This window comes from Aythya fuligula, chromosome 16, assembly GCF_009819795.1.
Source record: "Aythya fuligula isolate bAytFul2 chromosome 16, bAytFul2.pri, whole genome shotgun sequence".
Taxonomy (NCBI): Eukaryota; Metazoa; Chordata; class Aves; order Anseriformes; family Anatidae; genus Aythya; species Aythya fuligula.
The window spans coordinates 10,267,036-10,411,214 of NC_045574.1; the positions used below are offsets into that span (position 1 = coordinate 10,267,036).

Below are 144,179 nucleotides of genomic sequence, written 5' to 3' on the forward strand. Positions count from 1 at the left end.
GCAAAAGGGAAATGTCTCTCATCTAAAGGCCAGCAATTTGGATGAAGTTATAAGAGACAAAAATTAATCGAAGAGTTAAGGGTGGTGCACTGAGAATTAGGGTTGTCCAGAAACAAAACAAAAAAAATCTAGTATGTAAAAAATAAAAATTAAAATTAACGGTTTTGACATTTGTTTTAGATTTGTCACAGAATGATTTAAAAAACAAAACATGAATAGAAAGAATGAAACATCCCAGAATAGCCAACATCCAGTGGCTAGGGTATTTACTTGGGCCGTATCCAAGCAGTGCTTTATGGGATTTGGAGCAGACATTTGACATAATGTTTTCAACATTATTTTTGTCAGACAAATTTGGGCTCTGAAGTGGATTGAAAAAGAGCTTAGTTGGAGTCTTGTACTTTGTAGGTGTGACTTCAACACCACGCTATTTGGTTGTAGGGAAATACATAAATTCATAAGGAATATGTAGAACAAAATATAAAAAGATGTTGATAATTGTCTCTCAGCTAATACTGAAACTAAGCTGAATTGGGCAGGGGACAAGACAGAAAATGTATTGGGGTGAAATTTCAGTTCTTCTCCTTAGCTTTGCAGACGTGGATCTTGCAATCTAGACCTTTCACCTTGCTCCCAGTCCCACTCTGAATCTTACCAGGTTCCACTGGACACACGTGTTCAGCTTCTCTTTCTGGTTTAGCCTCTGCTCCTGCCAACCTCCCACTATTTCATATTCCTTCCTTCCTGCGGTCTTTCTTACAGGCCAGCCTGATCCGACCGTCAATGCACTTACCTAGCGCTGTGCACCCTTGGGCATTATTGACTAAGAACTGGGACTTGAAAGTGTCTCAGGAATCAAAAGGCGTGCATCAAGGTGGAGAGCCTGCATTTCAACAGCACGCTCTCTCCGTGCCTCAGCACTCTCAATTCATTAATCAGCATAGTTAATTTTAAAGAATTTAGCATTTCTGCAGATGGTTATTAGAAAGATTATTACAGGGTTAATGAAAACAGTTGTCCCATTACTGTAGATGAAGTCAACAAACTTTGGCATGCCTTGTAATAAAGCGTTATTGCAGATCATGTATGCAGTCAATGCCTTGTTTTCCTAGAAGAACAAAGTGGAAATATAGTTTGCATCAGATATTAAATGTGGTTTACCCAATTCCCCAAGCAGTTAAATCATTAAACCATGTTGGGGGTAACAGCATTTGATATTACATCTGCCTCTCAGCTCCGTTCCCATGTACAGGCTCAGTACCCTTAATGTTTTGCTTTTAACACTCTCTTCTGAACAATTCACGTGTCAATAAGTGAAAACAAATACCATGCAGTGACAGCAAAACCATATAAGCTGTCTCCAGACCAGGATGTAGTATAGCTGTGCCAATTCACCTACAGAGAAATAAAGTAGGCCAATTACCTACCTGGAAGCAAAATTTATTAGCTCTGGTGCAAGTGCCTTGTTCTGCTCCCAGAACCTGGTCGAGCTTGTTTGGAGCTACCTCAGGTAGTCTGAACAGGTGCTGTGCGCACTTCCTGTAATTTAGGAAGCTCTGGGTGATGCTCTACTTTAGATGAAACACACAAACAAGATTCTACTGACTTCTGGTCAGTGGAGATCCTATCAAGCCTCTCAGTCTGGTTCCCTAGGGAAACTACTTGCACAATCGTGTTATTTGTCTGACCCAGTTTCCAGCATGCTGACACGTTTGTCACAGGTTACACAGATGCTTCAGAGATACTGTCCTTACCAGTACTGCAGGAATTAGCACCTAAGCAGAGGAAGGAATTCTTATTAATATTCCCATTGAGAAGAAGGGAGAATTTAGCAATTCTTCATTGTGGTTGACAACAGCAAATGATTTAACTAATTTGCAGATTACTCTGATACTCCTTAGCAAATGCACTGTTTTATTGAGCTGCCAAATCAAAACAGTCTGGAGATGGCTAGGGGAGGGATGCCAGGGCATGCCGGGGTAGTCCTCAGTGAAAAATAAATGTTCTTGGTGTGGGGGAGAGTCGGGAAGGCTGAGGGAGGCTTGGGGTGTTGCAGTGTGACTGTGGTAGAAGGCATGGGGACAGCTGGGGTTGTTGGGATAGGGAGGTGTGAGAGTTGTGACATAAATCCATAAGGGATCAAGCTTCATTAGGTCCACTTTTCTGGGAATAATTTGTTAGGAAAGTATTGAGATCTTAGTTTTGGCATTTTTAGATATGTTCTCACTCTGATTTAACCCTTCTACAGTTCCATGTATCGGTTGTACGTGGTATACCTCCCTGCTGCTACACAGCAGGAATCTGTTGTTATTTGACCCGAAAAGATCATTATGCTAGCTTTATTTGGTGTGCATTTAATAAAGTTGTAGCCATTGTGACTATAACTCATGACTCTCAGTCATTCCTCAGTGGTGTAACCAGCGATTCGGCATTCCAGTAACATCAGTTCAAAGGGGAGTATGAAAGACTCAAATGTATGCCAGAGCATTGTGACTTTTATTACTCCTCTCCTCCCGCACTTCTCTGTTAGGAAGATACATTCTCTGGCTGTAGAAATGAGAAGTACAAAGCAGCCTTAGACCTTGTAGTGCAAAATGTAAAACGCGATGTTATCTGCAGAAAGTGGACTTTAGATTCTATCAGCGCACGTTTAGCATAAAGCATTTCCTATGGTAATGTCTCTCACTTTCCCAGACTTTTACAGGCTCCAAGTGGCACACAGGCTGCAGACCTCTTTGTAATGTTAATGAATCATCTTAATGGACTGTTTTAGCAGAAACATTCATCACCTTTTGTACCACAATGATTTTTTTTGTTATACTTAAATGGTTAAGTAGGCAATAAATGCCTATCAGACCAACCACTATGGTCTAGTAATCCACCTCACTATAAATCACCAGTGGATTATTATTGTCCTGTTTAATTAACACTCTTAAGGGATTCTATCGTTGGATAGACTTTCACCTTGCACTAAGCAGGCATTAACATTTCAAGTAAGAAAAAGTGTGTTTATGTGAAAAGTGTTAATCAGGGTGACCTGGAGCTGGTCGTGGTGGGTTGGATGAAATATGTGCTTGTGTGCATGTCTGTGCATCCGTGGGCGCTGCTTCCTTACACCACTTTTCAGTGGAAGCTGAAATCAGACCTGTAAAGACTTTTTAAGTAATAGCAAATGGTTGTGGCAGTATCATCTGTATTAGGTCTTAAAGATATTTGAATATATTTAGTTGTAAATGGCAACTCTAAAAGATTTAGCTACAGGAGTTGGGAAGATGACGTTTTTACATTTATTTTGAGTGTACATTTTGTGTGTCATTTTATTTATTTATTTTTGTGGTCTAATTCAGTCTGGAGTAGTTTTAGGGGACCTGACCAAACTCTTTTCTTTTTTTCTTTTTTTTTTTTGAAACAAAAGGTGAGAGGGGAAGCCTGATCCTGTTGCTCCACTGTGAACTCTTTTCAGATTTCACAGCCAGAAAGAGTAAGCTAAGCAGCAAGAGCTCCTGGGAAAGGCAGGGGGGTCTGTAGGCTTATGTACTCCTCACAGAACAATTCCTGCAGTTCTTTTGCAAAACGAAATTCCCACACTAGGACACAAGCTGGGTACAGCATCACTCTCAATATGCAAACATTTTTGTACATAATATAGCTCAATGCCGTTTTCCTCCTCTCAGCGAAATATAAAGATGGCCATTTTTTTCTCCTGTAATATAATATAATGCATTTAATAGTAATTTCCTTGTCTTTTGTCAGAAGATAAAGACATGTGAAAAAGGCTCTTGTTAATGCAGCGTTTCCCATCCATGAAATCTAATCCTGCTTTCTTTGATTTAGTTACACACGTAACACTAGCAGTGCACTTACAAACTGCACATTCTATCGGTGCCCATACTAACGGTGGTTATGTGAGATTAACCAAGTGCTCTATTTCCATTTCACAGGCATAGCAACTAATGCATAAATGTTGAGAGATCTGAGGTCTGTAAGAGTCACAGCTCCTAGCATAGCTCATTAAATCCTGTTTCTGGTCTGCATGCAAACTTAGTATGCACATCCCTGTCCTCTTGGCAATTTTATTAAATTATTTCCTAGCACAGCCTTCTACAAATTAAAGAATTAAAACTGCTAAGTGGACCATGAACAGTAAATCTTTTAAATTAAGAGACTGAATCTCTTAGTGTAAATTCGTTCCCTGAAACCAAACTTCTGTAAAATTGTCTTTCCTCTAAGATTCCACAGATCTATTGACTGACAGAATCCTGTAAGTGGAAATTCAATGTAGTCTGTTGATCAGAGGCAAAAACAGCATTACAATTTTCACTGGGTATTTTTGTTTCAGATACACAGTTGCACACTAATCTGCCAGATTTTATTCTATTTGTAATTGAAAAGGTGGGAAATTATTCACAACTGAATATGTAGGAAATAGCACAAAACACCAAAGGAGTTTGAACAAGACAAGAAATTAAACTAAGCTCCTTCAAGGGATGCTGTTATTGCATGAAGAACTGCAGTGACAGAAAATAAGAACATCATGGTGTGGTGTGTGTGCATTTATCATACAATAGATTTTGCAAACCATTTAACAGAGATGCATAAAAAACACACACAGTTTCAAGTGTAGGCATGTCCCAAGAAGAATCTCCTTCGTTCCCTCTAGACACACCCTGCTAATTAAATCCATCATTGCCTAGCAGTAAGCCCCAGGGTTCAATCTTTTCTGGAGCACTGTTACTATCCAACATTTTAGCTCATACAGTGGGCAGCCAAGATTTCATGTCTATGCATATAGTAGGACTTGTAGCCAATATTTCTTACGTACTCTCCTCCTCTCCATCCCCATCTGGGTACATAATGTGTGTGTGTGTATATATATATATATATATATATATATATATATATAAATATAGGTAAAACTTCAATGTTCCTTTCAGATTGCTTTCTTATATCCTAGTGCAAAAACCTGCATGAGGGTGGGAAGCTAAAGTCTAATAAAATCAAGAAGCTGTGTTCCACATAGCTAGCTGGCCATGAGAAGCGTCAGCAAGAATGGATATTGAATGACTTCTATAGTCCAGCCAGGTTTTATCGGAACAGGTCATCAAAGGTAGGCTGCCCAAACCTGTTCCACTGCTTCCCCATTGATTAAATATCTGGAGACATTTACATGTAGATCAAATTCTCCACGATCTATTTTATCTCAATCACATCCAAGTTCTTTTTCAAGCTAGGGCAAAAAAAGTTCCCTCCTGTGGCAAGAAAAGATGGTTGATCTCCCCGAGGTACTTCTGTGCTTTGGGTTTCCTTGGAGCCAAACTATGACCTCAGCTTCCCCTGGGCTGACATCAGTGGGACTGCAGGGAGTAGAAGGGAGGTGAAGCCTGCATGTGTGTGCCCAAATGTTAAGGAATTTAAAACTTTTTTTTTTTTTTTCATTTGATTGTAGAACTGACATTTATGGGGGAAGAAAGGAATAGAGGGCGTGTGTAGCTTCCAGCCTTGTTCAGAAGGCCAAAATTGCTTCTGAATCTTGGTATCTGTATTACCCAAGACAAGAAAGATGGCTTTATGTGGAATTCTCACCTGCTGCTTTCATTTCATTTGTGATTTCCACTCTTCTTCTTGTGCATTTGTTCCCTACCTATTTTCCTGCTAATACTTTCTGCACCAGGCATCATGCTGCAGACATCCTTAGCACTGTGTTCCCCTCTCCTACCTGATCAGTGGCAGTAGGTGTCATTGATCCTTCACTGTCTTTCAACATAGGAAGGAGCATCAAAAGAGACGCACAGATTCTAGGTTTAAGGCAAACAAAAGGAGACATCTTCAGCAGTGAGTAGTTAATCTATGGAACTCCTTGTCAAAGGGCATTTTGCATGTTAGACATGTGCATGTATGTACAAATTCATAGAAGAAAATAGTCTCTGAATACAAAGTCATCACCCCAGGTTCCAGAACCTTTTAGTAATAAACAGGACGCCAGGAAAGTGTGCTGGGAAAGCATCGCTGCACATTTATGCTGCTCTCGTGATGCCAAGTATTGCTTGCTGTTGGAAGCAGAACATTAGACTAGGCGAACTTCGGATTAATGAGTATGATACTTCTTCTATTCTTAATAAAAATTTAAGAAAAGGAAGCAGGAGCTAATTCAGCCCTTGGTGGTCAAACAGGACAGCAAAGTGCTGTGGTGTTTGCTCTCCTGCTCTTCCACTTTAGAGCTGTCCAGGGAAACACGGTAGATGTTTCATGGATTTAGTTGCTGACTGCTCTGAAAAGCTCGTACAAAAGCTCCTCTCATCAAGAGAACATATGTAGCCGTTCATGAATCCTTTTAGCAATATGTTGAAACACAGAGACATTATTAAATTAGATTAAAACTGATGAATTGAGTATAATGGGATTGAACTCCCAGAGATGCCTTTAAAAAAAAAAAAAGTTTCAAACAGTAGTTGCTCTAATAAAGCATGAACCACTGTCCGTATAACTCCAGTAATTTTACTTTTTCTTTACTATTACAAATTTTCTGTGGACACAGCAATCAAATGGTCAGAAATCCTCAGTTTGCCAGTAGGTGAGTCCGTACCTCAGGTTTTTGCATTGTAGAGGTCACTGCATCACCCATGATGTAGACATTTTGTGCTTCTCAGATGGAGAACCTGTATTGAAAATACTAACCACACATCAGTGAAAATTGAAAAAATACAAAAGAAGAAAATAAATTTTCTCACCAAGTGCTGAAAAGCTGAGTGGTTGTTACAGGGTTTGGGAAGCTCTAAAATTAGTGAGAGCCGTCTGAAAAATGCTCATAGGTTAAAAAACCCAAGGTAAAGGTGAAAACTTCTTGGTGCCACAAAGTGTGTTATATAGAATATCTGCAGTTTTAATGATCAGAATTAACCCCTTTATTCTAGTGCACATGTTCCAATATGGTCTTCTAAACGGGTGATCAGATAAAAATCACAGCTGATGCAATAAATACCTGAAAGTGCCTGTAATAAATACAAAAAATAACCTGTCTTCATTATTCAAGTAACTGCTGCTTGTTCATTTGTATATTCGCGTTGTTTGGGCTGATGGATTTTTGCAGTTTCCTTTCAATTGTTATTCTTTTCTTTCAAACTTTTTTCTTTATGCCTTTGGACAAAGTGGTGCAATGGTTCCCAAACAAGTTAGTTAATTATGAAAAGCTAATTTTTATTTGCTATCTATAATTTTTTTATGAGATGACAGCCCATATTATATTCCAGATTAAGCATTTCTATTTTTCACTGGAACAAAAAAAAATTAATTCCTTGCCAAAACAGTATTCTGTCAACCAGAAGTTGAATATGAAGAAATTTAATGAAAAATGTAGCATACAGGTAACATATGTATGTTGCAGACATGTATAATAAAATGTGCGTAGTAGTGCAATTGGTATAATGTTGAAGCTAGGAGATATCTGAAAGAGTAAGAAACCAGAAGATGCCATTTAAAAAAATATATTATTATATATTAGGTTCTTCAATTGCAATTTTACTGAGGTGTTGTTTTTGTAGTTGCTGAGGTTTTGTTCCTCCCCTCCCCACAAGGAACACCCAAAAAGCACGTAGCATTGTTTTCTAATTTCAGCTGAGCCCACCCACGCGGCGCTGTATGGCCATCGCTCCTGGTGCCGTCACACAACACTGCCTACCGAGGGGCACTTGGCCAGCACCTCTCTGACTGCCAGCCAGGCACTCTGTTAGCAGCACACAGATAAGGGGCACGAGTAGGAAAAAAAAGGAGAGTGTGACAGGTTTTTCCATGGCTGAATAACTTCTGCATCTGTGCCCTGGGGACTGTAAATATCTGGTATAGCTCACTGTAGATATGCTATTGCTGGTCTTGCCAGAGAGTGAAGGGAGCACAGAGATGAACTTTCCATCTCATTAGCGTCATTCTGCCTCCGTGAATTTATAGGCAAGAATCTTACCTAGAAAGGCTGCTGGCAAAACTTACAGCACAGATTTTATTTTTTAAAATATGCAGTTGTGCTCACAGAAATGTTTCTCAAATGTCTCAAGTCCATTTACTGATTTCACAGTTATGAAGACTTGAAAAGTTATTGATAATTTCTCAGACACTCATCATAAAAGTATTTTTATTGCAGTGTTTCAGCATGTCTGACCTCAGTGTATTGCTTAATATATTTATTATAAGTGTGTCATAAAACACTGAAACAAATGCATCTTTTCAAAGTAAAAGTTTTCTTGGTTTAGGTCTCCAGTAAAAGACTAAATGTTGTGTAATGCAGGAAAAATGGTCTGTTACTGTCGCCCCATCATAATGGAAAACTAACATGGATTAGGATCATGACTATATATTCTGCAAGAGTTTACCTTGTGAAGCAGGCAACATCTAATTTTTGAAATTAGATGTTTTCCACTGGGAGTGGAAATTGATGAGAATCTGTAAATGTTGTCTTTTGTATCATGTAAATGATTTTTTTTTTTTACTCTTATACATTACTACTGACTAAATCTGTCACAAGTACAGTGACCTCTTTAGTTTGTGGTGTGTTATTTCTCCCTCCACACAAGGAGAATATGTACAATACGAATGTGAAGCACGTTTCTGAGGGAGGCCCGCTACCAAAATCAAGAGGAGGGCACAGAGTGTTAGGAAAACATTTCAGCCAGTCATCTTTTGGACCTAGAGTCTCTGAGTTTGAAGGTCATCCTCTAGTTTGTTAAAATACATTCCAGTTGGGAAGAGAAGAAAAAAAAAAAGGTACTTTCTTCCATAAATCCTTCTGATTCTTAGCTAATTTCTCCTATTCTGCTCTTTCTTTGGTCCTATTTCTTCCAAACTGTAGCCCAAGATTTGTCTAATTTGACTTCCCATTTATTGTTTTCTTCCTCCTTGCCACTCTTTTGGTACTTTCCAGTGCAACAGTGACATGAAAGGATTTAGGTAATAATCTTGTAATGGATTGCTGGCCCAGAATGAAACTTCATTTCTTCTTTCCCAGGACTCCCTGGGAATCCTTTTGCCACAGCTTTTTTACCTCCCCAGGAAGATTATACAAAATTGTTCCTGTGGCCATTCATTCTTTCAGGGCGAGGAGACAGTGGGATTCCCATCAGTTCCCAGGAGCAGGCCCACAATTTCCAGAAAACGTGCCGTCAGCACAGCCCTTACAACAGTTGTAAATTCTTACAACATTTCAACAGGGTGTCAGTAATCCCAGTACGTACGCAAGTCATTTTTGTGTGCATGTCAAAAAGACACATCAGTTTGTTTTTCTAACTACTGTCCTTACATTTTGTGATATCCATTGTGCATATATTTCAGCAAATACAGTTTTCTGGAGGTAAATTTCAATTTCAAAATATTTAGTTTTTATATAATAAATTTGTTCTATAAAAGTCATTTAATTTTTAATGGAAGAATTTTATTATTTTTTTTTTAATCAAAATGAAGATTTTGATGTGTCGGCCATCATAATATGGTTGAAAATCTAGAAAATCAAAGTACTTAAAATTTAAAGGACCAGTTCTCTCCTATTTGAATCTCTGAGAGAAGAGCCAACAGAGTGTAATAGCAGCTGTTCAGCAACATCTATTATTTGCTTACATTACATCACTAATATGAGGCACCCTGTCGTTAAAATGAGAGTTAGGAATTGGCACTCCTGATTCCCTTCTTAGCATTCTATAATTTTGCTGAGGATATGATCTCATCCAGCTCTCCGCACCAAGGAAGAATCTAGATTGGTTGACTTTAAGGTTAGTTTTCCTTCTGGTGAAGCATCAAACTCTATTAAAAGGCTGAAAGAAAATCTTTAGCTTAATTCGTAAAGAAATCTTTAAATATTGTTATCTTAAAACTAATGGATAGATGATAGTATGTTCAGCAACATCCTTTATTTAGCAATTAATTTTCACTTGACATGGTAGGGTCCAATGTCACATTCCTGGTACTCAAAACTCCCAGTGAATGGATGCAGTATGGAAGCATTCCAGCACAAAGCATGAGAGACCCTTTAACATTTCAGAGGGGAGGACATGCAGAAAAATAGTGAAATAATAAATTAACACTGCACCATTTTTTTTAAGAAAGGAACTCTGTCTCTGGTAACAAGTGCTTGACCCACCTGTCATCCACCTATGCCTAGGGTGCAGACAGGAATTTTTTCCTAGTCCCTGGATGAGGTACTGCTGACAGCATGTGGCTATTTGCTATTTATTTATTCAAATTAATGGGCTACCACCAAAAAGCTTGGCTATCACAGAGGTTTGAAACTGTTGTATATTTCTGTCTAACATTGTATGTTGATGTTATTAAAAGACAGATGAGTGAGATGTGAGTTCTTTCAATCAGAGACTACAACAAATATATTTTGTTAATATTTTTCCTGACTTAATTAGGTATGTTTTTAATTATTTAGTTAGGCTGATGCAACATCCTGTAATGGATGTAGGCTTGCAGACGTAGAGATGTTCTTAGCATGTAAGTAAATGATTATAGTAAGTTATAATAATATATCTTATGTTAGCAAATTCAATAACGGATCTTAATTGCATCAGGATCTGACTGAAAGTTCCTTGTCTACCATTTTGCCACATATTATATTTCAGACTTTGGGTATTATTCTGTAATAGATAATAATAATAATTAAATACTTCTCCCCTCCCCCCTATTTTTTTTTTTTCTTACTATAGATATGCATGGATACTGTGCATTTATCTGTGCGGGAAGACTAACCACAATAGCTATTTCTGAATAAACTGTTCCATAATAGCTCCCTGTGTGGATATTCTAGTCTGGAAAAGTCACGGGTCAGACAGTAAGCTGTTGCAGAATAGCTTATGCTGCAATAGCAATTCCAGTCAATTTTCCAGTGTAGAAAAACCCCTTAGTCCACAGCTCCAAACTCTTGTTTGTGCCAGAAGATCTTGTCTTTAGAGAATAGTATAAATTTGTTCTATTCTATTCTTTAAGCACTGAACTCCCGTTGGGATCAGCCAGGGAGAGCTTTATATTACAGAAGTTTGTATTTTTGTGCACAGATTCTGAAGTTTTATTTATGAAACATTTCATTAACACCTTCTTGTAACTGCGAGCTGTATACATTTTTGGCTGCAGGATGTCCTCAGGGCTCTCCTGGCTCAGTACTTTCTAGAACCTGGTCCTAAAAGAAGCCAGAAAGTTGCCTGGAAGAAGATCCCTCAAGCCAGGCTCAAGATGGTTAGATGGTTAGTAGTTTAGTTTTCATTGCCAACAGCAGGGAATCGAAGCAAAACAAAGCAAGATGTCATACCTTCCTCCATCCCCAAATACAGAAGATGACTTATAGCAGTGACATCCATGTCTGAGTTTCCCCAGAGAAAAGAGTTGTCTACAAATATATAGAAAGACTTCACAAAATGTTTGAATGGGCTAAAAAATTATCCAAGAAAAAGGCGCAGAGAAGTCTTCATGAAAGTCCAGTTAATCTTAGTGCATTCAGAATTGCTTATACAACATCCCAGTAAAGCATGTTTTGGTTGGATTCCTGTTTATATTTGAATCATGGGTTTTCTTCTCTCCTCCAGTAAAAAACAAACAAACAGAAAACAGACAAGACATCTATGCTATTTTTTTATTTGGTACAATTTTACTGAGCCTTAGTACCCTCCAAAGCAAAGGTTGCCATTTATCCAAAGTTGCATCACAGTGCCCCTGGCATTTCTGTGTTACTAATTAACATTAATAACTTAATTAAAATCTCCAAATGCATTTTAAACGGTGACATAAAGCTGATTTTAATCTAGGCTTCCAAAAATGAAGCAGAAGTCTGTTAATCAGCTGCCCCACCCTTTTTGATATTTATATGGCCCACAGTGCACAGTGTCAGAATAGGCTCCTACGTCACCCTCTTACTTCATTTTCCCCAGGCGTTATTAGTTAATAATGAAGGTCTAAAGTCCATCCCAAGTTTTACCTGTTGGCATAAATCTGGGGACGGGACAGCAGTGGTGTAGCATTCACATAAATGAAAGAACAGATTTTGGCTCAAGTATTTTTAATGTACAGCAGCTGGCATTTTTGGGTTTGAGGAACAAAATCACACCTGAGTTTTTATGCTCTCTAGGATTTTGCCAACAAAAGGAAAATAAAACATAAACAAGATGTTTTACCTTTTTCAAAACCAGAGGAAATGGTGCAGCTGTTTCCGAGAATGTGTTCTATTGACCATTATGTCCAAGCTGTCACATCAACATGGAATGGAAGACATTCTTGCTTTCCAGTTACGTTTTAACACAAATGTCTTTCATTTGTTTGTTTCATCATATTTCCCCTTTAACACATTTTTCTAATCATCAGAATTTTTCCTAATAACATGTTTATTCAATGTTCAGTTAAACCAGATTTGGAATTTTACAAGTATAGAGATGTTTACAAATCAATTCATTAGATGCTATTACCACTTCCATGATATGTAGCTACCTGAAAACTTACCACTGTTGACAAGTGGCTCTTGTCAGATTCTTACCGTGTGGGCAATAGTGGCAGCTGATTACTAGCAATTGCAAAAGAGAGTGGAGGGAATTGGCTGTAGGTTACTCACAGTCCCCCAGCCGTTCAACTCTATTTATTTATTTAGCTGTTATGTAGAAACTTCAGCCCACGTTCTCATTTGATTCCCATTCCTAGCAATGGAAAATGTGGCAATAGGTAAATCTTAGGCATTTATCTCTTTTAGAAATAGACAGGTAGTTGATGTAAAGGGTGGTGCCATTTATTTGCCTGATTCTTTTATTATTCAGCTGTCATGGGATTTTGATACAGAATACAGCAGATGAAGAGTTTAACATTTTGCCTGCTATTATATTTATTATTTGTATGTGAGAGACGTGTAGGTTATTCAACAGCAAGGCAATCTTTGTTCTATTTTCAGCTGAGTCACTTCCATAGAGGCTTGGATGTTTCAAAATATCTTCTCTCTTTATATTCCTTCACAACATGCTCTTCAAAAGAATAATAAAAGTAGTAGAACACCCAACTTCTCATTATAAAATCCTATTCTCATTTTCATGTAACTTTTCCAAGCCTTAAAGCTGCTGCAGCTGATTTTTTTATTATTATTTAATTTTTCCAGGGAGGGTACACGCCTACAGCATGCAGTTCCTTTTTTAAAATTGCTGCAGGGGTGAGAAGTTGATACAGTAATTTGGACTACAGAGGGAGAAAGAATCCCTAAGGATTCAGGAGGCTTCAGGGGTGCCCTATCTTAGTGTGAGACCAGTTTAGGATTGAGAAATTGTGGCTGTGATAGTATGGGGCAAGCTCAAACTTCTCAGCACATAAAGTTTGTGTCTTTGAATGTTCAGGCAACTAATTCTGTTTGCAGCTTAATTATTGTCAATGAAACTCTTATGGTACTAAATTATGAAAAGACATATTTTCATTTATTTCACTTTGTGTTTCTTTGCCTCAAAAACCTGTCTTGTCCTGCCACCCAAAATACGTTATTGCCCCTAAGAGAACTAGAAAATGTTGGATTTGAAATTCACAGTAACAGAGATTAAATGAAAGTTACTTTTGCTTTTAAGAAAAGCCTGTTAGTGTTTATTTCTGTCTGAAAGATAAAACAATAACAACAACAAAAAGGGATGGTAACAAAAAAAACACTTCCTCTCATGATTGTGACTTGGATCTCTTTCAGAGAATTATAAATAAATAAATATTTTGCAATAAGGATTTTGCAGGTGTTTCTCCCTCCAGAGGTAGGTAAACTGAAAATATGTAAACGTTTTTTTTTTTTTTTTTTAATTATTTTTATTATTTATTTACTTATTTAACCAAACGTTAGTTAAAAGGAGATATCCCATTTGAAGTTGTTGGCTGTTAGCAGAGAATGACTATATATATATATATATATATATTTTTTTTTTTTTCTTTTTCTTTCTTTCTTTTTTTGTTCCTCCTCTGGGCTTTGCTCATTTGAGAAAGATCAGTAATTTTTCATGTAACTGGCAGGTGATAGATCTGGCTCCTGTTTCATCCTAACTTATTCACAGTAAAATCTGCTGGCTCACAAAATGTCTGTCCTTCCAGCAATTGTCCAGATCACAGCCAAGGGAGCCGGAAAGAAACTGAAGCTTGCTGGAACATAGTAGGCATACTCCCAAGAAGCTCTTAAATGGCTGGTGGGGATTTTGTTTTTCCTGTTCTCACTGTAGTTTTTAAGCTTCCATCTATCTCCTTAACACTTCTAGCTGGCCCAAATACTTCTGCTTACAATCACTACAATTTGGAGAGATTGGTCTTTTTTTAAACATGAGTGAAAGACAGGATTTGACATTAATTGAAAATAAACCTATCAGGTCCACTGGTATGCCTGCCAGTCCACTAAAACAATTAAGGACAGACCATTTGGCGAGAAATATTTGCATGGCGATCATGTAAACTTAATGTAAGATATGAACTACACATGAAAAGAGGAAAAATCTTTTGATAAGGCATGCTGTGAAGAAAAGAAAATAGCATGCTATGGTTCTATATATTTTATATAATATTTGTTCTGCTGATGCAGTGCTTTATATATAGAAAGTCAGAATCAAGCTATTTAATAAGTTGGCACTAAATAAACACACATTTTTTGTACTATATAGCTCTTTTATTATGCAGTATGTAATGATTACAACAGCTTTTGATCCAGATAGGCTCTTCTTCAACAGTTAAAAACGTACTTAGAAGTTGGCATTAGATATCTCATACAATTTCACAGCACAGGTTTTTTCAAAAGTATTCTGATAAGAGCATACATTTATAACAGGAGGCAATCCTAAGGGGATTACTGGTAATAGTCTGTCTTTTAAAACAAATCTGAAAGTGTTTCATTACTTATCATATCTGTTTTATCAAAGACGTGAAATTATTCTGCAGGATTTAACAGCTTTCAAGTGGTAATCTTCTGTATGCCATCTGTGGTGCCCTCTACTGCACAGCTTTGTAGGAGCAAGACATCGCAGTTGAAACTGCATTCATTGTACTGATTTTTCACATTTTTCTTTCTGTCTTAACATTTAACAATGTTTTCGTATTTGTTTTCCTAGTCATTCTCCCTCTAATTCACATAAAAAAGCAGTCAGTATTTGCAATTGAAAAGCATTTTTTAAAATAAAGCAAAGTTTATAAAGGAGAAATAAATAAATAAAGAGGGCTTTAGGAAATGAACCTGCTAGTTCATTTACTGATTGTTGTTCATACATTGGACATATTCTTGATACTAGTTTATGTGTTTACTTATACATATATAAAAATGTATATACATTTATGTATATGTTTGTATATATATGTATATTTGTATATTTTTTATTCTCTCCTTTGTTAACTCTGGCATAAGCACTGAGCATTTTGGTCTGGCTTTTTTTGCTGTTTGCTGCTTTGAAAAGGGGCAAGGCATTAAATTAGCTTCTCTCAAGTTGATATATATAATTTTGTTTGCAAACTCTTGCTAGGGGCAGGATATAATGTTGTCAGTCCTATATCAAAAAAAAATCTGATTTTGATGTTGAATTGTTGGAAAGAGCTACAAAGTTTTTACACAAATATTTCCGGAGTGATCTCAAGGTACCTAAAGGCCAAAGATCTAACATGAAAGAAATGAAAAATTCAATTTATTAATTCCCCTTTCTTTTGCTTGCCTCTGTTAATTGAAGCACCTTGTATTCGTATCTACATAGCCTGAGGCTTTCCTCAAATAAATCAATGCATAATTTTTAAATTATCTACTCAAGCTGGAGTTGGACTGCTTACTCTTGTCAGTACCAGAGAAGAAATGGAACAGAAGAAGAAACATGCCGTCTTCAACATTTTATGCACTATGTCATCTAACTTGCTAACAACAGGCCTAAGCATTGCACCTTTAGAAGTGCTGTTGGTGAGCTAGATACAGCACAGCTTCCAGTGTTACTGACTGCTCTGGGTAAAAGACAATGCTATCAGGGGTGGGCTTATTAAAATTTTCTCTGGAAAGAACAAGTCTTTAAGATATTTAACTCCTAAGTTACTGCTCATACAGAATGACTGCTTTCAGGCAGTCAGTTGCTATGACATACTTAGGATTTGAGAATAGTCTTTGGTGTAAAATAACAGCAAAGGTAAGGCTGTAGGCTTCGGCCATCGGATGGGAGCTGGTCTCGCACTGCTGCATGCCTCGGACCCTCAGGTCTCCCAAGAAGTATTGTGTTTTCTCTTTAAACTTTAAACAATGCCTACAAAAATTTCTGATGAGAAGGAGACTAGAATTTTTGTAGGCAAACACCTAAAGAAAACTGGCATGAAGTGCACCAAGATAATAATTGCATGTGGGATTTCTTTTCAAATTCACAGTTTATCTCTCGCTTTGTATTGTCGATTTTGAAACGATGCCCTCTGGCTGAGGACTCCACATGAATCACAAATGTCCTTGTTTGGCCAAAAGTCTTAGAGCATTCAACAAGTTTTGTCTTAAATCTCAACTTCCTCAGAAACCAGTGATTCACAACACTTAGAATTTCAGGTGGAGTGTTTGTTCTGAACACAAGTTTATAACAGTGTATGGAGAAAATATATCCCAAGTCTATTCTAAATCTTCCAAATGCTGAAGGCAAATTATAAAAATAATACTAAATATTCAATCTCATTAGAAGTCGAATTCCATTTAGAGGAAGGGAAATGATTTTTTCAGCCTGGTATTGGGGTGTTCAGCTTTTTCAGACTTCTTCCAGCTAATGAGAACTATCAGGAAGAGACAATTGATACTGAGGGAAGAAAAAAACCACTTTTTTTTTTCTTTTTTTTTTTTTTTTTTCCAGAAAGGACAAGAAAAGTATCGATGAGCCATTCAACCACTTTCTGGCCAGTCTGACCAGATTTATCCCACTGGCCTCAAACATTTGGGTGCCACAGGTGTTGTGCTTAGACACCTGTCCCACAGCGTCCCCGGCACCATTTTGGGGTTCAGGCTGTGGCAGTCAGTCAGGAAGGGCGGGAAAAGGACCCCAGCCGTTAGGAAAGGCGGGGCCAGCTGCTGTCTGTCAAATCGAGCGGGAAAGGGCATTGGTCAGCTGGGAAGGGCGGGAAAGGCCATTGGTCAGCCAGGAAGGGCGGGAAGATTCCCTCGTCAGCGTGGGCGGGCGTGGCCACTCCCGGCCCTTAGCAAGGGCGGGAAAAGCCCTCAGTTGGCCAGGAAAAGATGTTTTTTGACTAATTTATACTGCCATGTTCTTTTTGTCCTGACCAGCTGGCCCTTCAATTTGACCTCAAAGAATGAGTTTTAGGTCCAGTGGCCAGAATAGACTTTCCTAATCCATCGGTCTCTTTGGTCCCTTCTTTAAAATGGCTTCGTCCCTCCCAGGGAGGTTGGGCTGGTCTGCGTCAGGTGCCACAGAGGACCATAGCTTGTGCTCCTCTGAGGTGCCAGCAGGGAATGAAGCTGGCCTCGGGGAAACAAGTGTATCTGCTCATAGGAGCCATGTCCCTAGGTAAATGTTGTGAAAAGCAGCGTTTGTGCCATCTTTCTGTGGTGGTAGTTCAGTTGGTAGTACTTGTGCAAAAGTGAAAAACGCACCCACTACAAAAACACCAGGGAGAAGCAGCTTTCGTGCTGTGCCAGCACCATCTCTCTTTCTTCAGACTTCTCAAAAAGTCTGTAGGTACAGATGGAAATGCCGAAAAGGATGATAAAACAAACACATTGAATGTCACTAACAAAAAAAGACTGCTCCCATGCACAGTGTCAGCCCCTGAGGCTAAAAGAGACAGGGGACATCTTAGAAGTATTTTAAGAGCAAAAGGATGACAATAATAATAATATGACTTGGACAGTTCTTGGTCTTTGTGGCAGGGTATGGGAAATGGTTCTAGCCATTTACAGTTTGGAGTGTATTGGTTTATTATATTGCAGACTTTATTTGTAGCTGTTTCTCTTGTGTATTTTTATTATTCTTGCTCTCTACAGGTTCTATAAAATTAGTCATTTATGCTATTAATGTTGAAGATGGTTTCCTGTGTTTCCTGTGCTATAAAGAAACTAGCATCCATTCATGCTGCAACCTGTGAGAAAAGACCAGAGAAACCCTATGAGATATACAGGGCCTGCCCTTCTCAGCTCAGATTTCACCATTAACTAAACCAGAGTGTATTTTAAGTAGGCATACTTGGCCAGTATTGCGTGTTTGCTTATTAAAAATCGATTAATCTCTGCAAAAGGAGATGAAATATCAGCAAGGGGTACAAAGAAAATTGCTGTCCTTTGCCCACTTTGTCACATTTACAGCTTCTGTTGGCCAAGAAATGAGGAAACTTTGATGGGAACAGCAACCTCGACTTTCATATTCTGTAGTGAACTTTGAAATGTGTATGGAATTTTAAGACAGTATCAAAACAATGACATAGTTCAGATTTCCTAGCAGCCTAGCCATTCTTTCAGCCATCTGCCTCTGCATATTTTTGTTAACCTCAACTCTAATTTTTGTTGAGTTGACCTGTACTGTAGTCAGCTTTGCTTATCAATTTTATTCTTACCCTTTGCTGTATTATGCATTTAGCTCACCAGCAGACCATTTCCTCTCTACTTAATAGAATGTCTATTTTGGATATGGCAGTAATATGTAGGATTTTAAGTTGAAGGAACAGACTGTGAGTCTGAGAGTCAGGGAATCTCTCTGTGTTTGCGATTATTCATCTGAATACAGAAAAATATCTTTCATTGTGTTCATTGAACAATTTAATCTTATTGGACAAAAATGTTAGGAATACTAGTAGTTTCATTCAGTATACAGATACTACTATGAATAATGTTTTAAAAGAAAAGGTTAATACTTTCTAGAAATTGTTCTGCTAAAACTGGATTTTATTTATTTATTTTTTTTTTTTGGAGAACAAATAGTAAGTGGAAGCTGAGCTACAAAATGGAAGTGTAGTCAGCTGATAGAAGAGAGCTTTCATGACACCTCATTATTGTTTAAGGAGACTCATAGCTAGGTTTAAAAAATTATTCTTGCTGATTTTGTAACACTAGGATAATTCATTCGGTGTGGTCTGCACTGGTATTGACTCATCTTTTCTTAATATATTACTTAAAAACAAAATTAGACTTTGCTGATAAATCTTTGAACTAAAATAATTTTTTTCCTACTCTTTTAATTCCTACTTACATTTACAAGGGAATATAGTACAGCTGTAATTTTAAGGACAGCTGAAATATTGGCATCAGATTGCTTATGAAAATAAAAAGCATCTGTCATAACACTGAGACCAGCCTACAGTTTTGATGTAAGGGATCTGCTTGCAAGGTTACTTTGTCTTTTTAGGTGAAAGATACAGATTTTATGCTTTTTACAGTGCATCTGTTGAGATGGAACCTTCGTATAATTAAAACCCTTAACAGTTTGTTTAGGGCAACAGATCAAAAGGTTAATGTGCAATGGTGCAACAGGATGTATTTGTACTGTTGAACATTTTTTAAATTTACAGCATTTAAAAACAACTTAGCTCAAATCATAGCCAAAGCCAATATTACATCATGTAAAGTAAAACATTAATCATTAGTCATGAAGCAGCCACTTGGTCTAAAAGTTCATCTGGTGAAAAATTTGATGGTTTAAGGATTGAATAGAAATGTACTTTTAATTGTGTTCTCAGTCATGCATCCAGAATAGAAAATCAAATATCTTTGGGAAGCTAAGGAAAAGAAAATTCAAAAGCAAGCATTTTTGATCTCCATATTTTTGAAACAAATATATTCTTAAAGCAGTTTTGAGTTAAATGAATTCTGTAAGGATGGCAATAGATGATCAGAATGTAAAATAGAACTATATTTAATAATATAAATTGTATTACTAATTTTCTTTCTTTCAGTTCTGAAGTTCTTGAAGCAATTGAAAATGTTATTCAAGATGTATTTGAAAGCTTGTCCAAAAAACAAGCACCTGTTCTCACAGTGACTAGGAGATCAGATTGGAGGAATATTGAGTAAGTTTTATATAGTTTAAAGTCCTGCCTTATGTTATTATAAATGTCATGAATATAAATTTGATTGTATAATGTCTAGAAAAGTTAATCTTATGTAGTTCTGTAAGTGTTAGAGTCAATATATAATTTGGCTTCTTAAAAAAATAATGGACTAATAAAAAGTGGTGTTTAGTACTCAATCTGCATAGACAGGCACTGTGCATTTAGTCAAATAACAGCAGACCATTAACATAAAGGGGAATGTAAAACTTCTGTAAAAGGGTCAGAAAGGAAATAGGTCCTATACACATTAATTTTCTGGATACGGTAGAAAACAGAAATAATACATTTCATTTGATTAAAAAAAATAAAAATATTTTAGGCTGGAAACAATTGCTAGCAATTTCGTTTTCCAATCAACTTTCTGTGCTTCCCATTTTCTTTTTCTCTGCTTTTCTTCATGGTATCTTATTTCTTCAAATGACAGTGATGAAGTTATCCTCTCTGTATTCTTCAGAGAAGATACTGTTCTCTTACCTTCATGTTGTGTCCGTGTACTTTTCCAAGTCCATGACTAGCCAAATAAAGTAAAACAAGTTTCTGAATTGTTATCTAAATTTCATATCTCATGCCAGTTTACCTAGACAGGATCAGAGGAAAACAACCTGTCCTTTATAACACAGATCTATAGAAGTTGCCTGTGCAACAGTATTTTTCCAAGGCACTCATTTCAGCTGAAAATACCTGAAACCAAGAAAGTAATTGCTTTCTATAATATGGAAGCAAAATTATAAAGGAAGAAACAAATCTATTTCTTGTCTTGTAATGGTTTTGGGCATCATTGGGTTAAAGGATATTTAGATCAATAAGATTGCAGAGGTGCTTGTAAGTGGGCACATTACAAACATTCAGATTGCAAAAGCACAACAAACCTTCCAAGCATTACACTTTGGTGAAATACTCATTTAATGAGAACAATAAATTTCTGTCAATCAGAGAACCTGAAGGGCCCGAAGGTAATCAGTTAACTGAAATGCTAGTGAATTTAGTCGTTTCTATCCTGGTAGCTTGACAAAAAGTGTTTCACTCAGATGTCTGTAAAAATCAAAAACTGTAACAAAACTTAGCAATTTTTGGCAGTCTTGGGAAAAATGGCATTCCAGGGTAGAAAAACAAATGTGAGATGTTATTTGCCATAAGAATACATAGGGGGAAAAATGTTCATATTAAAACATCACAGTATGTTAAAAATAAGATTCATCAATCAAATTTAAAAACCTGAAACATTATTTATGGTGGAGAAATGTAAACTTACGTATTCATTCCATTACAAAATGATGTGCATACTTGTTTAATACAATAGGATTTCTGAGGAGGTTAAAATAAAAATAAGTAAGGAAATAAAAATAAAAAGCACCCCTCCCCCCAATGTAACAGGAATGGTAGAAAAGATAATTAGTGGGGCTTATTTTTCCTTATTTAGGCAGCATTTCCATTCCTAATCTGCACAACTGGAATCTGCAGGGCAGGAGCTTGTGGAAATGAGAGAATGATTTCATGTTTGAAACGCTCCTTGTAAACATAGAGATATTTACCTGAGAATGAGGTCAATCAGTGAGAATACCAGGCCTAAAGCAGTACAATTGGTTTCCATTGAGCAAATTTATGTTAAAATAAATACATAAATAAATACAGTTTTCATGGGTGGAAAGATTTTACAGAAAACTGTTCTGTTGGGATAAATGCAGTACTAGGAAAAATCTGATATACAAAAAATCTGTATCTGATATACAGCTAGGTTAAGGTTTTCTTTCTGAGCTATCTGTGTGAGTCAAACTTATCTTAAATATAACGTTTCTAAAATGAAGTGTTCCTTATTTACCCTAACAGAGCAATCCCGCAAAGTTTCATTCGGTGCAGTTACAGTGTAGGGAACAAGGCACACACACGTTTTCAATGTTGCAGCACAAAGGCAAGAAAGTTGCTTTGAAGCAGAAAGGCAGATGCTACACTGTACTGTTTGCTGCTGCTGTGCCTTACACAGCGCTGTGGTGTTCTGCCACCCAAAGGATGCATGGAGCAAAACCTTAGACAGAAAAATTTAGAAATGTTATGTGGTTTTGTATAAACTAATGCTCATTTAACCATCGATACTTTTTAAAAGTATGTACAGAAATCTAAAATGAAAAACAATGCGTTATAGACAGGACTGTCATTAAAATAAGACACTAAAATGAGCTGTTGTTAAGAAAACAAGTGATTCTTCATACCTACCTTCCGGTATGAAATGTTTAAAAATTAAATTGTGGAGCTCATTTAGACGAGTGAACTGTTTAGAGAATAGGATGCCCCCCATTTTTCTTTCCAAAAGTTCCAAAAATGAAATCTAATTATTTTGATAATAATCAGATCATATTATTGTAATATTAAATAATTACACTTTCTCATACATTCTACACCAGAAAGTTACTATGTTAAATTTGACTTGTATACTAGTAATGAATCACATTTCTTCCCGTGTTATGTATTCGTTTGTTAGTAGTCTGTACTCAGTTTGAAAATAGAGCTAGCAGATATGATTTTAGGAAAGCGGTCTTAGTCTGAATTATCTTGGATAGAGTAATTTACATATCCTCAATTCACAAGTTTACAGTTTTACTGTATTTTGCAATGTATCAGATTTAAAGATTCTGTAGGTCTACAGATGGTACCGTATTGTACTACAAAACAAATCAGAAGTGACTGCCCTAGATCAGCAACAAAGTTTGGTAAGTTAAAAAAAAAAAAAAAAAAAAAAAAACAAAAGTTCAAATTCAGAATTCTTAACTTTTTTTTTCTTGTATTTTAGTTTGAAACTTTGTAAAACAAATAATTTTTGTCTTGTGCTTTAGAAGTGTAAGACTAATAAAACTTGCAATTATGACCAGCGCTTCAGCTTTTCTCTATTAACTTATGGGGTGACAGTGAAATCAATACAAAGTTATTATAGTTTCTACACTCCCTGACTGAATACCAGCTGGAGGCATATACACAAGGTTGTCATATAAAAATATAACCATTCTTCAAAAAGCTAACTGGTAGAGTGATCTTGGAATATGGACAATAAGCTAATTTATTTTTCTTAATCTGTCAATTAATTTCTTGGCCTTGATAACAAGGCATATATTCCCTAATTTAACTCCATCATTTTTTTTTTCTAATTATGCTAGAAATTATTGAGTCTGTTAGCACAACCTCTCTGTATTTTCACAGCATGTTACAATGCATGCACAAATTGTATTCATGTTTCAGTGTTTTATGTTTTGAGACACAAATATGGGTCAATATAAACAAATATTATAGTATGTGCATTTCTGAAAATTGATATGATTAAAATTTTTGAAGTGTATTTTTTCAGCTCTGATGCTCAAAATATTATCTATGATCTACAAGATGGTGCAGAGCAATACTTATGCAACTAAAAGGTAACAGTGCAATTCTATAATTTCAGATAAAGTTTTATTTTAAGAATGCCACTGTGAAAAACAAACAGCCACTAGGATATATACCTTTAGGATAACAGATTTCTCTATGTGAAATGCTATACACTGATTTTATTATCTATGCCCTCAGTAAAATGTTGTTCTCTGTTCTCATAAGCTGACTACTTCAGTATTATAATTACAAATAAATATTTTGTCTTGATAGGGATATATATTACTCAGATACACAACTGTTTGGTAGCCAGAGTGTTGTGGACAATATAATCAATGACATTTCTTGTATGCTTAAGATACCGCGGAGAAGTCTACATATAGTAAGTGGCTTATTATTAATGTTTTGATTCTGTCGTTATTTCCCAATCATATAGATCATACTGAAAGCTGAAATATCAAGAAAAAAAGTGATTATTAGGAAATATGTAGTTAAAATAGAAAGTGTTATTTGTGCAAATGAAACCTTATTAGGTTTTGAACACTCAAAAGGTTCCTTTCTTCAGAGAAAATTCATAGTCTACAAGACATCTGTTTCACAGTTTATACTTGAATGATTTGCTAACTTGTGGTTTAAGTGAAAATTTCAGGTGAGTCAGAGGTGTAAGGTTTGGATTTACTTTTATTTCATGCTTACAAGAATTCTTTTGTATCCATAAATGCAGTTGCTAACATAACTTATTGTAAATACACCTTTATATACATGATGACGGCAATGTTGCTTTGATTTTTAAAAGGTTGGTCTTAGCTGATAACTACTTACTATGTTGTTCCTCTCCCCCCCCCCACCCCTAACCTCTTCCTCCCCACGTTTCTTGTTTTGCCTGTGTAATGCAGTAAAATAAAAGCATATAACTTACAATTTACTGTATACAACTTATTATTTTTTTTTCCAGCTGTCTACAACTAAAGGTTTTGTTGCTGGTAATTTAAGTTATACTGAGGAAGATGGTACAAAAGTGAATTGTACCTGTGGTGCAACAGTATGTATTATATAACAATAACAGTAATTAGAATAAATAGAATAGTTTCAGTTGGAAGGAACTTACATAGATCACCATCTACCTTTGTGGACTGCACTTCTTGTAGCTCAGTGTGCTGTATACATTTATTATACAGACCTGTAATCATGCTACCTATGCAGCTACCAGCCAGTGAGTCCCCATCTGCCTCACTCTAACCCAGGTACGGCTTATGGTCCCTCTCGCTGTGTGCTAGGTAAAGAACACGAATGAGAGCTGCAGAAACTGTCTAGGGTATGTGAAGGAGAAGGAAACAGATGTAAAGAGGACAGGTCTGTATATATGGTGTGGACTTGGGGAGAGGTTATCAAAGGCAGTAGTGAGCTAAAGAGAAGTCTATACCCACAGTTTGATAAGTAGTCAAGAGCCAGAAGTGTTTTGAGGAGATGAGATTCAACTAATCTGGTCCTATAAGATTTCCCATAGATGAAAAGATTATGAAAGCAGGAGCAGAACTTAGACTTGCTGACTGTTGTCATGATTTACTGGAAAATCTATTCATTGTAAGCCTAAACTGGTGATTTTCCAAAATGGAAAGATGACCTTAGCTGCCTATTATACTTTGTCTTAAAGTAAAGCATAAAGACCCCTGTTATTAATACTCTTCTACAGCTCTTCATAGTTTTATTTGTTGAGTTGTTCCACACTGGCACCGGAGGTGATTTAGCAGTCAGGAGTAAAAGCAGACCACACACTTCAATGTATACATACTTTTTTGCCAAGTTCTTCTTCCAGTTCCTTTTTCTCATCCATATGCTTGCCAGATTGAGCCAATCCTAATATGAGGTGTAAAGTAAACATCACTGTGTCTTAAAACTGTTGCTCCAAGATAGTTATAAAAACAGGTTATAGGTTAATAAAAGAAAGGATTAAATGGTCTTCCAAAAAGAATGCCTAAATGTTTTAAACCTGTATTAAATTTTCAGTTTTTGAATCAAGATGACTTTTCTTTTGGCTAAAAAAAAGATTAAAAAAAAAAATGAATCAAGACATTGTTATCTCTGTAATGCCCATATGATGAACAATCTTCGGTGACAGTAGCACAAACATGCTTTTGAAAAGCATCTTGTTATAACAGGAGGACTTCTGTAAGACCATACAATAGAACAGGATATAAATGGTTGAATGCGCTTATAAAGCAGCGAAAATGTCAAGATCGATCTTGTATATAAGAAGATGAATGGTTGTTTTAGGATGTAATTGTGTTCTTCATTACCTAATGTTGTTATTTTAAAATGTATCAGTTTCTCGATTATAAATGATTAATTTAATTTTTGTTGTTTTAGGCAGTCACTGTGCCATCTAATGTTCAAGGAATTAAAAGTATCCTTTGAGCTAAAACTCTCATTGTAGACTGAAAATATAAAGTAAAAACAAAGAATATTCCAAGTTAAACAATGTTCTGGTAATTTTTTCTCTGCTTGCTGGCTCTGAAATTGAGTCACGAATACTGCTTTTGGCTCCAGAGTATGTATTTTAGAGCATTCAATTTGAATTAATTGGTGCAATGGATCATTTTACATGCGGGTAGCCTTAACATAAAAGATTTAAACTCACATGCCAAATTTATATTAATCGTAGAAAAAGATGCAACTTTTCAGAGACTCCTGGATGATGACTTCTGCATTAAATTGTCCCCATGTATAATGATTACGGTATGCAACTTACATTTTATATCATCTTCTTAGACATCAGAATAGAGAAGGCTTTACACTATGCAAAAAACTATATATGTATCAGCTACCCATTATAGTCAGTCATATCAAAAACTTTTTTTATATTGTTTCTTTAGTGCCTTAAGTATTTTGGGGAAGAAAAAAGTGGCCTTTTTCTTTTTATGCCAGTTTATATAGATACCGGAGTACATCTGTGTGTCAACTCCCAGAGCTTACACAGAGAAATGTATGATACTTCTACAGGGCCTATAATCCAGGACATCTGCAGTGCTGCTCCCAAACCCTTGTTTGTTCTTCCCTTCCCACAGAGAGAAAATAAGAGTGTACCATTTTCCCTGTGAGATAGCTGCTGGAAAAATATTCCTGCAAGCATTTTGTTTGCTTGTTTTAAATGGCAAATGTAAACACATATGTAGCCAGATGTTGTTTTAATTAATTTAAAACTGTCTGCTTTATTTTATTTCCTTAGGGAAGAGGCATACCAGATCTGAATACACGCCTTTTGGTCAGAAAGCTGTGGGATACGTTTCAAATTCCTGTTTTCACCCTTATGGATGCTGATCCACATGGTAAATCTGTAGAGGTTCAGTAACATAAAAAGAAAGCAAAATTTATTTAGAATCTAGTTTCTCACTTTTATGGGAAGGTACTTACGGCATAGAGTGGGTAATCCAACACAAACAGAAAGTTTCTGATTTATGCAGAATATGTCCAGGAGTGCAGAATTTTAACTGAGACATCAGTACTGGCCTGATTCCCACTCAATGTACTTTTACTGTCTGTGATGATTTGCTGTGCTCTGAGGTCTTAATAAAATCTTGCTTTGTACCTAAAAAATATTTTTATACAATTAGAACTAGAATATTAGAACTAGATTTTCACAAGACCTGTGGGTCTAGAAATGAGAATAAGCATCATGGAATTTTATGACCCATTGTACAATTCCACTGATTTTAATAAGAGTTATGTACCTGACTACTATTTAAAGTCTCAGGAGGTCCTAGATAAATACTTTCAAAAATGTAGCTCTGATAAGAGTTCTAGAAGTTGGTTAAACTGCTCCTTTTGTAAAACCAAAAGAAATAACAGGAACTTCCATAAACATTGCTTGGTTTGGTATAAAACAGAATTTTTGGAAATGTATGATTCATAGGGTTGACAGATATGAAGAAAATTGTATTTTTGAACAAAGTGAGTCTTTTATTGATTTTTAAAGTAATTTATATAGTCTTATATTAATAATTCAGCACTCATGATGTCAATAGTTTATGCAGTGAAATCTAGAAACTACGAGTCGGATGCCGGCAGGAACAAAATTAATCTTAAAATTGAGGCTGTGCTGGCAAATGAGAATGCTAAAGATATGAGGACTCATCTCAAAATAGTTACCTGGATATTGCTGTATTGGACATACTGGAAGTACTTCACATCTCATAGTTTTGGTGGGGTTGTTTGTTTGTTTTCTACTGAGAACATGAACAGCTGTGAACTGCAGACTCAACGGTCAGTCTTAACTTATCAAAATTTGCAGAATTTATCTGTAAGTTACTTGTATCAAAGAATAGCCCACAGGCTATCTATATGTTTTGAAGATCATCTGCCCAAAAACTGAAATGCAAATCCTAGACATAGACTAATCTGGAACTTCCTTTGTTACTGAAAAGTAAACGCTTTTTAATTTTCACTCTGCCATATCAGAAATATCACAGTGGCAGAACTTTGCCCTTTTTTTTTTTTCTTTCTTTTTTTTCCCATAAGAAGTGGGAATGTGGCATGAAATCTGGATTATTTTGCACTGTTTCATTCCCACTGTCTGAGAGGCAACATGACCAGATTGAGCATATCGTGGAATACTGTTTGTCTTTATTTTTTGTCTTTATTTTTCTGTGGCCATGCTGAGGGGAAGTTAAGATGGGTCAGACTTCCTGAAGCTTATATGTTGTTGCTGCTGTGTGAAATAAGCTTCAAAACCTTGTTCTGATGATTCAACTGCAGAACAGCTTGATAGCATATACTTGGTTTTGTAAATACTCTTTGAAATGCAACTTTATGTAAATTATTTCTTGGTTCAACCAGTTAAAAATTAGAGATGTTTAGGATGCCGACTGAGCCCTTTGTTGTGAAGAAATACTTAAGGAGAAAACAGCAATGGTGAAAAAACTTAGAGTTGTAGCTGGTATGCTTTAAACCACAGTCTCTGGTGTCTGTAGTTCAAGATAAATAACTGAATTTTAAGCTAAAAACAAGAATTGGTGGTACTCTTCAGTATACATCGAAAAACTGCATTAATTAATGCATATTTGCACTATTCAAATATCTGGTAAATGTTAGTAAATATCTGGTAAATGTTACTAAATGTACTGTTGTTTTTTTTTTTTCCTTTTGTTTTTATTGCAGAAAATTTTGAGCAGAGCAGCACAGTTTAAAAAGAAAAATAAGTTATCGAATCAGGAAATAAATCTGATAGGCATAGTTTTATTTCACAAAATATCAAAGTCTGTGCTGCTGACAATTAATGGAATTGCTTAAATGTAAAATATGTTTTAAGTATGAAATAAGTAAAGTACACACAGTGTTTTAACAAAGCCTGAATACACAGCTGGGTGGGTTGTTGTTTTTTTTTCAAGCTCTTAAACATCTCATAACTGAAATTTAGACCAAGCTGAAGTGCATGAGATTTTTATCAGGAACTTTAAGAAAGTAATTGCTATAATTTTGCTATAAAGCAATAGTGTTAAGAGATATGGATTACACAGGATTAATGAAAAAAAAAAAAAAAAAAAAAAAAAAAGGACAATCTTCCTGCCTGATGTTGGACAACGTGTATGAGAGCTGATTATCCTTGCTTCTGAAATGACTATGTGTGGACAGTGTGAAACATTTTACTACATAAAGATGAATGAATAGATGATACATCAAATTCTGATTATTTTGACATACACTAAAAATAATTTTAAACCATAAAGAACTTCACTAATCATAATGTCATAACTGTTATGCCATAAAAGTGAATTCTTAATGTAGTCTTCTTAAGCGTGGTGATAAACAGACATTTGATATTTTATATTCTCCAACCTAGGTATAGAAATAATGTGCATCTATAAATATGGATCTGTGGTGAGTATAATTTTTCCATTTCAAAATACATTATTTTTTAGTCCTGCCTTGAAGCTTGAATGTAGTATGAGTTAGAGTAGTTACTACCTTTGGCATTTTGTTTCAGCACAGACACAGTTTTTAGGCCTTCTGTATGTGCAGAAACAGCTTCTTTCTGCAACAAAAAGAAACTGGATAATAATGTTAGGTGTTTCATTTAACCATGTTTCACAGTTTTTTCCTGCTGTACAGGTAGTTTTCAGGAAGTCCAAATAGAAAAGTGTTCTTCATTTTCTTTTGTTTCTGCCTTAGAAGACAAATGAAGGCTGAATGAAAAGAACATAACTTGTGAGATGGGTGAACTGCTTGATTCTCCATAAAATCTTGTTGTCTTGGTAAAGATTTTGTTTTGGGGTGAGAAGTTACGGATACATGTTTTAGTGTGGAACATTATGGAGGAAGAAGCAAAGGGAATAAGAACACATATTGTAATACATTGCTAAAAGATGAGGTACAGAAAACAACATGAAAGGCAGGCAGACTAAGGGGAGGGCAGAGAGTAGGAGCAGATGTGTGAACTGTTTGGGAGACCAATGGAGAAAACATCCAAAGTTAAAAACAAACAAACATAAAAACTCACACACAGAGCAAAACACATAAAAACCCTTTGGAAACTAGTCAGACAATTATGTACAAAGTCAAATATATGTCATAATGTATGCCTCGAGGACATACAGGGAGCCAGAATTCCCAAGTGTTCAGGTGACCCGTCAGGCTTTTAACCTTAGAAATGCATGTAAACTAAGAGAACACCATCTTCAAGGATTAAACTAGATCCTCAGGTTCCTTTAAAAGTTTATTTTGTTCAATTGCAGAGTAACACATGTATCAAACTGAAACTCAAATATGCCAATTCCATTACCAACAGTGGAAGTATTCCTTTGTACAACATGTAATTTAAATCACAGAATCACAGAATCATTTAGGTTGGAGAAGACCTCTAAAATCATCTAGTCCACTCTGCTGTAGTGTGCTATAGGTTTCAGAAGTTTTCATGGATTCTAAAAGCAATCAGACAAAATCAAACACTACTAAATACTATAACACCACTTCTGGCTCAGAACGTTGGAGTCACAAACTGCTAGGAGTAGGAATAGCATTCTGAGAAGTATCATTTATTGCACATTTGTTTTTACAGTTTTCCTTTAGATGTTACTGTAGCCATGATACTGGGTCAGATGCCCTTATGTTTGGGCTATTTTTATATAATGTGATACTTTCCAGCAGAAAATATCAGAAATTTCCAGTTGTAATTGTCATTGCTTCTCCTGGCTTCAGTTTTGTTTGGGAGACTCATACTGACTGTGAAAAACAAACAAACAAAAATCAAAACCTATTCAGGCTACAATCTCTTGTGGCTGAATAGCGCAAGCCTTAAAGGAGAATCTGTTTTCAGTAAGGGGATATGGTAAACTCCAGCTGCACCATTTTCTCATGTAACATTCTGATAATAAAAAAAAAAAAAAAAAAAAAAAAAAAAAAAAAAAAAAAAAAAAAACACCACTAACCACCTCTGCAATAAAATTTGTGATCTAGGAAGGCATATATCTCAAATGACTTAAACTAAAAGTCACTGAATGTTGTAGTTGACTCTTCTTGTTTCAGTCAATGTCTTTTGAGGCCCATCATCTCACTGTTCCATCTGTAAAGTGGCTTGGTCTCCTTCCATCTGATCTGAAGAGGTTAGTTATTACCCAAAAGAAACAGAAGTATTCTTCTTCTATTTCATAGATAGTAAATACAATCTGACTTAATGTACAAACAAACAACTGACACCCATTATTGTTTTCATACATTATTTTTGGCTTATTATAAAGAAGTAAGTTGGAATTGGTATTTCTGAAATATAAGAGAAAATTTAACAACATTATTTACTTTTCAGATTAAATATATGCAAAGATGTCCTGATTCCACTTACAAAGCAAGATCAAAATAAGTTAGCAAGTATACAAAAGAGACCTTACATTGCTTGTCAGCCAATGTGGAAGAAAGAGGCATGTACAAACCTATTGTTTCTTGTTTCTTTCTCCCCACAAAACAAATCCTGTCATCTGCAATCCTGTTTTTCTTTATTTTTATAAGCTCTTAGTGTAGCAGAAAGGTTTTGCAGCACTAAATGGCAGCAAGATTGATAAATTCATGTCCACTGTCTCTCTGAATCACTGGGGCTCAATTGTTCACAGGCCAGGACTGGCAGCTTTTTTAGCCTTCTTGCTATTAGTCATCTGATGATCATAAGCTGTACATGGGATTTTAATGTTATTTTAAATATTGCAGAATATATTACATACTTAGAAATAGGGGAACACTTAAAACAATTTCTTATCCTGTACTTGTCCTCTGATCTTGCCTGTAACTTTTAAATCACCTATTGTGTTAAATGATTAGAAAGGAAGAAAAGGTATTGTTTACCTTCCACTTGCTGTTTATACTCACCTTATAAGTTATTTGTTTGTGTTACTGTGAGGTATACACATGAGCATACAATAATCTCAGCTCAGTGGCAGGGAGTTTGCAGCACCATTTCCAGTAATACTAACTTTGTAGCTCTATATGCACATCCAACAAGTGTAATTCTTATTTAAATAATAAGATGAGGTGGTTACCGCATCACGCATTTTGTTCTTTTTTTTTTTTTTTTTTTTTTTAGCTGGAAATTATGGCAGCATCTAAAATGAAGGCTGAAATTCAAGCTTTAACTTCTCTTTCATCAGATTATCTTTCCAGAGTCTATTTACCAAACAAATTGCAATTTGGTGGATGGTTATGAATGCTTGTTTGCCAATTAACTGTTTTTCTTGATAATACTTTCTTGACTGCTTCTTGTTCAGTTTATCACTACAGATAGATTATGGTTATCTATTCTTTTAAAGCAGAAAATGATGCTGTACAGTCTTTTTAATTTTTGAAGAGTAAAAGGCTTTGTTAACAATTTTTTGGTAAATGTCTCCTGAAAATAATTTTAAGTACAGCGCTGTGGTATTTTGTGTTCACTGTAAACTCAAACCTAAAAGTCAGAGATCGTTCTTCGTTACTGCATATCTCAAGCAGTTATAAATGTTCCCGCAACCAAATTGCTATTTGTTTTCAATGAACAAGTAAGCAAGCAGATGTTACTGATTAAGAATTTAATAAACAACCCTGTTAATGATGCACATCATAACAAAATCCCTTGTTCATTTTTTTTTTTTTTTAAGTTGGCCCTAAAACAGTAAAAAGAAGCCGGAAACTGCAGTGATTAAAGCGTATAATGTATTTTACATGAAGAAACCAAACTGAGTACACAGAAAATATTTCTAAAACTGATCCACAGAGTCATCGAATAATATTTTCAGTAGACTTTATATTTTACTCCTGCTCCACCAGTATCCAAATCAAAAGGAACTCGAATTCCTTTTTATTTTCTGCACTGTAGCAGTGTTACTGCCTACTAGCAACTTCCAGTGTCTGGGTGCACAAATAATCTCGATCCACAAGTAATACACCAGCAGAACTGGGAACTGGGGTTGTTTATTCTGGAGAAGAGGAGGCTCAGGGGAGAACCTTAAAAGAAGTTGGGGGGAGCTGGGGGTTGATCTCTTCTCACAGATAACTAGCGATAGGACCAGAGGGAATGGCCTCAAGTTGTGCCAGGGGAAGTTCGGGTTGGAAATGAGGAGACATTTCTGCTCAGAAAGAGCAGTCAGGCATTGGCACGGGTTGTTCAGGGAGGTGCTGGGGTCACCGTCCCTGGGGGCATTCAGGGAAAGGTTGGACGTGGTGCTTGGGGACAGGGTTTGGTGGGTGACACTGGTGGTAGGGGGATGGCTGCACCAGGTGATCTTGGAGGGCTTTTTCCAACCGTAATGATTCTGTGATTCTACACCCGGCCTTATAGCAGGCTGTTTTCATGACAGCGAGTTTCCACACCCCTCAGAGAAATGTTCTACCACTGCCTTACTCCCATTTAAACGTGTCGGGCTTCCCCGCCCGCTACCACTAGCTTCAGGTGCCACAACCACCCCCAGCCCCTCAGCCCCGAGCCCCCTCAGCGGGGCCCCTCTGCCCGCCCCCAAGCCCGGCCCGGGCGCAGGCGCCGCCACCTCCCCGCTGTCCGCGGCGCCTGCGCGGCTCAGCGCGGCCTGGCCTGGCCCGGGAGCGGCCCCTCGGTGAGCGCGGGCAGCGCCCCGAGCCCCGGCAACGGCCCTGGGGCAGGGGCTGACGGGGGCCGGGGCTAACGGGGGAGCCCCGAACGGCCGCGGGGCAACGGGACGGCCGCGACATGGCGGTGCCCCGCCCGCGGGGCCTCCTGCCCGCCCCGCCGGCCGCGGCGTAGGCCGGGCCCCGCAGGGGGGCTGCGGGCTGGGGGCTGCCGGGGGGTGGGGGGTGTTGGGGACTCGGCTGCAGCCAGAAATGGCTTTTTTTCTGCTTTGGAATTTGCCGTGGTTTTGTATATTTGGCTGCCTCCAGCCCGGGGTGTGCTCTGCGTGGTGGCTGTGGTGGGACGCGGTGTGAGGGGTGCCCTGTGGGGCTCAGGGGGACGTTTTGTCGTTTGCAGAGCAAGGATGAGTCTTTTCGGATCAACCTCGGGGTTCGGGACTGGAGGTACCAGCATGTTTGGCAGTACCACCGCGGATAACCATAACCCGATGAAGGTACGAGCGTGAACCCTCCTGCGTGGTGTGTCGCAGCAGTGCGACCCAGCTCATCCCGGAGGAGCCACAGGAGCTCAGTGACACTGTCTTCAAGCATGGCTAATTTTATTTTGTCTCCTGTGCTTTGCAGGATATTGAAGTCACATCTCCGCCTGATGACAGCATATCTTGTTTAGCGTTCAGTCCGCCGACACTGCCGGGGAACTTCCTAATAGCAGGGTCGTGGGCAAATGATGTAAGTACTCGCAGTGAGGCCTACAGATGAGTAAAGTGAAAGCATTTGTGCCTAAAGTGCAAAATGTGGCCCTAAAGACTTATGTTAGGGGAACTGAAAATCTTTCTCTTTGCAGTTGCAAGATTTGTTTCTTAATGCCTAGGCATTACAAATTTTGACGTAGCAGCTTTATCTGAGAGACTGCGTTGTGATATTCATATAAGTTGTTCCTCTGCCTATGGTTTTAAAGTTCTGCTCAGAATATGTAATTAATGTTATTCCTATTAGGTTTTTATTACTTCGTTGTTTGTTTTTTTCTTACTTTTTCAGCTTCATTTTCTTATAGAATTAGATTGACATAGTTATAATTTGACCAGTGGAAGAGCGATGCATGCAATGGTGAATCTTAGCCTGTTTGACAGGATAGTCTCCAAAAAAATCAAGCTCCTATATTCAAGCTCCTAATTTCAGCCTTGCTGAAATTTCTGTTTGAATCCAAGTGTTTGATCCCAATTGGCACAAACAGGGAGGGGAAAACAGGAATTGAGTGCAGCTTTTAACTGTTCTGTTTGGTCTGTTGGGTGGTACCCTGCAATTGGTAGCTTGCAGCTGGCAGTTAAGGGGTTCTACAGGAGAGCACTGTGAGGTGTTACGTGAGGCACATAAGGTGCTTCAGAGGTGGAATTGTGGGGCTGAGTGTGGATGCCTGTTTAGGTGAAGGTCTTTAGGTGAACATAGAGGAGACAAGGTTTCAGTTGGTTCAAAAAGGAGATTGGTGTTTGTAATCGTATAATAAGCTAAGGTTGGCATCTTTAAGATGAGAAGTTGATAGTACTAATATGTTACATCTATATCTGTGTCTCCTGTTCCAGGTTCGCTGCTGGGAGGTTCAGGATAACGGACAGACAATTCCAAAGGCTCAGCAGATGCACACAGGGCCTGTACTAGATGGCTGCTGGAGCGATGTATGTCCCTATTTGAAAATAGACCATCAATGTTAACTTTAAACCTAAATAAGTTGGCATGTGGTTTCCAGAGATGCAAATGCCATGTGTGATGCATCCTCTGGTTATTGTATACACTTATGTTACTGTTAATGTGTGCTAAGCATGTTGTAATAGAATAGATCGATGTGAGAGATGAGATAGGTAAAAGTGTTTAAGGAGTTATTTAAAGCTAGGTAATAGCTAGCACAGCTTTCTTGTTTGGTTTAAAACAGAATTTAGAAAAGGCCTTGAGTGAAGAACCTTGTATTTCAAGCTGAGTTTTCATTGGATGTGTATTTTTCACAATATGGAATGTGTTTTTTATAAGATTTTAACAAACCCATGGAATTCTGCAGGAGTATATTTACAGCAAAAGTACACAGTCTGAAATTGACTAGTCAGGACTGGACCAGCAAAATGTTTAAAAGTTTTATCAGGACTGTTTACATAACGTTTCAAAGTACAAGGGAAAAAAAAAAAGCAGTAACAAAATCAAGGATCTCCCCCAAAAAAGCTTTCTAACTACATACTGAATATTTTTTGCATTATTTTTGCATTTTACCTTATCTTTGTTACTGCTCTGTAGGTACCAAGCATGAAGAAATACCTGTTTTGAAGTTCGTTTTGAACTGTTTTGGCATATTGTAAAGAAATTTCCGTTATGTTTCTTTTGTCTTACAATCCCTGTGTATGTCACATTAATCTTATTCTATTAGAATAGGACTTGACAGTTTTCTGGTAGGTATTGCATGATGCAGATATATTTAATCTCTTGTGCTATTTCTTGTTTTTCAGGATGGAAGTAAAGTATTTACTGCTTCCTGTGATAAAACTGCCAAAATGTGGGATCTCAATAGTAATCAAGCTATTCAGATTGCACAAGTAAGTCCCAAGCTAATCGATATAATTTTTTTCTCTTCTCTGTTTTTATTAAAAGCTATGTTTCTTAGTTAATTAAGATAATGTTTAGTGCTTACAAAGTAGATGCTGCTATATGAGAAAGAGATTGTAGAATGCCTTTTGTTTTGTTGAGCTACTGAAGTGGTTATGGATAGGGAGATAAGCAATCAAAGTGATTTGAGTAGCCTGTGCAGCTGTTCCTCCTCCTCTACCTGAGATCTCTTTCCATCACTGCGGTGACATTGGTAAGTCACCTTGCTGCATGCTAATTACGTAGTCTGAGCCTACATGTTTTTTCAATTTTCTTGCATTGTTTTAGATGCCTAGTACCTGCTATCATTTATCTCCTGATTACATTATAGATTGGTTTAGCCTTCCTTTTTCCACTTAAAATTTTTAGGGTAAAGAAAATAATAAAATGCTGTTAAATTTACTTTCACAAATACCAGCTTTTTGCTGATATCTTATCCTTGATTTAAAAATCTTGTTAGTGTAGTTAACGTGGGCCTCTCTTATGTATTCATTATAAGAAGAGGGGGGGGGGAAAAACACAACAAAAGCTTTTTCCTTAGCATGGTTGGTAATGTACTCCATAAATAAGTAGAAAACTCTTCTTTTTGTAGCTTGTATTTCTGCTTTGACTGTATCGCTGACTTGTTTGTAGTTCTTTGCTTCAGGACTCATTTTTTTCCTCTGTGGATGATTTTGCAACACTAAAGAACACAGTAAGGTCACATCCTGCAACCTTTATCCTAACTGCTGTGACTAAAATAATTGTTTTTCTTGAATGGTTTAAAAAGTGTAAATACACGTAAAAATATGAGGAACACAAACAAGAAATGCAAGCTGTTATCTTAGTATGTTTATTTTATCTTTTTTTCTTTTTCAGCATGACGCTCCTGTGAAGACTATCCACTGGATTAAAGCACCAAATTACAGCTGTGTGATGACAGGAAGCTGGGATAAAACTTTGAAGGTGTGATTTTTACGTGAACAAATAAAGCACGCTAATAATCTGCTTATGAAAATATTAGTCTAAAGTGAAAATATTTTGTTAAACACACTGATACAAAAGGCAGATAAATGAAATAAGCTTACTTCACAGAGAGTTGCAGTACTCTCTCTGACTATTGACAGGAATGAAACAACTTGGTAACACTTACCTTCTCGTTTCTAAAGTAGTTTGCATAGTGTATCCTCAACTCCAAGCCTAAACTTGTTTGTTTTTTATTTCCGTCAGTTCTGGGATACCCGCTCACCAACACCTATGATGACACTGCAGCTCCCTGAAAGATGTTACTGTGCAGATGTGGTAAGCCATGAAATAGAGTAAACTGGCATCAGTAGGTTGTCTGGCAGTCTTTGAGCCTTCTGTAGGTTAGCACTATATGCAGACTTATCATTTGATCTCGTTGTAAACTTGATGATAAAACATATGTTGATGTTCTTGATCAAGCCCCTGGAAAACAGGTACTTGCATTACACAAAGTACGCTTGGAATCTTTTTAACATCACAAAGACAAGTCACCACTAGAACTGACCTACCGATAGTTGTGGATGAGGTTGTGTACCACTGTTGCAATTTGTACTGGAAAAGTCATCTAATAATTAGAAGATTCTTGATATGGTTCTCAGTGGTAGGGAAGAACTGATGCGTTTTGTTACAAAATAAGCCTACGTGTGAACACTTTACCTCCCACCTGCCCTGAAAATAGTCTGATTCCTTTAAATTCTTCAGGGATTTCGGCAAAAAAATAAACTCTTTGTTATGAGTTTTCTGTCATGCTCTGAACACAACTGCCTCTCTTCCAACCTGTTTTATAATCTTACCTAGGTTCATCCTATGGCTGCTGTGGCCACTGCTGAAAGGGGTTTGATAGTTTATCAGTTAGAGAACCAACCATCTGAATTTAGAAGAATAGAATCGCCTCTTAAACACCAGGTAAATGATTATATTTATTACAAGTGTATTTATACAGACTGACATTCTGAACTTCCTGGTTGTGGTAAAAAGCTGTTTCAAAGATGGCATCCTTCATCTTAGTAGGGCACATGGCCTACTTTGACTTCTATTATGGTGGTATATTAAAATAAAATACCAATGCCTACACCTTTGAGTCTGTTTGCGTCTTATGGTGGGACTGCATGGAGTGTAATGAGTTTCATGCAAGACCCCTGAGTTCAACAAGTGTTTTGAGATGACCTCTTTCCTTCTTCCTTCATTGATCTTTATCGATATCTATTGTATGTGAAGTACAAATAATTTCTGAAACATTCATTAGATAAATGCAAAATTATTTAATACAAATTTACATTTTGCCTACAAATTACAAAATTATTGCAGACGTAAATAAATTTATATACTCATGTGCACAGCATTAAAATTGAGCCTTGTCATGTCCTGCAGACCTGTTCTGTGCAGGGCCTTTGCAAGAGTTAGAGGGTTTGGAAGACAACCTGCTATTGAGTCTGTTTTACAACTCATAGTTTTGTTGCTTACTGGTGGTTTGAAATTTTGCAAGTGGTTATAGCCTCCAAGTACAATGGCAATTGTATTCCACGAAGGTGGGATTGATTACATTTCGTTAATATCTGGTATTCTAATGAAACATAGAAATGTTTGTAGGTTTTAAGTTTGGGTCATCTCGTATTCGTAATGTTTTAGATCTTTTCTTCACTTGAGTTGTTAAGTATATAGACTTTTTTTTTCTCATGAGGAAATTTCTATAGCTGATCTCTATAAGGATTCAGAAATGTAAATAATACGGCCTGATTTCTGAGTAGAATTAGAAAAAGTCAAGAGGAGTGAGTCTGTTTGTGCTTTACTTTTCATTATTGTATATAGTGTTTTGTGTCCCTATGCAAAACAGCATTCAGAAAATCTGTCCCTCAAGTTTCTGAAATACTTTCTTTCTCAAATTTAGCATCGCTGTGTTGCTATTTTTAAAGACAAAGTGAACAAACCTACCGGATTTGCCCTTGGAAGTATTGAAGGAAGAGTAGCTATTCATTATATCAACCCCCCAAATCCGTGAGTATTGCTTTTTAAGTTATCCTTTATTTGTTACTCAATTTACAATGAAGAATATAAAAATACTTCACTTTTTTTTTTTTTTATTTTCAGTGCAAAAGATAATTTCACTTTCAAATGTCATCGCTCCAATGGAACAAACACGTCAGCACCTCAGGATATCTATGCGGTAAGCACTGAGCATGTATCGGTAGGGTAGCATATGTTTTTAATGTAAAACCTGCTATGAATTTGTTCTCCATCAACTTTTATTTTGTGTAAAGTTATCTTAGACTTAATGCTTAAAGTGCAGTCATGATCATACTTGAACAGGAAAGAGAAACTTCTGCAATTCCTTTAAAACAGAAGCCAAATCAGCTACTTATTGTGTAATCTTGGTGGAGACCACACTTGTTAATTTTGATGATTTTGAACCAATCCTTAGTATATTATGTAATATCCATTGAAGTTTTAGGTACTACAATAAAGATTCTTTCCTTGTTGCTTCAGTGTCTTGTTTCAAGAAATATCTGATTCTGATTCATATCTGTTGAAACACTTTAAAAAGATAAGAGCTATCTGTAGTTGTATTTACTTGCAGGATTTAGCACATGTTGTGAGTGTTCCGATCATCTGTGTATGTGTGTGGTGCTTTACGTGGTATTTTGTATGATTCTGCAGGTAAACGGGATAGCATTTCACCCTGTCCATGGTACTCTTGCAACAGTGGGATCTGATGGTAGATTCAGCTTCTGGGATAAAGATGCACGAACAAAGCTAAAAACATCAGAACAACTTGACCAGCCAATATCTGCTTGTTGTTTCAACCATAATGGGAATATATTTGCATATGCTTCCAGTTATGATTGGTCAAAGGTAAGAGGGGTGTAGACCCATATTCACATTGACAGTTAGCAATTAAAAATTTTCCTTTCACATGAGGCTTTTACTGTTCTTTGTAAATAGTGGTAGAGTCTTTCTAGCTTCATAGACATGCAAGAATATGTACAGTGGTCATTGTAGGCAGAAATCTGATGAAATGTAACACCGAAGCAGTGCATTCTTTGTTTTTTAGCAGTTATATAAGAGCGCTAAACAAAGCTATTTTGCAATATTTTGCAAATGTGGGTGAACAAAATGTAAATTACATGATTCAGAAGTCATTCTTGTTGCTCACGCGTTCTGCTGTGGGGAGAGTCACCAGGCAATATGGTATGCTAACAGGTTCTCACAAATCCTTGAAGTGCTTGTCTCTGCTTCTCATGCAGATTATTTTTAACTTAAAATAAGAAAAAAGGAAAAAAGCTGTAGCTGCGGTTGTAAACACTTAAGCCAGTGTTTGAATGCCATGTACTAAATTTCCAGAACCACTCCGTGCATCTTGCTGGTGGTACTTGCCTATTTATCTTCCAAACTTGACTCAAAAACAAATCAAGATGCAAGAGAATCAACAAACCACAACATGTGGAGAATCAGTTCTTAATTGTTTAAGAAGGGGACTGCAAGGGTGAAATGTAAATGATTTTTAATGGAATAGCAACAAGAGGAAACTATTAAGCGCCTGTTACAACTAATGCTGTTAAATTTGAGGATGATATTTATGGCATTTTTGACTAAGTGCAGAGATCACGCAAATGAATTCTATTGCATGCAATGAAGAGAGTAAAATCTTAATTTACTTCATTGTATTTAGTCTTGTGAATGCTGCACATACTAAGATAACTTTGTTAAATGCTGGGGCAGATAAATTCTGTTCTAAATGCGGGGTAGGCTGTGATGGCAGCTATGTACCAAAGTATCTTTCAGATCTGTTAATAAGTAGGTACCAAGTTTATTTTCTGGAACCATTTCTGTGAAGTAGATTTGGTGTTTCAAGTTGTGCATTGCACTTTACCAGTTTACTCTCCCTGCTTTTGAATATTTGTGTATTGAGTTTGTAATGTGTATGTAAATGTCAATATGCAGAATATTGTATTTGTATTGCAGTTGCCTGCAGAACTTGGGCTTCATTTTGTAAATAAATGTGACCTTGTTCCCTATAAAAGATAAGGAAAGAAACACAAAGTGAAACTAAGTACGCATTAAAGTTCTGGTTTCTTCTCTGACTACATGGACACAAACAAAAAGCACAGAGCTCTTACATTGCATCTATGAATCAGAGCTTAGAGATGCTTTTTTGATTTATTCTTTCTATGAAGAATTTTTTTATATCTTAAAAATAGACAAATGTCCTTTAAATTGTAATATTTTCTCTATAGAAAGTAAACAGATTATTTTTCTTTTTTTTTTTTTTTTTAGGGTCATGAATTTTATAACCCACAAAAGAAAAACTACATTTTTCTGCGAAATGCAGCAGAAGAGTTAAAGCCTCGGAATAAGAAGTAGTGAGTATGAGTCTGACTTGTGTTACTCTACTGTTTTTCTGCCATTCATGCCTCTACTCCACTGCTCTTCTGGCACTTGTGCCCTATTGCACCATGGTTCAGTCAACTTTGGATTGCTGACATTTAGCAGGATGTCTAAAAATTGTATTAAATGTGTTCTGACTTGCTGGAGGACACTTTTTCAAATAAGATACTTTAATGCGTATAAGAGAGAGCCTACTGTTCACAGGATTTAACCACTGTCTATTCCACAGCAATAATGAAATTGCAGCAAAACTTAAGTCTGTTACTCCTGCTTAGAAGCTCACCCATTTGTATTTCTGTATTTGTTTTTAATTAGTACTACATTAAAATATGTTAATTATAATAGTTCTGGAGAAGTTATATAAATACTGTATTTTTTCTAAATACTTGAAGAATTGCAAGTAGTTCTTTCAAAGGAGGCTTGCTGTGTCTTAGTATTTAGGAGTCCTTTCATTGTTTTCAGATTTTTAAAATGGAAATACTGTCTGCTGTATGCCAGGAAGAAATGCCTTGCAAATTGTTTTCCCTTTTTTTGGATGAATTTGGTAGGTATGTAAGTGACCAATAGCAGTGACAGAAACTCAAGACAGAAGATGGACACAGTGCAAGTTCTGCTTTCCTTTATTCTTACACTCCAGCAATGCATATGACTTTTGAGCCAACGATACTCATTCTAGTCCAAAGGAGACCCTGCCAGTTGTGCCAAGTGGTGTATAGTTCAGTAATATGAGCAATCCATTAAAGGTTTTGTTCTGTTCGTGACCAAACCAAGGAGTGCAAAATGTGTGGCCTGAACTGCTTTAAAACTGACACTTTTAGAGTTAAAAGTTGGTTCTTTTACATCTCTATTAACCCTTTTTGCCCCTTAGCAGGGGGTTCTGGACTGAATAATTGATCGTTTTTGTATTAACTAGAAAATAGTGCTGGTGAGGTTAATGCTGATCAAAAATGCTGTGAAGAAAAGTTACAACAATGTACGTCTCTGACTTGAATCTACCACTGTTTACTTTTAACTATCCAGTTGTATACATGCCAAAGTTTCTTTTTAGAAGTGAATGCTTATTATTCCTGTTTAACTTTTTTTGTCTGATGACTAAAAAATGGGGGCAGGGGGACACCGCATGTATAAAAATACTTGTCATATTGTACAAACTCTGTAAGACTGTACGCTGTAACACATGGTTATGGATACATGCTATGTTTCAAATAAAATTTTTACTAAACATTTTCTTATATTGAATGGTTCTATTATATTTGCATGGGCAAGGTAGTGTGCTTTCCTTCTAAAAGCAGCTTCTTGTCCTTTCACTGCAGCTCAGATACGTTTTCTAAAAGTAAAGTACTTCTTTCCCAGCTGCCTTATCTGGAAATCTAATGCAGCTTCCAGTTGCTGTTTCATTACAAATCATTCCTGTGGTTTTGCTGCAAAGAACTTAGAGGACTAGTGTTAAAGGCCTTTGTTTTATGAGAATGAATCAGGCTCCTTCTATCACAACAGCCGTACATCTGGCAATTAGTCTTTAGTACAAATGAATCATAACTGTCTTCAAAATCTCTGGCTTACTGGCCCTTTAAGTTCAGACTTGTTTCTTTAGTGTTCATCAGTTCCTGCTTAGTGTGTATCACTTAGTTGGTGTATATTTGAGGAAAGTTCGTGCTGCTGTTGTTTAAAGATGCTCTTCTCTGGGCTTTGTTTCTCAAGATACCTTTGTTCCTACCACTTCTGTGTTTACGTGGTTTCAGTTTTCACATTCAGAGACTATTCGTTTTCTTTAAGATAGCAAAGAGTTCCCAGCAGCTGCAGTAATGGCTGGCTGTTGGCTCAAACAGATCTTGTTTTTTGTTGAGGGTGTTGTTGTTTTTTAGTTTTGATTATGCTGTAATCTTTGGCTATTAGCGCATTTTTCCAGTCTTCTCAGTCAAATGAACACCAGCAAGCAGCTAGTATACTCAAGGTTGTGTGTGTGATTGTTGATGGCAAAATAAATAAATTCTGTGTGCAGAACTTCCACTGGTGTAAATAGGGAAGAATGGAATGTATCATCTGTCGCTTGTTTAAAAGTTCTGTTTCTTTGTTTTAAATACATACCGTGAATGAAGTCAGGAGAAGATAGATTCATCCTTGTTCAGTATGTGCACTTACAGTGGTTCACATGGAGCTGCACCTGCTTAAGAGGATACTGAGTTTAGCCAAAATATATTTTCCTTACAGAGCTAGCACTGGTAAGTCTCTTGTATGGTGGTAGAGTTTTATATTAATAAGTACTTATTCTCCTGTTGGAATCAGTTTCTTTTTATCTCTCAGTGAGGCTTCAGAATTACTTAGTCATTGCGTTAATTGTTCAGACTAATTTTAGAAGAGCATATTTTCCATTACGTTGCTATGCACATCAGATATATTCAATTGGGAAGATGAGACTGAAACTTTGAACTGGTTTGTTTTCCATTACCTAAGTTAAGAGAATGCACTGGCAATTTACTCCTCCCTGGAATTATTGTGATGTTCTCTTGTAAAGTACACACAGCTGTATCCCTTCAAGCCTCAAACATAAGCGAGAGCTTATTCATTTGCAATTCAACATCATGGACATCCTAGAAATGTATTAACTTGCTATTCACTGGCAGTTACGTGTCCAAAAATCTTGAAGTAGAATGTAAGATTCTAATGTGTTCACCCAAAGCCAACCATAGAAATGCTAGATTAATTAACAAAAAGTGGTAAGTAATTTTTAAAATTTAATATTAAAGTTCATGTTTTTACTGCATAAAAACTATTTTTGGAGTAAAGAGCAACTCAGCTTAAGCTCCAAAAAAACCACCAGGGACCCTTTATAAACATATTCAGATGAGCTACCTTAGCCTTCCTCCTGCTAGTCTCATACATCAGTGGTCTTGCATGTCAGTTTATAAGTTTTTCTGAAATATATTTTATTAAACAATTCACAAAAAGTTTCTCTGACAAATTAAAGCAAGACACACTTGCAGAGTTGCAAGTAGTCAGGGTGTGTCTTAACTTAGAATCTATCAGATGGAAATGCAATAGATGAATTGGTGAGTGCTCCGGTCTAGTATCCTAAGCCAGGAATGGATTTGGGATAGGGATTGGGTTAGATAAAAGTGCAAAATTTCAGGAAAACTGCTGCTCGTGCCTGGTCAGATTTTAGTCGTGATTAAATTCTAAATTCTGCAAACTGTATGAAAGATCTGTAGCTCATAATTACTTCAAAAAGAAAGAATAGTTTTTAATGGTGCTCTGCCACGTGTGTTTCTCCAAGGTTTTTCTGCTTACCAGCCAAATGAGAACTATCACTTCATCGCCAGTACTGCAACAAAAAATAACGAATGGAATAAACTCAGAATGAAAACAGATCCCTAACAGAATTTTCTGCACCAGCAGTTGCAGTAATGCATATAATGCACTAAATGCCATTTAAACCTGTTGCTGTAAATCTCCCTTTATGCCTGGAGGTGGCAGCATTGATGGCTTCAGGAGAAGCATTGCGGGCAGCCTGAGCGGCTGCACACCTGCTGGGCTCCGCGGAAGGTCTCTGCAGAAAGCACAGCTACTCGTGAGCTAGGTGGTGAGGTATGGTGCCCCTTCGACAGTTCTTGCCTCTGGGTTAGCTGAAATATATTTGCAATCTTAGGTCTAAAACCAAAACAAACAAAAACAACAACAACAGAACACTTTAAAATTATCTGTAATATCAATGTATCCCAAAATATGGAGTGCAAGAAGATGACAATGCTTTATTTTTAATTTGAGTTTTACAGGAATGTATGTGATATCTATCCGTAAGTGTAAGCTAAGACATTTTTAGAACAAACAATGAGGTGCTCTTTTAGCTACTCAGAGACATCTGTACAGCTGCCTGAGTTTTGGCAGCCTAAGTAGTAGCGTAAGTGTTGGTAGTATGTTTGGGGACCAGAAGTTTAAGGAGTTGAGATTTAGGTGAGGGTGGAGCTGAGTGAGTAAGCCTATCGACTGGATTACTGGCTACAAGCATTCAAATTAATTTATTTTTTAAGCCAAGTTTTTCTAATTTAGGCCATAAAAGGAGGCTCCAGGCTGAAAACTGGCAAGTAGTTCTTTTTTTTTTTTTTTCTTCTAAACTGGTTTTCTTGAAGGAAAACAAAACAAACAAACAAAAAAAATCTAATTGAAATACTTCAGTAAAACTAAATAGGTAAGCTCAGTGATGAGTTACTTAAAAACAAGTGCACTTCCAAATATTTGAAATGCAATGTCTTTGGATTTTCATTTTCAAAGCTGGCAAATGCATGAGATAATGAAAGGGAAGAATAGTCTGGAGTTACAATATTTGGGTATCGTTTTAATTGCTTGTTAACATCACACAGCTATTTGGCCCCTGGGGCAAGTTTAGAAGAATAGAAAACATCTGCATTGACAGAATGTCATCTTTGCACACCTTAGGCTGCGAGTCGGAGTTAGTAGAACTGTTTTGTCCTACAGCTCATGTTCAAGCCAGGCCTGAAAGCCATCCAATTCTTATTCTGAGGTAGACTTAGGTATAGGCAATAGAGACCCCAGCAGTTGGACAGCCATTTTAATTGTGGAAACTGCTACTGTTCTTCCCTTGCCAGGTCAAAATAAACACAGCAACACCAGCCGGCTGGCCCTGGCGGTTCCAGCAGACAGATGCTCGTTGCTTTCCTTGTGCAACATGTTCTGCGTACCCGTGGAGTAGCCTGTGTTCCCAACAACCTGCAGCAGGAAACAGGCTGGTGAGAATGCAGGCACAGGAGGGGCCCGCTGGCATACTGCAAGTGCTGTGAGTTAAAGTGGCAGCCAGCTGTCTGCACTGCCCCAGCTCAGTCCTGCCTGACGCAGCAGCAGAGGCTGACACAGCACAGGACTGGAGTGAGGATTACAAGTATCTATTTCACTTGGATCAGGCTAGTTCCTCAAATGCAAAGCAAACCTACCTTTATTTTTGCCGTTTACTTGGTTCTGAAATGGGGATAGTGCTGCTTCAGTTAAAAATGTTCACACTGTTGAGGATTTGCTTGTCAGGCAGTGGGAGGTTGAGGCAGTAACACAAAGGGGGCCATGTGCCTCTGGAACAGTTTCACATTGGTAGAGCAATTCCAAATGTTTGTGTTGCATCAGTTCTGCAAATATTTCATTTAAACGGTGCGTAAAAGATACAATACCTGTCAACACTGACTTTGTAAAGAGAGACCGTTTTCTTCTGTTGACTAATTATCCAGTGAATATATTCAGTTTGAAGAGGCACTTCAATAATTTAGCAGGCATGTGCCAGGTAATATAGGAGCTTTTGTCTTACGAGTGGCATAGATCTTGAATCATGTGTAACTCAATCTCTGGCTTTATGTATTCAAGGAAGTGTTTCGTATAGCTCCCGTATCAAGTGCCGCTGAAAAGCAGGCCTAGATAAAAGATTAAGGTAGTGCTCTTAGCTCTGAAAAGGGAATGTTTACCCTTTACTATCCAGTATATATTTTGCAGGCTTTAACAGCTTTATGAATGTGAAATGTGTATATACTAAAATCCAATAATGAGCCTACTGTAACAATAGGAGAAAGCTGAAAACTGATGGTTAAATACCTGAGTCAATTAAGACTCTCTCCTTACTTTATGGTGTATTAACAAATGTTTTGTAGTTTGATACAGAATGCTTCCTGACATTAGTGTTTCTTAAATGCAGGTCGTTAATAGTGCTGCATTCTTTGGTTTGCTGGACCAGATGAGAATAATCATGTTCACTTCCTGGGAACACTGTGTAAGTAAAACTCAGTAGATTTTCTTCAAACCTTTCCAAAGTATTTAATCATGGTTGTGCCTTCTCCCAGAAAGGTTTAATTTCAAATGCTCTTTTCTGAGTCACTGTCAAATTGCTCAGTCCTTCCTCTGCTGGCCTACAATGCATCTAATCTACAAGAGAGGGAGATGCATTTTGCTTATAAAAGGCCACAATTATTGTACTCAAAAAAGTACTCAGACTGGAATCTAGCTGTCTACCTGCTGTAGAAAAGGATGTTTATTTTCAAATGATGAAAACTAAAGTTAAAAAATACAACATTTATTATTTTGGAAGGACGGTTGTCTGCCCTGCTCCTGCTGTAACACTTCAGTGGGATTTATACGGACTCAGAGGAACAGATATCACTTACCTGACGAGTAATTGCTTTCTGCAGACATCTGACTCTTTTCCTTGGAAACCTTCTACATAAGTTCATTCGTGGTCTAAAGCAGTAGGGCTGTCAACAGTAATTAGTTGTTTATGCGTTAATGTTTAATTTATGGGATGGTACCCAGTATGTAAAGAACAACTTCTGCATCTGTTGAAAGTTGTCAGACATCAAACAGTGTGCAGCATTTCAGAAGCGCATTCACTGGATTGAAATAGCTTTTCACAAAACCACAGAAAGATGGGAAATGTCTATTAAAAGAGAAGAGCTTAGCAAAACCATTTTCACTGAACCCTTTCTCTTCTATCAGGCTATTGTTCAAACACAGGCTGCGTGCTGCCATTCGAGGCCTTCTCTAATGCTGACCTATGTCTTTCACAATGGCTTAGGTCATCCAGTTCATCATCTGAGCACCTTTCTTTGGTGGTCCTGCCAGCAGCGATGGGGAAATGAAAGAGAATATGACTGAGCACTTCAAACTATTGTGAACATGGCTAGGTTCAGGGTAAAAGTTCCCCACTAGTAACTTTCCTATCACAGTCATCTGAGAATTTACTTGCTACTGTCTTGCTCTTACTAGGCCTCCTTGTCTTTGTGGACAGTGCTGTCAAAGCTGCCCTTATGGTAAGGAAACAGTAGAGTTGTTTTTAATTCTTGTAGGCTGATGAAAATTTCCTTTGATGTAGGATTTGCCTTGCTGTTCCTGGCTGACAAAATGGAAATCGTATCCAAGAAGGGGAATTTCCTGATGAGTGCTAAGCCATATGCTTGAGCTCGAATTTACTTCAAATAGGGATCAACAGGTCTATCAACCCTTTTCTCCCTCTGAGAATATATGTAACATACCCTCTTTATTACCTTACGCTCTTCTGTGTGCTTATCCACTACCTAAAACCATGATACAGTAACTAGTCCATGAGATTTAGCAGGAAATTCCCCCCCCTCTCCATTTTCAGTTCTCACATTCATTGATGTCACTGTCCTGCTGCAATGTTAAGAACATCGTGTTGATGGCAATATCCTCCTAAGCTATTGATGGCTTTTCCCCCTCAGCAGTGACCATGATGCTGGAGCAGATTGAATGAAGTGTTGGACAGTAAAGAGCGAGATGATACCATCTCATGAGCTTTGACCTTCTGTGGCCTGTGACTGCCTTCCAGTAATGGTTTTTTGAAAAAGGCATACTTCAGGCCATTCAAAACCACATAGAAGCTGGAATCATTCTGCCCGAAGTTCAATCCAGGTAACTGTTTTTCTTTTTAAATACTTTGCTGGGCTCTATGGAGATGGTTTTCGTATCCAATGTTGATACGTTGTTTTGACGTCTAGACAGTTCAATTGTGCTCATAATCTGGGCAGCCACTGCTCTGCAATGAATCTTTGCTGCCTTGTGTTTGAGTAGAGTAAACATGGCAACTACAAGTCTCTAAGTGTTTCTAACCAAATCTCTGAAGAAGGTTAATTAGGCCTCATGCTGGTATCTACTTTTTTTGTGTAAAGTATTCTGAACTTGGCAGGTTCTCTCCAGGCATTAAATACCCTCTAAAAGTATCTGAGTTTGGAAGGGGGATATTGGGGCATATGGATTATTTATCTCATTAGACGTGGCAAGGCAGAAGAGTCTGTATGATTAAGATTTATAATATAGCAATTTGGGAAAGAGAACACCACCAGATTAAGGAGGTAATGCAGGGGGCTGAGACCCAGTATGTTCACCTGTGGGAAGCAGAATAGAAAGGGCCCTCCTGAGGTCTACCCCAGTGCTGTTGATGTGTTCCAGCTCTGAATTCATTTTTCTTTAGCTGCTAAGAGTGTCTTCTATGCCCATACAATTGTGCAGAGCTGAGACATCTTCTTGAATGTTTTACTTCGTCCTAACTATTCTGTGGTTGGAGTGGGTGGACAGTTCCTGCTCGGTTTGTTTTGTGGTGTCACGTGCAATTCCATGAAAAGGTCATGGGATGTGGGCCTGCCAGCTCTGGTAAAGATTGTTAGGAACCTTCTGGCATATTCTTTCTTTTTTTTTCTTTTTTTTGTTTTTTTTTGTTTTTAATCAGAAAATACCACTTAGTTTTAATATAGCAGCTCAGCAAATATTTGGGAAAAAATGTTTCAAAATGCCTGAAAATTTCTGCTTCCTTCCTTTAAAGAACATGAAATCGCTGCTTCCTCATTTTAAAATGTAGTTTATGGTTTTTAAAATGCTAACAAAAGGTTGAAGATAGAAGTAACATTTTCCCTAAGTACATTAAATGTAAACAATGAAACATTTGTTGAACTAGTTTGAGCTGTAAGCTTGGCAGTTTGACTCAGATGAAATGTATTTTCTATGAAAAATAAAAAATCAGGGAGGAACACCCATGCTTTTTCTTTTGGTCTCTATCTCTCTTCCTTCTTCCTTCCTTCCATCTCTTTCCCTTCAGATTTTGGTATACCTGAGCCTACCAGTTGGATAGGCTACTAGATAGTCTAGTTGATTGGGACTTTTTTACACACAGCTCCTTGGATTCGAGGGGAACTTGTGATAAACAGCACAACACAGACCATGGAGGAGACATTCCCCAAGAGCAGAATAACCAGCACCAGTTTGCATGGATGAATGTGGGCTTGACTACTCTAGGTGCACGGCAGCACCTTCACCACAAGCCCAGTGAAGCTTTTTTCCTTGCTGACCCAAACATCAGTGGTCTCAAACGTGGTTCATTCCTCCCCAGCTCTTACTCCCGGGTAAAGCTTGTCTCAATGATTATCCCCCTGTCAACAGTCCACCAGGATAGTCATGAACATCATCTGCAACATGTATATTAAGTGCAAAAGCATGTGGAAGAGAGAGCAACAAGCCACGGGGTTTTAGCTGAGCCCAGACTGGGAAACTTGTAGGAAACAATGATGGTGGTGGTGCCAGGGAGGAATCTTACTGTCACAGCTCATCTGTTCTCATAGCTGGGAGCAGAGGGAGCTCCAATAGTGGCAGCACACCACAATAGCGATTCAAAGTCATTTACCATCCAATGGACTTTGATTCCTAGCATTACCCAGTGACTCTATGTAACCAGTGTAGCCAGCAAAGGAAATACAGCTTGCTCAGCATCCCCAGTGCTGAAATGTTTCACAAGAAAAAATAATCCTATTGGAAGATTCCTACTAATGCAAAAGCTTGTTCAAAGAGCACTCCTGATTAGGAACATCCTCTATTCAAGTATTTTGTTAAAAGTGGCCTGAAGAGGAAGAATTTTTATTTTTTAATTCTCGTTGCAGCAGCAGCTCTGAGTTAAGCAATGGTTGTGGTGTGTTCAGGGCATCAAAGCAGAAAATCAGACAAAGGGCCCAGATGCAGAATTTCCTGATATAACCTAAACCAAATGCCACTGAATGCAGCTTCCCTCAAGATCTCCGTGGTACGCTACTGTTCACAGCCTAGCTGGTGGCCAGCATCCAGACTGAGCATTAGTAAAACTAACAAACCAAACAGTTCCCACAGAAAGTCCGTTGCTCTTCAGCTAACTTATTTAACTGTGGAGCATCTGAGAGGGATGTTTCATCTACTGTTGTTGCAATAACCAGTGAGCGGGTATCCATGACAAAATCCAAGGGCATTGCCCTACAGCAATGAAGTCTTGGCTACGCAGCAGCAGCAACTGAAAAAGGTCGGGGCTCCACAGTAGCCCTGCTCCACTTTAAAAATAAAGCCCATCAATTTTGTAAGAAATGAGGGACATTCTTCAATGGCTTTCAAGTGATGTTCCAACACCATTCTCCCAAAGACACCAAAGGAAGAAGCAGAAAAGTATGTGAAAACAGCACCACAGAGCTTCACTGACATTCATGATACCCATCCCTGCCAAGCGAGGGACAAGAACAGGAAAGACTTTAGAGCAAGGAAGGAACAGGGCTAAATTCACTCCTGCAATGAATTTGCTACTTATTTTCCTTTTTTCTAATCCTGTTTATGTGCTCCCAGGAGTACACTCCTTCTGCTGTAATTTGTTTTCCTTCCTTTAGACAAGGGCCACTTCTACGTGGTTCTGTACCTGTTTGGTCTTACAGTGCTTTGCTAAGATTTCTCAGCAGAATTGGTTTGGTGATCTGTAGCTGCTCCTTGTCAGGTCTTGGATAATCCTGCTGAAGTCTGTCCCCCAGAAGGAGCCTTTGTGTATCAGTTTTGCATAAGCCTCAAGGAATATATCAACATAAGTGAAAATATATTAATGCGAGTAAAAAGCCAGTGAGTTCTCTTAACTACGTTGAATTATCTTTAAATTTAATCTTCCTGATCAGTATTAGAATAGGATGTTCTGGGTTTGCAATACAAATGAAGGACAGCTGCCAGAGATCATTTTTCTCTGAGCCTGTTGATTGATCAGTGCAGTTTTACTTCCTAACAACTACACAGAACTAAATGCAGCTGTACAGTAGCACGTACCACGTCTGTGTTCCTGTCGTCCATGACTTGCTGCTTGCAGCCTCCTCTCAGCTTCATGCTAAGCTTTGTCCAGTGTTCCCCAAGGCAGCTTCATAGTCTGAGATACATCCGTCTCTGCGAGAGCTCCTGTTGACCACAGAAGCCTGCAATGTGCTCTTCTCAGGTACTCTTCTCACCAGAGTAAAAGCACGGGAAGACGTCAGCAAACTAGCTCTGCCAAGCTCCTGCGGTTTTGATCTAGTGGTTGGATTTAATCTGTGGGTGTTTTGGGGAGGATGATGACTTATCCTAAGAGCGAGGGGAGAAATGTTATATATAAAATGTAAATACATAAAAGTGTAGTATGTATATAATGTTAGAGCAAGGTAGTTTATATATATAAACTCTCGTAAAGCCACCCTTACTCGTTTTCTCTTCTCTTTCCTGCTGTGTTTGTGGTAACAGCTCATCAGAGCCTGTGCTTTTAATAGCTGTACCATGAGACAGGAGATTTCATTTCCCATCCTGCTTTCCAGGGCGTGGCAAAACAAATGCACGCTCCCCCCAGCCATGCTAGTGGTACTGTGGGACTTGAAGTGCTCACTAAGAACAGGATTTACCTTTTTTTTTTCTTTTTTTTTTTTTTCCCTTCTGCCTGTGAGAGCTTCTGTTCCTGTCTCTAGGAAAGAAGAGGAACTGGGATTCCTCCTTTTAGAGAGATGGGGCTCAATGATGAGGAAAAGAAAATAGAGGAAGAAAGTATGTGATGTTTTTCTTCTCCTGACAAGTGTAAGCATCGAGAACTGAAATACTTCGGTAGCTTTTGAGAACTCTGGGAACCTTGCTTTCATTGCAGAGGAACAGGAGTCTGTGTGGATGATTTGAATCTTTGCCATCATGTGGAGCAGAATGAGGCTCTGTACAGGACAGGGACTGAATGCCAGCTGGGTTGTCACTAGCTAGGGCGGCCCAGGAAGCAGCTGATGTGCAGTTTGTGATGGAAGTCATGCAGACAGAAGGGGTGTGACCCAGTGGCGCAGAGGCCCTGGCCTCTGGCTGTATTTTGCCCCTGAAGGTATGTTCTGGGCTTGTTGCTGTGACGGCTGGGGAGCTGCTGATTGCACATCACACATCCCTGCATAAAGCACAGGCTCCAGAGGTCCCAACGTGACCGTCTCCATTTCGGAGGGGCATTAATGTTGCAGTGATCTGGGCACTGCTGGCCCAGCTCCATCCTTCTTCCACCGTAGTCAATGGAAACATGTCCTAGTCTTGAAGTCTGGTGCTTTAGAAATGAAAAGCTTAATGGTTTTCCTTATTTTTTTTTTTTTCTTTTATGAAGTATAGGGTGTTTAGAACTATGGAAGCAGTGCAAGAAAAATATTAATGAATAACTACAGAGTGCAGACATTAATGCATTCCTTTCTCTTGAAATAACTGGCTTTTCTCTGTGGGCTCTGTGGAAGAAAAATGTCTGTAGAGACTGAATCTGTTGTTTAGAAGCCAAAGTAGATGGAGATTTAGAGACTTCAATGGCTTTTTTTTTTTTTTTTTTTTTTTCCTGTTAAAATGTTACCTCTGCATTTATCACATGGCAAAAAAAAAAAAAAAAAAATCTTCTTTCTCTGCCAATTGATAGTGCTGTAAAGGCACAATAAACCCAAGGCAGGGGCAAGTTCTGGAGGTTCTGGCCAATGAATTTCTGGGTGATGGAAACTGCAACTGAGAAGTGATGTCTGGGACCCCCTCCCAGACCCCAGGCTCCAACCAGTACCAGGGGGAGAGGAATTAAAGCTCTGTGAGCAATCCACGGCTGAGAGGTGGATTTTGAGGCCCTAAGTAGCTTTTCGGCTTTTGTTTTCCAGCAATTAGGAACAGGGGAGCATGGAACAGGCTGTGGGGCTGCTCTCCTGGGGCAGGACTCGCAGCTTCCCTGGGTCAGGCTGCAGCCAGCGGGGCATGGCAGGGGCAGGGACCTCAACCAGCCTTGGAGGGACAGGGAGAGGAACCCGGTGGTACAGGGAGAGGAACCCGGTGGCACAGGGACACCTCGCTGCTCCGAAACCAGCGCTGTCCAAAGAGCAGGAGGGAGAAGCAGAAACCTCAAGACCTTAGGGACCTCCTTAGGAACACTTCAGCACTCCCAGCTCGTCCTCTTGACCTTCTTAGGGACCTTAATCTCCCTCCTCAAGACCACCCTTTGGTCACTTTGTCCCCACCACGACCACATCCTTGCGGTTCCCTGTCCCCCCTATGCCCCATATCCCCCTCACATCCCCCTCACATCCCACCTCGCACCCCCTATCCCCCTCACATCCCACCTCGCACCCCCTATCCCCCTCATATCGCCCCCTCACACCCCATATCCCCCTCCTATCCCCTTCACGTCCCCCCTCGTCCCCTCAGGGACTACGCGCCCCGAGCTCCCCTGCGCGGCGGGGCGGGGCGGGGCGGGGCGGGCGCGGCCCTACAAAGGCGGCGGCGGCGGCGGGCGGCCGCTACTGCCCGGTACCGGCGGGAGGGGCGCGGCGCCGCCCGCGCTGACGGGACAAAGCGCGGCCATGAGCCCGCTCTAGGGCCCCGGGAGGCCGCCGCAGCTCCCCGTCACCGCTCCGGGAGGGAGCGGGGAGGGGAGTGGGGGGGGACCCCGTGTTGGGGTTCCCGGGGGGTGGGGGGGGGTGTTTGTCGCCGCCGCCACCACCACCGCCGCCGGGCACCATGCACACCGTGCAGAAGGACACCACGTTCACCAAGATCTTCGTCGGGGGGCTGCCCTACCACACCACCGACTCCTCCCTCAGGAAGTACTTCGAGGTCTTCGGGGACATCGAGGAGGCGGTGGTGATCACCGACCGGCAGACGGGCAAATCCCGGGGATACGGCTTCGTAAGTGCCGCTGCCCGGCCCGGGGGGGAGGCTGGGGGTGGCAGTGCCCTCAAGGGGGTGGCAGTGCCTTCAGGGGGTCGCAGTGCCCTCACAAAGCCTGGGGGGTGGCTGGGACCCCCGCATCTCCCTGCCCTGAGCCCCCCGGTGCTGCTTGCCCCGTCTCAGCCTCTGCCGTCGGGGGGTTTGGGACCGGCTCCGTTAATTTGGAGGAGCCCAGGGAGCAGAGGGGAGGTCACTGGTGGAAGCTTTGGCCATGGGGAGCAGCTTTTCCGCCAGGTCCCCCCCGTCTCGATGTATCAGGGTTGTTTGGAGAAGCGGCGTTTGGCTCCTGGGTCAAAATAGATGAGTCAAGCAAACAGCCCCACTGCCGGAGCCTTCCCCCAGTGCCGCTGCCACAACCGATGCTGTGCTTCCTTGCAGGTGACCATGGCAGACAGGGCTGCGGCTGAAAGAGCCTGCAAAGACCCCAACCCCATCATCGACGGCAGGAAAGCAAATGTGAACCTGGCGTATTTGGGAGCAAAACCGAGGAGTATTCAAACTGGTGAGGCAGCCGGGAGAGCCCGTCTCTAACTAGTAGAATAACTTGTAAGGCGAGGGAACGAGCTACTCGGGCTGGGTTCATCTGATCCGATGGTGCGTGCTTATCCCCCCTTGTTTTGCTCGTGGACTGAGGACACTGTAATCAGTTAACCTCTCTTCCCTGTCTTCTTCCCCGTCCCTCTTATGCTAGCGTTATATGCCAATATACACCAAAGTTCGTATAACTGAGTTAAAGCCGTTTCCTTCCACGGCTGGTCTGCTTTGCTGCTCTCCTCTTTCATTGTTACATCAGCATTAGCGCTAAGATCCATTCCATCATTCTGCCCCTTGGTTTAATTTTACACACAGTACCCCGTGTAAAGTAAGGTATTATTCCCATTGTCTGCTCTGATAGCAGCACTTGAGCACTGCTCTTTAATCTGGGCTCCCATCTGGCCTTTGTGCATATCGCATATGCATATTAAAATTAACTTGCTTCTAAATGGGACTCTAAATTTGCTCACATGCATAGCAGATGAAATGGATGTACATGTGGTCTGAGGTGTAGTTACATGGGTATATTGTGAGTTGAATGGTATGGCGGATGCCATTCATTAATATTTTTTTTTTTCCGAACCCTTTTTCTTTAGGTTTTACCATAGGTGTGCAGCAGCTACATCCAGCCTTTATTCAGAGACCCTTTGGGTAAGTGGACATGTTTCTTAACAGTCAGTTTGAAATCATATTCATGAATCAACTTCCTCATTATTTAAAATGCATGAAAAAGCCTTAGCTGTAAGGAGTGGACAGTTTGAACAGCTGTTGTTGATGCATGGAGTACTTTATTTCTGGTGAAGATTTCAGAAGTTTTGTGCATTTGTCAGCTTTCATATAATTCCCAAAGATCCTCCTTTATCCTCAGTAAATCTTAGCCATAATAAGCCCACTGCATTGCTCTCTTCTTTGCCAGCTTCAAGGATTCAAATAAATGGAAAATAGTTTCTCTATTGCAGTACTTAAGGTGTCAAAACAATTAAGCAAATTCTGTTCTCATGTTTCTCAAATAAGATCTTCTGCTTCCTCTCCGCCGTTTCCCACATAATAATGCTCAGGGTACAGTTTTATCCTAGAAAACAAATTGCATTGGAAACAAAGTCTGTTACTTAATGAAAGTAACATTAGGTCAAAAATTGATTTTGGACAGATGTTATACAAGGCTTGAATAGTCTGCAAAAGTGGGCTTTTGTCTGCTGTTTTCAATAGCTTATACCATCCCTACTCGGTTAGAAAAGTCCTCTTTTTATACATCTAATAGGATCTGGCAGCTGCTCGGGAAAAGACAAGTGTGCTTCACGAGAACAATAGTGACTGTCATACTGCCTTCATTTAACTGTTTAATGATTGATGCAGTTCTTTTTTTTACACCATTTCAGAAAGTGAATATTGATAGGGTTTTTTTATTATTATTTTCTAAGAGCATTAAGAAAGTAGGTGCATTTTTTAAAGCTTTTGAGAACTGCTCTGTTGTGGTTTTTATGTGACTAATATAAATAGATGGGATCTTGGCCTTTGTCAACAGAAATATTTCATCCATTCCCTGTTCTCTGTTCATAGCATTTTCTTTTCTTTTCTTTCTTTTTTTTGGGGGCGGGTGGGGGGAGCAGCTAACAACAAAACAGAAACTTTCGCTTCTCTGCCAACTGCCTGGGTAATCTCATTCCAATGAGTTTATGGATGTAAGAGTCTGTGTTGCCACAATAGTGCACACCCAGTGTATGTGCGCTGTGTACGGTTCAAACACACCAGTTTTCCTAAGTGGTTACGGCTCTGTTGGAAAGACTTGAAGAGCATCTGTCATGAAACGAGGAGGGTTTTTTGGTGCAAGAGCCACAGTAGTCCAGGTAGGCAAGCTGTTGCTCTTCAACAGCTCTCCTCGCATGGGAGCTACAGCAGCTTTCCTAGGCTCAGAGGCAGGCAGCATCTCCGAGATGCAAACACCGGAGGCTTTCCAAATCGCACAAGAGCACACAATAGAAGTTGATGATAAAACCCAGCATGTTACGAGGTTTACCATGCGTGCCAACAGAAAAGAGCAAAATGGTGAAGCATGTTAAAGCCCTAGTGCTGGCAGGAGCGTCAGCTCGCACCAGCTCCCCTTGCAGATAATCTGCTCTTCCAGCATGTGCTGCTCCTACCCAGCAGCCACAGCTCTGCAGCTGTGAAAAACGTGGGTTTTCTTTTTGAACAGTTTGCTCTTAGTTTCATGTACAGAGGAGTGTGGGATCAACTGAATCGGTGTTCCTTGTGATCTAGACAGTTACTGTTCCAGTTCTCCGGCATTGGTTCTGTCATTAAACCAGCAGAGCTGCAGTGAGCACATACAGCAGAGAGCACTGTAAATTATTTATCAGTTGCCAAGAGACAGGAACCAGGAGACTGGAGGGAGCAGATTATATATCATTATTTGCAAGCATTGGTAAACACGAATTTCATTGCATTCGGACATTGCTGGAGCAGGATCACTAGAAACGTGGGTTTGGCGAAACGTAGAGCCATTTAACTGAGCACCTTGGCTGAGGCTGCTCTGTGGCTTCTGAGCAAAGCATCAGGTGCTCAGTCAAGTAGCGGAGCTTGGCCACTGGTTCCCTCTTTGTCTTGTCAGGAGACCAGCAGAAGTAAGAGGGCTCTGCTCTTGCATTCCTTTGGAGCCACAATTTCTTTTGCCCTTTGAGGGATTTGAGGGTAGGTGAGGAGCTTATCAGGGTCTGTCTGACTTGGGAAGTGTGACCAACTTGCTGTTGCCCATTTGCTGTGCGCCTTGTAGAGCTTCCCCAAATAAAGGTCTCTGGCTGGTCTGCGTTGCCATACGTAAGACGTCTCAGGGCTTTCCCTCCCTCAGTTTCTCTCTGCAAAGTGTTTGCATCCAGGCACTGGCATGCAGTTTCTGAAAGACCGTTGTTATGGGACACGGGGTGCTAGGTGTGCAAGCTGGACTTGGCAAGGAAGAAATGAATGAACAACCCGCGAACTGCTAGGCAGTTAAGGAAGAGAAGACCAGCCAGTCACATTCGAGCTACAAAGCCGCAAAATGCAGGTTTTGGTGAAACTTAAAATGAATGGAAACTATGAAAATTACCCAAACATTAGTGAAGATTATTTATAAACTGAAGGCTTCCCCCCAGCCCCAGGGACCCAAATGCAGCTGTAAATATTGCCTGGGGTATGCGGAACAGAAAGAGAAACCATGAAGAGCCTCTCTCCTTCCTCCTGCTGTCCTGGCAGGGGAGGCACATGCACGGCAGACAGCACGGAGTCGGTAGTAAATCCTGTTTTGAAAAGTAGTCTCTAGGCTGTCGTAACCAGAGATCTTAACAGTAATGCAAGGCGAAGGATGCATCTGTGTCAGGGTGACTCGGAGATCTGGCTTCTGGGTTTAGGGAAGCAACTTCAGGCCTGGGGGCTCAGTCGGTAGCTTACAGGTTGCGCTTTGCTTGGAGGCAGATGGGAATGCCACAGCATTTGCCTGCAGTTGCTGGCTGGCGTGGCGTTGTATTTATGAGAATAGAGGAGGGTGAGACTGCAAATGGAGCTGTCTTTTACTGCAGCAGCCTCTTACTGAAGCAGTTGCCCTTTAAAGAAGTTTGGAGAAACATCACTCTTCTTGGAAGCTGTGAAGAGCACCTATGTAGACCACTCGGCCAGGAGTACGTGGTGGTGCAGCAGAGCTGTGTTGTGTCCCCCTCGTGGTCCTCTCTTCTGGGCCCCTGGCACCCAAAGCAGGCGTGAGCCCCAGCAGGGAACGGGGGATTCCCTGATTCTTTTCTCCCCAGCCGTGCTTTCAGCTCTGGATGCAGGCAGTGCATGGCAGATGCATTCCTGTGGCTGTGCCTCAGCAAAGGAGCTATCTGTGTGGGAGATCTACCAGTGGCTGAGTAAGTGACTGAGCTCTTGGAAACATATCGCTGTCCTTGCAGCAGGATCCAGCTCTTTCCATATCTGCACATGGGGTGTCGTTGCTCCAGAGACCCCACCTCCTCCTGGCCTGTAGCTGCTTATTTCGGCCTGTGTTTGGTGTCGGGCAGCACTGGAAATGGTTAAATCTCTGAGTTTAACGTTTCGTGTACTGCTGGTGCTGCAGCTAGGAAGTGAAGAAAGTCCCTCTTTGTGTCAGCCCACCCTCCCTTGCAGCTGTTTATCCTTAAAACTTCTCTATGGGGTTAAAAATAAAAGGAAACAAACTTTCATCTTTTCTGTGGTTATGCTTATAAAAAGGCGCATGCTGTCCTTGCTCTGCTCGGTCTCTGTCAGCTGGCATCCCCCGTGCTCTGACTTCCTATTTCACCACTTATCAAAAAGCTGGCTTGCTGCGGGACCCCGGGCTGCTCCGCCGGTCACAAGCGGCTCCCATGGGGATGGCTCACCCGGCACCTGTTGTTTGTCGTGTGCCAATAACATGAAAGCTTTCGGGGGGGGGGATTTCCTAAGAAACATTCAAATCCATTTTCCAAATGGCTTCAGCTGCTAGTTCTCAGGCACGCTCACTGCTATTCAGACCGAGCGCTTGCCAGTCAGAGAGCTTTTTGGTTTTTAAGAATAGACGTGTATTTATAAACAGATCCAACAGCTTTGCAGTTTTTCTTGGACATTTACTTCGAGGTTGCATGTGCTGGTGTTGCACCCAAGGGCTTGGCACTGTTGCTTTGGGTACAGTTTGCTCGTGTCCCACGTCTTGTATCATCCTATAGAACAACGTAAAAGGAGATCAGAAAGGAAAGTGCCTTCTCCTTGCTGTGGTTCCATTGGCATCAGTGGATTTGCTCTTTGTCTTCTGCGGAGCAGCGACCCAGGCCCTTTCCCCTGGCTGCAGGAGCCGGGGAGCAGCAGATGTAAGCTTCTCCCGTTCTGGTGCTGTTTTAATCCCAGCACAGCAGATCCGTGCACGCGCCTGAATTTTCAGAGCAGTGCAGCCTGTTCTTGATCTCGTCTTTCTTTTGCGCAGCTGCTGGCACGCCGGTCCCTAACTTTGGTAGTATTAAACACATGCCCAGTAATTTGAATGATAAATGCAGCTCCGAGCAGCCTGCCTCTGAGCTGGGGACACCAGAGAGGGAACTTAGACAGTTGTGCTGATAATTCGGTGGCAAGGACACTGGGTCACTTCTAAATATGACTTACATGAAGAACTTGTTCCCCGCAGATGGGAGCAGGCTACATACCAGAGCTAAATATACTCTGTGAGCGCAAAAGATGAAAAGTCTTGGACCTCAGAGTTAAAACTGAGTATCCTGTTTCTCCCTCTCTCTATCCTGCAGGCAGGGCCGCGCTGCCCCTGCCCTTTCCCTGTGCGTGTCGGCTGTCCTGTGCCACTGGCATGCACCCCTGGCTGCTCCCGCTTTGCTGGAAGGCGTGGAGAGGGGTGCCTCGGGTCCTCTAGATCAACAAGATCTAGAGGCTGTCAGTAGAGATCCCTTAAAATTCTTAAAATGGAATTTCTTTCTTGGCTGAGAAACCACTTGTTTTATCAGTTACCCATTTCTGATAAAAGAAAACCTATTTCATTATTCTTGCATGGTTAAAGCGTTCTGCTTCAAAATCCCTCGTATATCCAAGAAATAGTTTTTGTTAAATCAGATGTACTGGTGATTTTAATTAAAAATCAATGGAAGGAATCACGTGTAAAGAAAAAGTCTGTTAAAAAAATGGAGTCACATAAAAGTAGACAACTTTATGTATGTGTTATTCCAAAACTTGTCAGGTACTTGGGAAGTTTTTAAAGGTGTTTCTGCAGCCTTTGGTTTTCTCCAAATTGCAGAAGGAAATGGGAAAGCTTAGTTAAAGGTGGAATTCCTCGGAATTAATCTCCCAAAGTCTCTTGTTTTTCCTCCTGCGTGGACAGGACGAATCTAGCATCCTCCTGGGATTCTCACACTGATGCTGAGGGACTCGGGCTGCTGTGGTGTATTGGTGTGAGGCACTTTCTGTTTTGTCTGGCAGTTCATGTCTGTTTTGGCTGTGCTGATAACTCGTAAGGGGAGGGCTTTTTCCCTCTCTGGATAGCTGACTAGTTGTGGATAAACTTCCATGTGACTTTTTCCTTGGTGCCAGATGGCTCTTGTTTCAGGCAGATGTTATCTCCTGCTCTGCTACCTGAGCGTTTTTCAGCATGCTTCTCCAGCCTATTTTTGGTCCGGCACAACATGCCTTTGTTTGGGATTATTATTATTTTATTGTATTTCTTTTTTTTTTTTTCCTTTGGGTGTGGGGGAGCAAGACGCAGAGGATAAAGCTGTAAATTGTAGAGCCTGGATAACTGGTGCTGAGCTCAGGATGTTAATCTCAGGCTCTTGGTTGAATTAAGAAAAAAGTTGAGATCTTTGAGGAGATTCACTCTCATCTTTGATAGACAACCTCTTTTTTTTTTTTCCTCTTTTCCCCACCTCTGCACTGGCTGTGCTTCTTGGGGAAGGTGTAGATGGCGTTTCTTTTTATTTGTGTCTGTGGGACCCACCTCCATGAGTTCATTGCATCATGAAGCCGAGCTGTGCTCACGCTGCGAAGTGATGGCATTGCTGGGCTGCGCTAGACTCGCAGCTACTGCAGTGCTTCCTGTTCCCTAAGCTTTTTCTCTCCTGCCAAAATGAAATTAGATTGAAATCATGGATAGCTCGTGTACAATGATTTTTGTAGGCTCAGCAACTGGTAGAAGTTATCGTTGAAACCTCTTACATAGCCATGTTTTCTCTTGTACTGATTCCAACCTGGGACAGGCTGTTACGGCAGGTTGTTCCTTTTTCGTTGTCCCCCTGTATATTGAAGTCCTTGGCCCAGCAGGAAACCCAGTCGTGTACCAGGTACCTGCTTGCCTGGGCTGCTGCATAAATCTTCCCAAAGGGTGAGAGAGGAGGAAGAGCAGAAGACAGACAGGCAAATTAGTTACATGACCAGAAATTTGAGCAGAAATTTGTGGTTTTTCTTTTGATGTTATTTTGTGTTTATGTCATAATACAGTAGGCAAGCGTAAATACCGGACCACGGAGCTGCAGGGTTCATCCTTGTCCTTTTTCAAGCTGGCTGATGAGGCAGAACCCATTGACATTTCAATGCGCGCTTTAATCAGCTTTAATAGGGACATTTCAGAATTCAGAGTTTTGTCATGTCAGTGGACGAAGCCCAGCCCATGTCAGTAACTGCTGATGGATTGTGGAGTGGTCGGCGCAGAACGAATGCCCTGGTGTGCAGCACGCTGTGTTTATTCACACGTCGGTGAATAAACCCCGCAGGGGCCCCTCCGAGCAGGAGTCCTCGTTGGCAGACACGGCCTGACCTGGCCACTGCATCTTGCTTGGGTTTGAGACCAGGATTTGAATTTCTCTTGTTTCTACAGCCTGGCGTTGAGGCTGTAGGTATTGCCCAACCACCCACACTCCACCAAGGCTTAAAGTGCCCAGGCAGCACCTTGAGGGCTTGGGGCTGTCCTTCAGGAATGCTGCTCTTGGGGCACGAGCTGTGGCAGGATGCGGCTGTGTCCACACACCACTAGCACCGAGGTGGTGTTGCAGCACTGGTAATGGAAGCATCAAGCTCCTGGAGTGCTGCTGCTCTCCGTGGCCGTGCTGGGGTATTTCCCACAGCTACTTCTGTCTGCTGCACTCGCACTCCTGACCCCGCTTCAGAATACCTCTCTGCAAACCTGTCACCCAGGCTGTGGTTGGAGGTGTCACCTCACCACAGGCGGTTTTTGTGTCGCTCTCGTGTGCAGCTGTGGCTGTGCTCGGCTCATTCTGCAGTACCACCCAGCAGACAGAGCCCAGCATCGCCTCCCGTGGCATCTTGGCTGGTGCCGTGTGTCTGGAGGGCTCCGACGCATCCGTCTGTCCTGCCATCACGTGTCGTGGCCGTGTGGGTGTCCCTGCAGCAGCTGACGGGTCAGTGCTGGTGGAAACGCAGGCCAAATTCCCGGGGTCAAATGCTGCAGTTTGTGCCTTCACTGGCAGACACAAAGGGCTCTGTTTCTTTTATTCTTCAGGGAATAAAGGGCTGGTCGTGGTGGTGGCATTTGTGTGCTGATCTCTGTGAGGCTGCCAAGAGCCCTGTGCCCCTCCTCGTGTCCCGAGTGTTTGTGTGGTGCTGTTTCCCTCCTGCAACTTGTCCCCCACCTCAGCACAACCAGCTCCTGCCGTGGCCGGGGGCCGTTTTCTGGTCACATTGTGTATGGAGGTGAAGTTCTTCTGGCTTGCAGGGTGCGTTGTGGGAGCCGGAGGAGGACTGCAGGGAGGGAAGGCATCGTAAAACACAGATGTGACTCATCCGGTAGAAATTCAGATCAGAGCTTGCTGATTTTTTGAAAAAGACAGCACTCGAAAACAGCTTTATTTCTAAGAGATCTTCAGAAATAGTGAAGGAGGGGAAAGTATTTCAAGACCTCCTGTGGATGCTAAACATAGCCAGCAGTAACTTTGCCGTACCGCGCTGCTTCTGGTTTCTCGTTAGCCGCAAGTAACCAGCGACCTTACCTTGGGCCGCGTGTTTTGTTGGAATCGATGAGTTGCCATCTGGCCACTGCATCCCGAAGTCCAAACCGCGTCATATCCCAAGTGTGATTCTAAAACACTAAAAGCCCACGGAGCAGAAGATCCTCTGCTTGTACACAGGAGCAGCTTCTGGAGTGGCAGCGTGTTTTCAGTGCGGCAAATGGTGGTGTGAGACACGTGCCTGTGTGTGCGGCGGGCCGGGGGTTATTTCTGGAAACGGAGTGCAAGAATACTTATTGTCTTCTCAGTTAATGGTGTTTTCTATTCAGAGAGGCATCGAAGCGATGGAATTTTTCCTCCCTGACAAAGAAGTAGTCTAGGATGTCATGGGTTTGCTGCCTTTTTGTGCAAACTACAGCAGGGGACCGGTGTGCTGAAGATCAGAACCGACGTGCGGGGTCCCTGGGCACATGTTCCTGCAGGGTGATGTTCAGGCTGTGTCCCAAGAGGCTGCCAGCCCAGCCTCCATGGTAGCACCGCTCATTTTGCAGGCGAGGGCTCGGTGACGGAGCCCAAGGGGTGTTGGGGTCAGGCTGTGCCCACTCCTCGGCTCAGGGCCCCGCTGCTGCAGCCCGGCCGGGGCGCTGGGCCCGAGGTCGGAGCCTGGGCGTCAGCTCTTGTTCTGATTCAGCCGTGCCGGCCTTAATTTGGATCAGAGCAGCAACAAAAATGATTCAGTGAATTTCTGTCCCCTCATTTCGTTCCTGTTAGTCACAGGGTGATAGCGGGTGCCGTGTATTTATGGACTGCAGGGCTGTGAGCTCCCTCCCTGTGTGCTGTGGCGGCTCTGGCCTCGGGAGGTGGCCTTGCATTTAATATTTGTGCGTGCTGTCCATCCATCCTGCTCCCTCCCTGGTGCTGCTCCTCTGGGCAGCCTCGTTTCATCTGAGGGTGCTGATTTCAGAGGCAGAGCTGCTGCGAGGGGGGAGGATAGCAGTCATTCTCTCATAATGCAAATTGCCTCAAAAAAAAAAAAAGTGTGTGAGTGGGAAAACAAGAGAAAACCCAGGTCAGATGCACGCTTATTCATGGGAAGCCTTTCTCCTGCCCAAAGAGCAGGTTAAATTTAGCATCCAGTGCTGGGTGGGAAGCAAATGGGAACAGCCCCACAGCTGCTGGACAGGGGCAGCAGCCCCAGGTGGGCCCTAGGACGCTGCGGGTACCGGCTGAGATGTGGGGCAGGCACTTGGGCAGGACGAGGGAGGCCAGTGATGGGTCCAGGAGAAGCTTCCAGCTCCTGGCTGGGACTTCCCACGGCCAGGCAGCGCTGCACATCCTCTCGTGCTCCTGACGGGGATCAGATGGGTGAGTGGGCAGCGGATCCTTCCCCGAGCAGCTGAGCTCCGCTCCACGAAGCGCTGCAGGCACGTACAAGCCTGTGGCTTGTGAAAAGCCTGTGGGAGGCTTTTAAAAGTGGTCGTGTTTGGAAATGTGCTGTCGCGCACATCCACACAAAAATCCCCAAAATGTTTGAATCTGCATAAGCGCCGTGCGGAGTTTCACCTTGGTTTTTGCTCAACAAAATAAGGGGGTCTGGGGACTCTCTGGAGGTTGGGTTTTGGTTACTGCAGATGGGCAAGCAGTTGGTCAGAGAGCTCTTGCCTACACCAGGCACTTCTGGTGCCCGTGGCTCTGCCCTTCAGCAGTCAGCAACCTCTGCAAGCCCTGGAGTGGTTAGGGCCCAGCACCACAAAGCTCCCGGTGCCGGGCAGCCACTGTGTGCATGCCCTGCAGCTGCACCAGCGCTCACCCACTCCTCTCTGCGCCACGGACCGTGGCACTTTGTGTGGACAGACCTGAACCTGCAGCTCTTGCTCTTACTTCAAGCCTGACTTCCCATGGGCTCTTTGGAAAACACACCCTTCCGTTTTGCTGTTTTTAAAAAAAAAGTTAGCATTTCCTATCAATAAGTTGGCGATCTGACCTTAACCATCCTCAGCGTGCTTCAATTTTAATCACCAGTGGCGTGGTTTGGTTCCTCGTGGCAGCACCTCTGGGGCAGGTGCTGAAAGGCAGCGCTGGAGGCACCGACCCTGAGAGCCGAGATGCGCCAACCTTACTGGGGGGAAGAAAGCCAGCACCAATACCTCGTGTTTTACAACAAACACCCAGTAGCATTGCCCTAAACATCCCCTGTTATGGAAACACCAGCCCCAATGTGTGGTGACTGATAACAGCAGGGAAGGCCCTCGGCTGTTCCTGGTGATGGGATGCGGAGAGGAGTGGCTGGGACGGGGACAGGGAAATGTGGAGCTGGAGGCTGGTGGGGACAATTTGGGCACACCAGGGATGGAACGGGGCAGGTGAGTGGTGTCTGTGTGCTGTGGCCACCTGGGCAGGGGTTCTGGGGTCTGGCAGCCTGGGTAGCAGCAGATATCTGACCCCTGGGAAGCAGAGGAGTGGAGAGCAGGGTGTGTGGCCACCCTCGCCGTCTCTGCTTTGCCTTGTGCTGCTTCCACCCTGGGCTCTAGGGCTGTTGTGTTCTGCCTCCCCTCCTGCCCCCAGCAGCACCCCTTGCTGGGACAGCACCATCCTGTGGCCAACACATGTGAATTTGGGGCAGGAGGGGCATGTGAATTTGGGGCTGGAGGGAGCAGACCCCTCGCTGACCCTCTCCCTTTGCCTCCACAGACTCACGCCTCACTATGTTTACCCCCAAGCTATCATTCAGCCCAGCGTGGTGATCCCTACCCCCGTGCAGTCCATCACGTCTCCCTACATCGACTACACCGCCGCCAGCCAAGCCTATTCCCAGTACACCACAGCTGCCTACGACCAGTACCCCTACGCTGCCTCTCCCGCCGCCGGCTTTGTGGGATACGGCTACACGGGCGCGGTGCAGCCCCCCATCACCGCCAGCAACCCCGCGGCGCCCGCCACCGCCTTCGTGCAGTACCAGCCCCAGCAGCTGCAGCCTGACCGCATGCAGTGAGGGCCATGCCCGTGCCGCTGCCACCCGGGACAATCTTTTGCCGAGGGAAGGACGACGACTAGGACGACGAAACCAACAGCAAAAAAAAAAATAATAAAAAAAAATAAAAACAACACAAAATAAAAAAAAAAAAAGGAAAAACAAAAAATCACCCTGACCCTTTATCCCGTTTATTTAGGTGCATATCAATACCTAAGCTATTTATAGTGTTAAGGGCAAACCCAAACCCTTGCAGTCTGACTGTGCTCATGAAAAAGGACTTTGGGTAAGTTTTCTTTGGATCTGGACAGATATTGTCTTGAAGATGTTCTTAAAGTGACTGAAATGTTTCACAGGAAAACTACAGATTCTTGCACACATCACAGTCTGCTTCCATCACCTATGGTCTTCTTTCCAGCCCCCACCCCATCTGCCCCGCCAGCCCTCCCTCCTCATCAAACCTGCAATCTTCTTATTTACTGTTGAGGTACAGAGGTACTCGGAGAACATGGAGAAAAGCAATCTTATTTTTTGGTTGTACAAAAACTTTGTAATACTCAGAGATGCCTTACAGAAAAAAAGAAAAAGAAAAACTATTTTTTAATATTTATTGCGATTTTATTCGCATGAGCTGTGAATTGCAGACAGAAGAATAGTAGTAAGTAAGTATCTGCCTTGTTTAATTCTCATTTTACTAAATTATTGTATGTAGGTAAAAGTTCCTAAGTAATTGCTGAATCACTTCAACATGCAAAAGGGAATATTGGCTTGAAGGAGAGCAGAATATTCCTTTAGTCAACGCACTGTACTATTTTCTTATTGTAATTGTTACTCTGTTAAGATTATCTCAAATTTAGGTATATTTTTAAAATGCAAAAAAACAACAACCAAGAATACCGAACATTTTTGTCTACTTTGGTAGATTTTTTTGTTACAATGCTGCAAACTATGGAGACATTTACAGTATTTATGTAAAGGAGATTTGGGGCTGTTGGCCAGCAAAGGTTAGGGGAATATCATGAGTGGAGCAAGAGGAAAAAAGGTGTTAAGTCATTGAACAAATGGGTAAACAGAACCTTTTTATGCCTATAATGCAACAGCCAAATAAAGGAAGAGAAAAGACAATGTAAGTTAAGTGCATTTCTACAAAGAACAGCAATAAACTATTTTAACTTTTAAAAGGATCGGATACTGTATGGTACCATGTTTGCGTGGCCGGAGTGCAGGGGGGAGTAGCAAAGCGACCCGATGCAGATGCACTGGTCTTGGCCCCTGAATGTGCCGGGGGGGCTGGGACACACGTCCCACGCACTGTTGGTGGCTCTGCATCTCCTGAGTCACCCGTGGCTCTGGCACTGGGGGCTTTTTAGCTCCTGGAGTGCCCTGCTGGATACACGAGGTCTCCCTGGTGTTCGTGCCCAGCTGCTGTGGAGCAGAGCTGGTAAAGCACCGCTGTCCTGGTGCAGCAGCATCCGCACCTTGTGCAGCCTTTCCTTCTGTTACTCGCTCAGAGGAAGGTTTTATTTTATTTTGTTTTATCCAAAACGGAGTCCATCCAGCGGTTGGAGGTCTGCCTGAGCCCTCCTTCAGTTAATGTCGGGTCGCTGAGGTTCCCTTGGGGCAGGCAGGGCCTGGTCAGGCTGCGGGCAGTGCCGGGCCTGCTGCAGGCACCCGCACGCCCCTGAGCCTTGCTCCTGTGGCCACGTGTGATTTTACCTCACCATCCTGCTTTAGAAATTTGATTTTTGGATTTTGACTTCCAATATCTGTTTTTAAAAGTAAATAAAAACGATTCTACTTGAACGTGCCGGTGATCTATTTCGTCTCTGCAAAAGCTACGGCAGAACTGGTGCCAAGACATCGCTGCCTTTGGCACCAGCCCGTGTTACTGCACAGGGGATGATCAGGGGATGATGCCTGAAGCCAGCACGGGGGGGAAGAGGGTGCCATGGGATGGAAGAAGTGGCAGCACGGCTCTGTGTCTGATCAAGTGCCCTGGTGGAGCTGGAGGCACACGGGGGGCATGTCTAACGTCATCAGTAGGCCTCAGAGTAAACAGCCCATCTAGATGAATGGAAACAGCTCATTCCTCCCTGGTTCGTGTTGCATGAGAACGCAGAGCCTGATGGTGCTCTGTTAGCCCTGCCCGGGGCTTTACTTGGAGCCACGCGGGTGACATTTCTTTCCTTTTTAAGTAATTGCTTTCTGTGTACGGCTGCGGGACTGCCAAAGGAGTAAGAGCCCAGCCGCATCCAGCCCGGCCGGCGGGAGAGGGGCCTGGCCTGAGCAGCCGCTGGCTTTGAAGTCCTGTGGGGTGGGGATTGCTCAGCAATTCTTCTTGCTGCCTGTCACCGGTGGTTCAGGGGAGGTGGGGGAGGATTTAGGGCCAGTGGCCGTGCGGGGAGCTGCATGGGAGCACCAGCCCCAGCCCCATGGTGTCCTTGTCCCTGAGCTGTAGTGAGGTCCCGCTGGGCTCCGTGGCCACTGTCCACACCTGGGACCCGCTTCTGCCCCAGCCAGCAGGGAGACCGAGGCCTCTCAGAGCCATTTGTTGATGAAAAGAAAGCGCCCAGCGCATTGCGAAGCGAGAAGAGTGATGAGTTTCCATCGAGCTGGCTCTGGTTTCCTGAAAGGTGGCCAAAACTGCCAGCAAGCAAGGGCAACAAGTGGCGCTCAGAAGCAGCACAGCTCAGCTCTCTCCCTCCCCAGGGATTCCTGGAGCCCGCTCAGCCCTGCTCCGGGCTCATTTCGAGAAACAACCCCACCAGCCCAGCAGGCCCAGCCAACCTGCCGGCTTCCTGCCGCTGACAGCCCAACTGGGAAGTTGTGGCCGGGCTGAATGATAATGAAATCCGCCAGCAAGCTTCCCGCGTGGAAGTGGGAGCGCGATGGCTGCGAGGGCAGGCAGGGAGGGATGAGTGCGTTATCCCCAAAAAGGGCCCAAGCACCTCCTTCACCCAGTGCTGGGGAAGTCTGGAAAACCCACAGGATTGCTGTGTGCTGGTCTGGGTACAGGGAAAAGTGCTTAAATTGAATTGCAATGGCTTGAAAGGTTTATTTTATTTTATTTTATTTTATTTTATTTTATTTTATTTTATTTTATTTTATTTTATTTTATTTTATCTTTTTATTTTATTTTATTTTATTTTATTTTATTTTATTTTATTTTATTTTTATATTTCGTATTTTATTTTATTATTCTATTTTGTATTTTATTTTATTTTACTTTATTTCACTGTCCTGGTATGAAGCAAGAAGAGCTCTGTTCCTTGTGGCTGGGGCAGGCACGGGGTGGGCACGGGGTGCTGCTGTAGGAGCTTTGGTGCGTCAAAGTGTGGCTGGAGGGATGCAGGAAGAGTGGCAAGGATTTTTTTTTTTTTTTTTTTTGAGGGGAATGGTTTTGGCAGGGCAGCCCCAGCACCACCAGCTGTGGGGCACAGGTGTCCCAGGGCTGTGTCCGATCATTTGCAAGACAAATTCAGATGTTTTCCCTAGGACCCAGCACATTGGGCTGCCCAGCTGAGCTGTGAGCACCGTGAGTTGGAGCACATCACCACCATAAATACCAGCATCAAAGCCTTGGATGAGCCCGGCATCAGCTCCCATCCCAACATTGTCCTGCAGCAACGTGTCAAGACACCCCCAAGGTGCCAAGGACAGGTGGGGAGCCCCCCAGGCTTGCACCCCCAGCCCTAAGGGACGGTGGCATCCCCAGGGGAACAGGGCACCACAGCACAGCCTGCCCACAGCACCATTCCTAAGGCAAAGCCAAAACTTCACCCCTGAGAGGGGAAGGCTGAACCCAGGATTTCTTTGTGCAGTAACTGGGCCGCTGGTGGCACTTGCCCTTTAAAATGAAGTTCACAGCAAAACAGTTTTGCCCCCTTGCATCCAGGGAATGCTAACAGCATCCTTTTCTTTCTCTCCCACTTCTGGCTGAAACTTGTTTTTCCCTCCTTTGTGCCTCTCTGAATCCTGCCAGCTTAGAGATTCCCTTGTTCAGAGAGAAAAAAAAGTGAAGAGAGGAAAAAAAAAAAAAAGAAAAAAAAAAAAAAAGAAAGAGTAAAACTTAAGCCTGGGATTAAAAAACCCATCACTAAAATAGTTTGAACAGCAAAGTCAACTGCCTGCAGCAGGGACCCGCGGCATGCCGGTCACGTATCGCCAGCCGGGGCCGGTCATGTGCTGCACGAGATAGTTCCTGGAAAAGCTTCTGCTCGGCCCGATAGACCTGCGGGCTGCTGATACCACCGTGCCCCTGCAAACGGCCGGGCTGGTGTGGGAAACATCCTAAAATTATAGGGAGGGGGGTGGAGCAGTCACAGCTTCCCCTTGGTGGCACAGAACTTGGTCCTGCTCCTGAGCTGGGCAGTGACCGCTGCGGGGGCGACCTGGCCGGGAAGGGGAGGGTTCCTGAGGATGGTTTTTTTTTTAATGTTTTTATATTTTCCCCACACACATGCACTACATTTTGTGTAGTTTCAGCTCCATCAATAATCCCCAAAGCAGGACCTTTCACAGGATAACGGCAGACCTGCAAAGCCCCACGATGTGGAGCCACTGGTGGCACTGGTGGTGTTACTGGGGGTCTGACACCCACAAACAGGGGGCAGCGGGGCACGGCGAGGGGGCGATGGCCCAGATAAGGCCGGGTGGGGTGGGAGGCAAGTGCAGGCTCTGATTTATCAGCTGCGGGGCATGCTCGGGAGCCTGGCGGTGCTGGGGCTGCAGGCCTGTGGTGGAGAGGTCAGAGGGGGAGACCTCACAGATGGGGGGGGGGGGGGGGTCGCAGTCCTCGGCCTCCAAACCCGGGGCCAGGACGGGGCAAGGTGCTGGCGTTAGGCTGCAGAGGGACTCAGGGCTTCCACGCCTTCCTCTAGCGATCCCAAAATACATGTGCACGAATGTATTTATTTGTTTGTGCAGATATTAAAATTCCTACATATAATTTAAAAATATAATTACATACAGATAAGTTTAAACACACATATATAGCATTTATATACAAAAATTCTTATGCATACACACAAAGTAAATATTTTCCTTCCATCCTGCAGCCGCCTTCAGTCTGCAGGCTCAGCATCAAGCCGTGGGTTTGCAGGATTCAGCGGGGCTGTGCCAGTGTTTGTCCCCCATGTGCTGGTCCCCGGGCACCTCCTGCAGCTGCTGCCCCGTGTCGGCACCCCCGGCACCAGCCCTGTGTGTCCCAGCTTTTTATCCACTTTTATTAAAGGGTGCTTTGCAGTGTCCTGCAGGATCCAGTCAGCTTCCAACAGCAAACAGATAGAGGAGCTCAAGGGGGAATATCCTGGAGGAGGGCTGGGCGAGGAGGGCTCAAAGCCCTCGTTCAGTAGCGGCTCGGCAGTCGGCTCACTCGCAGCCATTGCCTCAATGAGCCCCCAGGTCCTAGCAGCAGGTTTTTAGGGGCATTCAGACATGCAAAGCCAAGGAGCGTGGCCTATTGTAAAGCAGCGAGGAACACATCTCGCTTTGAAAATAGCGCCGAGCGTCTTAATACATGTTTAACACTCAGAAGATCCTTGAAACCCGGACTAAGCATGCCTGAGTGGTTCCCGTTTAATCTCTCCCTCTAGATAAACACCGGGGGCAGCGTGGCAGCCACAGCGTCCATTTGCCTTCCTGAGTCACATCAGCTGGCCGTGTTTACTTTAGCTTCGTCCATGCGAGCGCATTAAGTAAAGCTGGAGCTCTGCAAAATGAAAGTGAAATGAAATAAATGCGTGGTGCCATTAGTTTGCTGCGATCGGGCTTTAAAATTAGCAGGTTTTCAGATGTAAACATGTAGAATGAACCCTGAGGGGGAAAAAAAGCCTCCAAAAACCACATCCTACCTTATTTTCAGCACTGTATGCTGCTATTTATTTCGTGCCATTTTAGTAAGGTAACCTAATTCAGTTTCCTGTTTCCAGTTAATTTTATATGTGCATATATACATTAGTCATGTATTTATATCAGATAAAAGTCTGATTAGAAGCATATGTGGACGAACATACACATTTTCTATCAATAGCTATGTATTCCTATACAAATAGCAATATATAGGTAGATATGAGTGGATATACATACTATATAATGGATATGCACTCATATATATAGTGCACATATATGTAAATACACGTGACTGTACATATACCTGTATGTAAATATAGATGTGTGTGCGTGGATACATATGAATGACTTATTTCAGCTGCTATTTAAGCTTTTATTTCCTACATCCTGGCTGCTGAAGGTGCCAGATGAAGCACGGATTAGCAGAAGGTTTCGATGGAGGAGCACACACCAGCAGCCATGCGATGTAACCCGTTTAATGGCAGGTCACCGATGTCAGGGTGCTGGGCCCAGGTTCAGACAACACAGAGCTCTGTGCACAGCTGGTGGGGTTTCTGTGGGAGCGAGGTGCTCGCAGTCAGCGCAGGGAAGACCCTTAGATTCCCCGCTCCCTGTTTCATGCACACAGGCACACAAACGCAGTTTCCTCTCCCCGTCCCCATCTGACACTGCTGGATCCAAACACACAAGGCAGTGCTCCAGTGAGCCCTCAGCCCAGCATCTCCAACATGTCCTGCTTTAGAGGCTTTAGAAAAGAAAAATATAACCAGCAAAGCCCACCCTGAGCCGTGATGGCCCAGTGGCTGCAGCAAGGCGACCTGATGCTTGCTCTTTTCTCCAGGGAGTAGGACCAGGAGTGGGGCCCTGGGGCTGCAGGGCCGCGGGCCGATAAGGAGCAGCTCCCTAATCTCCAGCCCCAGCAGCCAAGCAGGCAAAAGTGATAAGGCACAGCCACCCCGTGGCCGGGGGTGCACGCTGGGGGCTCTGCATGGGTGCCTGCACCGCGCAGGGGGTGGGATGCAGCATCCCCCCCAGCCCAGCACCCCTGCAACCCCATGGGATGCAGCAGGGTCAGGGCACAGCACATGGCCAGTGCCTGTCATCAGGGTGGGCATGGGCAGCCTTGCTTCTAAATGGCCAAAAATTGCAAGGTTCAGTTAACCTTGCCAAAATAATTCTTAATTTCCCAGGTGGCTGCCAGGGAAATAGCCAAAACCAACTGTGGATGTCACGCACCCCAGGAGAGGAGCTTCCCGGCAGTGCACGGGGCACGGGGACCTGCAGACCCTGCTGGGAGATGTACAGAAACCGAGGGGGCTGTGCTGGCACTTGGGCAGTGCCACCAGTATTTAAAAGTGCCATTTGCTGTGCCCCAGTGCTGGAGGCTTCCCAGAGACTTCGCCGTGGATCTGTGCTGCTGCTGTGAGAGAAAATGCCCAGAGCAGAGCCCACAGTGGGGCTGGGAACCGAAGCCACCGTGGGAAGAGGGAAGGACTGAAGTGTGTGTGGCCTGTGGGTAGGGTCCTGATGGGCACCAGGACATGGTTATGGGGACACTTTAGTGACCGGTACCTGGGTTTCCCTGGGCACTAGAGGTAGAATAAATCACACGTGCTCGTCCAGGCCCAACAGAGCATTTTCTTCGGCCTGGCAGCAAAGCAGAGCCCCGTGGGACTGAGGAGCATCCCAGTCTGATGTGTAGATGGGTGTGGTGGTTTTACCAGGTAAAGAGAATAAAATCAGGATAAAGCAGTGTTTTTAACAGTTTGCAAACATTTGCATTAATTTCGGAAAAGCAGGAGTGAAGAGAGGGTGCTGAGACCAAGGGTTCGTGCTCCCCTCCTTTAGGGCCCAGCTGGCATTTTGGCTCAGGGACCTGCCCTTTCCCTGTGCCTTTGGTTTGTGCCCAGTCCCTGGCAGGGCCCCAGGAGGCAGCAGCAGCACCAAATCCTGCAGCGGTGCCGGCTCTGCTCCACCTCTCCCCATCTCCTTGGGATAAATTCACCAGCCCCCGTGTGCCAGCCGCATGGATGATAAGCTCAACTCCAAAGCACATTTTTGTCAGAGGGCAGCAAGATAAAATCTTAAAATAGCTCTGCGTGACATTTGACAGGGGCTGTGCCGCTGCCCTCTCTGCAGGCTGCCTTCCCCCTCCTCCCGCCCCAGCCTTGGGCAGGAGCATCCCCGTGGGAAGGCTCGCTTCCCAAAAACTGAAGCAGCCCACGTGCTGCTGGGGAGGCAGAGCTGCCCGGGAGGCAGCACTCTGTGCTCGCCCAGGGGCACAGCACCGAGCACAGCGCCGCATGGCGCAGCAAAGCCCTGCCTCCATTTCCCGGTGTCCCCGTCCTGCAGTGCCCCGCTGCCAGCAGCTCGGCCCCCACTCTGCCCCTGTCCCTTGGCTCGGGCCGAGTGTCTCCTGGCCAAGTCCCCGGCTAGGGAACAAAGCGGAGAGCCCCGGTGAAGCGGAGGGAGCTGGGGGAGGCGCAGCTCTCTGCACGGCTCGTCTCCAGCTCTGGAAAACAACTCTGCTGCTGAAAATAAACGTTAAATATTCCCCTCGCTGCTGTCGCCACCTTTTTCCTCCCCCTCTGCTCCTGGCGCTGCTCGGGGAGGTTGGGGTGTGCTTTGCTGGGGTGCCCCTGTGGCTCTGTGACATTGGGTGCCATGGAGAAGATCGAGGAGGCGATGCCAACATCCCCCAGGCACACGGCATTGCAAGCACACGGCCTGAACCCCCTGATGGCGCAGTGCGTGGCGCTGCTCCCCGAGCTTGGGGCAGCATGCACAAGCAAACATATACAGGAGTTCAGCCTTCCACGGTGGATTTTAGGCACACGATCCAGCTCTTTCCAATCTCGCTTTTATTTCTGTGCAGCTGTTAGCACGCCATACTTAAAGGCACAGTTTCAATTCCTATCTATCTTGAGCTTTTTTTTTTTTTTTTTTTTTTTTTTTACTTTAATGGAAAACAAGATTAAAAAAAATCTTCAAAGAAAACAAACATTGCAATGCCCAGTCAAATTTTCTCACAATTTTAAAAATGCCTATGAGAACAACTGCTTTTGCACAGTTAAGAATTTCAGTGGGGAGTTTGCAGCATTGCCATTACACTTAGGAAATGGAGCATTTAATACGGGAAAACCGCATCCCAGTTGCACCCAGCTCACAGCATCAGGCCCTGGTGCCTGTGAGTGACCCTGGGAGTTCGACTGGGTGCTGGTGCCCCTCAAAGGAGCCTTCAGGCCCTTGCCCCGTGGTGCAGGTGATGGTGTGGGGCTGTGCCCTGATCTCCTCGAGTTTAATGGGGACCAGAGCATGGAGCCCATGCTTGCGGGTGCTCCATGTGGCCCCGTGCGCTGGGGCAGGGAGCCGAGGCCAGGCAGCATGGTGCAGGGATGCTGTGAGCCATGGCCTGGGATGCTGAGGGGCCACCAAAGCTGCACATCTTTAAACATAGCTCTGCCGGGGGCTCTGGAGGTGGTTTGGGTTTTTGGAGGGTTTCCCCCTGCATCCACAGCCTCGCTCACCTTCTGCACAAACCTTCACTCACCCTCTGCTGTCAGGGCAGCATGGAACTGCTCTTCCCAGCAGGAAAGGCTCGGGTGCATCCCCTCCACACCCCTCAGCAGTAAGCAAATATTTGCAGACATTTCCTAGCAGCCACACAACGCACACCTGCTCCGGCGCGGTGTCACGGCGGGACAGCCCAGCGCCTCTCTGACACACACGGGGGGCTCCTCGGCACGAGCCGGGCTGAGAGCTGGAACTTGAGGGCTGTGAGTGCTCCACGTCCCAAAGCAGCCGCCCCATGCCCCTCTTTGCTGCAGGTGACAGCAGGGACGTGCCTCAGCTGGTCACCCAGGGACAGCCCTGTCCCTCTGCAGCCTGCTTGTCCCCAGAACACCGGTGAAGATAAGGGCAGAGGATGCTTAGTTTGTGCTGTCATCAAGACAGAATAAAGCCCGGCTGCCTCAAATGCATTTTTTTTTTGAGTTAATTGTTCTCCTTGCATGCGGCTGTGTGTGCCTGGCCCTGCTGCTCTCGCTAGGCAAGCAGAGCGCTGATCATTGTCAGATGGTTCACGCCGAGGTTTCTGTTTTGTTTTGTTTTTACAAGGATCCAAGATGATAGGGGGAGGGAAAGAACTTTTGTCCTCTGCTTAAAATAATTCAAGAGCTTTCCACTGTCTACGCCAGGCTCGAGCAGACATTTGCATAACAAATGAGCTTCTCCTCACTCTGCGGCCCCAGAAGGCTCCTGCAGCTCCCAAGGACCAGGCAGGTCCATCTCCACCTCCACTTCCACCTCCATCTCCACCCACCACAGGCCCCACGACCCCATCCTGTCCCACTCACCCCCTGCCAGCAGCAGGGAATGGGGGAGGGATGCAGAGGTGACGAGTTTTTGGCACTTTGGTAAATCGAGACATAAACTGCCCCTGAAATATCCCAACAGCTAAACACTTGTTTGGTGACCAACAAATCATTCCAGGCGGCTTTTATTTTGCTATTAAAAATGCTACGAGTGGTTTTGTGGAGGTTTCTCCCTGAGGTAAAGATCAGTGACAGCTGAGGCCATGCAGGACCCTCCTGTCCTGAGCCAACGTGGTGGCCCTGTGCCCGGCCGGGTTTGCCCCCAGAGATGCACAAGCACGAGGCTGGGCCTGAGGCCCCACACAGGGCAGGAGAGCCAAGTGAGGCCTTGGGAGTTTCATGGGGTTAATTTTGACCCACACAGTTCTGCTCTTGCTGTTTAAAGCTATTCCATAGCAGAGAGCTTCTGAAGGGCACCTGCTGCCCCAGTCACCTGCTGGAGCCCAGTAAGAGGCCACCACCAGAGCCCTTCTGTGTAGGGCTGTGTCACCACAGCTCCCCTGCTGAGGCGTGGAGGGGGTCTCCAGGCCTGTGCGAGGTGCCAGGAGGGCTTCCCCAGAGCTAGCTGGAGGAACTGGGTGGAAGCACATGCTGTCAGACCCCAAACACCTCGTCAGCTGTATCTGAACATCGCAGTCTGGTGAAGAGAGGTGGAGGGAAAGGAAGTCCCAGCAATACTGAAACGTTCTTTTTAGACAATGACTGAAAAAGTGTTGCAGTTATTCGTTTTGAAATGAGTTTCTATAGGGGGGGGTAGGTTTATTTATTTATTTATTTTTAATTGCATAACACTATGGGTACACAATTAAAAAAAATGAATCCATAATCAGCCAGAACCCATCATCCCTCCAGAAACCTTTGCAACAACAGCCATCCAGCCATCCTCCGCACTGGGTCCTTGCCCTTTCCAGCTCTGAAGCATTGCCCAGCACAGCCCAGCACAGCCCAGCACAGCCCAGTACAGCCCAGTACAGCCCAGCACAGCCCAGTACAGCCCAGTACAGCCCAGCACAGCCCACCAGGGCTCCCCCTGCATTCAGAGAGGGCCCGACTCTCACCCTAGAGCCTACAAGGAGGTTTCTCTGTGGCGTGTCCCAAGGCATGGTGGTGCCATGCCACCCGGAGAGCTCGCTGGGCTTCAGCCTGGCCACGGGGGAGTCACGCGTGGCCGCCCCCTCATCACTTCTTCATTCTTGTGGGCTGCTGAAATAATGGCTGTTAAACAATGCCAGCGCAGAGTGATTTATTTTTCCTGCCAGCCAGCCAGGCCTTCTGTAGTGGACGCCCATTGCAGACATACCCGAGATACCAAGCCGAGGTTATGGCAGAGGTGTGCCATGGGGAAAACACAAAGGTGGGAACAGCACACACAGCTACCTGGTGGGGCTTGCTGCTGTTTCAAGACATGAGACTGAGAAGGCAAAGCACAGTAAAAAAATATACCATTATATATGGGGCATTCCTGGCAAAGCAGGTCACAAGTAGCATTTGCTAGAGTGCATAATTAGGACCCTCTGGGCCATTTTCAAAAATAATTTAAGAGGCTAAATGTCACTGCTGCTGGTAAATGCCGCAGTGGAGGCATTCCCGTTGCTCACAGACTGTCACTGGTGCTGCTGTGTCCTGCTGAAGGTTTTGTGCAGCCCTGCCCCATGGGCTTCCAGCATCACGGGCAGTGTTGGGACATCGGTGCCCACCTGCAGCCTTACACAGAGCAGCTGAGTCATGCTCAGAGACTAAACATTGGAAAAAAATACACAACAGGAATTCATACAGCAAATGCAGGAGAGATGGGCATGGCATCCCCAGGGAGCTTCCTTCCCGCAAGGCCTGGCACAGGTTGGCCATGAGCCCACATCACCCCCAGCTTCCCTTCACTTCCCTCCAGCCATGCAGCCCCAGCAGCCACCAGCAGGAATTGGGGCTGATTCTGGTGTTTGCTTTTGCAAATCAGCCCTGAAGCTGTGCAGCTGTAACAGGGAGGCTCTGCCCTGGCTTTTGGAGCACCCGCCCGTGGGCTGCAGCCAGAGGGACAGGAGGGGATGGGAAGGAGCTGGACACAGCTATGGTCTGCAGGAGGAGAGCTCTGGGAGCTGCTGCCTTGCTGCTCTGCTGTGGTACAGGCCCCTGGCTGCAGGGGCTGAGAAAAGTTTGTCCTGGAGCTAGAGAGCCTGGAGCACTCCCCAGGTGCTTCTGCCTCTCCTTGCCTTTCTTCTCCCAGGTATTTTGCCCAGCTCATCTGCAAGAATCTGCCTCATCCTGCCTCATGAGAGTGCAAATATCACCAGGCTTCTTGTCTCAGGGCAGCATCTGCAAAGAGTGCACTGAGATCTGGGGAAGCTGTGGGGAGGGAGATGACCAGAAACCCCTGCAGAATATCCCCACAGTCTGAGAGGAACAATTGGGACTGTGCTGTCCTGGACCTTCGGTTGGAGCTGATATCTCCCCCATGCAGCTCACTGCCTTCTCCATAGCCTCCTCAACGATTGCCCGGAGCCAGTGGGTACCAAATCCTGCAGCATCAGTGTGGCTGCTGCAAAGCTACAGGTACCAGCCAACGTTTCAACGGTCACCAGCTTAAAAGGAAAAAAAAATAATCGCAACAAAAGACCAACAAATAGTTGATTCTGTTCCCAAGCAAATAAAAAAGAGCAGTTTGGGATCGTCACTGGTGTCCCTTTGTTTACTGAATGCAGCAGCAGAATAGGCAAGGAACAAAAAAAAAACAACCCTCCTGATAGGGACAGCTTGGTGTGGGTGAAGCAGGCTGGGACATGCCCGAGAAAAGGAGGGTCAGGCTCCGTGTGTATCTGCTGGTGACGGGAAATAAATGTGCCCAAAAGCACTTAAAAAAAATAAAAAGGACCAGACCTGATTGCAGCAGTTAGAAGTGATATATTCTTGGCATGGAAACAAAAAGCAAATTCATAGCAGGTTTGGAGCTGATCTTACTGGCTTACATGGGATTTTATACTTAGGTAATTCTATTGTTGGCTGGCGCTACCTGATTTATGCCTGAATAAGGTCCTGATCCTGCAAACATTTACTTATGTATTTTAGCTTTACCTTTGCCCCAGACGCCCTATTAATTTCACTGCAGCAAGGATAGTGCCTGTTTGCAAAGCTGGCGCCTTCGCAAGAAGAAAATCTATGCCATAACGCCTGAAACGAGGAGGAAATTCTGCAGTGAGAAGTGAACTCCCCCAGACTGCGGTCTGCCTTCCCCAGACACCCACAAGCTGTGGGTGTGAATGCAGCTCCCTCTAACCCGTAAGTGTGGGGAAGCAGCAGGGGAGCATCCTTAGCAGAAGCCTGCATCTCCTCTCAGCTCTGTCTGCCTCTCCAAGTCGAAAATCAGACATCAGCTTAGCAGTAAGTTCACTCTGACACCACCATCTCCCCTGGGCAGACCGTCAGAATGAGCTTCTAACGTCAGAATGAGCTTCTAACCAGGGCAGAAAACACATTTGTTTGTTCAGTTCAAGAATTGTCTTTTATCATGAAAACCACTGCCTTTACTGCATGCCCTCCCCATCAGCAAGGAGGCATGGTAAAAGGGGCTGGCCTGGAGAGGGATTCATCCATCTAACACATCCTTTAACAATGCAATGACTGAGTTTGCTTCAAAGAGAACATGAGAATAAGAACCTGGGAGGGAAGAGGAAGAGGAGGGAGAAAAGTGGAGAGGATACACGTGGACAGGAGAGGACAGCAGCTTCAGCCACCACCCCCGTGAGACGCCACCAGCAGAGCCGTTGCTCACACGCCCATCACATGGGAACGCTCTGCTGCTAAAACCAGTCAAATGAAAAAAAATATATAAAAAATAAAGGGGCGAGGGGCTGTGAATCTTGGAGCAGCTGCTTTCCTCACTGCTGCTGCCAAACCTTCCTGAGAGCAGGGTTACTCCTTGGTGCAGGGGGGAATTAATTTGCTTTACAATGGAGCCGCCCGGTGTGGGGCCAGCGGCACCGCCTGGAGCCAGCTCCGAGGGCACTCAAGGAGGCTGCAGGTGGGCCCAGAGCAAAACCCCTCGGGTACAAGTCCCTGCTGCCTCCTGCTCGAGATGCTCGGCCAAGACGCATCAATTCCCAGCCCAAACCCAGCACGAGCTGCCCGGCAGAGCAGGCAGCACCTTGCACCACGGGGCATTTGGGTTCCCGTGCACAAGTCATGCGAATCCTTCCTCCCCAGTGTGCCTGGCACAGAGCACAAGCAGCGAGGCACGAGCTGCATATACTTTTATTTCAGCATTTCTACAAGCTAACGGCAGGCTTTGGCCCAGCTGCACCCTGCTTGAAAAGAGCCACCATGCCTGGCACCACTGCACCCCGTGAGCCTGGGGCTGGTCTAATTCCAGCCTGGGCCTGAATCAGCAGAATCAGCAGCTCCTTTTGGCTGCTATGATCCAGGTGTGCCGGCTGCAGGCTGGAAGTGCTGGGAGCCAGGGTGCAAAGCTAGACCCCAGCATGTATGGGTCCTGTACCCCAGCTCAGATGGGGTTCAGATCCAGGCAGACACAGGACCAGCAGCCCTGGGGGAGGGGCAGCTGGGGACACGGGCATATCACCTGCTCTGAGCCCCCCCAGGCCTTTTGGACCCCATACTGTGAGACTGTAGCGTGGGGCTGGAGGCTGCTCCCCAGCCCCGGTACACTTCTAGAGCAACTCCTCTGAATTTGGCTCTGCTTCTAAAGCAGCAGCCTGCAGAAGTGACTATTGCCTCCCTAGGAAGATTTAATTATACATAAAATTAGAAGTCTTAGTTAAAATTTCATACTTCTGGAAGACAGCCGGTTCGTTAGCATCACTTTAATGAGGCACTAACCTCACTGTAATGCTCTTATTAATGCTCGTCACTTATTGAGTGCCAACTGCTTGGCTCCTCTCCGACAGGCCGGCTGGTCTGCAAAGTGAATGGTTCAGGGGTCCTTTGATGCAAAATGTGAGCGCGTTTACGCCACGGCCAGGACAAACGACAGTTGGTGAGATGAGGCAGCCCAAACCTCACCAGATGGTGCCCAGAGCAGGCGATGCAGTGAGGGAGCAGGACCAGGGCAGACAGGGTGGGCGCAGGAGGGAGCAAACGAAGGGAGGAGATGCTGGTTGGGGCAGACACAGGAGGGAGAAAATGAAGGGAGAAGAGGAGATGCTGCTTGCACCACCACCATCAGCACCATTCCTGTGCGCTGCAGCAGGGTGAGGATAGGGGCCAGGCCAGTGAGCGATGACAGCGCCTCCAGAACAATGTGCTGGAGGGGTGATGAGAGGGGAAGATGCCGAGTTTCAGCATCCTTGGAGGCAGGTAGCCAGCAGCTGTGAGCTGCAGCCTGTCCCCCACCTAGTCCAGCTCCTGGCGTGCTTCGAGTTCAGCCCCACAGAGCCAGAACGGTGCGGCACGTTCACCACAGCTGCATCCAGCCTGCATCTCACCGGAGACCTTCTTTCATCCAAGCAGCTTCCAAACCCCTAAGACACCCGTGCCCTGACGTCTCTGCCCCGGTATGACTGCTGTGGGATAAATGGTGCCTTTTGGGTGCCCCTGAAGCTGCTGAAGAGCTGGTTTGCCTGGAGGAGACCCAGGGAAGGCCAGCAGAGGAGGGAGTCTCTCCTCTGGTCCCTCCATGCTGCACTGTCATTGCCCGTGACCCTGCTGGGCCTCAGAAGGGTCCTTGCCCTCCCAGCACCTGCTTGCAGGTAGTGCCCAGGTGCTCTGAGCACCCCTTTCGGCCGTGGCCATGGACAGAAGGCCAAGGATTACCCCGGCAGCTGCTAGGACATGCTGCCCCACACCTCCTGGGAGCTGAGGTGAGCATATGCCATATGTTTCTCCTCCTGTTCCATTAAATGCTCTGAATAGAGGGATTAAAAATTATCCATTGTGGCCTGAAACAACAGAGCCAAGGCACCAGTGTGGGCTGATGTTCCAGCACGGGGCTTATGGTGGCGGCAGCAAGCAGGTGGCTGCTGCACCCACACCTAAAGGTGCCCCATGGGTTGGCTCGGGATTCCCACCACGAATGGCAGCAGCAGTAACAGCAGAGACCTTGGCAAAGAAGGATTCAGCGCCACTGATATCATAGTCTGGATTTCTGCAACTGAAATAGAGCATTTCATGTCAGTACAGTGAACAAAAAGAGGGAAAAGATTATCCAGAGCAAGTGGGGGAGGCCAGTTGGCTGCCTGGGCATGGAGCGATGGGATGGGGCCAGCTGGATGAAACACAGGGCAGAGGAAGGAAAAACAGGGAGAAAACCCCTTGTCCCGCAGTGCTGTCTACCAGCACTGCAGAGCAAGAACACCAAACTACAAAGTAACTGAACTGGAAAATTCGCAACATTTTTTTCTCCACATAATCTGACAGATTCAAAGCCAAACATGGAAATTTCACAGGGTGCTGATGTGCTTTTTCCCTGTTAAAGTTTCTCCGAGTTTCTGTGGAAACCGGCCTGGTTCTTGTGAGGAAAAAAATAATAAAAGAAAAGTAGAAAAAAGAGAGCATATTTTCAAGCAAAAGTAGTTAAATGCAACTCATAAAGTGACTGATATAGGTAACTGGGAAACTGGTAAATTAAAAACGTTTTGCCAAGGATATTTTTGCTGAAATAAGTTTTTTTTTATTTTTTTTTAGTAAAAATAAGATTTGTCCAATCACCCACATTTATCAAAATAAGGAATAAAATGGACGCTAGAGTGAGAGGGAAAGACACAAAATAAAACAAGGCAAAAAGAATGGCAACTGCCTTGAAATTTTTGTATGGAATTTACAGCAGTGCCTGGAGCCTGCTCACACCAGACAGCTTATTCCTGTCGTCAGCACCAGAAAAGCCAACCTTCTCGGCCCCTGGTCCACCCGCCTCGTTGCAGGTCTGTGTAGGCCTGGGTGCAGCTCAACCCACCAGCAGTGCAGGCCCATATAGGCCGCACTGCCAGCCCCAAGCACATCTTTCTCATTTCAGTGTCTCTAGCAGCAAAAAACCTGGAAACTTGATATTTTAAATGGGATTTTATTCAGGGCATAGAGCAGAAGCGTGTTGTCTTTGTTGGGAACAGGAAAAGGCATTAAAAGCTCAGTGCAGCTGTAAACAAGATGCACATTGGGAGGGTTCATCACCCCGGCGAGGGTAATCGCTTTCAAGTTTAATCAAGGTAGAAAGGGGAGATTTGGAAGCATCACATCCGTGGCACACTTCCCCGCTTTGTCACATCACACCAAACACTTGATAAAAGCTCCCTTTGAAGAGGAGCCAAGTTGTTCCTTGCTCTACTATAGTGGTATTGTATTGGATTTGCTGAGCCGGGTTTCCAGTTGTGCAAAGAATTTGTAAGAGGCAGAAAAAGAGTAAGCATGTACAGAAAGCGTTACGGCTCAAAGAAAACAACAAGAGATAGAGCAGTAATTAATTATTGGGCTTTACATCTTTATTTTTTATTTTGGCAGTGGGACAAACAGACTACTGTGTTGGTAAAATGTCAGCTCTGCATTATGAGGGGGCCTACCTTCTGTATATATTTGGTTCTATATCATTAGATATTCAAAAATCACATTCCATGTCCCCAAAATCACAAGATTGGTAAGCAAATCATGAGGTTAAAAAACCTAATAGTAACAAAGGGTTGTCTTTTGTCTCTTAGCTTCTGAGCTGCTAGCCTGCCAAGCTAATTTCAATAGAGACTTGGTTAAGGGAAAATAAAAAAGGGAAGGTGAGACTTTCCCATGATTATACCAGAAGTTTAGTTTCCCAGGAAAGCAAATCTGTAATTCATCTGTAATGCGATGAGATCATTTCCATTTGATGAATCCTAAGTTTGAGAAGGCTCAAAGAAAAAAATAAAATCCAGCATCCAAAAGCAGATCACTTAGCCAATGGGTATTTGGGAAGTGTGTATGCCCAACCAGAGCATGTGAAGAACATACTATTTCCCTTCACAGCTTGGAAAATGCGGTGCTGGTTTCCTTAGCAGCATTCACACTGTAGTGGGTAGAGGTGTGAAACAAAGATGCTCACATTATGGACTGCCAACAGCCTCCTGGGGCCATTCACGGGACCTGTGGCCTAACCCATCAGTACTTTTTCCTGGACTGGGTGAAATGCTGTGGTATGGACAGCCCAGAAGCTGCCCTTAAAGCCCTGCAGCTTTTCCTCTGTCTTGGGTTTACTGAGTATAACCTCAATCCACATACCTCAGCCTGCTCTTGGCAAGGAGCATCTCACCTGGCTGCTTGTTCTATGGGGAACTGGGCTGAATGTAGGCTGCTGGAAGTGAGGCAGACCTGCTGGAAGCCATCTGTACAAGGAACAAACCCTCTCAGGAGGCTGCCCTGATGCTTCGAGGCACGGTCCCTGCTGCAGGACACCAGGCGGCTGCGCCCCTCACTGACTCCCCAGGAAGCAGGGCACTGGCTGTTCTGCTCCTCGCGTTAGCATGGCATTAGCATGGGCTAATGGAGATAACATCTTCCTCTTGCTTCTGCCAGCTGCCCCTCCCTGGAGACCAACGGCTGCACAAACATTCGCTGCCCACCAGCCCCTGCTGCCTTTGTTCGGTCTGCGTGCAGCTCCTCCTGCGCAGGTGGTGTTTGCTCTCCGCACGGCTCTTGTTTCAGACAAGCTGCCTACAAAAGCTCAGGAGTCGTTGCTATTTATTGTCAGCCCTGGCTTGGCTTTGTCGAGATGACCAGGTGAGCAGGCAGACGGTTGGTTCTCCCACTCATTTTCTACTGGATGGGGACATCAAATATTTGCTTTCAGAAGTATTTGCAGCAGCTCCTCTTCAATTAACGGCATCAACCAAAATGCTCAGAAAGGGTGTGGGAGAGCTCCTGTGCCCTCACTCCCTCCTGAGTTTTGCTATGGTGACCCAGAAATTCTTGGGCTTTGTTGCTTTGCTTCTGAGTGTATCTGATGGGCAACACATTAAAATATATGATGGGTTTCCCTTTGGCAGCACCATTTTAGACCTGCCAGTTCCAGCTGCATGCCAGACAGCTGTTCAGCTCTCAGGGAACGGTGTTCAGTTACACTACTATAAATTCAGAGAAGCTAAAGGACTCACCTTAGACATTGCCAGTGCAGCAGAACAGAATTTAGCCCTTGCATTTCAGGAACTACAAAGCTGCCTGAGGTTATACGCTGATTACGATGTACTTGTGTCCTCTGCTCTCCTAGCTTACGCTGCAAGACACCATCCAGCCATCCAACCCGGGCAAGTGTGTTTTGTCTCTGACAGGAGGTAACCCCAGCTGTGATCGAGTGTAGAAGCTGTGTTTGCGATGGGTTCAGAGAAGGGCTTCACTTTCTACAGCGAAGGCTGAGCCAAGACCTTCTCCATACGAGCCACATGAGCTGATGGGTAGCTGGCACCAGCCACCAGATGAGATGTGGGCTCCTGAGGCCTCCAGAGGTGGTCTGAATCCCAGAGAAATTTTCCCTCAAAACACATGGACATAATGGCCATGCTTCAAGAGCAGACTGGAGATTTTAGAGACAAAATTCTCCATTGCTGAGATGTGTACAGGCCTTTGTGCTCTGAAGGACTCCCAGTGTCTACAGACGTGTCTGAGGCAGTGGGAGACGGGCTTTCTTCCAGGCACGAATCATTGCTCACTGCTGTGAGAGGTATTCACAGTCACAGCAACTCAGCGTGAGCTTTGCTAAAGGGAAAAAAACTACCAAACCCAAGGGACTGCATGATAGTGAGCACTGCACCCAGAGATCTGGCAGTGACGTGCCACTACCTGCAGGGTGAAACACTCACAGCGACACCAGGACAGCAGAGGACAGGCCAATCCAGGCAGGAAAGCCTGTGGTAGGCCCCGGTCAGGGGACTCAAGCAATAGCACCATCTTCCCCAGCTTTCACTTCATTATCACCATCATTTCTCTATGAATGACTGACCACAGGCAACATTTTAAACTCAATTCAACTAATGCAATCAGACCCACGTACCGTGCAGGACAGGAGTCGGTGCTAAGTTCGTTTTATTCTACCTTCTGCCTGGGCAGAGAGCATGCTTTTGGCTTTATGTACTCTGTAGTTTCTCTCTTTTCATTCTTTTATTTTTTTTTTTCCACCTCTTGTAAAGACTTTGCTATGTCAAAATCTGTCAAACAACTCCTTGTGCCATGTTTTTACAAGAATCCTACTTGCTGAATGGTGCCAAACACCCTTTTAAACAATACTCCGTGAAGTATTGCGTTGCCTGTGCTCTGCTCTTGCATGCCATATTTAGACAAAAGCTAGGGAATTCCCTGGCCTAAACGAGGGCTTGAATGAGTCCATTCTTTTCCCACCTCAACTAAAAATGCATGTGCTCACATCAGGCACAGCTCCTACCCAGCTTTATTTTTAATTTATTCCACATTTTATCTACCTAGAAATCAGAAGGAAAAAAAAAAAATAATAGAAAAGGAAACGAATCAAGTGAATTCTGACCACAGAGACATGCTCAGTCCTGCTGGGTGCATTCCCAACAAGACCAAAACCTAGGCAGCAGTAACACAAACACCCAGCCCCACGCTGCCACCAACTAACAATAGTCAGCTCACAGCCAAATAATGCTCCTGTTGCTTTGACCCGGTGCAAACAAACAACAAGGTTATGGCCTAACACTGATAACAACTTTCAGGGGGGTTCCTGGCAATGCACGAGCGCCCTGTTAGCCACCTGAGCCATTGGGGTGTCAGATGTTTCTGGAGCAAAGGAAAACCCCCAAGCACGTGGGGCATGGTGCGTAATGCCCTGCGAGCAGCCAGAGCAGCGAGCTCTGCGATTCCTGCACACACTGCCCGGCACATTCATCCATTCAGACTGGCAAAAGCCAGCGTGCAAGGGCTCTTTACTGACGCTGCGAAACTCAATGGGGCTGCAGATCTTTCTGGAGCGGCTATTGAAGCTCCACATTCCAGAGCGCTAGGCTAATCGCTTTTAGCCAGCCCTCCAACAGCACTCCAGTTGCTGATGTTTAAACTCTTTGCCATACTTTCGTCCACAGTGTGTGGGCCCCCAGATTTTCTGACATGTGGCTCTTCCTCTTGCTGCCAAGTCTGCTGGGAGAAGATGTCAGCCTCACAGGACCAAAACAAATGCCTTCCACACACTAACTCTGCTGGAAAAGCTTCACATAAAGGCCTATCTTCCCCTCTCCTCTTCCCCATAAGCTCTAGAAAATATCCATCATTTCTGCTCCAAGAAAGGAAGTCTGAATCCTGAAATTGAGGCATTGAGCATCATCAAATACAGTGTATATAGCCTGAAACTCAAGAAAAAATACTCCAAAAAAGAAGGCAGAGCTTGCATTAGAGCTCTGGTTTTATATATACATACATACATAAAATCCATTACAGCCATTTAAGTTGTATCCGTACTGCTGATAGCAGTGATGGGGAGGGACCCTGCTGCAGACAGGATGCTGGCAGGCACCTGCTTTTTAACTGCTGCCATTTAATTCCTTTCGGTGTTGCCTGGGACGACATAATAACTGAGACATCACTCAAGCCTAGACTAGCCTGGTGCTGCTAGTGTTATTGCCACTGCTGGGAGCACTCTGGGGACAGCAGTAGAGGAAAGAAATGATACGGACAGAGCTGCAGTGTTATAAAATGCACCCTTAGGATCATATGCTCAAAAGCACTCAGTTCCCATTTAGGAACCAAAATGAAATTGGCAGGATTTCAGAAGTGCTCAGCATCTATCAGCTCCTACTGAGAACATGCCGAGCTCTTCTCAAAACTGTTAGAGAAAAACAATTCGAAGATAAGAGCCTGCTTGTGGTTTACAATTAACATCATTGTGTGGGTCTTCACAGCAGTTTGGCAGGAGCAAGAAGAGCTGCTCTCACAGAAGATGTTCTATATGAATTCACATCTGAAAGTGTGGGGCCAGGTCTATAAGCAGTCACCCCCAGGTCTATAAGCAGTCACCCCCACCACCTGCCTCCTGTAAGAGCTGCACACCCTAAGGAGAAGTTTCCACTTTGTGTTAGAACGATGTATTTTATAGCACTTGGTAAGAGGGAGTCAGCACGCGATCATGCTAAGAGCAACCACATCAGCCGAGACAAGACCAGTATGAGTAGGTTACAGCTCAGAACATAACCCTCTGAGCTACAGTCAGGGCAACTGTGAAAACATGGGGGCAAAATGGACTAATTTAGTCCCAACCTGTATTAGTTTCTTACTTATAATTAGCAGCAACATTATATGTCTGTCTGACATATATATGTTTGTCTCTGATAACTCTAAGTGCTCTTTGTTCCATGAATGAGACAGATGTCTTCTGGCAGTGGGGACAGAAGCAATATTCACAGTCTGGGCTGACACCAATGTGTGCCTTCAAGAGACATAAAGGTTTGTCAGATCTCTTCAGTCAAGCAACTCCAGAGGCCACAAGTTGGCAAAGACCAGCAGTCTGCCAGCTTGATGCAGTCCCACTCATTCCCTGTAACCACTGATCTATTTAAAAGAAATGCTGTGAACTCAAATCGTCCTACTGTTGGCAGCTCCCCAAATCTTGAACCAGCTGAACCTTGGTGCCACACCAAAATAAATAAATAAGTAATAATAATAAAAAAATAATAATCATACACAAGAAACAGCTGGTGTCAGGCTTCAGCTCCCCCCCCCCCCCCCCCCCCCCAGATGCACAATGACTCTTGAAGCAGACTAAGAACAAGTTCTTTTCATCAAGATCCTCCTTTACACAGTGTCCTTCATCTCATCTTGAGCCCTGTTCCAGAAACCATCTTCCAGGTAGGAGCACCTGGCCTGTGCTTACTTTACAAGGGTTATGAAGCCTATCTATGCCTTAAGCTTAATAGTTTGATAGGTCTAATTCCACACAAAACTTCCAGAGATGCTTCTGGGGACAGTAGGAACTTGAAGGATCTGATGAGTCTTGCTACCAGTAGGCTCCTTTGGTATGGGAGGTGGATCTCTCATTTATTCTACTTCAGTACTTTCCTAGATGAGAGTGCTACAGCTCAGTCAGAACTGCCAGGTAACAACACTCATAGCACTAGGACAACACAATAATTTCTTTTTTTTTTTTTTTTTTTTTGTAGCTCAGGAGAATTTTTCTGTTTTCATAATAATGTTTTATTATTACATCTGGTGAAGGTGGGGACAAGTGTACTGATTCCAAAGGACCTGCTGTTCCTTCTGAGGAACAGTAAGCTCAGGAACTTGGGGGAGAGATTAAACTTTGCATAATCAAACATTGCAAGAGCTTACAGGCTCGGGACATGTTGGTTTACTTCCCAAAATCTAGAAATGAAAGCAGAAAAACAGCAAAGTGCATTGCACTAAAACAAGCTCAAAACACGCACAAATTTAGCTTGTCACTCCTCAAAAGTAATGATTGAGTATGATTCATTACACCCAAATATTCTAGCTCATTTTCTACAGATAATTAACCTTGTAGGCAATAATTTGCCCAACAGGCACCAATGCTAGAGGGGAACACTCTATTCCCAGGAGGAAGGCTCTGCCTCCTCAGAACAGATTGGAATAATAGACTGCAGGAATGAGGACACAACAGCTTACCATGGTTCGGCCAAGGAGCACTGCTGTCCTTTCTCTCCTGAATTTGCTGTTTATAGGACAGGGACAGTCTGAGAAGACTTATTTAGGCAAGAAATGGAGAATTCTCTGTGCCAGTGAGCAACATGTGCTCAATTCAGATGCAGTCTCCTAGGGAGCAGAGAAGATCCAGAGCTGGGTGATCACTGCCACAGCCACCGAAGGGCAGCAAGCACTCCTCATCACAGCTGAGCCGAGCTAAACTAGGCAGCAGAGCAGAGGGTAAGCAGAGAGATAACAAGACAGACATCCTGGAGCAGCAAAAAGGCATGCTGAGTGGTGCTCCCTGGGCTGTGGCTTGTCTGCCCTATCCATAGGGAGTCAGGGGCTCACAGGTTTGCATAGCAGCTTGGAGTTTGGGCAAGGTTTTGAGTCTTTCTCTTGGTCCCTTGTATTTCCTGCTCGGTTTACACATCCTCTCAGCTCCTCATGTATATTTAATCTGAAGAACACCATTAAAATGCCAAGGAGGCTTTCAAGACAATTGTTTTGTTATATTAAACCAACTTCAATCCCAAACCCTGCTTCTGTGAAATTACTCACTGGACAGGACAATTAAAACCTAAATTACTAACCAAATGCCATTGTCACTGTCAGAAGATTGCTGTTCTCATAGGTCAACCACAGCAGGAAAAAATTTTAACAAGATGCTGCCTGACCCCAGGGATCTCCATGCAGCCCCTTTTGCATCAGGCGCCTCGGTGTAATACAAAGACATCCATCCTTCACTGCAAAAGTCTTCACAAAGTAGCAGTGCTGAGCCCTGAGTGCTGCTGCAGGTATGAAACACCAAATGCCTCCGTGTACATTTATTTCACTGGCATGCACTCACCCCGCAGATGCTTCAGAGGATCTGTACGAGAGCCTCAGCCTGAGTGTCACCCAGTGAAACCCAAGAGCTGCATCCATTTTTAGAACAGGCCTGCCTGAAGATATGTTGCATTATCTCAGCAACACGTAAGGGAACAAAATGAACTGCAGCTCCCCCTGCCACTTATTTACCTTCTGTTTAAACAGAGTCTCTTCAGCCTGCTCCATTCCCCTCCTGAGCACCCATTTACTCGGCACCTCTCACAGGGCTGGCCAGTCTATTTTTAAAAGCATGCTGCTGGCTTTTATCTTAAGCTGCTTTTTTTTTTTTTTTATTATTTTTTTAGCTCTTGTACTCTTTAAACTTATTTAAAACACGTTGGCAGACAAAAGCAGTGAAGGGGGATGTAGCAAATGCTTCACAGTTGGCATTGCAAGTTGAGAATTAAGGCAAGAGGAAAAAAAAAAAAAACAAAACAAAAAAACAAAACAGATTAAAAATAAATACCTGAACTCAAACAGCTGTGATCCTCACTCAGGGGAATATCTCCCATGCACTCAAAGGGAGTTTATCTGAAGCTAGACTTTAGGTCTTGCTCTGGCCCAGCTCATGGCAGCAAACACACTTGGGTGCTCGCAGCTGGGAGAGCAGCAGGCTGGCAGCTGTGAGGAGAGGCTTTCTGCTGAGGCCAGTAAAAGGATGTGATCCCCCACCTGTAAGCAATTTTGCAATTGTCTCAGTTTTGCTGGTTCCAGATCTGATATGTGATCGCTGAAATCAGTGGACTTGTAAAGTCACACAGGTGGAGGGACACAACCAACAGGAGGTTTGGGCAGGATGTTCCTGCAGGGATGACTCCAAACCTGGATGCATTTCACACTCTTGACCAGAGAGTGGTCAAGCCAAAACCCTCAGCAACTCTCAGAAGGTGAACTATAATGAGGGAGTTTTGAGGCCACGAGTACTGGCATGGCGCTAGATGCTGTATACAAGGATGATGGGCTGACTACACTCACACATCATTAGCATCATTAGCAATAGGAGAAAGCACTCCAAAACTACCTCAGCCTCATTAGAGCTTTAATCCATTTTTCCTGGAAGAACAGGGAGTTTTTCTTTCAAATTTTTGTGACTCCCTTTGCCAAGTTCATTTCTGTCCTACTTCTATCAGATTTTGAGTAATGATAATTTGGTTGCATTTTGGTTTCTATCAGTTTGATGCCATCCATAACCTTGGTTTTCTCTACATCTGAAAATTCTGGGGAAAACATATGCTCATGTATCATATACATATTTGGCTTCCTACAGTGCATATTCTGGGGGAATGCTACTTTAGGCTGACCATGAGTTGGGATTTAGTTTCTTTTTTTTGGTTTATTTTCTTTTGTTTTTCCAGATGGATGATGAGGGAAAGGGCTGGGTGCAGACACTGCTGCTGCTACAGAGAGGATGATAACACATTGGGGTGGCCAGGCTGAAAATTGGGAATTTCCTGGCAATTTCCCAGGATGGGGAGACAGGGAATTACTGACACCCAGTTGCAAGCTTTGCATTTTGGCAGCTTAGAGATTTTTCTAGCCCATGCCTTGGATCTAGATTTTTTTTTTCTCAGTACTCAGGTGCCAGGCTCTCCCTACAGAGTTGCCCTGAGTACCCTGCTGATGTTCCTGCAGCGACCAGACGCCTAGAGCTGCCTCTGTAATACTGTGTACATCCCAGGCTGAGCTCAGCTCCATTTCAGATTCAGGACATCTCTGAGAACTGGTTGAAACGAGGACTCACTAAAGCTTCCATCAGATGCTGACGGGCCTCTTTGTGCCAGGAAAACGGATGTGTGCAACAGCAGCAAAAGTGCCTGGAAGCATCCCAAAGCCTGAGTGAAATGAGGGAATTTTGAGCGGCACCAAACAAAAGGAGCAGTGATTTAATCTCCACAGATGGGGAGGGGGGAGCAGCGTCAGGAAAAGCAGGAGGATGAGATTAGCTAGGCAATAAAATGAAAATGAGCAAGAGGTGGAGCAAACTGTGCTGAGATAAGAGGAGGTGGATTACAGAGCTGGCAGATGGAAGGGGAGCAGGCAGCCAAACAGGGAACAAAAAAAACAGGTAATAAATCCGTAAAAATCTCAATCAACAACTTTAAATACCATTTCCAACCCATTTTCTCCAGGGAGCCAAGTGACTGTGGCAGATGTACGGCCTCCTCTGCGTGCCCCCCTGAGGGTGCCCTGGGCCTGCCCTGTGCTGCTGCAGGCCAGGCGACTGCAAGTGGCCAGCAAGGTGTATGTGCTGGGGCCCAAAACCCTTGCACGGCAGCCAGGATCCTTCCTGGCAAAAGGATAAAGAAGTCATTTAACACCGAGAGGTGAAAGAAATCGTTTCTTTCTTGACTGACCATTTGACTCAGCCTAATTCAGCAGCATGAAAGCGACACATCATCTCTTTTGTTGGCTGAAAGGGGCATTTCCTCAAGCCTTGCAGGGGCACATTAGGCTGGGTATCTCAGTTCCGGACGATAAGGCAGCTTTTATCAAGAAGCTTTCATTACTGCAGTTAAACTGGCAATAGGTGATTGATAATAAGCAGACATTTGACCTCTGCTCGAGAGTCATTAAGCCCTTGACCACTGAGATTTTGGAGGATAATCTCTAGAATATCTTCGGCTGTGTCATTTTGGAAAGGCCATGGTGCAGCTTTCCAGATCTCTGCATGCCCCACATGAATTCCCCAATCTTCCATTGCCTCAGGCATGTCAGTGCCCGGTGGCACTATCTCTATCACAGTCCTCCCTATCTCAGGAGGTTATATGAAATCATTTATTTGGCATTATATTTTGGGAGTCTGGGAGAGAATGGAAATTATGTGGGTACTGCAAAAACAAAAAGGGAAATTAATGGCCGAAGATAAGTAATTACTTTATGAGTCTGAAACCTCTTTGTGGTAGGGACAGCTTTTTTCTCTGTAGTGGTGGGATGCCCAGCCCCACTGGGTTTGTGCTGAAGAGAAGCAGCAGTGATGGCTCACACTTCATTGTAGACATCCGTATGGAATAATAAATACACCTCTTGAGCTGGCAGTTTCTCATCCAAATGTAGGGCATGGGCAGATTAATCTCATTGCTGTTGAGCTGAGTCAAATGATCTCCACTTCCAGAGGTATCCCAAAAGGGTACCTCTTCCTCCCTCTGCCCCCTTAGCTTGTTTAATGTCCGTCAAACCATGGCTGTAAAAAACAAAATTGTACTATAAAGGGGCATAGGTCCAACCTTGTAAACATTGTTTTCATTTATCTCTTCAAGGCTCCCATTAGCTTTCCCTCATAGTCTGCTACAGATATGGCAAAAAGGTGCCTGGGACAATAATCTTCATTTTTGGCCTTTAAAAATCATAGATTGGAGAATAAGTTTCATTTCAGGCTGACAAAGAGCTCCAATTTGAATTTTTTGGGGGTGGGTGGGAATGCATGACCTTTCCCCAGCAGAGGACCAGGAGAGCAGAGTGGTGCAGTGTGGGGAGGGCAATGGGATGGCGGGGAAGGCAGGGAGAGCCTCAGATCGGGAGCTCTGTCCGGGAGCTTTCTTGAAAATCCCTCTGACTCCTAGCTATTGGCATGTTTTTAGGAATAAGAAGCATTTCTACAATGTTGAACAGACTGAAAAAAAAAAAAAAAAAAAAAAAAAAGTCTATTTTCTTTTTTTAAGAACATTTTTTTTTCCCTTTGGAAAGCACTGTGGTCAGTCTTGGACAAACTGTGGGAGTTAAGTGCATGAAATTCAATACTCATGTTATATACCAGAGGTCAGGCTCAGGGTCCCTTCAGATCTAAAGCATACGTGCAATAAACATTTCCCCAAAAAGCCCCTCCAAAACCCCCTAAGCCTTCCATTCAGCTTCTGGAAACCGCGGCGCAAAGACAGAACAAGACCTGGCGGCAGAAAGTCAGCAAAGAGGACAAAAACATTTGGAATTTACATTCGACTTCAGTTCCTACAGCATTCACGCTCCCTGCCTAGCCAGAGCCCGGCGGGGAGGCTCAGTAAACAGCATCGCCCTGACGAAGCCCAGCACCCAGAGCCGACACGCCGAGGGCTCATGGAGCAGCCCGGGGCTCCCAGCTCTGCAGGCACTTGCTCCTCAGCTGACCCCAGAAGCTGCTGTATTTCACATGCTGTTCCTCCCTCATCCGAGCTGTGCTGCGAGATAGCTCATCCCGCTGGAAACTATAACTAAAAACACTGTCTAAAAACAGCTCTTCTTGCTGCGTGCCCAGAGGGGAGGAGCGGTCCCCAACGAGCACAGACAAACGGAGCTCGAATAAATAGCTGGGCTGAAAGGGACCCAGGAGGGCAGCCCAGGGCTGCGGGGCCAGGCAGTGATTTCACACCAAGAGGCAGGATCTCTCGGTGTGAAAGTGCCCGGCGATGACTTGCCCACTTCCAGACCACGAGGCTGCTTTTGCTCTAACTGCAGCCGGCTGTGCTCGGGTCGGGCTCACGGCTGTGTCTTGGCACCAGGTGTTACGAGGAGCTGATTTCCACCGCAGGATTAACAGCAGGATACAGAGCACAAACTCATTGCAAAGTTGTGATAAAATCAAAGCTCCATCTGTATTCAGGCTGGAACTTGGAGCTAGGAATGATTGCTGTGGGAGAGCTGACAGTTTTTTCTTATTACCAACGAAATAAGCTTTTCCTGCACCTTGAAAACAAGTAATTCTTTTTTCTTTAAAGGTTATATATACATATTTATAATACAGACATATAGGGAGAGTTGCAGAGAATTGAAAACATTTTAAAAATATTTAAAGTGCAGTGTTTACTCTTTTCTTTAGAGGAGCTCAACTGTTCTCTGCTTGGATGCAAATGAGGCACACACTACTTCCACTCTAGGTATTTTTGGTCAGAATGAAAAGATAAATAGACAGTGTACGTCAAACGTCACACTTTTAGTCAGCTTTATCTAACTTTGGTCAAGAATTTAAAACTTTGAACAGGCTGCTAGCACATTTCAAGGCTGAACTGTAATTCTCCTCTGACAAAAATTTCTTGCTAACTGAGCCTGTCTGTGACATGGGAAGCAATAAGCTAAAGCTTAAACCAAGGCTGTCAAACTCATTTCACTTATTAGTTATGAAATGGGAAAAAACAGCAAGCTTCGGTGTCACATGGAAACATGAGCACGGTGGTGACACAGCCTTTCATGCACAGTGTCAGCACTAAAAACAGTGTATGGATTATTTGGGAGGTTATAAACACCGATCTCATGATTCTATTCTGGGTTGGCCCTACGACAAAAAAAAAAAAAAAAAAAAAAAAGCAAACCAAAACAATAACAACCACCAGCAACAGCAAAAAGCCCCAAGCAATTAGCAGCTGTGCTCTGCAGCCCTAGTGTTGGTGACAAGCAGAGCTGGGAGAAGCATGGCCCCACTGATCCTGCAGAGCTCAGGACTGTGGCAGGGCCCCTCCGTCCCCGCTCCCTGCGGCTTGCTGTCAGGACGAGTGTGAGCCACGTGAGCCTGCAGCTTTGGGGACAGGATGATTTACACCAGGACAACTGCTGGAGTCACCCCCCCAGCCGGCTGCCCTGCGCCTGCTGCACAGAGAGTGCGGCTGCTCACAACTCCTGAAACATTGCACTTGGGAGCTGGCTTTTTTCTTCCCTTTTTATTTTTATAAGGCAAGTGACCATTGCCGGGTTATCCGTGCTGGTTTGCCCTCACAGGGCACAGTTCACAGACTGCTTTGCTATTAGGTGAGGCACCCATGCAGCCCATGCCATCCCTGGAGAGGGCATCCTGGCCCCGGGACGGTGCGTGTCCCCATTTAGCCTCTTACGACTGAGGCCAGGGCAGATGTTCAGAATGGCTCTTTCTAATCTTCAGCTTGTCAAACCTTATTACTTGACTTTATTAAGTCTATCTCCAAACATCTCTAAAGTAACGCGCGGTGTTGCTTTATCCCAAAATAGCCGCTCGGTATGAGATTTTGGCAGCTGGTGCTGAGGCTGGATGAGACCCTGGAGAGCAGAGTCAGGAAGGCAGCCACAGCCCAACCTGCTCGTGCTTTCAACATTCACAGCTCCCTTCCAGCCCCACAGGACCCCAAACCCTCCTGTACCACAGGAGATCTACAACCATCCCCCCTCCTCCGGCTACCCTGGGTTCAAAACTGGCCAAAATTCTGCTCATGAACAACTTCAGGCACAGGAGAAGATTTGAACGTGGACCCAGACTGTACAACTGCAGGTGCTTTTCACCAGGGTACCGCCCTAATTCCAGTTACAATAGGCCTTTTCTCTGCTGTCAGAGAGATGAGATGTCTGTCAGAAAGAGGTACAGAGCCACTGGTAATTATTAAAAGCATTTATCAGTAAATCCAGGACTGAAAGCATAGTGAAGGGTGGGTGGCAAATCTTTTGTGAGCCATAAAATTTCCATGAGAGAAGTTTTCATTGGAAAGAGCTGGAGGAAATCATACTGTATTTTAGGTGTGATATAAAGTCTTATCAGTGACTGTTTTGACATAGTTTTAACCTCTGACTAAAGTACAACAATTTAAAAGACATCTGGTAACTGATGATTTTGCAAAGCTGGAAGAACATTGTATACATTCAAATGAGCTCAAAAAAAAAAAAAAAGCAGAGGCACATCTGTTTTCATAAATCAGGAAAAAAAAATATCTGTGGCAGTGTTGCTGCCGATGCTCATTTGGAAGTTGAAGGCAAGTAAAAAGCAGAGTAGATCTAATCTCTGAGGCTGGAGGGACGGGACATGCAGACACCCTCCTGCCTCCCATGCTGAGCAGTTTGACAGCAGCAGCTGGAGCTGGGCTGCAGAGAACTTTGGCCTGATCCTCTCCCGAGCCCTCTGCACGTGATGCTGCCTGCCTTCCCCCCTGCTTTTCACCATACCAATGTTTTAGGGTGCTGTTTTAGTAGCCCAGTGGCTACTGCCCTGGCAAACCTGGGCACAGTATTGCTACAAGAAGACCTCACACACACAGGCAGGTCCAGATTGTCACCAAATTTCTACTGCCTGCTCTGTCCTGGTGCTGCAGAACAGCACTTTTGGTTATTCAGTTTAATTTCACTTAGATATAAGTCATGAACTATAACACAAAGAGTAGCTGTTCATCCACCAGCACAGCCCCAAGCTGCTGTATCCCCCCCCGCCGGTATGGGGCCCAGCCCATCCCTTCCCATCAGATCTAACAGGCAATGCTGGAGCAGATCCGTGTCCTGGTCCTCAGCCCTTCCTTCCTCTTTACACCAGGCCAGCACCCCAGGCCACCTTTCTTCATCCCCAGTACCATCTTTCATCAGCCCACAGAATTTCTCGCATCTTTTCCACACAAGAAAAGTGGTCAGATTCAACCCAGAGTAAAAAGATCCTCATTTGGCCCTGGATGCACTGAGAACATGGGTCACACAAGAGCTGGAGCGGAGGAAATCCTGGCTGTGTAAGCAACAGGGATTTCTGCCAAGAAGGCCAGAGACTTTTTTCTGTAGTTGGCCGTTGGAGAATGCTTTCTTTGACCAAAGAGAAAAAGTAAATGTAAAAAATCCATCCCTTGCAAATTTACGAAAGCATGGCTGTGTGCCATGGGCTTTCTAACTCCACAGTAATGTCCCCCATCATAATTCGAATGGCTGAAGCATCCTTCAAGAATCCTCACTACCTCTCCTTTTTTTTTTTTTAATTCTGTTTGTTTGTTTAAAGTAAAGCCATTAGATGGCCAGAGAAGCAGCAGCCAGTGCAAAGGGTGGAACTAATCTCGGTGGATGTTCTGGGCAGTCCCCACTCAGCCAGGAGGTCAGGTTTCTGCAGGGCCCACATTCTCCCCGTACATGGCGGAAAACACTGGCAGGGACAAATTCTGCCCCTGCTAGTTTGTGAGAAATGTCTGCTCCAGTCACAGCTGAGTGATCTGTGAGGTTTCTCTCTGCTCCCATCCCCCCCAAAGAGGATAACCATCCTCTTAAAGCTGGTTTTCAGGCAGATTCAGCTTTCCTTGGACTTTTCTTACTGACCAGAAGTTTTGCATATCTCTCATTGACCCTTCTTTCCATGCTGATAGCGATGCTGCCTGAGAGCTGCCATTTCAGAGAGCTGCTATGGGATGAGCAAACTTAACAAATGCAACCTTTTTTTTTCTTTTTCTTCTTCTTCACAAGAGAGGCCTTTCAGCTAAGAAAAATCACATTTTCCTCTACCTAGACATTCCACCAATCAACTAAAAACCCCACCAAATTAAAGAAACCAGGACTTAACTCCTAACCAGGACTTGTCAGAATTACCCACAGCCCTATTCACCAGGGCCAAGATTTCTTCTGCTGAATTTCCTGGGAATCCCGGCCAGCCATCTTCAGCACGAGAAGACTCAGCCCTCAATTTTATGTCCGTTGCCGTTCTCCAGGGTTTGCGCTATCTGGAGTCTTTCCTGCAGCCAGGCTGGCTCTGTTCCCATGGCTGGGAATGAGCTTCCTGAGCCATCCCCTCTCTTATCACTCATTGCGCAGATAATCAGCCTTAAACAAGCTCGACCTTTTGATTGATTTGAACTTTGGCCAACACGAAAACACTTGTTCTAGCAGATGAGGTCAGTCACTCAGCTGCCTGCTTTGTATAAGGGGACAGTTAGTGACACAATGGTTTTAAATCACGGCATATTTCCCACTCTGAGGACAGGGGAAGAAACAAAACTCACCAGAGGCTGTCTGCTGACATTGGGCTGGGCCAGTCTTCAGTTTGGGCTTTCAGATCCTGCCTCGTGGTTACTTCTGTCATTACACGTTTCAAAATAAAGAAACCTTCCAAATCATCTAGGAGAAGCTCTTATTTGTCATCTTCCTATCCTCTCCCTTGTGCCCTCTTGACCTCCTGAAGCCACCCCAGGACTGCGAAGGATGCCTCTTACAAACGATGCCCAGTCACGGCTGACCTTGAGCATTTAATAACTAACAATGACAAACAAAACCTCAGGACTAAGAGAACGTTTCCACGGCATTTAAAATAGACTTGGAAGGAAAGAGGTTTTATCTAAACAAATAAACATACTACTCAAGCTGTCATGGGCCAAAATTTGTAACATCGTGCTATATTTCAGACTTGGAAAGGAAAAAAACACAACTGAAAATGGAATACAAATAGCAAGCGGAAAGAAATGCAGAAACCAAACATGCAGGGAAAACCACAATGGAGTAAATCCAGATCATTTCAGCATTCTAAAGGTATTTTATGCTAGTGTGAAGAGGAATTTATTATTTTATTTTCTTCTCTGCAGGATTCAATTTAGACAAATACAAGTGCTGTCAGTGCCTCCATTGCTCTCAGTTTTATAAGAAGAGGTTGGGACACACAGACTAATGCGCGCTTCTTTGAGCCCTGTGACTAACAGGAGTACTGATGGGCCATTTCTTTCCTGTCTTGCAGAATAATGCTCATGAGTCTAAAAAATTTGGTAATGTTTGTTAGTCTACAGTTACTGCTGAAAAAATTGCAAAAGGAAATCTTAGCTGTAGAAGTGAAATTTATATATTAACCTAAATACTGAGAACGTTTTTTTCGGTTATTTCCAGGTTGTGAAGCACTCACAAGAATCCCTCCTGATGGTCATCATGTTGTTGCTGTAAGAGGTCATGGCTACGAATGTGAAGAGAGATCTCACCTTGTTAGGACATAACCAAAGGGAAAGCACCTGGATACAACCACTTCTAAAGATGGTGCAACCACCACTTAGGTACTGGCTTGATGCATTCTCTACCAGGTGAAGCTGTTAGGGAGTCTGTAGCTTCATCCTTAGGTGCAATGAATTCCACTTAAAGCACATGGAAATCTGGAATAACTCACCACAGCCATCCACTTCTCAAGTACAGCCTAGAGGCTAAATTTCTGATAAAAGTGTTTCAGGAACCTTTTGCTGCCCTGACTATTCAGATTTCCAGTAGCACGTGGGCTCCAAAGTAGCAGGCAGTGGAGCATTAGAGAGGACCTCTTGTGAGCACAGCCTTCACGGACCAACATCTCCAGCATCACTTCCCAGTGCTGGCCTCAGCCAGCCCATCTCTAGGAGGTGCCCATTCTGGTGTCACAAAGGCAGTGTGATGGGGCGGGGAAGCTTGGCATCGCTCAGCTGGTGAATGGTCATCACTTGGCCAGGAGATCAGGGGCAGGGTGGGATGAGGACAGTGCAAATGGGCTGCCCAGAGCCCCCAGGGACAGAGCTGAGCTGCAGCCGGGTGGGTGCACAGCCTGCACCTACAGAGGTGTGAGCAGAGGGCAAACCCAGGCTGTCCCCGCAGGGACTGGGGAAAGCAAACCAAGCCCGTACCGCTTTACTGCTCCCTGGGGGCTGATTTAAGAACTGCTGTCACCTAGCAAAACCACGTTAACCCGGTGAGTAAAATCGGTCATTTCCAGATTGCAATGTTACAAGACTTCTCATGCATTTGCAAAACCACTTATGGCCAGTGCCTGAAGGCTTGTTAATCTTGGTTAACTCATGCTGCCTCTTTAGAAGAACTCTGCAGAGCCCCAGAAGTCTGCAACTAGCATACCATATCCTTTCTTTCTTGCCAACTGTAGTAAAGAATCTGGTGTTCCTTGTCCAACACGTGTAATTACTTCAGGGGAATGCGGTTAATTCTTCAGCCTGCAGGGTCTGGTGGTTGGGATGCATCAGTGGTGCCTTCAGCAGACTGAACGCGGGGCTGTGCACCTCCCAGCAGCACTGTGCCACAGCATGGTGCTCTCTGCACAAACAAGGTAACCTACAGCACCTTCAGGAGGAGCACAGCCCTGCAGTACTGACTTGGATGCAAAAGAAGGGGGGAAGGCAGGAGAGCAGGAACACCACTTTTCAGAGCTCATCATTCAACTACACCCATAAAAAAATCCACATGAGCCAGCTGCAGGGCCCTGAAAACCTGCCAGCAGAGAGAGAGAAATAAATAAATACATAAACAAACAAACATATAAGTTTAAAAACAAGCACACAGACATCTGAGTGTCTATAAATTTTACATAGCAACATTCTGTCCTTTGGATCATGTCCCCATATCCATTCAAGTTTGGAAAGTTAAATACAGCTAGCGTCTTGTAAAATATTAATTAAAGTAAGCATTATACTGGGGCCTGTGAATCATTTTACATGTGTTCAATATTTGCAAGTGTCACCATGGTGAAGAGTTGGTCTCAGCACTTGGCTACAGTGTGTTAGTTATAAAGGCTTGTGAGCAACTGCTCAGCCATTGCTACTGGCTTCCCAACCTATAAACCTGTCATCCGGCCTGGGACAGCTCAGAGATCATAAAATAAGGCTTACAAGGCAACATCACTATTTGAAGTTAATTCATGGCTCATGTGTCAGCTCCAAGAGTTAATGTTACCAACACAAAAATATCTGCAACAGGAAAGCACTGACTGGTAAATATGAATGCTGGATGAGATAAAATAGAAGATAAGACCTCTCATAGTAATCTGAGGCAATAAATTAATGGGAAGTCATATAAAGTGTGAAAGTTTTAACAATTGTAAGCACAGAGAAGGAAAACCCTCTGAGAGTTCACTAACACCTCAAGTGATTCTGTAACCCCCAGTTTCAAGGCCTCTCTCTGGATCGCTAGGGGAATTACCCTGTGGATTATAATTTTTGGGAAGAGATGTGCTGCATGTGCTCCTACATTCACAGAGATCTAATATTCACATACAAATATCCAACGTCCTATGAGAATGTAATGTCTTATGTCTAGCAAAAATGTCATTAGTTGTATGATAGTGATTTACCACACAATCCCTGCCACATGGTAGCCAAAGCATTTCATACAAAGAACCCAACCTGGCAAGCTGGACACTTATATCAGTCTTTCATTATTAACTCTGTCACAAAAAGAACAGTTTAAAATTGTTAAGTACAACATCTGGACCAGACTCTACCAAATGCTATTATTTTATCTGTTTGGCTTCTCTTTGGCTTGTGCTGCGACGAGGTTTTAGGTACCCTCCCTTGCTCTGTCAGGGCTGCAGTAATGAGATCAGTCCATTCCCCAGCGCTAAGCATCTGACTAGATGAATAATCCAGGCAGAGAACCTCATGCATCCCTCCTCCCCTGCTCTCAGCCCACTGATTATCTCAGATCATCAGTGTTTTGGATGACCGAATAAACAGGATTATCTTCTTCCAGTGCCCGTTAAGTCAAAACTGTACGGCGATCCTATTAGTGGATCGCAATAGTGTGAGTATATCCAAGCAGGAGATTATCTTTTGCTTGCTCTGTGGAGCTGAAAACAGTACTGGGAAATTTTTAATCTCCATGAAGGGACACTAGAGCTCACAGAAAGAAAACCAAATTCATCATTATCCTCAATCGGCTGCCTAGCTCAAAAAAATTATCACGATTGACAAAGTCATAACCTTCTTTCATTGATATAGTAATGGATTTGGGATGCCAATGAAAAACATCTTACATGCATAGCCTCTTTCATCCAAACTGATCCCAGAATGCTTTACAAGTGCTGTATGCAAATGGCACGTGGGATTAACAGCACTTTACAGTGGCCTGTTTCTGTTCCCACTGAGGTTAGCGAGAACAGAAGTGGGACTTGCCGCTGAGTAAAATGTGAACCAGGCTGGAATGCGGCCAGGACACTGAGATCAAGACTTGCATTCATCTGGAAACTGCTGGCACAATAGGCCCTGTTGATCAGGGCTTTGGGTTTACGTCTTGTCCAAAACAATGTAGCAAGTTACAATGAGGCATAAAATGATGCCATTTTAAACATCTTGGTAATTTAGCATTATTTATTTTTCAAATAGTCCAAGATAAAAATATTGAAAGAACAAGCAAAGGAGGAAATACCCATATCTAAATTAAAATCTTCTTACATTAACCATCTAGATTTTAACAAGGAGTAGTGGGGAAGGAAAGCCAGCCAGTTCCCAACACTTTTACATAAATGCATGCAAAATAATAAATTCCTTCAAAAGAAGCTTTGAAGAGCATAATTAAGCATGAAAGTTACCATATATTAAATTATACATCTAGCAAAAAAGAGTCATTAGCCCAACAAATGAACTGTTAATGATTTCAGGTTTCCTTAAGGCTATGAGCTAATAAACCTGTGATTAACCAGCATTTCTGGGATGTTGCTGCTGAAAGCTGGCAGCCTGGTGTCACAAACCTCACCCACAGCTTAAGAAGTGCAGAAAAAAATAAAGCCACCAGAAATCGCACTATATTTGGTACCTAGAAACAACCCGAGTTTTGAGCAGGTGAAATCCCTGCTTTGGGGCACTGGGAACTTCACCACAAGGCGAGACACCTGATGTTCCCTTGGTGTGCTGGGGTGCAAAACATACCCATGAGATATCCTGCTCTATGTTTTGAAGAAGGAGATTCTGGTCCTTTGCTCTGAAGCTCTGGGCAGAAGATTTCCAAGCCTTTGGGATTCCCTGCCCAGGTTGCCACCACCTCATGATTTCTCTACTGAAACCTGCCCGGTTTCAGAATGGCCTGCTGGATCATTTCCCAATGTGGAGCTTTGAAACGATGGCTAAGAGCTGGTGAGACAATGGGAACCAAGCGTGGTAGCCAGAAGAGCCCCTTTTAAGGCAAGATAATGTCTCCAGCGATGCATCCCAGTACAGCCATGCCCAGGAGTGCCCATGTCACAAATACTTCTCTGTCTATTTGGAAGTCATTGCTGGTAGCACCTGGGACACATCCCTGCTGCTCCGACCTGCTGGCAGCTGCCTCTTGTAGCCCCAGCAGCCATTTATATGGTAAGTAACACAACAGACGTGTGCTTGACAGCTTCCTTCAGACATTTCTTAGCAACTGGAAAGAAAAGGAAAAAAAAAAAAAAATTGGACATTTGGACAGCCAGCTCTCTCCAAGCACCCATATTTATTTCCCTCATACAGTTTGAAAAGCTGAGGACGTGGGAACCAAAACCTGCACAAAGTGCTCCTCTCCCGCAGAAGCAGAGGCAGGGAGGATGGCGCCCACCCGCTACTGTCAGAACTGCAGGATACACGAGAGCTCACGTAGGCATTACATTTGCCTGCACATGGCAAACTGCTCGAAATTAAAGCACAAGTATGTGCAGAAACCACACCTCCATATGAGCAAGCAGGTATTTGTCAGTGCAACTTCAGACAAGTGAAATCCTTCTTCGCTGACACGAATGCCGTACGTTACTGGGTAATATTATCAGTCACATTAAAGCATGAGATGAATGAAACAAAGTCTTTCATTGGCTGCGATTACTTGGTAGTTTGAAACAGAGATGGGAAGCAATCCCTCAGGTTGAAGAAAACAGTTGTTCATCCCTCCATCCCCAAACAAATCATCATCTTCAGCAACAGGCCCCCAACTTCAGCTTAACTGTGGGCATAGGAATATGCATGAACTCCTAAAATGTTGAAAGAAGAAATGTGCATACACGTACATATTGCATTTGACAGAATAGCCCAGAACCGGTGGGCACCCCAGAGTCTGCAGGCAGCCTGGAGGCTCAGGGTACAGCTCCCATCACAACAAAGATGCCCAGGCCCAGGTTTCCCAGCCTGTTCCCCTGAGCTGCTGCTCCAAAGCTGCCTGGAGGGGCTTTGTTGTTGCTGCTTGATCTGCTGCTCTCCTCTCTCCCCTCCTCAGTAATATCTCCTCATCGCCTTCTTCCTGGGGAGAAACGTGTAAGTGTAGAAACTGTCTCTTCACAGTGGCCCTGGGCCTCGCCGGCACTTTGCTGTTTGCTCCCTGGAGAGCCGCTAATGGTTTGGTCTGACATAAAGTTCTCACACTTAAAATAAATGGTATAAACACAGACCTCTCCAGGAAGATCTAAAAGCAAAATGAGAAATCTGTTTGATTTAAGGAAGCTCTTCCTTGAGTATTTTTAACGCTTTTAACTAACCAGTAGTTCTGATGATATTTTTTTAAAAAAGTAAAACGAAGAAGTATTTTCCTCCTTTAGCGTCTGCATGATTTAAGGTCCAAGATTTATATTTCCACATAACAAAAAGAAATCTGATCCTGTTTCAGCAGAGGCGATGGCAAAAACTCCCACTGACTCCGGTTACAAATAGAACAAGCCCCATGTGCAAACTATGAAAGTAAGTTTTTGTGGAAACAATATCTACCAAACACTACAGAAAGTTAAGAACTTTTCCTTTCTTTTCTGCTTTCCTTATGGTAACATGTAAGTCATAACCTCTGATGGCTTTTTTGACCTGATCTTTAAAATCTGTATAATTTTGTGTCAGATAAGTCATCCATATGGTGCCTGATTCTTCACCTAAATGCTGTTTTTTCTTATTATTCCTGCAAGAAGAACATGGCTTGATTTTGGCAGCAGTTGCATAGACTTCAGAGTAAATATAGCTGTCACTGACTTTCCCTGAGACTCAGATACTTCTGAAAATAAGCTTTTTGGCACCCACTAAGGAACATGCTGAACATCTCCTTTAGTTACATGCCCCCAAAATAAAAAGAACCTATAAAAGTTCTTACAAGTAGCTATAAGAATTTGATTTGAGGTCTTATTTAACTCTCCTTATAAATATTCAGGGATGGTCCAGCTCTCATTCCAGTAATGTCAGTCAGAATATCTTTGGTGTAATCAGTGGTGGCATCACAGTATATAACTGGACAAATAAGATAATTATTAAAAATAATAATTTAATTATTCCTTTTTAACAGCCTCATCTGCATTTGTATGCTTGTGCAACAGAGTTCATTTAAAAGGGACCTAAGTTACAACTTACACTGGATCCTGAAATCCAGCTCACACAGCTCTGCCACAGATCTTACTATTTAAAATGAACTTTCTAAATTTGTTTTGTTTTTAACATGTTAAAAAATCTCTCCCACTAAAGTCAGTAGATTTTCCAGTGAACTCCAGCAACTTAACCCTGCAACATTTTACTATTTCTAGATTAAAGCATGAGTTTCAAAATTTGCCCTAAAGAACAAATATATGCATGAAGTTACAATGACGTTGCAGCAAGCCTAAGAATCATCCTGGAATAGAAAACAATCCAAGCAACAATATTTGGCTCTGGGAAGTTTTCCCAGAAGTTCAGGAGCAGCAGCCTCTCTTCTGCTAAGGCTAGAAAAAATTCTGGATCTAGGCTCCTGTGCATGGCTCCTAAGGCCATCAGGCTGTTTAATCTGCTAGAGTGGAGTATTCTGTTATGAAAAGCTTATATTACACCTCTTCAGGATTCTGTTTTGTTCCAGAGATTACCTTCTGAAGGGAGCTAATCCTGAAACATACATATATACATACCTATTTAATATATATACATATTTAACTTCCTAACAGCTAGGCATGCCCATATACAAATGGGAGCAGACTTTGTGAGGTCTTCAACATCTACCTGCAAAGTGACTACAACAGATTAGCATTATTTTTTACTAAAAGCATCCTGGTTTATTAAAAAAAAAAAAAAAAAAAAAAAAAAAAAAGAATGGTCCCAGGAGTGTTTTACTACCACAGCTGACCACAAGATGGAAGTCCTTTTCCATTAGATGTCTCCTGATTAGGAAAAGTAATAAAAAATACATCCTTTCTCCAGAGAAGTGTTTTAGAAGAAGCAGAATAGAATATCATCCTGTCAGCAACTTGTCTGGGAGACCTCACCCATTTCATGCTCTTTCTCCATCCAGGAAATTAATTAGAAGAGCTTCCAAAATGATGGGGAAGCTGCTGGGTCTCCCACTTTGCAGCCTGATCCGTTTGGCAGCAGAGTGCTGGGTCACCCTGCTTTCCTCCCTTGCTCAGGATAAGCACAGCTCCATGAGAGGGATTTTATCAGCACACATGGTAGAGAAATGGGTAAGATTCTTTTATCCAGGTGGGTAGCCAAGGTGTAATCAATTTCATTTAACTAGCAGAGGTTTAATTTAAAACCAAAGCCTTTTCCTGAGAAGTTTTCCATTTTTTTCCAAGAAGGGCAGTTTCACTCAGAAATGATCCTGAAGGAAATCCCTAGCCAGCTCCACTCGATACGCCGGTAGCTTAGATACACCAAGCAGAGAAAAGCTCTGTCAACATGTGTTCATTGTTTAATTTGGAAGCATGAAGGATAAAGTAAACTCTTTCTTCATACCATTACTTTTTTTTTTTTTTTTTTTTTTTTTAAGAGCTAAAAAGCCCTCCGAGGAATGACTCCAGCCACCCAAAGCCTGCGATGGCAGAGTTCAGGGGGTTCAGCAGGATTTTGCCTAAACTGCTGTACTGTACCCTACACAAAACCACTGGTCGGGGATTTAAATGCTAAATGTCATTTATTTTTGTTGTTGCTTATTTACAAAAATATGCAAAGCCTCGCTGTGGGATGCCACCGGGCATAAACAGAACCAAAAGGCCATTGCTGTCCCAAGGGGCAGCAGAAACGAGGGCGAGGCAGGATGGCGGGTGGGAGATGTGTCCCCTTCCCACCTCCAAGACAGCACAAGATGCGATATGTCCTGCTGCACAGGAGGGAGGGCTGCCCATGTCAAAGCTGAGACCCTCACTCCTCGTGCCGCTGCATCTGGCCCAGCTTGCCAAAGCTTGCTTTTTAATAAACTACTACTATGAAAGAAGTGAAAGAGCAGCTTCTCTGTTTTTAATTATCTGATCAAATTTACCACTCTAAATCTAATTGAGACGGCAAGTAGGGAACTACATTTAAAGACAGACAAGACATTTGCATCTGTTTTGCTGATTATAGTAGTTGCACGTTTTACTTTAAACATCAATGGGTTGCAACTGCTATTCAAATGATATGGAAATTGCTACTTTATACTGAAATTTCCCTTAAGCAACAAAGGAAAGGATTAGCACATGGCTCTGGTTTTTCTTTTCTCTTCTTCTTTTGAATTTAATAAAACACTGTGGCAGTGGAAAACTCTTTGATGGTTCATAAACAACACCTGTATCTTTCAATATTTTATTATACCAAGTTACAGAATATTTGAATCCTTTTGTGTAACTATTATGATAGCAATTTTTAATTAAAATAACCTTCTATATCTGAAACATTACATTAACTTCATTTTTACAAGTCTTCTCTACCACAAAAATGCACATACATAGCCTACATGGATACTTATGCAAGGGAATTAAGTTTCTTAGAAGCAATTTATAATACTTTATAATAAATATTTCGGGTTTAGGTGAAGCTAATCAACTGGGTGCCTGCATGGAGCCTGTCTAGTTCACACAAACTAAAGAAACAAGTCTCATGTGGTCAGTGCTGCCCGAGACTCAATCCAACATGTTTCTAGCAGCACAGAGCAGCATCAGTGCAAATGAGAATCACACCAGTCAAACCACAGTGTGAACTTCTCCCACTGCAGCTCACATAAGTAAAATCAGTTGTGTCCCAGCTGTTTGCAGGACTGATTGTTTAATCCCTGTCCAGCTCAGTGCCCTTTTATGCAATCCTAAAAACGGCAAATTTTTAGTGAATTTTAATGGTAAACTTCATTCCAGGTAGCAAATGTAAACAATGCAAGGGATATATAAAGATTGCTTTATTAATCTCCCCTCAAATTGACTACTTTTGCAAAAGACTAATTAAAAACACTCTACAGATGTTTTGAATATTACTGCAGGTTGGTGACATGGTAGAGAAACATGAACAAATAAATATCACTGGCAGCTTATGTGCCTTATAGGTACCTACCAAGGAAGAGTTTCAAGATGACCACTGGCCTTTCCACTGACTCAACTGTTACAGAATCTTCTTTATCCGTATCATGTACCATAATCTGAATATGTCCTCTCATCACAGTTATCCAGAATCTGCTGAGGAAAACAAAAGTGCATTATTAACAAAATGTTTTTAAATAATCTCATGCAGAAATATTGATAAACTGTAAAACAATCTGTCTAAAGAGTGACTAACAACATTTTTTTGATGGCGAAACTTTGCTGTTTCAGGGAGCTCAACTGGTGGGAAATTATCAAGTCTTCACCAAATCAGTTTTCTATTCTTGAAATTAGTTCATTCAAACACTAAAGCACTGAAGTCAATCACTGGGTTCTCGTGTTCCTTAAGCTTCTAGACAGACCTCATGAGAGAATTTCAATTCTTCACACACAGGTTAGAAGACAAATGCAAAAAGAGTGATTAAACAAAGTAACTCCTTTTTCCCAGTAAAAGGTTTCAGTAAATCACCCGCGGTATACAGCATCACCAGTCTAGGACTGCCTACATTATGCAGGGACACAAATTCTGCTCTTACTCACACACCTCTGCAGTCCCACCACCTTCAGTGGACTTTTTCTCTCAAAAATATAAGGGCAACATTACTTGAAAACATTTGCATCACATTCATCGTACTGAAACCAACACAACAGGGCAGGCCACAATATATTCATGCGAGAGCTCTGATAACCATACTTGCACTTTTGGTTTTGTTAGTCACACATGAATATTTATGCACATTTCCATGATATGTCCCCTGGTTTGCATAGGGCACAGGTTGTCAGCAGCTGAAAGCCATTAGCATCTGACAGCTGCTAAAATAGCTTGTTTGAAACAAATAGGTGGTCCCGTCCATTGTCTAGCAGGCAGGTGATTAAGGCATCATTATGAACTGCATCTTCTTTGGCAGCTGCCTGGACAAGGAAGGCCCTTCTTACACTGCTCAGACCTGCCTGGCGGAGGGGAGATTTAATTATCGTCACTACATAATGGGTAGTTTGTAGGAGCCGGAGACCTGACAGAAACAGATAGTGGGCAAACACAGGACAGCTCGCAGCCGATGAAGTAATTACAATCCAAATAAGAGTGCGTGAGCTGACAGGGAGCAGCAGATGTTGCTGTCCATCAGCATCTCCATATAAAACATATGTTCAAATGTTATTTGAGAGAAGAAAAAAAAAAAAAAAAAAAAAAGGCAGCAGAACATTATTTGCATTATTTGCAGAGTTACATGATACTGGTGTGGGGGGAAAGCTCAGGGAAGAGGCAGATTCTCACAGGGAAAATCCTGGGGATCTTTGGGGAGCAGAGAGGTGGAAGACATGAAGTGCATGGGGTAGGAGGAAGACACTGCTTCACCTTCAACCTGCCAATCTCCTCCCCTCCCAACCCACTTCATGGATCTGATCCTTAGGTAGGGAGAGTGGGAATGCACTGAATTGTAATTGTGCTTGGAGGAAGAGAGAGAGAAGAGAAACCTGTGTGCTGGGCAGAGCTGAGGACCTCCCACCTCAATTGGGCAGACACAGGAAGGTGGTGGAAGTCCCGCTCACATTTACCCTCCCCATATGGGAAAGGGTTGCATGCACAAGTACAAAGTGCTGCCAAGTATCTGCCCAAGTAGTTCTGCTTCTCAAAAACAAAATAAAAGCATTTAGTGGGCAGGGACAAAACAGGGTGCTCAAATACAACAGAAGAGGTGCAATGCAGGTGAACCCTTCTGAGATGCTAGGAATGCTTGCCTCCATACCACACTAATAAACACAACTATTCCACTCAAGGCTATTTCATAAATTATTTAAAAAAAATAAAAAGATGCAAAAGCAGGAAATGCCAACATGTGCACATTACTTCCTTTTTAACCATTTTCTTGGCAACCCCTATCTGTTTTACCTCAGACTTTCTTCCTGAAGAGAATTAGTCTTAATAAGCTTAAAATTTAAAGAATTTCTGAAATGACTGTACCTACCAGAGTATCACCTTCTAGACTTGGGATGCTGTCACTGTCACTACCTTCCATATTTCCAGCATTCTTTTTCTTAGAAATCTGCACAAATAATTACTGTTGTAAACACATTTATGCAAGTTTTCAGAAAAGAAAAAAAAGCCAGACTCAACAGCAACATGAATTTGGTTTGTAAATTGCCATGCAGCACCGTCACATTATAAACAACTACGTACATGTACTGCTTCGCTGCCTTTGATGCAAAGCCAGAATCAGACCTTTTCAACATTTTCTCATTGAGGCTAAATTGCAAAACAAACCACGCATGCTGGAGTGCAGTGGCCTTGATGAGAATGGTGTCCAGGTGCGTTTCTTTTTGTAATATTGACATGGTCTTTCAAATATTGCAGCATTTTCTCTGGAGACAAACAAAAGTCTCAGAATCAGAGCTACTTTCATAGAAACATCATTCTAAGATAATTTGCACATGAAGAGAGAATTGGGTTTTCTCATTTTGTCTGGGCTTACCAGAAAGGCTATCAGAAAAGTGGAGTATGTATTACATATTTTGGAGCTAGTTTTTGATTTCATTTCGCCCTTATGCAGCGTGTAGATCCTCTGAGAAAGAACAGTCCCTGGGGACAAGGCAGCCTGATCCTAACTCCAGCCCACAGAGCAGCTCATCCTGCCTGCTTCTGGCCTTGGGTATTGGCAGCATCAGAGGGACAAAGGCCGGATGGGAAGGCAGCTGCGGCAGTCACTTTGTAAGCCCTGAGCTCTCTTTCCTTAGGCCGTTGGTTATTGGGGCGGGCAGAGAGAAGGGGGGAGCTGCCAAGGGCTGCATGTCTGCCTCCTCAGAGAAACTCAACTGGTTTTGAGTACGTAGGGAATCGGGTCTTGATCTCCCAGCAGATTTTTTCCCATGTGCTGTGCACAGTTACTATTATAAGCACAATCGTGGTGAATGTTTGTGCAAATGACAAGCTACAAATCTTCTCGATACTTCATAGATCTTTGTGACTATTTGTATTTCACTTGTATGTTTTGGAAATGGTGAGCGTGGAAATATGCCCCACTTTTCTGGAAGCGTGTGCACAACACGGCACTAATTTACAAACCTTGAAGTTAATAAGAACAGCAAACATTTGTGCCTAAAATCATCAGGGAAGAAATGACCTCCATTATCCAATCCCAGGGCTCACAAAACATTCACTGCTGCATGTTTGTACAGTGTATTTTTAAAACATGGACTGTTTAAAATATACACAATTAATATTAACAAAGACCTGTAGTTCTCAGAGTGAGTAGCTGGAACAAGCACTGCCTCCTGTCTGATGTGCAATGACCTTTGGAAATATTTTTAGGCACTGTCCTATAAGCAATATGTCTTGCACAAATTACTTCTGCCCAGATATAAACCAGCATTAACCAAGAAAGCAACATGGGATGAATTTGTGTTTTCTAAAAAATTGGGGGGAAAAGAAAGTTATCAAGGTTTACAAGAGGATTTATAAACTGCATAATTTTCTCTCTTGTTTAATCCTAACACATACAGAGACCATGTGCCATGGATAAGGACATTCATAACAGACTGAAGTGTTATACGATTTCCCCATTTTTGAGTGAAGGATGGAGACTAAAGTAATTAGCTTCCTGTAAGAAACAGAACGGCTAGACCTTAATACAATCCATTATATACTCAATTAGGAGTGTTTGTGTTTTCCAGTAAGGAGAAAGATAAATTTCAGTAATGACTAAAAGCTTTGAAACTTCACAGAATTAATCTAAAAGTTAAAGTTAGAGAAAACTTACATGGAGTATTCTGGGTCTTGGAAGTGATTGCTTCTCCTAGCCACAGAAGAAGCCAAAGTGCATGGTGTGCCTGGGTATGCAATTGGCTCATACAGTTGCACATCACCACATATTGATGATAAAAAGTGAAGGAAATGACATGAAGGACTAGGAAAAATGAAGTGAAATAAATAAAATAGAGACTACGAGGCTGGGCATTTTCACACCTCAATTTTTTTTAGTCCAAGTTTTAAAGGGAATGTAGAAACAAATGATTCAGAGAACTTAGAACCAGCAAACAAAGGCAAAATGTACTTTCAAATACTTTCTATGATCTATTCTGTGAAAAAGTGCACAGAAAGTACCATTTAACTAACAACTGGCATGACTCACTGGATGGAGGAGGAGCCTCCAAACTCACCAACCTGTTTCCAGCCCCAGCCAGCAGTAGATCTGCAGAGAGGAGTACTATGAGCAAGGTAAACATGACATGAACAGACCCAGAATATTCTCTTGGGTTACACAGTCTCTTCAGGGACTTCCTGAGCCAGAGGAATGATTTAAGCCCACACTAATTTAGCAACAATGCAGCTGCAGCAGTCAACATCATCCCTAAAAATTAAGGTAGCAGAAAGATTTGGTACAGATATTAAATATACACATGCACAATCACCATGCATGTAATGGATATAATCTGTATTCAAAGATTTTGAACGTACAAAAATTATTATATGAAAAACAAAACTCCCAAACCCTGCACATAAAAACACAACAGGCATTTTAAAAATATGAGGTATTGTTTCTAATCCATAGATTGTTTTCATGAGTATAAACCTGTGAAAAAAAAATGGAATCAGCTCTCCCTGTTTTAGCTGCAAACAAAACAAATGTCTGTGGTTACCTCAGAGACAAAAGCTAATGTAATTGTGTTCTGTCATTCTGTAGCAAATGAAGAGCTACCAGGAAGCTTTTTATCAAATGGATCACACCACAAACCAAACCTTTGTGAAAATTCAGAAAGGAGATGTAAGATTAAGGACTTGTTCCTTTCCACTTCCAGTTAAAAAAGGCAGTTGTGAGAGAATAATCATTGGTATCCATAAGATGAACAGAGTTCCAAACTGCCTTTTTGTTTAATTGTACCAAAATTCCTTACAAAAAAAAATAAAAAAATACACAAATAAAACTCAGTGTAGAAATACTTCTGATGCAGGAAGAAACCAGGGTATGATTGCACAAAGGATGACCCGCTTTAGGTGATGCTGCCAGACAATTTCCTTCGCTGTTACATCACCATTAGGTTCCTTGTTAAGCCCGTTTCTTTAAAAGTCACCCACAAAGGGCCAGTGGCATCAAAATGCCCTATTCAGAAGAGGTTTTATTACTGAGCACACAGTCCAGGCTCTGCAGCTGTTTAAAAGGCATGCGGAGCAGTCCAGAGTGTCAGGGATGGAAGCAAATGCTGCTGTCAAAGTTATCATCTCTTGAAGCTACAAGGCGAGTAATTTTAACATATGGGTAGAGATAGTCAAAGACCTACCAGTTACTAACATTTGTTTTTCCAGCTGCCTTGGACATGGACCTTTTTTGACAGAATGCTGCAGTTCTTCTTTGTCTGACCTGCCTGGTCCACTCTGAAGCTTACTAGTGGAACTATGCTCAACCCCTTAACTCTGCTGGAAGTAAAAGAGTGAGTCCCATCCTAGAAGAGCCAGAGTCCCAGGGCACCAGTTCTTACCAGATTTCATCAATATCACATGTATTTCAAGTAAAAATATCAATATCTATACTCAACTTGATAAGTGTTTGTTCTTCCTTTCCTTATGAACTGTTTGAGCCATGCTGGTATGTTCATTATAAATTCTGCTGCAATCACCTGTTTTACTACATCTGTTGTTGAGAAAGATGGACAAAAAGCTTGATAGTCTAATGGGCAGCAAACTCTAAAGAACGAAAAATACAATTTTTTCCATTAAATCAGATTGAAAGGTATAATCTGTGTCATACTTTCTGTTTAAGACATTGAGATTAAACTCTTCTGGTGTAATGGTGCCACCAGCAGATAATAGTTAGAACTGGTTTTAGCTGAAAAACAGATGAGAATACACATTTCTCTGTGTAGGCTATTTAAACTTCCAAAGGCATACCCTTTAGTTTTTTAAAATAGTATTTCAAATATTATTTTAAAACAATGGAGGTGAAAATTTTCAAAATGTAATCTATCAGCAGGTAAAAATTTGGCTAGATACTTTCCTGTACAACTCTCTTTTTTGTTTCTTTAAGATTTATAAAGATACAAAATTGTTTGTGACAGTGTGGGGTACAAAAAGCAAGACCTCTGAAAACAGCTCCTCAAATACATTTGCAAGAACCATCTGCATGCAAGTCATCCCACATCTAATTCATAAAGTTTTTTAAAGAGGACAAGGAAACATTAGAACAGAAGGTAATTATTTTTGCCTCAAGAAGGTCCATATATTTTGCTCACTGTGACAAAGATTTCATGAGAAAAACATGCTGCTCGTTCAGTCTACAGCTTGGGGCAGATCTACAGCATTTTCCCCCTTAAACTTCTCTAGACAGTAAGTCAGTCTTCCACTGCGTCATCTCCAAAACCAAAATAATAATAATAATACAAAAACAATAATGTTTCCTTTCTTTCTTTTTTTTTTTTCTTTCTTGTAATGAAAAGTATGTAAATGATTATGAGCTACTCAGATGCTACAGTAAAGAACCTTCAAAATGCCTTCATATGACTTTGTCCTGGCTTTCTTCAAATATAATTAGTTACACTGAGAAGAAAAAAATCCATCCCATGGAAATTTTTATACAAGGAACAGAGATTTAAATGACAGTTACAGCAATGTAACTGAACTAAACTCAAGTGCCCTGAGAAGAGTTCCTCCAGATCATGGTAATTAAAGCACCAAGTCAATTATCAGGAAAATAACTGAAAGCGAGACTTCCATCAGCTGACATACAGATTTTGAATACAGTAAGGCTTCTAGGAATTACATCCATTCTGCAATCCTTTATAGCCATGGCCTCTCACTGACACTGCCTGAAGTGTGATGTGGCTGATGTGGAGCACCTCAGACAACCCCACGGGGCTCTCATGACATAAACCCTCAGCCCGAAGTCACTGTCACCCGTTGTGCATTCACACTATTGCACCTGCATATTTTATGTCACAGACAAAAGGTCAAAAGCTTGCCAGCAGGCTGCCTGGCTTCGCAGCCACACAATGCGCTGAGAAAAATAACTCCAAGGAGCTGCCTGCTGTAATTTCCTGCAATTCAAGACTATTTATTTTTAAAACTTTTGCTGCCAAACCCCCAGCTGACTGTCACACTTACCGAATTTTATCATCAGAACATTGTAATTTATTAGAGATCAAGCCCAACTGGTTATTTGACTGTCTTGGTTTTAAATACCACTCAGCCCTTTTAGCTGCTCTGAATCCTTCAGGCTCTCTATAATTAATGTTCCTTTAGCAGAGGCAGTAAGGGGATGGTGTGTGCACAGCCCACGTTAACCCTTTGCTGAGACCACTGAAACCACACAGAGGGCTGTGTTTTGAAAAGGGGTTGAACAAAATGATCTACAGAATTGTTTCTACTTCTGACATTTGAAAATTACCCTTTTAATGCCAGTGGGCTGAGCATAGCCCCTAACTACCTAAGAGAAACTCCCAGCCACCTCCATTCCTTGAGCAACAGAAGGGTTTTGCCCAGCCTCACACACATCTGCCACCTCTAACAGCTGTCAGGAGTCCCCAAAATTGAGCTCTGATAAGCTTTTACTTGTAACATCAAGCAGCACATCAAAAAGCACCAGAATCTCCTTGAGAAGCAAAAATGAGGTTGCTGCTATTCTCTAGAAATTCTCCTTTGTCTTCGGCACAGGTAGGTGATCAAGCCAGCTTCTGCAGACACCTAAACGTGCTTGAGCTGGCATCATGAATGAGGCCCTGCATCCCCAACAGCTGCAGCACCTTCTTTTTCTACAACCTACCCTGCAACCTCACTCCTCCCCATCTTCCTCATAGATGACCAAGAATGAATACTAAAATATTTCTGAGCAAATACCGAATTTTATTCCTGTATCAGAAGATAATCTTCACTGCTCTTTAAGTCAGTATTATCTGAGCCCAGAGAGCTCAAATACCAAGTATTTGGCAAGAAATAAAAACCTTCACAAAACAAAAGCCTAAGGAGTGAAAACATTTTCCTTTAAATGTTAACATCTTATCATCAACTATCATCAACCTTCTTTTTTGGCTATATGAACTTTGCCATTAGTAGGAAAATAAAACAAACAAACAAAAAAAAAAAAAACAGCAAAACAATAGTCTAGCATAGGACAACAGCTATGGTCTACTCTTGGCAATAAATATTTACATCGGGGAGTTTTGCATAGTAAAGGGGTTCAAACTTGATGTCAGAACATTCCAATAATCTGTCATGAAATAGAATAGCAGCAAAATTACTATGCTCAATATCTTACTAAGAATTGTTACTGCAATTGGAGTCCTGAAGGGGCTGTCCCTAAGAAAGCTTTCTCCTTTCTCGGCGAACTATTTAGGGCAGTATCCTTGACTGAACTTCCAGCGTTCTAGCTAATTTGACCATGTTTGCCTTCTACCCTAAGCACTCCCAGCAAAAATAGCTGCCAGAGCTCCTATACAGCAGCTGTTTCAAGAAGAGTCTCAAATTTTTGCAATTCTTCTATACTATTTCAAGAAGATTTTTTTCCCAAGCCTCTCACGTAGCTTTTAATAATGGTAGACAAGTTTTGTGTAAGTCTGTTAGTTTCCCAAGTACAAGAGCTTTGGGGAGATTTTCAAGTGTATATGTGAATCAGAGACACTGAAATAATTTTAATTAAACATCAAGATACATGGTAGGCTTAAAGTACTGCTACATATTTTGCTGAATGACTGGCAAAAGGCATAAACTAAAACTCATAATATCAACCTTTTTGTCTATTTTTGAACTACTAGAAAAAACATACAATTCTGTTCTGAACCACACTTTTATAATTTCAAAGGAATTTCTGCCAAAGTAAGCAGGAAATCATTGGATTTAACAGCTTGTATGCATAATCTACTGCACTAAATGAGTCTGAAACCTATAAACAATTTGTAGTAGTATATAAAAAAGTTGGCACAATTTTTCCTGTGACTGTGTTACTACCTACCGATCTCATAACAGTAGACAGGATTAAATTTATGTTTCCATGAGAGTTATATGATGAAAACCGCTGTGTCTCTGACACTGCAGCCTTTATCAGTTTGAGAGGTCTCATAGCACTTTAACTGAACAACAACAAAAAAAGGAAATCTTGCTAAATAAATTGCTGTACAAGAGCAAAGTTTTATTATTATTATAATACCTATACTGACAAATACTTTAGAGAAAGGTACTTGTCTTTCCTACCACAATTCCTTGGAGTTTGAGCAGAAAAAACAAAACAACCAAACAAAACAGAAAAAAACACATGAAGGAGAAAACAACAGTAAATTAAAAAAAAAAAAATCTAAATCAGTTTTCAGAAAACAGTACTCTGCCTGGCCTTTGTATAACTGTCAGTAGGAAACAGGCCTCGACATGCAAACAATCCCCCAAGTGCATCAGAGAGGAACAAGTCTTTATTTAAAGCAGTGCCAGGTTACCCCTGCACTTCTTTATTCTGTCGGCTTCTGGTAACCATAGAAAACTGATACCTGAAGCACGCTGGCTGCACGCTGAATGTACACGTCTGTTAATCAACATGATTGGACATAACGGTGGGTACTTACTTACCTTCCTTACTAATGGCTGGTTAACAGGAATCTTTACGTAGCTTTTTTTTGAACACGAACACTAACTTTTTTTCAAAAACAAACATTTTGCTTCTTATCCCTTGGGCATCTGGTAAAAAAAAAAAAAAAAAAGGAAAAGAAAAATTCCCCTATAATCAAAGAAACAGTCTATTAAAATAAAGATTATATATAAATATAAGCTTGGAACAGACAGCTAACTAAAAAAGACTATGCTGGGAAGAACAGACCAATGTCAGCAATCAATGCTGACATTTACAATGAAATTTACAATTTCATTTTTAGTGCATAGCCTCTTTATGGCTATAAAAAAAAAAAAAAAAAAAGTCATATTCAAGAGCAAAAGACATTCCTAGCTGCCAGGCATTATTGTAAATGTGAATAAATACATATATATGCCAAGTTCGTTCTGCTTCCCAGGCAAGCTGTACGTCCCCGAGAGCGTGGCTTAGAAGAGACCAAGTTTCATCACTTCCTCACTGCATTGTGAACGATCTCTGTATCACGCAGCTCAAGGACTTTTGCAAGTTATTTATTAAGCAAGAGTACTCATGTATTCAGGCAAGATATATTTTCTCAAGTTAGAGTAATTTAAACAAGCATTTTCAGTTTCTAAATATAGCATCTGGTCTTGAATCCGTTTCTTTCAAGGTATCTACAGGGCTTCAGCTGATTTCATAAAGGTTTCATCAATCTGAATCCTGCAAAGTAAAGACTAATCTGTGATAAATGATTTCAGTGGAAATTACACCAAGCAGCTTTGTCTGTATGCACTAATCAATGGCTGTTCTCAAATTCAGGCTTGGTTTTGTGCCAAATGCAGTACCAAGCAGGCTGAAGCCCCGAAGATTTTGTTCAGCTGGAAACCCCGCTGGGTACCCCCAGCAGCCCCAGGGCATGCTGCTTGCACAGGCTCAGGGGCTCCTCCTTCAGATGGGTAACGTAGCCACTGGTGCTTCTGAAAGTTACATTTCTGTTTTAATGCATTGCCAGACACACAAATTCCTTTGAAATGACTTGTGTACTTTCTAGGAGATCACTTTCTTCTCAATTACAAGTTTCAGAAGCTAGGCCCACAACATCTAAAATTTCTAACCTGTTTCTAAGCTGTTATGAGATTCATTTTTAAGTTGTAACTCACAGTTGTTAATCATGCATTAAACATCAGCAATTAATATGTATAAACAATTTATGTGCTTATGTCGCTTCTTATTTCCCCATATGGATTTTCATACTAATGCTTTAGTGTTGCTGATTTCTGCACGTGGTGAAGGCATAGATTAAATAGCTGATTTTTGTGGCAGTGACACTTTTTGTGTCCTGTCTATACTGTTCATTCCCCAGTGGAAAATCTTTTTGTATTAAGTTGCAAGAAAGTTATCGAACAAAGTCAAGAAAAAAGAACCAACCACTGTAAGAAAAAGATGCACCTTCAAGTTATTATGAATGCTATATATTCACAAATTTATGCTGATTAACATTATTTGTTGTGAAAAAACAACAGCTATTGTGTTCATCAAAGCATTTGACACTAAGTGGCATTTTTCTGTCTAAATCACAACTATTAGTCTGTCTCAGAATGGGACTATTTGCTAGCCACTTGCCAACAGAAGAAAACATGATTGACTTAAAAAGTTAAGAGAATTTTCTTCATTTATATCTCATGAAGGAACTTTCCTGATTCAAGGCATAGGATAGAGCCCACTGTCAAGTATCTATATACAAAACAGAACCACTACGCAATGCTCCACGATAGAAGCTGCGTCCTCAGGGTACAATTACAGCAATTATCTGGATGGATCTTCTCATCAGTAACCTTTGACTCATCTCCTACAAACTGTCAGTCTTCATCATCAAATGGGGAAAGCAACGTATTGTTTCTATTCAGTCATCTGCTTCTGAGAAAGAGAAAACTCCGCTATTAGGACAGCCTGCCTGCCCATATATATGACCTCCTGTAGTTAGCCTGCATCTGCCAGACAGAGTGGCAAGCCACAGAATAACAGTAGTTCACTCCTGTGCTGTTCTTCTGTCAAGACAAAACCGGCAGGCACTCGCACAGACTTCTGCATTTCTCTCAGGAATCTCAAGACAAGCAGAAACAATCTTTTTGTATGCAAAGCACAGATGCATTGCCTAATCCGAAAAAGTGCTGAATATCTCAGTCCTCCATGAGATTTGTTGGTTATGCATTATTTCTGGAACATAGCCCCAGTAGGAAGAGACGACTGTCTCAGGTCCCATCTAACTGTGATGAATTCACTGAACTAAATGTATTTACTATAAACTTGCACCTATGCAAAGATGGAGCATAGGAACATTAACATTATTATCACATTTATTATCACGCAATTGGTGCTGAAATAAAACTGCTGAAAAAGTTTTTTTGGAGGGCATGGCCTGGAGGATACAGCCCGTTTTAAACTAAGCAATTTTAACTCAGAGTCAGCAATGCTAAGTGATGCAGGGATACATAACTCAGTTCCAAAAGAACATTTAATATAGGATGGCAAAGTAACTGCTGCAAACATTTTTATAACTTTCATTTTATCATGAAACAACTGATGAATTACTGTACCAGAACAATGGAGTACCACCTCGGCCTAAAAAGGATGGCTTAACATAAAATTCTTCCAGAAAAAGGATAGCAGTTCTACATCTTAATTACAATCACCATTAGCTGTTACCCACCATTTGATTAGCTGGTAATAAAAGCAAGGCTCTTTCTTATGAAAGCAAACAGCAAGGTCACTTTGCATTCTTCCCATTAGCTGTGAATGTTGCTGTGTGGGCAGGGCAGGGATAAAACTAGTGATAGGCAGAACCTGAAAACAAGCAAACAAAAACAAAAACAAAGCTAAAAATAGTCAAAATAATTTACAGAGGTGACTCAAACAGTCAACTACCACAGGAGAAAGAAACTAAATTCGTCATTGTCAAATACCCATTCAAAATGAAAACAGACTGAAGCAAAACTGTCAGAAAATTCTTTACCGTTTTGTAATGATCACACAGACCCATAACACTAGACAGAGTCCAAATATTTCAGTGACTAACTTCAAACAATAGCTGGGCTGTTTAAAAGCACAACAACAGGGAATGATGTTTGCCTGAAGGCATACTGAATTAATGTAAATTGCTTTCAAATGCGTATTCGGTTTCTCAAACAAACAAAAAATAGATATTAAACTGGGCAAGTGGAAGTTACTGTTAGAGCCACGTAACATTTGGTCACCCGTACCTCAGCCGTTCATCAATAAGCACACAGAGGCAGCTTACATTCAGTGTGAAAGACAACAAAAGGGGTGTCTAGTTGGGTCTAAGGAAAGATTACTCAGTTTGCTCTTCCTACCTTAGAAAGGTCTTAAGACTTAGGAGTCTGCATCTCCTTTATGAGCCTTCCCAATTACCACCTGACTAGACTCCCTACGTATTTCCTCCCAGTGAGATACTTTACTACCAGTCACATCCATGGCCTTTAGTCATGCTGCCACAGTGCCTTTATATCAGCCTAAGCACTGACCTTTAAGAAGTTAGAAATGTTATTTCAATTTTAATTCTCTGAGTTTAATGTCTCTGGAAGTGATTAACAGCACTGGCTTAATGTCATTAGGTCCTTGCACATTTGCTCACCACCTTCTGCTAATGTAACTTAATCATTACATGCTGCAACACCCCTGAGTTTCTATTTCTAGTTCAGTGAGATTATTAAACTACTAATAAGCAGCAGCATACTGCATCATCAGTGGGTTTTGTTGCTCCTAAAGGCAAAATAATTAAGTCAGAGATTAATTTTGTTCTGTTCTTCTTCATCTGTACAATGGAGACCCCATAGTTACTGTTGTGAGAAACAGCTAGGCTTTTTCACAACAACAAAAATTATTTTCCTGTCTGTTAATTTACTGTCGCATCAGTAACAGTAGATCTTCACTATTTCTTCATCAAAGTGTGGGTCAACAATCCTACCCAGTGAGGAGAGTACTGCAATGGAAGGCATCTGGTTTCAATTTCCAGATGCTAGCCTCTTAGGTGGATTTGGGGGAGTACATAGAGTGCCCTCTATGTACTTTGGATATTTCTGTAAATTATCGAAAGATTTACCAATGATAAATGCTGTGCAGTAGCCAGCTGTTAAATTTTTTGGTGAAACAACAGAAAAACAACAAAGAAAAAAACAAAGATAATAAAACAGGAAAAAAAAAAAAAAAAAAAAAAAGAAAAGGAAAAAGAGGAAATAAAATATTATCAGGCCTTCTTTCAGCAAGGGTAAAAAGCCCACACTGAAATAAATTTTCCAAAATCAGATTGCACAGTATCTAACCTAGCCAGTCATTTTGGCTACGTCTTGACCAACTATCTCGGTACAGCCCAGAGACAAATCCAGCATCTTACACTCTGGCTCTAGACTGAAGGGTGCCAGCTGACCCTCCAAGCAAGCAGCATCACCAAGCCAATGTGGGAAAGGTGGGGGAGACTGCCTCAAAGTACCTGAAAAATATACTAACTTTGCATTAGGGGGAAAAAGGGTGGGAAGAAGGTGTACTTACACTTTGGGACAGGGAACTCTCACTGTTGCTTTAGCAGCAGAGTGACTTTGCTACTACCAGGCAGGTGTGCACAGCCCGTCCTTTTTCCTGGCATTGGTGGCTGCACTTTGTGGTGGTACTATAACTTGTTAGTCTGCGAAGAAAAAAAGCTAGCAAGAACATTTTCTGTTTAGCCATCACATGCATAAAATGATTAGCAAGACACCTTATTAAGTCAAAGTAAGACCAAAAAAATCCACATAATAATAATAAAATATATATATATAAAATCAAAGTACCTTTGACATATATAATTTGTTCTGCTGGCTGGGTAGCTGTGAACCTGCACTGCCATCTACAGGAAGCGCCTCCTCTTCCTCCACCCAGCACAGCTGCACCCTACCATGAAGGCAGGCATCTCATGTCACAGCCCCACTCCATCATCTTCTTGGCAGTTTCTACGAGTTTTTTTAGAACAATTCTTCATAATTTTGGGAGACAGTTACATTCGAGTGGATATATCAAAATGTGCTTGCTTTTGCAGCATTATATACACAAATTAATATTTGAGTTACTCTGCTCCAAGGTCTCAGTTATATTATGGAGCCTAATTAGCAAAAATGTACCCAGTGCAGTATTTTTACTCTCTCTGCTTTTATCTGCTGGGCATGGTACATTTCATATGCCCTGCAGAAACAGTACTTTTCTTCTTACATTAACTGTTTACTGGACAGACAATTTTTACTTGCAGAAGATACTCAGAATGCATGCTTCCATTTAAGCAGAAATCATCTGTTTCATATAACCAAATTATCTGAGGACACTGTTAGAGGCAACTATAGAATTCTTCAATATTATCTATTTCATGATTCTTCCATAATTAGTAACTTTTAGTTGTGTTTTTGTTGTTGTTGTTTTTAGATTGGCACCTGTTTTGTGTTTGCAGAAAGGATTTTTAGTAAATGTTCCTTGCCTTTAAATATTATTGCCTTTCATGTGCTCACCTCAGGAAAGCACAAATTGACTGAAGTTCACACAGCTTTCAATGGTATAGAAATATTGAGGAAAAAATTTGCTTCAGATCAGTATGTGAATCTAGAAAAAAATTACACTCCAGTTTTAGCAAACCCATCTACTTCACATGCCTATTTCAAGATGTCTTGAAATGATTCCAGGTCAGCTTTGCAAAAATTAAATATTGTGGTAATTAAGCAGAAAGACAAATAAATATTACATTAATTTCACAGTTAGGCAATTTAATTTAGTGGCAAAAATACTTTCAATATATAGCAACATCATACCTTAAGATATTTTATCTTAACAAAATTTTACATTGGATATTATGAGACAAGTTAGTGACTAGTACCCATAATATTCTTATTAGAGGAAAGCTAAGCATTAACTGGAAATTTAATTCTCATATACTAAAAATTAAAAAGGAAAATACATGTAAGTGCAAATTATCGATGGCACCGGTCACACGAGTAATTCCTAAAATGGGCATAGCTCTTATGATAATGCAATCTTTTGTAAAGCCACATACAGGATTCCCTGTGCCCCTGCAAGTTGTGCAAGAAGAGCAATGTATACTTGCAAGTGTCAACAGTTTGAAAAGATTTCTGGAACCCGCACAGAAATCTCTAATAGTTGTGCAAGTCAATTAGCAGACTGAGAATTTGCAGGCGCAGTATCTAAAGAGACATTTTCTTAGCTCTAAAAATTGAAGCTTCCAGATTAAGCAATCTGGAAGATTCCAAAAAGATATTGTTTGCATGTAGCAAAACATTAATAAACAGCTAAATCTAATTATTGCAAAAACATGCACACTCCAGCTGTAAATTTCTCTCTAACCATACCATTACAGCCTTACCAGTGAAAACAGAAGTGTCAGTGCTAATGTAAACTCAGCTGCTGATATATATTCATTAGATTCAGAAAAGCTTCAACATTTCTTCTTCTAACTACGTAAAATTTTATCTCAGTGTCATTGGCCACAAATCATCATAGTTATAATCTGCTATACCAAAACATAACATTTTGTGACACCCAGATGTATTGCCGTTCTTGTTTCTTAGTCCATAAAAATCACCTGGAGAATTGTATCAAGAAGACAACTGTGGCTTTCAAACAGCATCTGGGAAGCAGAGAGGCAAAAAAACGTCCAGATGCTCTGATCAGACAAAACAGTTGTTTTGGTGCTGGTGGCTCTGAACGTGACCTCAGAAACATCTGACAAACTCTAACCCTGCAAAAGTGCAGGGATTCAGCACTAGATGAACAGACATGAAAAAGGTGTGATGTATGAGGATACCTGGGGTCCTGCTCACGGCCTTTCCTAGCTGAATACTGTATATTATGCTTGGCCTAGCTCAACAGAAAGGCACGTAAATAACATAAGCGAACACCTCCTCTGGGTCAAATTTAGACTGTAAGGTGAAACTACTACAATATTACCACAAATGTGATGACAGGCTAAGGTTTAAGAGGATAACAGTTTACCTCGTCTCTTTTGAGAGTTGCAAAGAAGATAAAAACATAAATGATTGTATCAGGAATTTGCTAATATAAACCAGAAAAGGTGTTCCTGTTACTGCTGTGGAGACCTCTCTGACAGAGCATCCACTGATGAATTAGCCTACTACTGTTCTGCTCTGCCCAAACCTAAATTTATTCACTTCCTGGGAACCTTAAACTAATGACAAAAGATGAGGAAGCAGAAGAAAGAGAAGGAAAGAGATTAACTATGGACCATCCTTTATTTTATATTGAAATTTAAGCAACAAACACTCAGCTCTCAAGAGCTATCTTCAGTAACAGTGAGTGTAATTACAAGTGCCTTTCTGATTGTACAGACGTGCTGAACCAAGAGCTCTGTAAATTGGCCTGATCACCTCTGCAGTGATCCTGGCAGAAGGATGACTAGCTATTTAAATCAATAGAATTTTTATGTTTGATCATAATCTGGCCAAAGTATGAGAGAAAGCAGAGTTTCTTTATTAAGATGTGCTTTGTGATTAACATGCAATTTGAGTTCTGAAACTAAATTTTTCAGTCTGGTCTGTATTAAAGTAGTGTGTTATTACAAAAGGGGTCTTAAGAAAACTCACTATGGCTCAACTCAGTAATATGTTTCATCCACCTTTATAAAGGCAAAATGAATTTCCAAAAGGGAAAAGAAAAAATGCATTTGTAAGCATTGCTAAGCATGGAGTTTAGGAAGATATTTGCAGGAGCAGGGGAACAGCAGCCCCAGAATGGGTACCTGAGCACTGCCAGCTCAGATGACTGGAATTTCTGTTACACAATTCAAGGCTGTTCTAAAGTATTCTTCCATTATTAGCACTTAAATTAGCTTCATTGTGAAACAGTAATTAAACAGCAGGGGAGATTCACTGCTTTAGCCTTTTATTCTTGATTCTAATTTACATGATTAAATTCTAACTTATTCGCTGATTACCTTCTTGCTTAACACGCTTTAGGTTCTCACATTTTTTCCTTCTGCCCTTGCTTCTTTTTCTGGGTGTAGCAGTTTTTGCCCTCACCAGTCCATAATCTTCAGCATACTTACACATATTATTCTGTTAGCATAATGAAGCATAAATAAATGAATCAAATATTAATGTATGTAAGCACTTTAACAAACACATGCACACACAAAAAAACAAATATGGTTCTGGCAGACAAATTTGGGAACATGAAGTGAAAGGCTTAGTCAACAACTTCCATAAAACTCCTGAAGATTTGTCCAGGATACATATTAAAACCCTTTAAAGGACCTTTGCCAATTTAGTGGATATAAATTCAAATTTATTTTCTGATCCATGGATAAGCAATAAGATAAAACTTCTATGTGGAAAAAAAGGTTACATTTGCTTTGTAAGTCTGCACGGTTAATCAAAAATGGAGATATATTCTCACAGCATACAGTTTTTGAAGAAGTGAATAATAATTTTATATTTTTATTGCTGAACTAATTCTAGCTCTCTTTCACTTCAATTACCTTTTCAAGTTCTTCAATTTTTCTTAAGATTTATACCTTCACACTGCTTTTTAATTTGAGAAGACTACTAAGCATTCTAAGCATTAATACCACCTGTACTGGATTATACAAACCAGTACCAACACTGAAATTATGATGTGGCAGATATTTTTTTACCTAAAAGTAAAAGGTATTATATTATAAGGTATTTTATTATTATTAATATATTATTATTATTAAGGTATTATATTATAAGGTATTTTATTAATCCAGCAATGTAAGGTTTGTTAAAAAGCTGGTGGTCTTTAAGGCCCCTTCCATCCCAAGCCGTTCTATGATTCTATGACATAAGAACTTTATTCTATTGTCTAACACTCTTTTTCCTAGCACCCTTAGCAGGATTCCATTTTACTGTTCAGACCCAGAACAGAAAAAAACCTGTAAATGATCCAAAAAATTAGGTCCATGTTACAGGCCTTGGGGATGGGCAAAATGGCAGACTTCTCAAAGATGACTGAGAAAGGATTTAATTGGAAAGCTTTGAAATGAGGGCAGTTGGAAATAAGTGTTTTAGTTATGTGCTCATGGCTGATCATTCACTGATACTATGCAACATAACCAGCACTTTCATTCTAGCTTTTACAGATGTATAAAAAGTATTTCTGACAGAGATAAATATAAATGAGAATATACTTCTCTCAATCAGTTGGCCTAGCAGTCTAACACACTTTATTTTGACTTGCAATCTCCCCCATACATACTCCCCTTTTTTTCTTTTCCCCAGAGGTTAGAAAACAAAAATGTATCTTTAAGATACTGAAGTGTTTACTGTGCTGCAGCATAAAGAAGTACTCTGCTCTTCTATGGTATTTGTGTGCTGTACAATTAGATGACAGCAAAGGTAAACAATACAATTAAAGATATAATCTACTGTCAAAATCCAGTCTTTCCTCAGAGTTGGAAATTAACGTGATCCTAAATGTATTTTTATAGCACATTATTTTTAAATAAATGTTTCACTTTAGATTGATTTTTTCTTTGACAATGCTGAATATCACACTTAAAGCAAAAATATTTTATTTTGTGCTCATCACAATGTCACTGAAATTGATTGCTCTTTCTTTATGCTTCTAAACAATTCATGTACAAAAGATTTAACAAGACAGCCTCGTATTTTTCTGCATTCCTATTTTACTGTTCATTTGTGAATCATTTGTCTTGCAAATAAATATAACTGTGGTATTTTAGTTAGATTGTAGTAACAAATGGTTTTATCTTATTGAAGTAAATGTATCCCCAAAGCCAACCCCACCTTGCTGAATCAGCCATTAAATATGCAATATTTTTTCAGTGAATTTAAATACCTGCTTGCATGTGTAGCTGCACTGATCACATATGAATGTTTTTTCATCTCTGTGAGTTGTCTAGTGCTGAGTAAGAGCATAACAGTCATGAAAAACAGCTTCACAGTTACTGTATGTAATTGCCACAACCATGTATAAATGCAGATTTTGCAAGTGGACACCTGAACAGTTATTAAAAGCAATTAATTATAATGGTAAATTTTGGATTTCCATAATATTTAACAAGAGTTAGACTGGGGATAGCTTTGAGTAATGCATTTATTCTAGAGTAAAACACACAAAAAAGAACCTTCTCTATTCTCTGCAATAGGTGTAAAATTGATAAATAAATTGACAAACAGGCAACACAGGCAATTTCTCAAAAGAATTTGGATGACTAAAGTTCCAGTAAGACACTAAGTTCCCAGAGAAATTAAGCAGTTTAACAAATCAAAAATCCTTTTGAAAAGTCCAGTAATTTTCTGCTTTTATCCACACAAAAAGATTAATTTCAAAATGCTACCCAAAGTAGCAAATAATATAAAAACAGAAATTGAAAAAAATACACAAACAAAGGAATTGTACATATGTAGATAATTCAATTTCTACCTTGAAATACTTAATATATTTAAATGGGACCTTTATTTGAAAATACAAATAGATACTGAAGACCTCTCTCTATGCCCAAATATTTTTAATATAACTTTTTCATACATTTTCAAAAATCTAAATTTTTTATCTAACTTTGTTTATATTGGACACCTACACCACTTAAAATACAGTAAATATGCTATTTTTCTAAGACACTGATTTCTTAATAAATCTCTAATGCTATTGAGAGTTGTACAAGAACATCTTTTTCCTAAAGAGAAGTGAATTTACACATGAAATATATGTATGGTGATATATGAATCAAGCGCTCTTCCAAACAAGAATAGGTCAAAAATTTAATGCATGAAATCCCCAGAAAATTATGGGGGCTTCTATTGAAATAACTGTGGTTTTAACAAGGGGAAAACAAACAAACAAACAAACAAACAAAAACTTTTAAACAGTATTGTAATTTAAATTTATATTTTCAGAATCAACCTGTATATCAATAGTGTTTGAAACTGATGACAAAGGAAAAAAAAATATTTTCTGCATATAGAATGAAAATGAATTTATACAGTAGTTTATTTTTTACATTCTGGGAGAAGACCTCAATTAGCTAAGATACATTACCGTTTATTGTATCACCTGCAATGTTCTGTAACTGTTATAGAACCTAAAAATAATATTAGATATTGTTAAAATCAAATTTAGAATTTTAAGAGTTTTAATGTTTTAAGCACAGTAAAACCATCATCTGCTCAGCTGATTAGGTCAAACTTAAAGTTAATTTACACTTTACTAATTAATGAAATTACATGTATTTCTTTAAATTATAAGGACAAAGTGCTCAGCAACTAAACACTGAACAATTTCAGACTAAGATGTAAAAACTGATTTTCCATATGCAAAAACATATATATATATTTAAGTATTCAATATATTTTAGTGCCTTGTATAGCTAGATGGAGTTTTTAAGCAGAGTTGAGAACAAAGCAATTTGAGAGATGAAATGGTTTCATGGAGATCTGGGCTATTTTTGTGGCTTTGAGAAGTAACTCCTCCATACAACCTGGATGTAGGTTTTTGTGAGGTACCTCCTTACAGAAAGACAGAAGATCACACAGGTACCAAGGAGAGAAAAAAAAATAAAAAATCAGCTAAATACTTGATACTTTGTATTTTAAACAAATTAAAACATCAGCCACAAGATGTCACCACATCTCCTTGTAGGGGAAACATGTAAATCAACAACGAACACTTTTTCCATAGAAATATTCCGTAATGCTGAAGTCACATATATTTTATATCATTATAAGCAGTGAAAATTAGAAACACTTCATCCCTAATTATTATTATTTTTAAATTATTTTTTTCCCCTCTCTTTAAACTCAGCCAAATCACTTTTTTGTGCAATAAAGGTACTATAATGTGGACACTGGTATTTTGGCACATTTTCTCCATGCTTCTGTAGCACATGCATTGTCATGCTACCACTTTGAGCAAATTTGGCCCGGTAAATACAACATCCATATGTTTTTTTTCACATATAAAAATATTAAAATAATATATGCTTACAAGCTCTGCTTATTTGACAGAAATGCAAAATTCACACAGACCTAAACATCCAACAGCAACAGCCCTCAGAACAACCAAAATCTAAACATTAGCTGAAAATGCCCAAAAGGCTAAAGAATTTTACTTGGCTGATTATGATGCAAATTTCCAGAATCTGCAAGTCAAATTGATGAAGCATAAAATCATTAAAATAATTCTAAATTATTAATCAGGAATTATTATTATTATTATTATTATTTATTTCATCTTGTAGGTGGATATGATCAGATGTGCAAGGAGAGGAAATGAACAGGTGTAATTCCATAATAAAAGTGATACAACACTAGGCATTGATAGTGGGAAAAGAAAGGGAAATTTTTTCTTGTTCTTCTTCCCCAGAAAGTCACATCACACATGAATGTCATCAAAATTACATCAACACTGGCAATCAGCACAGTCTAATAAGAGCAGAGAGAAACAGCAGTGTTGAGGACCAAACACGTACATAGGTTTTGAACTATGCTATCAAAGTCCTGGGTAACACTAGGCGCATTCTTGAACATTTCTAGTCAACTCATTAAAATAAGAATTTAGTTTACTTGCACCAGACTTCTCTCCAAGATGTGAACCACTTCCCCATTAATTAAATTTTGCAGACAATACGTAAGATTAAGTATTTTCACATGTTAAATACCTGTATGTGCATTCACATGGTTATGCAGGAGAGTAGCTGAATGAAAAGTCTAAAGGTGACACACGATATTTTTCTTCAGAACTAATTTTCATGTGATGGTTAATACTTGATATGCTGAGTGAGGTGAATGTGCACAAATCACATTTGAAGACTGCTTTTTCTCCTGTGAGAACAAAGATACATTTAGATCATGAGCCACAAAATAATGACTTTATGTTTCAAAGATAGTACCAATTTCAATATAGTTCTTCTGGTTTTGGTAAAAAATACTTCACATTTTACATAAAAGAGCTTCAAAATACATTACAAGAGTCAAACTGTTGGACAGAGATTATTTTTTCCATTTAAGACTTAAGCATTTCACCCCAAAATAGTGCTATGTGTTAGTGATACAGTTTAGTACCTAATTCCAGGGATCCTAACTCCTACTCTAGCTCTCACCTCTGAGACAGGATGAAAGTTCCTCTCTTCATAGCATCATTAAGATGCGGTTCATCAAGGTACCTATAAACTATACAATACATTTCTTGATGTCAACTGTGTAACTAGTGCTAAGTTTAAAGATTTGGATATTTCAAGCTAAACTATTCTCAGCATTCTGGTAGTCCCAAATCAGTAAAGTGTATGTAAAAGCCTATTTAAAATTACGTTGATTTTATGGAAAGAAAGATTCATACCTTGATGAATTCATAGAAGAATAAAGTTATGCTTTGTGAACTACGTAACATTTCCAAGTTCTTATCACAGCAGTAATGAATTTCTTTAGAGAGTAACAAGTCAAGAGGAAATGTGCAGCACTTTCAGTTTTGAAAAAGATTTGAAACTGCAAAATGGCAAATATGTCATATTTGAAGAGCCTTTCCAGAACAGTTGTCTCAGCTCCCAAGTGCACTCTGTAATGATTTTCATGCTGAGACCAAAATGTATTTCATACAATGCTTTGTACCACACAGAATGTGCAGCTAACACTTCACTTCAATAACAGCAAACAAAACCACTTTATTGTTATTTATTCATTGTGGATTCATGCCCACACAATAGAACTTTGTTAGCTTTATTAAAGCTGCTCAAGTGTGCTTCCTATAAACACAGTAACTAAACCAAGGCGCATTAACAACTGGCACAATATCCATACTTTAAACAACCTCCACCGACATACCTTAATATCCAGATACTATGACGCGCGCATCCATAGACTATTCAACTCTACTGATGTCATCCAACTTTTACAGTACATACATACAGATTCTAGGAAAACAGACACTTATCCTTTCCCTTCTATGTCAGTCCTTGCCCTCTGCAGCACACTTCTACATTCCTAAAACGTTATAACAGCTATTCCCTGTTACTTTTATTGAGGTTCTGTGCGATACCTTGCTGACAGGCACTGGTATTTGCCTACCACTCTCAGCCAACAAGTTGGAATCCTTCTAAGTTCATTCATAAACCCATGAACACATGCATTTTGAACCTGAATGGACTAGGAAAGGCTAAATAAATTATTATTAGGTTTATTCAAAGGCATTTTTACACAGTTTTAACTTTGAAGTCTCCCTGGAGGTTTCAAATACTGCATTCTGTTCAAAAGACCATTAACTTCTAAATGCCATCCAAAATGGAGCTCCTGAACACAACAGAGATTACATCAACTTGAACAAATAAATTTAATAATTTAAGGATGAAGGGTATTCTTCCTTCTTTCAAATTTCCACAGAAAATTAGCTTTAATTTAACCTAAACTTAACAATTGACAGCATGAATATTTCATAAAAAATTCAACCTCACTGCTAAATTTAACTTAAAATATGTTATCTAAAAATGAACTACAAATATTATGCAGTCAATTCTTTACCTTTTTTTTCTGATGTGGAGCAGTCATTTGAGATTTTGGATGCTTGGGTTTTGGAACTTTTCTGCTTCATCATGCGTGTCTGACAAATCACCACTGGCTTTACAGCTCAGGCCTTTTGCTTCCCCAACAGCAAAAAAAATTTCTTTTCCTCCCTCCTCTTCAGATGGGGTCAGTTGCTGTACCTTAATTTCAAATGCAATGGCATCATTATCTCTGTCAATTTATTTAAATAAGAAACAGTTTTTCAACTTCCTTAATCAAAAGTTGCTAGTGGCAAAATAACTATAAACAGCAAGCAACCCACTAACTCATTTTCATCCTATGTATCATGGACAAAACTGCAACAAAAATTCACATTTAACATTCAGCAGTATATCCAGGCACTGAAGAGTTACAGAAATTGAGACCCAACTCTTCAAAATTTATCAAGTTTCTGAGCATCTTTTCGAGATTTTTTTCAGTACATTTGCCTTTTAAATGAAAAGGACAATTTTTTTTTTTTTTTCCTTTGTCTTATGGCATGATATCATGTCATAAGACCATGACATTTTTTATTAATTGATAAGTTTGGATATGATCATACCTCAGAAACTATCTAGGATTGCCACCATGGCCTACCTCTAAAAGCCCATGCCTGAGGGATGGCAGAGAGCCAGGCTCCTCGTGTGTCGAACTAGTGGCACAGCCCTGTGACCGGGCTGTGGAATCAGCCTGATGTTTTGTCACAACGTGTCCTAGGTGAAGATCTCTCAGACTTAATTGTAGGCCCTTAACCTTCTGCTCCCGCTCAGCTGGAGACCGCAGGGCTGAGCTCAATTGGTTTCCCCACTTTCAAAATATTTAAAATGATTCCCATGTTTCTCATACGGAAATACTCCAGCTGCCTGCGCCTCACATTGCTGGAGTGCTCCTTAAGAGCTGGCTGACGGCTAGTACTGCAGCATCTCTTACACGGGGATCTCGAGTATTTTGCAAAATTGACTGAAGTACATTTGCAGAGGCAGTAGAGCAGTATGTAAGCATCATTGTACTATACTTTAGGTCAGGATTGGTTATTCAAGGAGAACAAGAAGTTTTACATTTAAGAGTTCTCCAAAGGTATTGTAAAAATATCTTTGAGGTAAACTGGCAAGATTTGAGACACTAACATTTAATCTTGTGTACCCTTCTAGAACAGCAATTTCCAACTCATATCATTAGTACAAAGTAGTAGCAAATGCTCCTTGTCTGTTTAGCTGTACTGTTCCATCAGACAAGGTGGTATTTTGCCCAGTGGCTATATTATACTGTGTTTTTCACAATATAGTTAGCACTGCTGCATATCCAGGAGCCACGTGTACCCTTTTCCACAGAATTTGGCCCAGACATTTTTGTGTTTTGTGTGCCTAAGATAGCAGGCACCATTGGAAGAGCCGGTGATCCAGATTACTGCAAAAGTTGTAGCCATGAAAAGTAACTCAGTGGGGTCATTATAACAAGTTGTAAGGATGACAAATTAAAATCTTCACATCTTGAAAAACAAATCTCATGACAAACCTGATTTGAGGTCATTGACTTTACTGGGCCTTATCTTCAGAGACAGAAGGTTCCTGTAATTCCCATAAGTACCCTTAACAACAACTACTCCTATCTACAATTCTGCAGGCTCCTAAATGCAAGAATAATATATACTTTTTTTACACTTAATAACTGCAAATTAGTCATGACTAGTATGTTACATCGAATCAACACAAATCCAGAGCAATTATTTAAGGGAGAATATGCATTCCAGCAATTTACGGCTAATATTTCAACATAGTTACCACATTATTTGTAATCTACAGAATCTGTGGGCTCTCAAAACCAGAGAACAGGACACAGAATACACTATACATAAATAAAATTATGCTGCTGGTGACTGTAGCTGGAGATTATACTTCTAAGGCACCGGTCAGTCTTTTCAAATTGCTACGTATATCGTGCCATTATGATAGTTGAAGGGCACTGAAGAAAAAAAAAAAAAAAAATATATCCTGCTTTAGGTCATTAAAATGAGTTTCTCTGCACTTGAACAGTCATCAGGGTCCAAGAGCTGTCCTGCCTTGTACTTCTGCTTTATTAATACCAGCACCATCCACGAAGCTACAGTTAAAGGTCTGTAATTATTTCCATTATAAACTGATATTTTCAAGGATTTATAACTCAAGGATTATAAAGTGAAGGGCAGAATAGCCCTTCAGTTCATTTAGGTTGAATTTAAAGGAGCCACTTGGATCAGCAATCTGCAAACTAAAGCACCATCTTATTATGTTTTGACACAATAAAGGTTAACAGCTCCGCAATGGCTGTTATGGTATGTTGTTTATGCAATCTCCAGCTACCAAATACTGCTTATGGCATCTCTAACTGTAATCAGACTTCTACCCACTCCTCTACAGGGACTATTTGACTATTTCTTTCTAACAAAATATTTCTGCATAAAACATCATGAGAAGAATCGATTACTTTTTTTTTTTTTTTTTTTTTTAAGTTGTAATGATATTTGGTGGGGTAAACATACTCAATACAAATTATTTTTATAGGAATATTTTAAAAGGAATATAAAGACATTCCATTTGCAAGAATTTTAATTTATACCAGTTCTCTTGTGCTAAAATAACATTACATAAAGAAACAAAATTCAAGCACAAAATTGCACATAAGTTCTTGATAAGAATCTAGCAGTGCATGAAGGTGAATATGCGGACAAACAAAAACCCTAAATCAGCAGAGTATATTCTACCCTTGGCTGCACTAAGGAAACATAGCAAACTTTGGTCTGATCCGCATTTTTCCCCTGAGTATGAACAGATCAACAGACTTTTTTAATGAGTAAAATATTGGGTTATTTATTCCGATTGCCAGACTTAAATCTGAATAGTGCCTTTTATAATATTTAAGATGTTTACTGCTTGTTATATGCAGCTGACTTTTTATAAAAGCTTCATTATGATGTAACATAAAGTATATTTGACCCTGAAGGTAGTTCAAAATCTTCAGTTTCACTCTCTTCCTGTATTTTAGAAAATCATTTCAGATAGCTTTAGAGGCTGTATAGTGAGCCTTTATTGTGTATGTTTTGCACCTCCATCTTCGTATCAGAGGTCCTGAACTACCACCCTCTGATGCCAACAGAAGGATTGCCATCGATTTAAATGGGTTTGGAATTAGGCCCAGGATAGATAACCATGTGAAGCAATAATGGTGTGATTTATTTACACATTTCTGACCCGTCCAAAAAACTCTGAGTAAATCAAGGCTGTTGTACACTTGAGAAAAAAAAAAAAAAGAGAGAGAGAGAGACCAAAGCAAAAAGCCAAATAAATAAACGCCACTTTAACCTCACATGTTCATAATCATTCCATTTTATGATATTCCTTCTCATAGTTGAAAACTCCATTCTTCTCTGGAACATGACTCCTGTTAGTCTACTAGGAAACCCAGTCTTTGTTGTGACTTATTTTGACAGTTTTAATATCATTTTCCACCTGGCATCTGGAAAGTTTTCCATTTTCACTTTCCTCCAATGTCTCAATTTTGTTTCCAAGTGTATGTCGTATTCACACTGCACCTGTCAGAGTGGTATCTCTGTGCCTTAACATGGGTCTGAAAACACGCACGCCTTTACTTTTGCTCTTACGCCAGGGACAATTGCTACTTTCATCACCTGTTTTGCAGTGCAATCTTGCTCCTATGAATAACAATGGCAGTAAATAACTATCTCTACACCATCACTCATTTCAGAGAAAATGAGTATATTTTTATGATCTTCTAATTTATGAGGTTTCTTTAAATATTGTTCTGTTACCGAGTTATACTCACTAAATGGTGAAATCCTTTCACTTTACTTTCTGGTGCTGTTGTCAACTTTTTTTTTAGTGTTCCACTTTCACACTGATGAAGCACTACTTCAGAGAGCATAAAAAAACTTAATTAAAAAAAAAAAAAAGTGTGTCATCTAATCAGTGAGATAGATTAAAAAAAATCTATATTTTTTGGATGCTGTTCTAAGCAACTGAAAGTAGCAGAGTCAGAAAAAACTTAGTGCTTCAGAGTGCTGGCCTAGAAGATTCTCAGGAGAAATTATACTTTCTGAATTTCAGAAAAGATACTGATCACTTGGAAAGAAGACTATTATTAAAATATTTTATCTTTTTCTTTTCTTTTTTCAGACATCTGGCTCTGAGATGGGAGATGCAGTTGATTCCAGCAGACATTATTTAGCATCCTGATTTGACTTGGATTTCTCATCTACACAAAACAGCACAAGAACCCATATAAGCCATATAAAAGCTGGTCAGACACAGAAACTTATATAGTCCTACCTGTATATACAGCCCTACTTCTTTCTTTACTTATTCTCCAAAGCAAAGGGAAAATGAGAGCATAGCAAAGCAAAGACAAACAGAAATCACTCTGGAGGGTATTCACTGACTAGTGTCTGGCCCAGGTATTAATTACCACTTCTCTTTCTCAGTGCAAAGAGGAGGGTGAGGAGTGATGCAGAACCCTCTCAGAGGCACAGCAATTGCTTGGACTGTGCCATTAGCAAACAGTTGACTTGATGCGGGCTGTGCCTAAAGCACAGTGAAAGCTTTGCTTTGTTCTCTCCTTTGTGCTCCTCTTGGCTTTGAGAAGAAAAATCTCCTCTTTAAATACGAGTGGTTCTTGTAGAACCTAAACAACTTCTATTAAGTGAGAGGACTTAATGCTTTTATGTCTTGCCTATGCTTTTAAGATCTTGCTCCATACTGTTAACAATTATAATTATATAGCACGACAAAAAAAATAAAATAAAACAAAATAAAATAAAACAAGGCATAATAGCATACAGATGTAGGATATATAACAGGGGAAGCATTTAAGAGAAGCTTATTGGAGCTGAAAGTACCAGGGGGTACTGAAAAGTACCAGTACAAAAAAAGTACAGCTGAAAGACACAAGTCAGGGAAGTGGTCTAAAAATATTAACCATAATTGCAATTTATCTATTAACTGTTTCATCTAGCATTGCGATATATTTAGATCAAATTCTGCCATCCAGTAATGCATGGTTTGCTGCTTGTGGCAGACAGCAGATCTGTGTGCCTGGGTCTGTTTGGAAGAAGTGTATTTACTTGGGAAGCATTTTACTTCCATTTCAGAAGACATTAACATCGTTACAGTTAACTACACCTCAGTGACTTCCTCTGTTTTTACAGAATACTTTTTAATCCAAGAGATAGCAAAGAAAGTTTTAAAGACAACTCACCTTAGTTAGTTAGTAAAGGTTTTTGCTGCTGTTTGTGTAAAGGTCAAAGAGTTAAGTTGAAGAGGCAGAAAGTTTTCCTCTTGTTTTGACTAAACTGGAGGAAACGTGCTAGAGCTGTGCAGAATTTGATTGCCAAACACAAAGCGAAGATACACAGTGAGAAAGATAGTAAAGGTTTAACCCAACTGATGTAAGAAACAAAATTCAAGGATGCCTGTGTTTCCTTGCCTTTATCACACTGTTAATCTTTAATCAGGAAAACAGTTCTGAGAAGAGCTCTTTGTGCACAGCTAAACAGGCATCAGTGCTTGGAAGTTAATGGGATCACCAGAGAATGAGACTATTAAATCATTGTCCTAATAAATCAATAAGTGAGATGTACAACCCAAAGGAGTTCAAATTCTGCTTCCACGTGGATATGCAGCAAGTGCACATTAAACCTTGCAAAATCAGCAGTAAGGAACTGGTTGGCGGGTTCAGAAGAGCAGTGGCTTCCTGTGCAAGTTTTTTCCAGCTCAGATCACAAATCTGTACAGATGCTGAAGCTTCTGAGGATCCCAAATTGAGCTTCTCAGTTTAAAAATCCAGAAAAATCTAGGATGGACTACAGAATTTAAGGGCACGTATATACTAGTGTGGTTTCACTGACGGCAGGTGATTTACTCCTTGATATTTATCAGCAGAGAAACCTTAAATCTTAGTCTTCCTTCCAGCCAATGTCAAATCATCACTTAATGTCCAAAGCTAGATAGCCCTGTGCATCTGGGCCTGTTCAGCCTGGAGAAGAGGAGGCTGAGGGGAGACCTCATCACAGTCTACAACTTCCTCGTAAGGGGTTGTCAAGAGGCAGGAGACCTTTTCTCCATTAACACCAGTGACAGGACCCGCGGGAACGGGGTTAAGCTGAGGCAGGGGAAATTTAGGCTGGACGTCAGGAGGGGGTTCTTCACAGAGAGGGTGGTTGCACACTGGAACAGGCTCCCCAGGGAAGTGGTCACTGCACCGAGCCTGTCTGAATTTAAGAAGAGATTGGACTGTGAACTTAGGCACATGGTCTGAACTTTTGGGTAGACCTGTGCGGTGTCAAGAGTTGGACTTGATGATCCTTAAGGGTCCCTTCCAACTCAGGATATTCTATGATTCTATGATTCTATGATCTCTATCAGGAACTTGTATCAGTAATACCTATACCAAGGAGCCATAGGTGTAAATCTTTCATGCTTCTGTAAGAATAAACAAAGTCAGCTTTATAGTACTCCTCTTTATAATCTTTTTGAACAGCAAGATGAGCAAGTGCCTAGAAAGCAAATGAGAACAGCTAAGTGACTGGTGTTTTGTGAATAATACTTTGTTCATACTTTGTTCAGAGCTGTCTCAACTAACTTACAGTCTGTTGATCTGTCATTCATACCCTTGTTTTGTGCTGTCTTGGTGATATCTAGGCAGAGTGCCGTGTATGTTTTTGCCCCAGATAAGGAGGTACTGCCTTCGTGCTATCACAATGCAAATTCATGAACTTTACAAGGTTAACACATGGATGACTTGCTTTTAATTTCTTTGCAGGATGCAAGTTGGTTGTTATTCATATTAGTTTAAGCTCACATATAAGAGGTTCTTCTTTAAGTAAACAATAGTCATATAATTATGAATCATCCTGAATAAATAAATTTGAAGACAGGTTCAGATGGTAGGTAAACAGAAGTATGTACAACAAAATCAGAATTCTGTCTTCTCAGAAGGACAAGAAAAAAGTACGATCTCTAGGGCTCAGCTGCACCCTTGACCTCTTTACTGGGTGTTTTTTTATAGCAAAAGTCATACTTGTGGCACTTGTCTGTTAGGAACCATTTACACTGGCCAAACAAGAATGTTTTTACATCGAAAAATCCCCTTGTGGTCTACCCAAGTTGCCATCTTCCTATTAGAAATGAGCTAAGAATACATGTAGACTATGTAGGATTTCACCTGACCTATTAACACTTACATCAGGATTTACCAATAAACACAGGCTCTATTTCAGAGGTAATTGGTTTTTGTAATGTTGATTTTCCTGCAGCAGTCAGGTTCAAGAACCGATAGGTATGTAGTGCTTGACATAGGCACGCTTGCCTTCTGACCTTTAGATGTAGCCTGGCTTTATTTCTGCACAATCAGCTTCTCTCTCCTCTTGTTGTCACTTCCAGTGTTACAAAGCGCTTGAAATATTCATCAAAGCTGTTTTCCTGGGAAAAATATAGAACAAATCTTACTTGAAACAGAAAGCACAGTTCAGCCCAAGTTGGTGCTTTTGTACCATCAAAGCAGAAAACGGGTTATAGCAAATGTTTTTCATTTCAAATAAGAATATACTATTTGCATTACAATAATCTAAAGAGTACCCAGCAGGGACTATCTGTGGCACCGAACATAAATATAGTAAGAGATAACGATCTTGTCTAATTAGGTTTTAAACTCCTCAGGCCAGGAGCTATCAATCAAACTAAGAAGAATACACAAGAAGAGAGAAAAGTTGGCATCATCAGCTCCCAACCCCCTTCCCACAGAGAAGATGGGTGTAAAGTTACACATCCAAAGTCAAATAGGAAATCCATAGCAGAGGAAGACACAGAACCTAAAATTATGAGTCTGTACCCACTCTTAGCGTTCAGAGCCACCCTTCTTTAAAGTTGGCTCATGAAGAACATACAGATCCGAGTCCAGTAGGCCAGATTGCATGCAATGAGCAATAAAAATGACAAGTGAGACAAAAGGTAAACGAGAATAGTTCAACAAATAAGAAAAACCATGCTGCCAGTCAGGTAGACAGAGCAGTGTCACTCTGAAATGACAGCTGACAATGGAATGCTGATAACAAGCAAGGGAACAGAGAGGGACATAAAGAACAGCATGCAAAAGCACCAGTAGCCAGGTTTATCTCATCCTAGAAAAAATAAAGCAGTTTACATTTTAAAAGGTGCTGCCATTTCATTCCATAAGGCCTGAGCAGGTGAAATCTCTGTCAAAAGGCATAGCTAGTAGGATCCCAGTAATCAGCAGGAAGTTAGAAAAGTGCTTGCTCTTGAACAAGAGGTTGAAACACAGGCTGCTGCTTGAAACTGTGTGGGTTTGGTATAAGGATTTGTCATTTACCCCCACCACAGGTAGGAAGCAGGGAGTCCTTGACAGCTGCAAACACACAGCACTGCGGTGAACAGATTTCACTCCAGCAAGGGTTACCATTTTTATTTGCAAAGCTAAATCTCGGTGCCATCTGGGCTTTGTATGACTGAGCAGAGCAGATGCTGCATAGGTGAAGGGAAACACACAACCTTATGCTGACTGTTTTCCACTCTGTTTAGTACAGTTTGTCCCCTTCTCTCCTGGCTGTGGTTCTGCTGTGCATCCAGCCAAAAAAACTGCATTAACCATGCAAAAAATCAGTCACGTCCTTACCAGCCTTGAGCTGGCTAAGGTAAATTCAGACAAAACTTTGGTGGGTCCAAACTCTGCACGTGCCTGTTAGACCTTATACAGTAGCTTCGAAGAGCTCCGTAGATGACTCTTGTCAGGATTACATGTACCTGGCTGCTGCTCAGACACCAGTGGCTAGAGATACAGCCAGATATTCACACTGATTACTGACGTGGGTTTTAAGAGAAAAGACAGTGTTCCCCAGAGTAGAGACACAGTTTGAGAAATGGCTTCCAAAGAATGCCTACATAGCAAGGTTAAGATTATGTCAATTAATGTCATCTCCAGAACTAATGGACCGGTGAGAGAGAAGGATGAACAATGAATAACGTGCAGCTCAGAGCCACCAAGAGAGGAAACACCGTCAATGGGGAATGCTTGCCTTGTTCTGCTTGTGGCGTGCTGTCTCCCACCTGAGCTCCAGCTGCAAAACTGGAGTCTGAACTGGGTGTCTCGTGTTGCTGATAAGGGTTGCCAGTGTGATATGAGGGAATTAAATCCTCAGTATCCTTTATCACGTGAAGAAGGGTACACACAGTATCTCCCTAGCCAAGGCTCCAGTTTTTATCCTTTACAAGAGAAGATGGAAAAGAGAACCTCACCTCCCCTGGTGACTATAACATCTGAGAACCTGTAAAAGCGAGCTCTAAAGAAAAGGACTAAATAGTTTTTGCCAAAGCAGAAGAAAAATAGTCAAGGAACCAACCTGCCTGTGTGATCCACAAACATAGTATCCTACAAGCAACCCCAAATCTCATGCAGCTGGATCAGCCCCAAGAAAAGTTGCTGTAAGGTGGCAATACCACACAGGGCTGCAGTGTCTGGAATAGACTCCTGGCTCTGTCACAGGCTCTTTTGCAACTACAGGTAATTTGCACAGGTCAGGTTTTGTTCTCTAAAATTGAGAGAGCAGGCCCTGGTCTCTGTGAGCTGTACATTTACAAGGGCTGCCCTTGGATCAGGGCTTGTGCAGCACCCAGTAAAACAGCAATTGCAGCACGCTCAGTGTCAACTGAGTACAACCTCACAGCAAAAATAACAATCGGGAAGCAATGTTCTTCAGCTAGCAGACTAGCTGGGAGAATCTTTAAAAAAAAAGCTATCATTCTTTAACAAAACAACAAGTGACATAAAAACTCTTTTGCAATGACAATATGTGGGATAATTATTATGGGAGGGGGTAGAATTTCTGAGGATTGTT

General features: G+C 41.8%; 3 protein-coding genes across 5 annotated transcripts; all 3 read left to right on the forward strand.

Moving 5' to 3' along the window:
* The first annotated feature begins 17,331 nt into the window (after window positions 1–17,331).
* On the forward strand, window positions 17,332–32,044 carry SPO11 (SPO11 initiator of meiotic double stranded breaks). The gene is made up of 13 exons (XM_032198527.1): window positions 17,332–17,477; window positions 19,855–19,968; window positions 22,627–22,715; window positions 23,345–23,411; window positions 23,635–23,743; window positions 24,317–24,403; window positions 25,729–25,765; window positions 25,988–26,097; window positions 26,588–26,687; window positions 29,198–29,235; window positions 30,880–30,956; window positions 31,157–31,268; window positions 31,925–32,044. Exons 1-13 carry the CDS (start codon window positions 17,332–17,334, stop codon window positions 32,042–32,044), a joined length of 1,206 nt encoding a protein of 401 aa, XP_032054418.1.
* Window positions 32,045–33,362: 1,318 nt separating this feature from the next.
* Window positions 33,363–42,654, forward strand: RAE1 (ribonucleic acid export 1). 3 transcript variants are annotated; one of them, XM_032198428.1, is made up of 13 exons: window positions 33,363–33,422; window positions 33,812–33,908; window positions 34,039–34,143; window positions 34,995–35,087; window positions 35,904–35,990; window positions 36,898–36,984; window positions 37,249–37,320; window positions 37,843–37,950; window positions 38,933–39,039; window positions 39,133–39,208; window positions 39,700–39,894; window positions 41,317–41,402; window positions 41,890–42,654. In XM_032198428.1, coding segments are annotated over exons 2-13 (1,107 nt in total). In that variant the 5' UTR covers window positions 33,363–33,422; window positions 33,812–33,818; the 3' UTR covers window positions 41,891–42,654. The 3 variants fall into 3 exon arrangements, with proteins under 3 accessions (XP_032054319.1, XP_032054322.1, XP_032054320.1); XM_032198431.1 differs by having other exon boundaries at window positions 41,976–42,654; XM_032198429.1 differs by lacking the exon at window positions 41,890–42,654 and having other exon boundaries at window positions 41,317–41,403.
* A 12,032-nt stretch (window positions 42,655–54,686) lies between these two features.
* RBM38 (RNA binding motif protein 38) lies at window positions 54,687–68,036 on the forward strand. The gene is made up of 4 exons (XM_032198463.1): window positions 54,687–54,888; window positions 55,309–55,432; window positions 56,061–56,115; window positions 66,573–68,036. Exons 1-4 carry the CDS (start codon window positions 54,721–54,723, stop codon window positions 66,871–66,873), a joined length of 648 nt encoding a protein of 215 aa, XP_032054354.1. The 5' UTR covers window positions 54,687–54,720; the 3' UTR covers window positions 66,874–68,036.
* The last annotated feature ends 76,143 nt before the right edge of the window (window positions 68,037–144,179 follow it).

Bases quoted from the DNA above. Each gene is read 5' to 3' on its own strand.
- SPO11 (XM_032198527.1), top strand. From the start codon at position 17,332: ATGGCTTCGTCCCTCCCAGGGAGGTTGGGCTGGTCTGCGTCAGGTGCC. The intron at 26,688-29,197 runs GTAAATCTGTAG...TCTCCAACCTAG, and splicing joins TATGGATGCTGATCCACATG to GTATAGAAATAATGTGCATC. The intron at 29,236-30,879 runs GTGAGTATAATT...TTCTTGTTTCAG, and splicing joins TCTATAAATATGGATCTGTG to TCAATGTCTTTTGAGGCCCA.
- RAE1 (XM_032198428.1), top strand. From the start codon at position 33,819: ATGAGTCTTTTCGGATCAACCTCGGGGTTCGGGACTGGAGGTACCAGC. The intron at 36,985-37,248 runs GTGTGATTTTTA...TATTTCCGTCAG, and splicing joins GCTGGGATAAAACTTTGAAG to TTCTGGGATACCCGCTCACC. The intron at 39,895-41,316 runs GTAAGAGGGGTG...TTTTTTTTTTAG, and splicing joins CCAGTTATGATTGGTCAAAG to GGTCATGAATTTTATAACCC.
- RBM38 (XM_032198463.1), top strand. From the start codon at position 54,721: ATGCACACCGTGCAGAAGGACACCACGTTCACCAAGATCTTCGTCGGG. The intron at 55,433-56,060 runs GTGAGGCAGCCG...CTTTTTCTTTAG, and splicing joins ACCGAGGAGTATTCAAACTG to GTTTTACCATAGGTGTGCAG. The intron at 56,116-66,572 runs GTAAGTGGACAT...TTGCCTCCACAG, and splicing joins TTTATTCAGAGACCCTTTGG to ACTCACGCCTCACTATGTTT.